The sequence below is a fragment of the Entelurus aequoreus genome, linkage group LG18 (genome assembly GCF_033978785.1).
Source record: "Entelurus aequoreus isolate RoL-2023_Sb linkage group LG18, RoL_Eaeq_v1.1, whole genome shotgun sequence".
In the NCBI taxonomy this organism is placed as follows: domain Eukaryota; kingdom Metazoa; phylum Chordata; class Actinopteri; order Syngnathiformes; family Syngnathidae; genus Entelurus; species Entelurus aequoreus.
The window spans coordinates 43,260,472-43,368,394 of record NC_084748.1 but is presented as its reverse complement, the minus strand read 5'-3'; the positions used below and the strand labels follow the sequence as shown (position 1 = coordinate 43,368,394).

The window sequence follows — 107,923 nt, the reverse complement described above, 5'->3', positions numbered from 1 at the left end:
ACACAAACCCCAAAAACCACCGCATGAGAGAAATGCTGCAGGTTCACGGAACAAAAACGGAGCCAGGGGTGCCAAACCTGAGGGATATTTTTCTTTAACATACCCGTTGTCAGAATAATTGTATATAAGTTATCACACAACTCGTTTGCCTGCAGTTACTAGGTGTCGGTTTCTCAGGTCTGGACAGCCACGGGAAAGGACCCGAAATCTACGATCAGAGAGGGGGGCAAACCCGACACCGCTCCAAGCACCTTTTGTTTGAACTGTTTATGACCCAGTGCAGCTGCTGCATAATGAGACCCCACCCCTTAGAAGCAGCCGCAGCTATGTAATCAGGGAATGTCCAAATAAATGTGGAGGGCGTGGAACTTTTTCCTCAGAGCGTGGGGTGACACTGTGCGAGGGTGCGGGTCCACGCGCTCTCCTCATGAGCTGAATTGAATCCTGTCTCTGTTTGAGTCCTTGCTTCTTGTCTTGTTTAATAGATAGTTGGGTGTTTGAACCTGACACCCGTCAACCCGACAAAAAAACTACACCAGGCTGTTGTGTCCGTATTTCAAGCCGCCTTTCTGTTGAAAATGTTTCTCGTTATTTTTTGCTGTCTTTAAAAAAATAAAAGCCCGAGCAGCACAGCAAGTATTAGAGGCAACATTTGGCACAACATACACTATATTGCCAAAAGTATTTGGCCACCTGCCTTGACTCACTTATGAACTAGAAGTGCCATCCCATTCCTAACCCATAGGGTTAAATATGATGTGGGTCCACCTTTTGCAGCTATTACAGCTTCAACTCTTCTGGGAAGGCTGTCCACAAGGTGGCGGAGTGTGTTTATAGGAATTTTTACACCATTCTTCCAAAAGCGCATTGGTGAGGTCACACACTGATGTTGGTGGAGAAGGCCTGGCTCTCAGTCTCCGTTCTAATTCATCCCAAAGGTGTTCTATCGGGTTCAGGTCAGGACTCTGCGCAGGCCAGTCAAGTTCATCCACGCCAGACTCTGTCATCCATGTCTTTAAAAACCTTGCTTTGTGCACTGGTGCACAGTCATGTTGGAAGAGGAAGGAGCCAAGCCCAACTCCTAAAAAACAACCCTACCCCATAATTCCTCCTCCACCAAATTTCACACTCGGCACAGTGCAGTCTGAAATGTACCGTTCTTCTGATTCTGATCATTTGGATGGGTGGCCAAATACTTTTGGAAATATAGTGTATAGGTTAAGTCAGGCCTTCAAAATAAAAGCACTCCAGTTAAATAACAGTGTTGCACCACAGTAGTCTTTCCCCAGCACCACCCTCCTTTTGTTTTCTCTCGACAAGGGGTGTGGCTTTCTGATTCCGCTGGAAAGACCTTAATTTTCCTTTTTCAAACAATTGTTTATTATTTAACAGAGAACAATGCACATTAATGAGCATTTCTGTAAATGCACCAGATTTAGTGACAAGGCTTATTTTCAGATGTTACATTGTCACATTGTTATTTTCCCTCGTTGTCCCTTATTTTCAGGAAAATGTCCCTTATTTTGAAATGCAAAGACATGTATGGTCATTAAAGACTTAAAGGGGAATTGCACTTTTTTTGTGTGGAATTTTGCCTGTCGTTCGCAATCACTATGAAAGACATGGCGATAGATGTTATCTATTTTTTCCATTGCAATGTAAATAATAAATAAATGCGATCAAAAGTAGGACGGCAAGCGTCTTTTCATGTCGTTCTCACCATTTCCGGCTGTCAAAGTGTACCGACTTGTCGGAATACAACCTCAGAGTTCTTCTGTCCAGGTGAGAGGCAAGGATTGATGACCTACAATAAACTTCCACGGAGCAAGGAAGCGAGTAAACACCTCGCCAGTTGATCATGTCGAAATTGTGCGCAGGGTTGTCGTCAGGTTCAAACACTGATGACATCTATTAAACAAGACAAGAAGCAAAGAATTAAACAGAGACAGAATCAAATTTGGCTCAATTTGAGGAGAGACGCCTGGACACGCCGTACCCTTGCACAGTGTCTCAGCACGCTCTGGCGAAAGATTGTACGCCTCCTCCTTTATTTGGACTTTCCCCTGACCACATGGCAACAGCGGCTTCCAAAGGGACGTGGGTCGTAAACAGCGTTGCCTTTGGTTAGAGAACAGTTCAAAAGAAAAGGTCGTAAAACACTTCAAAAAAGAGGTACGTAAAAGAGTCCAAAAACGCGGTGTCTGGAACTTGGGCAGATCCTGCCTTCTCTCCGCTTTGTAGTCCTCGGGTTAGAACAATATCTTTCTGTTGATTACAATACATGAAAGAAAACAGAACACCTTCATGTCGCTTCCCCCCCTACACAGTGGAGTTTTACAAGCATTCTTCTTGGTAGGTTCAAAGACGGGTTTTTGCTTCTCGCTGGGAACTCATTGAAACACAAAGTTTTTGTGATAACTTGGATAAAATTGTTCTTAACCTTGTTGGAGGTACCGAACTCTACCAGTTTCATATGCGCATTCACAGAACCCTTCTTTAGTGAAAAAAAAATAAATATATATATATATATTTTTTCAAATTCAAGAAAAAGTCGTATGTTTTTTTACTGGTGCACAAAATGAACCGTGCGTGAACATCACCTTGTTCAAAGAACAAAACCAACACAGTGCATGAACTCACAACAAATTACACACCTTACACACATTACCATGAATTTGATTAACGTGGACCCCGACTTAAACAAGTTGAAAAACGTATTCGGGTGTTACCATTTAGTGGTCAATTGTACGGAATATGTACTGTACTGTGTATTCTCTTCCTTTGCAATCTGCTAGTAAAAGTTTCAATCGATCAATCAAAAAACCTGCAAATCAGATGGAAAATTAGAGGGAACATTGTTTGGGGGTATCCATAATACGCTGATAGGGAGAAGTTTTTATTTATACGATAAGTCGGATGTGTCTTTACCCCTGAGGCCGACTCACCGAACCCCTAGGGTTCGATCGAACCCAGGTTAAGAACCACTGTTCTAACAGTTGTGACCACGACGCCGCTATAAATAGTTGGTCTGCGTCAGCGCTTATAATAACAATATCACTAATGCTTGGTTAATATTCAAATCACGAAATGTTAATTAAGTATTGTTGGCGGTTTTTGAATGGTTATTTATTGGATTTTATGGGTGAAATAGAGGACCCCACTGATGTGTTGGATCCACTGTGGACTGGACTTTCACAATATTATGTCAGACCCACTCAACATCCATTGCTTTCGGTCTCCCCTAGAGGGGGGGGTTACCCACATATGCGGTCCTCTCCAAGGTTTCTCATAGTCATTCACCGACGTCCCACTGGGGTGAGTTTTTCCTTGCCCGTATGTGGGCTCTGTACCGAGGATGTCCTTGTGGCTTTTACAGCCCTCTGAGACACTTGTGATTTAGGGCTATATAAATAAACATTGATTGATTGATTGATTGACCTTGTATTGGCTCTGCTTTTATTTACGAGTTAGAATGCATTCAAAAAAAATCCATTCGTCGTCATGTCTTTCATAATGATTGTGAACGACAGGCAAAATTCCCCTTGAAGACATAATATTTTACAGTAAAAATAATATTTTACAGTATTAGACCAAATGATGGAAGCGATAAAGGGTTAGGAATTAAAGCTCACCTTTTTCTCCTCCAAACATATTGCTGGGTATTGTGGCCAAACAGCTACATTTTTGTTTCATCTGACCACAGAACTTTCCTCCAGAATGTCTTATTTTTGTCCATGTGATGTAAGATGAAACACCAATGTTGTCAAGAGGAGTGGTCAAAAATTCAAGCAGAAGCTTGTGGATGGCTACCAAAAGTGCCTTATTGCAGTGAAACTTGCCAAGGGACATGTAAGCAAATATTAACATTGCTGTATGTATACTTTTGACCCAGCAGATTTGCTCACATTTTCTGTAGACCCATAATAAATTCATAAAATAAACAAACTGCATGAATTTCTTCTGTGACCAACAAGTATGTGCTCCAATCACTCTATCACAAAAAAATAAGAGTTGTAGAAATGATTGGAAACTCAAGACAGCCATGACATTATGTTCTTTACAAGTGACTTTTCACCACGACTGTACATACAGTAGGACAGGAGTGCCATGTACACAAAAAGAAAAACCTGCACACATCTGCTTTAAAGGCCTACTGAAATGATTTTTTTTTATTTAAACGGGGATAGCAGATCCATTCTATGTGTCATACTTGATCATTTCGCGATATTGCCATATTTTTGCTGAAAGGATTTAGTAGAGAACATCGACGATAAAGTTCGCAACTTTTGGTCGCTGATAAAAAAAGCCTTGCCTGTACCGGAAGTAGCGTGACGTCACAGGTTGAAAGGCTCCTCACATTTCCCCATTGTTTACACCAGCAGCGAGAGCGATTCGGACCGAGAAAGCAACGATTACCCCATTAATTTGAGCGAGGATGAAAGATTCGTGGATGAGGAACGTGAGCGTAAAGGACTAGAGTGCAGTGCAGGACGTATCTTTTTTCTCTCTGACCGTAACTTAGGTACAAGCTGGCTCATTGGATTCCACACTTTCTCCTTTTTCTATTGTGGATCACGGATTTGTATTTTAAACCACCTCGGATACTATATCCTCTTGAAAATGAGAGTCGAGAACGCGAAATGGACATTCACAGTGACTTTTATCTCCACGACAATACATCGGCGAAACACTTTAGCTACGGAGCTAACGTGATAGCATCGTGCTTAACTGCATATAGAAACAAAAGAAATAAATCCCTGACTGGAAGGATAGACAGAAAATCAACAATACTATTAAACCATGGACCTGTAAATACACGGTTAATGCTTTCCAGCCTGGCGAAGGTTAACAATGCTGTTGCTAACAACGCCATTGATGCTAACTTAGCAACGGGACCTCACAGAGCTATGCTAAAAACATTAGCTATCCACCTACGCCAGCCAGCCCTCATCTGTTCATCAACACCCGTGCTCACCTGCGTTCTTGCGATCGACGGTGCGACGAAGGATTTCACCCGATCACCGATGCGGTCGGCGGCTAGCGTCAGATAGCGCGTCTGCTATCCACCTCAGAGTCCTCCTGGTTGTGTTGCTGCAGCCAGCCGCTAATACACCGATCCCACCTACAGCTTTCTTCTTTGCAGTCTCCATTGTTCATTAAACAAATTGCAAAAGATTCACCAACACAGATGTCCAGAATACTGTGGAATTTTCAGATGAAAACAGAGCTTTTTTGTATTGGATTCAATGGCGTCCGAATACTTCCGTTTCAACCATTGACGTCACGCGCATACGTCATCATACATAGACGTTTTCAACCGGAAGTATGGCGGGAAATTTAAAAATGCACTTTATAAGTTAACCCGGCCGTATTGGCATGTGTTGCAATGTTAAGATTTCATCATTGATATATAAACTATCAGACTGCGTGGTCGGTAGTAGTGGCTTTCAGTAAGCAGCAGACGGTGAGTAAATGACGTAATTAAGTAAGCATGTTTGATATCAGAACATGGCGAACTCACATGGAGAGGAGAAAAGAACACAGAACTTGCTCACCAAAAGGAGCGGGAAAGAAGCAAAAACAAGGCCGATGCAAGCAAGACGGGGCCGGACTGAAATAGGAAACTGATTGGCAACCGGGTACAGGTGTGTCACGGTTGCCAATCAGGCGGCAGGTGTGGAAGAAAGTTAAACTCACAAAATAAAAGCACAGGACAGGAACTTAACTAACACACTGGGGGAGGGGGGGAGCAAACAAGGGTCCCAAAAAATGGACCTGGATGTAACAGATAGGTTTGTGCCTGATCTATTAAATGTTTGGGTGTATGGAAACTAGGACTGTCAAACGATTAAAATATTTAAACATAATTAATCCCAGATCGATATCATTTTTCATCATTCATAAGTGTACACCAGGGGTTGTCAAAAGTACGGCCCGAGGGCCGGATCAGGCCCGCCAACAGGTTTTATCCGGCCCGCGGGATGAGTTTGCCAAGTATAAAAACGAGAGATTATTAAATGAAAGAAACCGCTGTTCTAAATGTGTCCACTGGATGTCGCAATAGCAATTGTTTGTATCTTTGTAGAAGATGCTAGATATGTACAAAATAACCCACATGATGTTACATTGCAAAAGCTGAAATCTAAGTAAGATGAAATATCTCAAATACGGGTGATATTTGCTTATTTTCTGTCTGATAAGATAATTCTTCTCACTAAGCAGATTTGATGCTAGAGTGTTTTACTTGTTTTAAGGGTTTTGGTCCTAAATGATCTCAGTAAGATATTACAACCTTGTTGCTGAGATTTGATGACCTATATTGAGTAAAACATGCTTGAAACTAGAATATCAACAGTTGCAAAGCTGTGTCATCAACACTCACACGTATACAACTACTTTTTTAAAGTAATCATTTCTTATTTCAAGCATGAAAAAAAAATCATGATTTTGACACAATTGTGTCTCATAATTAAAACAGATGACAGCCAAATGGACTTTGCTGTTTTATTTTCAATGAAACAATAGAAAATAGGTACTCGTATAGTAGTACAGTTGGCACAGCACAGTAAACTGACAGTTAATATTTAAACATTTAACATATCAAACAATTTTGAACAAAAATAGTTTGTGCACATTCAGGTAAATTCTTCAAAATTACAATTAAAAAAAAATTGGCCGTGGGCCGGGCTGTATGTATGCGCACTAGTTGACTGAAAGAGCACGCACTTGACGCGATGATGTCATGTTATCGATGGAAAAATGCATTTTTAGACAATATGATTTGCCTGAGCGGCCAGTAGACCCCGAGACTAACAAGCGGTTGCCTTGTTGCCTTTCCATTAAGAACAATAAATTAGTTTTTAGTAAAAGTTTGCTGGTTTCAAGAAATGTAATGCCGAGTGCATATCATGTCAAGATAATGGCACTAGCATTTACTTCATTTAAGAATATTTTTCAACATATTGAGCAAAAAGGTCTCTGTTTTTTTCTACCAAGAAAAGTGCACTTGTTATTAGTGAGAATATACTTATTTTAAGGTATTATTGGGTTCATTGAGATTAGCTAATTTTACTCGTTTTGGAAAGTCTTGACAAGGCAAATTTTCTTGTTCTGTTGGCAGATAATTTTGCTTAGTTAAAAAAAAATACCCCTCATTTTTGTATTTTTTTTTCTTGTTTTTGAACACTGACTTTTTGCAGTGTAGTACATCAGTCGAGGAAAACTATCAAACTACATAAAAAATATCCTGTAATTTGATTCTGATGTCATTTTTTTTATCTCGATAGATTGAAAATGAACACCAACATTATCACATAATTTATTCAGACTATATAAATAAGCGACAAATAAAGTATATAAACTATTAACCGCAACATGTAATTGTAAAAAAAGCAAAAGAACAACATTATGATTTGTACAATTTCAGAATGTGCTTGTTCTATTTTTAAACAAAGAAAACAATCTGAAGTTGTCTTTATTTTTAAGTTATCGTGCCGTGATTTTACCAGTCCGACCCACCTAGGGTGGGAGTAGATTTTTCTCCACGTGGCCCCCCATCTAAAATGAGTTTGACACCCCTGGTGTGCACGGATACACAGATAATGTTCAAGTTTTAATACCTCGAATGGACAATTGGTTTGCTTTAATGATTTTTTTAAAATATATTTTTTACATTATGCTTTTTTAAACAGCTCAACACAAACAGGACATAAACACACTTTTAAGAAGATGTCAGGTTCAAACACTGATGACATCTATTAACCAGACAAGAAGCAAGGAATTAAGACATAATTCCATTTAGCTCATTGAGGAGAAACGTCTGGGCTGTACTATTTGTGCAGTCTTCCACCACGCTCTGACGAAAGGTCGCACGCCTCCTCTTTTATTTGGACTTTCCCTGATTACATGGCAACAGCTGTTTTTAAAGGAAAGGGGGGTCGTAAACAGCCGTCGCCTTTGGTTACAAAACAGTTCAAAGAAAAGGTGCCTGGAGGGGGGGTCAGGTCCTGCTTCCTCTCCGCTTTGTAGACAAAATCTTCCTCTGGATTACAATAGATCAAAGAAACCGACACCTTCATGTCGCTTCCCATCCTACAAAGTGGAGTTTTACAAGCCTTTTGATTGGTAAGATCAAAGACAGCTTTTGTCTGCTTGCCGGGAACTCATGGCAACACAAAGTTTTGTGATAACTTAGATACAATGAAGAAAAATGGGCTGCATTGTCGAGTCGCCAGAAGAAAGCCATTTCTGTGCAAATGTCACAAAGTATCCCGCTTACATTACGCCAAACAGCACAGAGACAAGCCTCAAAACTTCTGGAACAGAGTCATTTGGAGTGATGAGACCAAAATTTAACTTTTTGGCGACTCGACGATGCAGCCCATTTTTCTTCAAGTGCCTCCTTATTGTGCATCTTGAAACAGCCACACCACAATTTTTATGAGTCTTGTATTTCAGCTGAAGTTATTTGTGGATTTTTCTTTACATCTCGAACAATTTTCCTGGCATTTGTGGCTGAAATCTTTGCTGGTCTACCTGAATCCCTCATTTTCCACTTCTTAATCAGCGTTTGAACACTGCTGATTGGCATTCTCAATTCCTTGGATATCTTTTTATACCCCTTTCCTGTTTTATGCAGTTCAATTACCCTTTCTCCTAGATCCTTTGACAATTCTTTTGCCTTCCCCATGACTCAGAATCCAGAAACATCTGTGCAGCACTGGATGAAAGATGCAATGGTCTGTCAGAAGCCCAGAAACTCACTGACCTTTTATACACACACATTAATTACAAACAAACATGTCACAGGTGAGGATTGGAACCTTGATTAGCCATTCAAACCTGTTTGTGTCAACTTTTGTGCATGTTATCAGATCAAAGTCACTGGGGTATGTCAACTTTTGATCAGGGTCATTTGGGTACTTTCTTTTGTCATTTTGATTTAAAAAGAGTAAACACAGTTGTTTGCCAATAAATAGCTTCACACAACCATTAAGCATGAGTGGAATAAAGGTTTGTGTGTTCTCATTCATATTCTCTGAAGAATGGCCAAGAAATCATAAATTCTCCCAGGGTATGTAAACTTATGAGCACAACTGTATATATATATATATATATATATATATATATATATATATATATATATATATATATATATATATATATATATATATATATATATATATATATATATATATATATATATATATATACTGTATATACATATACATATATATATACATATACATATATATATATACATATATACACGTACATATATATATATATATATATATATATATATATATATATATATATATATATATATATATATATATATATATATATATATATATATATATATATATATATATATATTATATATATATATATGTATATATATATATATACACAAATATACATATACACACATATATTTACACAAACACACACACACTCACACACACACACACACACACATATATATATACACATGTATATATACATATATACACGTACATATATATACACATATACACTACCGTTCAAAAGTTTGGGGTCACATTGAAATGTCCTTATTTTTGAAGGAAAAGCACTGTACTTTTCAATGAAGATAACTTTAAACTAGTCTTAACTTTAAAGAAACACACTCTATACATTGCTAATGTGGTAAATGACTATTCTAGCTGCAAATGTCTGGTTTTTGGTGCAATATCTACATAGGTGTATAGAGGCCCATTTCCAGCAACTATCACTCCAGTGTTCTAATGGTACAATGTGTTTGCTCATTGGCTCAGAAGGCTAATTGATGATTACAAAACCCTTGTGCAATCATGTTCACACATCTGAAAACAGTTTAGCTTGTTACAGAAGCTACAAAACTGACCTTCCTTTGAGCAGATTGAGTTTCTGGAGCATCACATTTGTGGGGTCAATTAAACGCTCAAAATGGCCAGAAAAAGAGAACTTTCATCTGAAACTATTCTTGTTCTTAGAAATGAAGGCTATTCCACAAAATTGTTTGGGTGACCCCAATTTTTTGAACGGTAGTGTATATATACATATATACATATACACACACATATACTTACACACACATTTATTTACACAAACACACACACACACACACACACACACGTATATTATATTATATATATATATATATATATATATATATATATATATATATATATATATATATATATATATATATATATATATATATATATATATATATATATATATATATATATATATATGAAGAATAAACATGTTGAGCTTATCAGCTTGTACTCACTGTAAACACTAACCAAAGGAGGAAGCCGATATTTGGGTTAGGCAGGAAAAAAACAAGACAATCAGTATATTCTCTTTAATTGAAACCACATACTGTATTGCAAGATGAAAACAAAACACTTCATTTGTAAGTTACTGAAGAGTATGTGCAGAGCTGACTCAAGCAAAACTGCATAAATAATGCATTCAAATATTCCATCCTTTTGTTAATGTGCTTGTGCCGTGGTCACTAAGCAGTATTTATATTTCAGTAGGTTTGGTGTACATAATATAATATATTAGGAGCAATGGAAGCATAAAATATGTTAATAAATGTGTACAGCACACAACTATTTACAAATGCTGCCATCCTGTGGTGGAAACAGTAATTGCATAAAAACACAACAATGTCCATCCATCCATCCATACATTCTCTACCGCTTGTGCTGGAGCCTATCCCAGCTGCACTCGGGCGGAAGGCGGGGTACACCCTGGACAAGTTGCCACCTCATGGCAACACAGATAGACAGACTACTTTCACACATCCATACATTTTTGAGCTTATACCCCAGCAAAGTTCCAACGAAAGGGGGACTACACCCTGAACTGGTCTTCAGTCAATCCCAGGACACGCTACAGTCAACCAGTACAGTAGACCATGTCCAGACTGTGTCCATCAAAGGAAAACATTGTCAAAAGGCTGAAAAAAAGACACATTTAAAACCTTAATTTCAGCTTTGTGTTACAGGTGACAGAGTGTATTATTGTTAGTTATTAGCACTTTAGCTGCAAATAGCCCCTTTGGACACCCCTGCATGAAACCCCCAGTTACCAGTTACACCAACGTTTTCAACCTTTTTTGAGCCAAGGCACATTTTTTTCATCGAAAAAATGCAGAGGCACACCACCAGCAGAAAGCATTAAAAAATGAAACTCAGAAGCCGATGTTGACAGTAAAAAGTTGTTCTCGCAAGTGTTGGATATGAATTCAAACCATAACCAAGCATGCATCAATATAGCTCTTGTCTCAAAGTAGGTGTACTGTCACCACCTGTCACATCACCCCCTGACTTATTTGGACTTTTTTTTGCTGTTTTTACTGTGTGTAGTGTTGTAGTTCTTGTCTTGCGCTCCTATTTTGGCTTTTCGTGTTTTCTTGGTATTTTCCTGTAGCGGTTTCACGTCTTCCTGGAGCGCCATTCCCCGCATCTGCGTAGTTTTAGCAATCGAGGCTATTTACGTTGCCGCTATCCTTCTTTGCGGGGACATTGCGGATGTACTTTGTGGACGCTGTCTGCTCCACAGTAAGTCTTTGCTGTCGTCCAGCGTTCTGTGTTTGTTTACTTTGCAACCAGTTCGGTTTTAGTTTCGATTTGCATAGCCTTTTCTTAACGGCACTTGCCTTTTGTTTATTTTTGGTTTAAGCGTTAGGTACCTTTTTACCTGCACGCTGTCATCTGCATATGGTGATCACGACAAACCATGTTCCCGACATCCACAAAGCAATTAGCTACTTGCTGCCTCCTGCTGATATGGAAGAGTATTACACGGTTACTCTGCCGAGCTCTAGACAGCACAGACACTCAACAATTACTGGTTTGCAAAAAAGATTTGAAACACTGAATTCCAAAACACCAAACTGATTGTTGTTGAGGTGGGCGTCTTAACGTTCCACTATACCATTATCTCGGTAAACACTGTAATGTTTTCAAAGTGATCATGAGCCGAAGGATGTAACTTCCAGATGTAGCAATAAGCAATGCATTGTAAAAGCACATGCACACCTTATCTTAAGTGCTGTGTGTTTTAGCTGAGCAAACACCGAGGCCCTCTATGACAATAATTGCACAAGGAAGGGATGTTAATTTCTAGATGAACAATGGAAAAAGCAGAGACTCTCCCAGAATTGATGACAACGAAAGGATGATCGCAATATTAATGCAACAACATTTTAAAACACAGGTCAACCAAAATGTACATTTTAAATAATAGTTCTTTCCAAATGAGGAAGCCATACAATTTTAACAAATGTGAGATGAGTGATAGGAGGTGGACATCAGCACTAACAAGAAAGTCAGGACATGAATGTGTGAAGCTATATTGCCAAAAGTATTTGGCCACCCATCCAAATGATCAGAATCAGTGTGTTTGGGGGCGTGGTTAAGAGGGGAGGAGTATATTTACAGCTAGAATTCACCAACTTGAGTATTTCATATATATATATATATATATATATATATATATATATATATATATATATATATATATATATATATATATATATATATATATATATATATATATATATATATATGAAATACTTGACTTTCAGTGAATTCTAGCTATATATATATATATATATATATATATATATATATATATATATATATATATATATATATATATATATACAGTATATATATATATATATTTTTTTTTTTAATTTTTATTATACATATAAATAAAATAAATACTTGAATTTCTGTGTTCCGGAGGCTATCCAGTAGATGGCAGTATTGTCCTGTTTAAGAGTGTCACAACATTGCTGTTTACGGCAGACAAACTGCTTTACGGTAGACGAAAACGTGACAGCTGTTGTTGTGTGTTGTTACCGTGCTGGGAGGACGTTAATGAAACTGCCTAACAATAAACCCACATAAGAAACCAAGAACTCGCCCTCGATCATTCTACAGTTATAACGTGATTGGGCAGGCACGCTGTTTATATTGTGGGAAAGCGGACGTGAAAACAGGCTGTCCCCACTCAGGTCCGCATTGAGCCGGAGGGGGCGTAGCCTCCAGCTCCGGCTGAATTCCGGGAGTTTGTCGGGAGAAAATTTCTTCCGGGAGGTTATCGGGAGAGGCGCTGAATTCCGGGAGTCTCCCGGTAAAACCGGGAGGGTTGGCAAGTATGCCTATGGGTTAAGAATGGGATGGCACTTCAAGTTCATATGTGAGTCAAGGCAGGTGGCCAAATACTTTGGGCAATATAGTGTATGAATGTACCTCCTCCCTCTTCACACATCGCCATCTTTGCCAACAATAAAATTTTGCCAACAATAAATTTGAGTCAACATTGTGAAATCCTGCAGGCGGTAGCAGTTTCTGGCACCAGCGCAAAGGACGGCAATTGACCGAGTCACTGAATTTAGAACTGCCTGTGACAGTGACGTTGGATAACATTTTTTCTAGCGTCCCACCAGAGCTGTAAGACACACCAACATACAGTACTTAACATGTAATAGAGATATACCTTTTAAGAACAGGAGACAAAGAGTCCACGATTCTCAATAAAAAAAAGTCCTGGAATGACAGTTGATAGGTGACTGTCTCAATAGCAATGAACAGATTGACTCCAAATAATCCACAAAGTCAAAACCCACAGCATGCACGCTCACTCACAGCACAGTCATGCACGTAATGAACGCATAACCAATGCAATTGCTCTTCGGCGAGTTGATGCATGATAGCTACTGTACTGCCATCCATCCTGGTCTACGTGAAGAGCCAACCAGCAAACTTTGGGGTTCTTGAGTCCAACTCATTTAGTAAAATCGTAAAAATTAGATATATACAACGCTTCATCTGGCCAGGATCTTCAGCTCTCACTGGATCGGTTCGCAGCCGAGTGTGAAGCGACTGGGATGAGAATCAGCACCTCCAAGCCCGAGTCCATGGTTCTCGCCCGGGAAAGAGTGGAGTGCCATCTCCGGGTTAGGGAGGAAACCCGGCCCCATGTGGATGAGTTCAAGTACCTCGGAGTCTTGTTCACGAGTGAGGGAAGGGTAGATCGTGAGACCGACGGGCGGCGTCTTCAGTCATGCGGACGCTGTATCGACCCGTTGTGGTGAAGAAGGAGCTGAGCCGGAAGGCAAAGCTCTCAATTTACCGGTCGATCTACGTTCCCATCCTCACCTATGGTCATGAGCTTTGTGTTATGACCGAAAGGACAAGATCACGGGTACAATCGGCCGAAATGAGTTTCCTCCGCCGGGTGGCAGGGCTCTCCCTTAGAGATAGGGTGAGAAGCTCTGCCATCTGGGAGGAGCTCAAAGTAAAGCCGCTGATCCTCCACATCGAGAGGAGCTAGATGAGGTGGTTCGGGCATCTGGTCAGGATGCCACCCGAACGCCTCCCTAGGGAGGTGTTTAGGGCACGTCCGACCGGTAGGAGGCCACGGGGAAGACCCAAGACAGGTTGTGAAGACTGGCTGACTTGGGAACGCCTCGGGATCCCCCAGGAGGACCTGGACAAAGTGGCTGGGGAGAGGGAAGTCTGGACTTCTCTGCTTAGACTGCTGCCCCTGCCACCCGACCTCGGATAAGCGGAAGATGATGGATGGATGATGGGCAACAGTGTTGCCAGGAGGAAAAATGCCAAATGATCAAACCAGAAGCCTAAAATTGGCGTATTTTGAGAACAATTTACATCATGGGTCACCAACGTGGTGCCCGCGGGCACCAGGTAGCCCGTAAGGACCAGATGAGTAGCCCGCTGGCCTGTTCTAAAAATAGCTCAAATAGCAGCACTTACCAGTGAGCTGCCTCTATTTTTTAAATTTTATTTATTTACTAGCAAGCTGGTCTCGCTTTGCCCGACATTTTTAATTCTAAGAGAGACAAAACTCAAATAGAATTTGAAAATCCAAGAAAATATTTTAAAGACTTGGTCTTCACTTGTTTAAATAAATTCATGAATTTGTTTTACTTTGCTTCTTATAACTTTCAGAAAGACAATTTTAGAGAAAAAATCCAACCTTAAAAATGATTTTAGGATTTTTAAACACATATACCTTTTTACCTTTTAAATTCCTTCCTCTTCTTTCCTGACAATTTAAATCAATGTTCAAGTAAATTTATTGTTTTTATTGTAAAGAATAATAAATACATTTTAATTTAATTCTTCATTTTAGCTTCTGTTTTTTCGATGAAGAATATTTGTGAAATATTTCTTCAAACTTATTATGATTAAAATTCAAAACAATTATTCTGGCAAATCTAGAAAATCTGTAGAATCAAATTTAAATCTTATTTCAAAGTCTTATGAATTTCTTTTAAAATTTTTGTTCTGGAAAATCTAGAAGAAATAATGATTTGTCTTTGTTAGAAATATAGCTTGGTCCAATTTGTTATATATTCTAACAAAGTGTAGATTGGATTTTAACCTATTTAAAACATGTCATCAAAATTCTAAAATTAATCTTAATCAGGAAAAATTACTAATGATGTTGCATTCATTTTTATTTTATTTTTTTCAAAAAGATTCGAATTAGCTAGTTTTTCTCTTCTTTTTTTCGGTTGAATTTTGAATTTTAAAGAGTCGAAATTGAAGATAAACTATGTTTCAAAATTTAATTGTCATTTTTTTCGTGTTTTCTCCTCTTTTAAACCGTTCAATTAAGTGTAAATATCATTAATTATTAATAATAACATAGAGTTAAAGGTAAATTGAGCATATTGGCTATTTCTGGCAATTTATTTAAGTGTGTATCAAACTGGTAGCCCTTCGCATTAATCAGTACCCAAGAAGTAGCTCTTGGTTTCAAAAAGGTTGGTGACCCCTGATTTACATGCACACCCAATTTGAAATTGCTCAGGACTAAGTATGTGATACAGTAAAAATACTAGAGAAGCACTCAGAGAGCGCAGACCTCCGCTAGGCCCCACCTCCTGACTTGATACGATGATCCAGATCAGCCCCAAAATGTAATCACTTGTTCCTTATCCCATTTCTGAACAAATCCGCCCATAACGTCTTCTATAGCGGACACCAGTGAGCCATCCACTGTCCTTGTCTGTGACCGTGGGGCCACAAGCAAACACAGAAACAAACACTTGTAGAAATGATCCAGATCAAGCAGAACATATATTTCATCTATGTTTCCTGAAAGTTCCATACCTTTTGGAGTTATGTAGATGACTAACCAAGTAACTTTTTTTTAACTGTGGCGATAGCACTAAGACTGACAGGGAAGTTCGTCTTCCCCTAAAATGACTTATAAATACCTGGTCAAATATGTACTTTTGCGTTGACATTTTATTGACTAAATATTCTCTAGAATGCGTCCAAATGTGTTCAGAATCATGTACTTTGGCAACAGCTGATGCGACTTACTTGGTCGACTTGGTCGGCGTCTCTGGAGGTCTCTGTTTGCGAGCACAATGAGCGAATCAGCAATCTAAAAATATAGACTGCTGCTAGAGCAGTGGTTCCTAACCTGGGTTCGCTCGAACCCTAGGGGTTCGGTGAGTCGGCCTCAGGGGTTCGGCGGAGGTCAAGACACACCCGACTCATCGTGTAGATAAAAACTTCTCCCTATCGGCGTATTATGGATACCCCTAAACAATGTTTCCTCTAATTTTCCATCTGATTTGCAGGTGTGTAATTTGTTGTGGTTCATTTTGTGCACCAGTAAAAAAAACATATAACTTTGTCTTGAATTAAAAAAAAATTAAACTTTTATTTTTCACTAAAGAAGGGTTCGGTGAATGCACATATGAAAATGCTGGGGTTCGGTACCTCCAACAAGGTTAAGAACCACTATGCTAGAGCATTTTTTTAAAACATTATTCCGTTGTTCCAAATTAATATGGAGAATTAAAACATTTTTAAATGTTAAAATTCAAACGTAACGAACTGGTCTCATCATGCCGGCACAGAAGCAAGGCACTACTGCGTAACAATGGCCACACCCCCCCATGTAATGTACCCTATACATATGTAACGACCACAGACGCTTCAATAAACTCCCCTGAAGAGCGGGGAAACCTGCGAAACAGGCCTGTCGGGATGAACGAGCCTCTGTGTTTTTTCCTGACCTAATGTGAATTTTTAAATGATGTAAGTGATCTTTGTTTATTTTCAAAATCTAGCATCTTTTATTTGTTATCAGACACTGTATTTATGATCATAGAGCAGCTAAAAATGAGCCTCCCCGACTTGAAAGACCAGCAGCCGCAAATGCAAACGGACCAGCGAACTAGTCAGCTAACTAGCTAACTAACTAACTGACAGACAAACCAAGGGCAATGACTATATAACCTCCCGAGGGAGGTAACTACCACAGACTGTGTATAATGTATAAACCTGCTCAGTGGCTTTGTGGTCAGAGTGTCCAAACCCCCGGCCGAGTCATACCAAAGACTATAAAAATGGGACCCATTACCTCCCTGCTTGGCACTCAGCATCAAGGGTTGGAATCGGGGGTTAAATCGCCAAATGATTTCCCGAGCGCGGCCACCGCTGCTGCTCACTGCTCCCCTCACCTCCCAGGGGGTGAACAAGGGGATGGGGTCAAATGCAGAGGATAATTTCACCACACCTAGAGTGTGTGTTACTATCGTTGGGATATTAACTTTAATGTAGCTTATAATACAGTTTTAATTGAAAATAAAATAACAGAATAGCGCCACCTGCTGGCTGTAAGAGGCAGTGAGACAATGCACATCAGGGGTAGTGCAGGATGTTTGTTTGCCAATGTATAAATGATCCTACATTGTATAGGATTTGTCTAACTATTGATTGTGCAGAGGGTGAAGTCATGGTACAGAGATGATTATTACTGTACATTGGCCGATGCTAATAGGCAAACATTTGCTCAGTCCCGCCCACGCCCCGGCAAATACTTTTCGCTGGATGGTGATTTTCTTGCTCGTTTCTGCACTCCTTGCTTACAGATTCTGTCATCTTTTCTAATCCAGAATTGTGAGTTGAAATGCATTCAAATGTCTCTTTTTGGAGCACCGTCACTGAGGTGTATTCAGCCGTAAATATTCATCCCAATTAAGCCTTTAAACCCAGGAACACCACACCTACCGTCAAGCATGGTGGTGGTAGTATTATGCTCTGGGCCTGTTTTGCTGCCACTGGAACTGGTGCTTTACTGAGAGTAAATTGTCCAAATTCTTCAGGACAAGCTCAAATCATCAGCCCGGAGGTTGGGTCTCGGGCGCAGTTGGGACAATGACCCCAAACACACGTCAAAAGTGGTAAAGGAATGGCTAAATCAGGCTAGATTTAAGGTTTTAGAACGGCCTTCCCAAAGTAATGACTTAAACGTGCGGACAATGCTGAAGAAACAAGTCCATGTCAGAAAACCAACAAATTTAGCTGGACTGCACCAATTTTGTTAAGAGGAGTGGTCAAAAATTCAACCAGAAGCTGAGGTGTATGAAGCTGTAAATATTAGCCTCCCCCCAAAAAAAGGTATGGCTCATGCTATTCCAACGTGAGTGAAGTTCTGTGGAAAGAAATCACATCCAACCTTCATTTTCAGCGTCAATTGATGTCGCGATTTCGGAATCCGGCCTATGGAAACATCAGACAAGGCAGGAGATGCGGTCGTCAGGCGCCGTACCAATCCGCAGTTAGGGTGTGGTTGCGGCGCTGCGGGATCTTTTCATGATGAGACGCACTTCGACGTCGGGGAGGCTGTCTTGTTTGGTCTGAGCACAGCCCAGGTCTGCCGCTGCCATGTGCAGGTCGAAGCGCAGGGACACGGACTTCCTCCGGAGGTTGGGATTCCCCCTGAAGAAAGAGCTCTCCCACTGCTTGATGACCCTGTCGATGTTTTCCGTCCTGCGTGCACACAGATGTCAATCAAAGTTGATTACGACATATGACTACTACTTCTTTCACACACATGCAGTGTACAGGAGAACGGGGCTTGTTGGTGCACTCCTTACATCTCGCCACCAGAGGGAACTCTCTCTTAAATTGTGGTATACAAATTAGGATCAGAGCTCACCTATACAGAGTATTCTCCAGAGCAGGGGTAGGCCACCCAAATCGTTGAAATAGCCATATTAGACCCAAAATACAAGAAAAAAAACCTGTCTGGATCCGCAAAAAAATAAAATGACTTATTTACAAAAGTTTACATACACTTGTAAAGAACATAATGTCATGGCTGTCTTGAGTTTCCAATCATTTCTACAACTCTTATTTTTTTGTGATAGAGTGATTGGAGCACATACATGAAGTTTGGTTCTTTTATGAATTTATTATGGGTCTACTGAAAATGTGACCAAATCTGCTGGGTCAAAAGTGTACAAACCCCGTTTCCATATGAGTTGGGAAATTGTGTTAGATGTAAATATAAACGGAATACAATGATTTGCAAATCATTTCCAACCCATATTCAGTTGAATATGCTACAAAGACAACATATTTGATGTTCAAACTGATAAACATTTTTTTTTTGTGCAAATAATCATTAACTTTAGAATTTGATGCCAGCAACACGTGACAAAGAAGTTGGGAAAGGTGGCAATAAATACTGATAAAGTTGAGGAATGCTCATCAAACACTTATTTGGAACATCCCACAGGTGAACAGGCAAATTGGGAACAGGTGGGTGCCATGATTGGGTATAAAAGTAGATTCCATGAAATGCTCAGTCATTCACAAACAAGGATGGGGCGAGGGTCACCACTTTGTCAACAAATGCGTGAGCAAATTGTTGAACAGTTTAAGAAAAACCTTTCTCAACCAGCTATTGCAAGGAATTTAGGGATTTCACCATCTACGCTCCGTAATATCATCAAAGGGTTCAGAGAATCTGGAGAAATCACTGCACGTAAGCAGCTAAGCCCGTGACCTTCGATCCCTCAGGCTGTACTGCATCAACAAGCGACATCAGTGTGTAAAGGATATTACCACATGGGCTCAGGAACACTTCAGAAACCCACTGTCAGTAACTACAGTTGGTCGCTACATCTGTAAGTGCAAGTTAAAACTCTCCTATGCAAGGCGAAAACTGTTTATCAACAACACCCAGAAACGCCGTCGGCTTCGCTGTGCCGGAGCTCATCTAAGATGGACTGATACAAAGTGGAGAAGTGTTCTGTGGTCTGACGAGTCCACATTTCAAATTGTTTTTGGTAACTGTGGACGTCGTGTCCTTCGGACCAAAGAGGAAGACAACCATCCGGATTGTTATAGGCGCAAAGTGTAAAAGCCAGCATGTGTGATGGTATGGGGGTGTATTAGTGCCCAAGACATGGGTAACTTACACATCTGTGAAGGCGCCATAAATGCTGAAAGGTACATACAGGTTTTGGAGCAACATATGTTGCCATCCAAGCAACGGTACCATGGACGCCCCTGCTTATTTCAGCAAGACAATGCCAAGCCACGTGTTACATCAACGTGGCTTCATAGTAAAAGAGTGCGGGTACTAGACTGGCCTGCCTGTAGTCCAGACCTGTCTCCCATTGAAAATGTGTGGCGCATTATGAAGCCTAAAATAGCACAACGGAGACCCCCGGACTGTTGAACAACTTAAGCTGTACATCAAGCAAGAATGGGAAAGAATTCCACCTGAGAAGCTTCAAAAATGTGTCTCCTCAGTTCCCAAACGTTTATTGAGTGTTGTTAAAAGGAAAGGCCATGTAACACAGTGGTGAACATGCCCTTTCCCAACTACTTTGGCACGTGTTGCAGCCATGAAATTCTAAGTTAATTATTATTTGCAAAAAAAAAAAAAGTTTATGAGTTTAAAAATCAAATATGTTGTCTTTGTAGTGCATTCAATTGAATATGGGTTGAAAAGGATTTGCAAATCATTGTATTCCGTTTATATTTACATCTAATACAATTTCCCAACTCATATGGAAACGGGGTTTGTACTTACAGCAATGTTAATATTTGCTTACATGTTCCTTGGCAAGTTTCACTGCAATAAGGCGCTTTTGGTAGCCATCCACAAGCTTCTGCTTGAATTTTTGACCACTCCTCTTGACAAAATTGACGCAGTTCAGCTAAATGTGTTGGTTTTCTGACATGGACTTGTTTCTTCAGCATTGTCCACACGTTTAAGTCAGGACTTTGGGAAGGCCATTCTAAAACCTTAATTCTAGCCTGATTTAGCCATTCCTTTACCACTTTTGACGTGAAAAAAAAATTGAGTGGTGTGGCCACAATAATCAGCAATATGTTTGGAGGCGAAAAGGTGAGGCCTTTAATCTCAGGAACACCACTCCTACCGTCAAGCATGGTGGTGGTAGTATTATGCTCTGGGCCTGTTTTGCTGCCTATGGAAGTGGTGCTTTACAGAGAGTAAGGAATTCTTCAGGACAACCTAAAATCATCAGCCCGGAGGTTGGGTCTTGGGCGCAGTTGGGTGTTCCAACAGGACAATGACCCCAAACACACGTCAAAAGTCGTAAAGGAATGGCTAAATCAGGCTAGATTTAAGGTTTTAGAATGGCCTTCCTAAAGTCCTGACTTAAATGTGTGGACAATGCTGAAGAAACAAGTCCATGTCAGAAAACCAACACATTTAGCTGAACTGCACACATTTTGTCAAGAGGAGTGGTCAAAAATTCAAGCAGAAGCTTGTGGATGGCTACCAAAAGTGCCTTATTGCAGTGAAACTTGCCAAATATTAACATTGTTGTATGTATACTTTTGACCCAGCAGATTTGGTCACATTTTCAGTAGACCCATAATAAATTCATAAAAGAACCAAACTTCATGAACGTTTTTTGTGACCAACAAGTATGTGCTCCAATTACTCCATAACAACAACAAAAAAAGAGTTGTAGAAATATATTAGAGCTGCAACAACTAATCGATTAAATCGAATAAAATCGATTTTTAAAATAGTTGCCGATTAATTTAGTCATCGATTAGTTGGATCTATGCTATGCGCATGCGCAGAGTTGTATTTTAAATTTTTTAATTTATTTATTTATTTTTTTAAATTTTTTTTAATGAACCTTTATTTATAAACTGCAACATTTACAAACAGCTGAGAAACAATAATCAAAATAAGTATGGTGCCAGTATGCTGGTTTTTTTCAATAAAATACTGGATAGGATAGAAATGTAGCTTGTCTCTTTTATCCGATTATTAATCGATTAATCAAAGTAATAATCGACAGATTAATCGATTAACGAATTAATCGTTAGTTGCAGCCCTAAAATATATTGGAAATTTAAGACAGCCATGACATTATGTTCTTTACAAGTGTATGTCAACTTTTGACCACAAAGTTTGAGGACTCCTGATCTAATCATAGATCACACTCCTAAGGACCAGTATATTGTGTTTGGCTGTAGAAGTCAGACATGTTAGGAAACACTATGTTCAACTTATACTAGTCATAACAATTATTCAGGATCGATTTGTACATTTTTTATATCAGGGAACATGTGTTTATTAAGCAGCAGAGTTCTCTGCAGACTATTTTCTGAAGTACTGTATGTGCAGGGTAATGACACTCATATGTGCTGGGAACTGACAGCCCTTTAAATCAACTCAGTCCAGGCAACAGGCATACCATAATCATTATGTGTCGTCAAGTCGACAACATGTGTGAGGTCATGCGAGTTGACTGGCAAATGTCTGCACGCAGCTTCCGATGCTCGAGGTATTTACGCAAAACAATTCCACCCATGTCTGATGTGACAACAGTACGTGCCACACCTTGAAGAAGCCACACCTCGTGGGTAGCGAAACATCAAACAGAAGTAATTAAAGGATAGAAAAGTTCCCATGCAAATGGAAGATGACTCACCCTGAAGAATCTTAAGCAGCAGACTATGTGTGTACGCCAAGGAAAGAATTTAACGTGTAGGCGGGAAAGACACTAGGGGTTGGTGAGTTATTACAATTTAGTGAACCTAGTGAAACTTCGAAGTATTAGAGCTTTAGTCTGCGAGGCAAGCAGAAAACCATGTTTTAAATGAAAAAAGCTAGAAGAAGAGTTCTTATTCGTAGAGTGAGCTGTTTGGTATCCCAAGCGCTGACGTCAGGTCGACATCGGTACTTACTCGACAATGCCGTGGCCCTCTGCACTTTCCTGCACGACGTTACCTTGGAGAACCTCCTGAGTTTTCACAGTGGAAATCGCCAATTCCCTGTCTTGCTCCGGCTCTGAGAAAACACATTGAGGGTGAATCATGGCTAGATATGAGTAATATATGTGTTTTCTGTGTGCGTGTATGCCTTACCTGTGAGTATGACAAGGCTTTGTGGCCGTTGGAGGGTTGAACCGTCCTTTGATTTGTGGTATTCTGGTAGAATCGAAGTAGTTTCAGGCAGTGGCTCTGACTTTGGTTCATCTGGGGTGATTGTGGCGTCACTAAAACTTATCTCCAGCCCGTTTTCCTTAGACTCTGTCGAAGATGAGCCCCAGGGCTGTAGACTCATCGGCTGCCTGGTGCGGCCTGTGTACCTGCCAAATGATGTAAGTACGTTTGATTGATTGGTTGAAGCTTTTATTAGTAGATAGCACAGTACAGTACATATTCCGTACAATTGACCACTAAATGGTAACACCCCAATAAGTTTTTCAACTTGTTTAAGTCCACGTTAATCAATTCATGGTACAAGTATGTACTATCAGCATAATACAGTCAACACACAAGTTAATCATCAGAGTATATACATTGAATTATTTACAGTCCGGGGGGTGGGATGTGAAGGGGGTTGTGGGGGTGAAGGGGGGTCTACTGAAAATGTGAGCAAATCTGCTGGGTCAAAAGTATACATACAGCAATGTTAATATTTTCTTACATTTCCCTTGGCAAGTTTCACTGCAATAAGGCGCTTTTGGTAGCCATCCACAAGCTTCTGCTTGAATTTTTGACCACTCCTCTTGACAAAATTGGTGCAGTTCAGCGATTAGTATTATGCTCTGGGCCTGTTTTACTGCCAATGGAACTGGTGCTTTAAATGGGACAGTGAAAAAGGAGGATTACCTCCAAATTCTTCAGGACAACCTAAAATCTTTAGCCCGGAGGTTGGGTCTTGGGCACAGTTGGGTGTTCCAATTTTGCAACCCTACTCCATACTCACCCGACATGGCTCTGTGGGATTTTTGCCACGTTCCCAAGCTCAAAAGGGTTATCTGGTGGATCTATTTTAAGGATGTGGACACATTCAATATGGTCGTGACTATGGAGCTGCCGAGGAACCCTTTCAGAAGTGCATGAAGGCGTGGCAGAGAAGGTTAGGAAAGTAGGTTGGATTCCAGGGGGATTACACGATATATTTTTTGTGACACCAGTTCTAGACGTTTTTTTTTTTGCTGACACATCTCTATGCTACGATATCCAAACAAAACATTGACTTCTTTGTTGAACGATCGTGATCGGGCAAATGAGATTGAAGAGGTTAAGAACTTCTCATTCATTCAAAACATACTCTGCCTATCCGATCCCAAAGACTCGTTCGAATTGAGTTGAAGTCGACAGCAAATTTACAAACCCCGTTTCCATATGAGTTGGGAATTTGTGTTAGATGTAAATATAAACGGAATACAATGATTTGCAAATCCTTTTCAACCCATATTCAGTTGAATATGCTACAAAGACAACATATTTGATGTTCAAACTGATAAAAAAAATTTTTGTGCAAATTATCATTAACTTTAGAATTTGATGCCAGCAACACGTGACAAAGAAGTTGGGAAAGGTGGCAATAAATACTGATAAAGTTGGAACATCCCACAGGTGTGCAGGCTAATTGGGAACAGGTGGGTGCCATGATTGGGTAGAAAAACAGCTTCCCCAAAAAATGCTCAGTCTTTCACAAGAAAGGATGGGGCGAGGTACACCCCTTTGTCCACAACTGCGTGAGTAAATAGTCAAACAGTTTAAGAACAACGTTTCTCAAAGTGCAATTGCAAGAAATTTAGGGATTTCAACATCTACGGTCCATAATATCATCAAAAGGTTCAGAGAATCTGGAGAAATCACTCCACGTAAGCGGCATGGCCGGAAACCAACATTGAATGACCGTGACCTTCGATCCCTCAGATGGCGCTGTATCAAAAATCGACGGATATCCCCACATGGGCTCAGGAACACTTCAGAAAACCACTGTCACTAAATACAGTTGGTCGCTACATCTGTAAGTGCAAGTTAAAACTCTACTATGCAAAGCGAAAGACATTTATCAACAACACCCAGAAACGCCGCCGGCTTCTCTGGGCCCGAGATCATCTAAGATGGACTCATGCAAAGTGGAAAAGTGTTCTGTGGTCTGACGAGTCCACATTTCAAATTGTTTTTGGAAATATTCGACATCGTGTCATCCGGACCAAAGGGGAAGCGAACCATCCAGACTGTTATCGACGCAAAGTTGAAAAGCCAGCATCTGTGATGGTATGGGGGTGCATTAGTGCCCAAGGCATGGGTAACTTACACATCTGTGAAGGCACCATTAATGCTGAAAGGTACATACAGGTTTTGGAACAACATATGCTGCCATCTAAGCGCCGTCTTTTTCATGGACGCCCCTGCTTATTTCAGCAAGACAATGCCAAGCCACATTCAGCACGTGTTACAACAGCGTGGCTTCGTAAAAAAAGAGCGCGGGTACTTTCATGGCCCGCCTGCAGTCCAGACTTGTCTCCCATTGAAAATGTGTGGCGCATTATGAAGCCTAAAATACGACAGCGGAGACCCCGGACTGTTGAACGACTGAAGCTCTACATAAAACAAGAATGGGAAAGAATTCCACTTTCAAAGCTTCAACAATTAGTTTCCTCAGTTCCCAATTGTTTACTGAGTGTTGTTAAAAGGAAAGGCCATGTAACACAGTGGTGAACATGCCCTTTCCCAACTACTTTGGCACGTGTTGCAGCCATGAAATTCTAAGTTAATTATTATTTGCAAAACAAAAATGAAGTTTATGAGTTTGAACATCAAATATGTTGTCTTTGTAGTGCATTCAATTGAATATGGGTTGAAAAGGATTTTCAAATCATTGTATTCCGTTTATAATTACATTTAATACAATTTCCCAACTCATATGGAAACGGGGTTTGTACTTCCCATTGTCATTTTGGCAAGAAATGGATGTTGAAAACCAAACAAAGCAGTTTTTGTTTTATTTCCAAAAGACTGTTGCAAAGGTAAAAACCAAGTCCAAACAAGTCTGTATAGTCAAAAACAAAGGGGTGTGTTCGTGGTCTACCCTTTTAACTTTCCATGCTGGGATCTGTCAGGATTTATGGGTTTGCCCACTCACTAATAGCTGCCAATTCCAGACCACGCAATTCCACCGTATCGAGGCACTCAAGATAAGACTGGAAACAGTCGATTGTCGAGCGCCAGTACTTCCGTTTTAACACCTGCGGTATGAAAACTGGCAATAGAAGAACTGTGATCATCCACTTTCTTCATTAATTATGCTTGCTATGGCATGTCGGAGGCATTCTGAGATCATCAAACAACCTTGCAAGATTAAACAGGATCTTCACTGAGTCACTTTACTGCAGAAACGCTTGATCGGCACTTGGGTCATGTGCCCATAGAAACGCTTGTGTTTCGTTTTTGTTTTTTTTGGTTAAAAAATTTAAAAAAAGCGTCCCCAAAGTGTCCCATCAATAGTGAGTACTGAGTAGAGATGTCCGATAATGGCTCTTTTGCCGATATCCGATATTTCGACATTGTCCAACTCTTAATTACCGATTCCAATATCAACCAATACCGATATATACAGTCGTGGAATTAACACATTATTATGCCTAATTTTGTTGTGATGCCCCGCTGCATGCATTAAACAATGTAACTTTACCATGAATTGATTAACGTGGACGCCGACTTAAACAAGTTGAAAAACTTATTGGGGTGTTACCATTTAGTGGTCAATTGTACGGAATGTGTACTGTACTGTGCAATCTACTAATACACGTTTCAATCAATCAATCAATCAAAAACAAGGTTTTCCAAAACAAGAGAACAACTTCAACTCCAGTTATGGAAAAAAGTGCCAACATGGTCACAAAGTGCATTCTTTTTTTTTTAACATGCCTCAAAACAGCTTGGAATTTGGGACATGCTCTCCCTGAGATAATCCTGATACCCACTACAACTCTGGGAAATACTATACTTTGACTTTCACAAAGTGCGTTATTTTTTATTTTTTCTAAACAGGCCTCAAAACAACAGCTACAAAAACAATGAAGGCACACAGCTTCAGTCCAGAGTATACTAGACTCTAGTATATTTGCTTTAAAAAGTCATTCATTTTACTTTTTGAAACCGATACTGATAATTTCCGATATTACATTTTAAAGCATTTATCGGCCATCTCTAATAGTGAGTCATATCCGCCTTAAAAGGCGCTGTAAGCAAACAAAGCCCCTGGAACCAGCAGAACCATAGAAGAAGAAACCACGCACGCGCATAAAGTTATATTTTCCACTCACACATAAAAAAAAAAAAAAAAAATGGATGGCAGATGCGTTTAAAGAACGTGACTCTTGTGTTTGGACGACAAGACTTCACTCTTAATTACAAAACTGTGAAATAGCAAGAGAATGTTGACCGGGAGTCCCCGAATATCCTTCATTCACTGGAACTCGCCTCAGTTTACAGCTTCCCTCGGATCCTTACTATTGGGGCTCCAGTACTATGGAATTAGTTAGAGATGCTACCTCAGTAGAAGCATTTAAGTCCCATCTTAAAAGTCATTTGTATACTGTAGCCTTTAAATAGACCCCCTTTTTAGACCAGTTGATCTGCCGTTTCTTTTCTGCTCGGCCCCCCTCTCCTTCGTGGAGGGGGGGGGGGGCACAGGTCCGGTGGCCATGGATGAAGTGCTGGCTGTCCAGAGTCGGGACCCGGGGTGGACCGCTCGCCTGTGCATCGGTTGGGGACATCCCTGCGCTGCTGACCTGTCTCTGCTCGGGATGGTCTCCTGCTGGCCCCACTATGGACTGGACTCTCACTATTATGTTAGATCCACTATGGACTGGACTCTCACACTATTATGTTAGATCCACTATGGACTGGACTCTCACTATTATGTTAGATCCACTATGCACTGGACTCTCACACTATTATGTTAAATCCACTATGGACTGGACTCTCACACTATTATGTTAGATCCACTATGGACTGGACTCTCACTATTATGTTAGATCCACTATGGACTGGACGCTCACTATTATGTTAGATCCACTATGGACTGGACTCTCACAATATTATGTTAGATCCACTATGGACTGGACTCTCACTATTATGTTAGATCCACTATGGACTGGACTCTCACTATCATGTTACATCCACTATGGACAGGACTCTCACACTATTATGTTACATCCACTATGGACTGGACTCTCACTATTATGTTAGATCCACTATGGACTGGACTCTCACACTATTATATTAGATCCACTATGGACTGGACTCTCACTATTATGTTAGATCCACTATGGACTGGACTCTCACACAATTATGTTTGATCCACTATGGACTGGACTCTCACTATTATTTTAAATCCACTATGGACTGGACTCTCACTATTATGTTAGATCCACTATGGACTGGACTCTCACTATTATTTTAGATCCACTATGGACTGGACTCTCACTATTATGTTAGATCCACTATGGACTGGACTCTCACACTATTATGTTGGATCCACTATGGACTGGACTCTCTCACTATTATGTTAGATCCACTATGGACTGGACTCACAATATTATGTTAGATCCACTATGGACTGGACTCTCACGCTATTATGTTAGCTCCACTATGGACTGGACTCTCACTATTATTTTAGATCCACTATGGACTGGACTCTCACACTATTATGTTGGATCCACTATGGACTGGACTAACACACTATTATGTTAGATCCACTATGGACTGGACTCTCACACTATTATGTTAGATCCACTATGGACTGGACTCACAATATTATGTTAGATCCACTATGGACTGGACTCACAATATTATGTTAGATCCACTATGGACTGGACTCTCACTATTATGTTAGATCCACTATGGACTGGACTCACAATATTATGTTAGATCCATTATGGATTGGACTCTCACTATTATTTTAGATCCACTATGGACTGGAATCTCACTATTATGTTAGATCTACTATGGACTGGACTCTCACTATTATTTTAGATCCACTACGGACTGGACTCTCACTATTATGTTAGGTCCACTATGGACTGGACTCTCACAATATTATGTTAGATCCACTATGGACTGGACTCTCACACTATTATGTTAGATCCACTATGGACTGGACTCACAATACTATGCTAGATCCACTCAACGTCCATTGCACCGGTCGCCCAGTGGCGAGGGTCCCCACATCTGCGGTCCCCTCCAAGGTTTCTCATTGTCCCATTGGGTTGAGTTTTTCCTTGCCCCAATGTGGGATCTGAGCCGAGGCTGTCGTTGGGGCTTGTGCAGCCCTTTGAGACACTCGTGATTTAGGGCTATGTAAATAAACATTGATTGACATTGATTGATACTCTCACATCTGCGATAGTTTGCCTCTTGGAGTGGACTAAAGCAGGGGTGTCAAACTCATTTTAGCCCAGGGGGAAAATCTACTCCCAAGTGGGCCGGACTGGTAAAATCACGGCATGATAACTTAAAAATAAAGACAATTTCAGATTGTTTGCTTTGTTTAAAAAATAGAACAAGCACAATCTAAAAACATACAAATCTTAATGTTTTTGTTTTTTTCCACTTACATGTTGCTGTTCATAGTAGTCTATCTTCATTTGTCGTGATTTATCATGTCTGATTTAATGATTTGATAATCTTCATCAGTCAAATAAGTTTTAAAATGCTCTTATTGGTGTAAAATTGTAATCTATCAGAAGATGTAATACATAATAATATCAAAATCCAATTACAGGATGTTGTTAATGTAATTTCCTCATTTTCCTTAACTGGTGTACTAGCATCATGTGGTTTATTTCTGTACACAGGTAGCATTATTTACAACAAAACTTGTGAATTGTGACTAATTTCATGAATTACACATGAAGTTAGAAGGGGATACATGTTATATCAGCATATTTATGTGCGCCCAGATAATGTGTCCCCAGTCCTCTATCTTAACCGGGCCCATAGCTCCGCCCCCTCTGAAGTCATGCGCACTCCTGCGGCAGGGGATACAAATAATTGCTATTGCGACATCCAGTGGACACATTTAAAAGGGCAGTTTTGTCAGAATAATGGTATCTAAGTTATCACAAAACTTTGTGTTACATTGAGTTCAGCTCGCCGCGTGAGAGGACAAAAGCTGTCTTTGATCCTACCAAGCAGAAGGCTTGTAAAACTCCACTGTGTAGGATGGGAAGCCACATGAAGGTGTTCTGTTTCTTTGATGTATTGTAATCCACGGAAAGATTTTGTCTTGACCCGAGATCTACAAAGCGGAGGGAAAGCATGACCTGCCCAAGCTCCAGGCACCTCTTCTTTGAACTGTTTTACGACCTTTTCTTTGAACCGACCTTTTCTTTGAACAGTTTTGTGACAGAGGCGATGGCTGTTTACGACCCCCGCCCCTTAGAAACAGCTGTCACCATGTAATCAGGGAAAGTCCAAATAAAAGAGGAGGCGTACAATCTTTCGTCAGAGCGTGGTGACACTGTGCAAGGGTACAGGTGCACGCGTTTCTCCTCAATTGAGCCAAATTTAATTCTGTCTCTGTTTAATTCCTTGCTTCTTGTCTTGTTTAATAGATGTCATCGGTGTTTGAACCTGACAAGTTTCTTTCAACCAAAAATGTCAGCTAATTTTAATACTTGGCAAAATCATCTTGCGGGGCGGATAAAACCTGTTCGTATGTTTGACACCCCTGGACTAAAGCAAAAATGTGCTGCTAAATATGCATTATACAACAGACTGTATAATGCATATGTTCCTTTTTGACTGTACTTGAATGTATAATAGACTGCATTTATATTATGCACATGTGAATAATTCTGTATAATAGACTGTATTTATATTATTCACATGTGAATAATGCTGCATAATAGACTGTATTTATATTATTCACATGTGAATAATGCTCTATAATAGACTGTATTTATATTATTCACATGTGAATAATGGTGTATAATAGACTGTATTTATATTATTCACATGTGAATAATGCTGTATGATAGACTGTATTTATATTATGCACATGTGAATAATGCTGTATAATAGACTGTATTTATATTATTCACATGTGAATAATGCTGCATAATAGACTGTATTTATATTATTCACATGTGAATAATGCTCTATAATAGACTGTATTTATATTATTCACATGTGAATAATGGTGTATAATAGACTGTATTTATATTATTCACATGTGAATAATGCTGTATGATAGACTGTATTTATATTATTCACATGTGAATAATGCTGTATAATAGACTGTATTTATATTATTCACATGTGAATAATGCTGTATAATAGACTGTATTCATATTATTCACATGGGAATAATGCTGTATAATAGACTGTATTTATATTATTCACATGTGAATAATGCTGTATAATAGACTGTATTTATATTATTCACATGTGAATAATGCTGTATAATAGACTGTATTCATATTATTCACATGTGAATAATGCTGTATGATAGACTGTATTTATATTATTCACATGTGAATAATGCTGTATAATAGACTGTATTTATATTATTCACATGTAAATAATGCTGTATAATAGACTGTATTTATATTATTCACATGTGAATAATGCTGTATAATAGACCGTATTTATATTATTCACATGTGAATAATGCTGTATAATAGACTGTATTTATATTATTCACATGTGAATAATGCTGTATAATAGACTGTATTTATATTATTCACATGTAAATAATGCTGTATAATAGACTGTATTTATATTATTCACATGTGAATAATGCTGTATAATAGACTGTATTTATATTATTCACATGTGAATAATGCTGTATAATAGACTGTATTTATATTATTCACATGTGAATAATGCTGTATAATAGACTGTATTTATATTATTCACATGTGAATAATGCTCTATAATGGACTGTATTTATATTATTCACATGTGAATAATGCTGTATGATAGACTGTATTTATATTATTCACATGTGAATAATGCTGTATAATAGACTGTATTTATATTATTCACATGTGAATAATGCTGTATAATAGACTGTATTCATATTATTCACATGTGAATAATGCTGAATGATAGACTGTATTTATATTATTCACATGTGAATAATGCTGTATAATACACTGTATTTATATTATTCACATGTGAATAATGCTGTATAATAGACTGTATTTATATTATTCACATGTGAATAATGCTGTATAATAGACTGTATTCATATTATTCACATGTGAATAATGCTGTATGATAGACTGTATTTATATTATTCACATGTGAATAATGCTGTATAATAGACTGTATTTATATTATTCACATGTGAATAATGCTGTATAATAGACTGTATTTATATTATTCACATGTGAATAATGCTCTATAATAGACTGTATTTATATTATTCACATGTGAATAATGCTGTATAATAGACTGTATTTATATTATTCACATGTGAATAATGCTGTATAATAGACTATATTTATATTATTCACATGTGAATAATGCTCTATAATAGACTGTATTTATATTATTCACATGTGAATAATGCTGTATAATAGACTGTATTTATATTATTCACATGTGAATAATGCTGTATAATAGACTGTATTCATATTATTCACATGTGAATAATGCTGTATGATAGAATGTATTTATATTATTCACATGTGAATAATGCTGTATAATAGACTGTATTTATATCATTCACATGTGAATAATGCTGTATAATAGACTGTATTTATATTATTCACATGTGAATAATGCTGTATAATAGACTGTATTTATATTATTCACACGTGAATAATGCTGTCAGTCCACACTTTTAACAAAGTTCGAGTATTAAACATCACTAGCACATAATAGTACAGTATATAACGGTAAAACACTGGTTTTAGTAAAGGAGACAAACAAGCACTCGTTCTTCTGGTAGCCCGAGCTTGACAGTGATGAATTTAAAAAAAATATGACATGTGTTTAGTGTCTGTACTGCATGTCGAGTTGATGGATGAAGACAAGGTTTGGTTCCCTGATGGTAACAGTAGTAACTACTGTACATCACAATCACAGCTTTGTCGTTAACAGCTGTTGCGCGTGCCGACGTCATCATTCTCGGGTACTCTGGCGGCTTCCTTCGCCCCAATGAAACACCAACGCCGGAGTTTTAAGCCCTTCCCACTCTGGAGGCTTTTCCCAAAAACCTTTGTTTATGACCTCTAAAAACGCCGTTTTCGTAGGAATAAAAGTCTGAAACGGCACATATCTTCACCGTTTCCAGCTAAAAGTGTTCTGTGGAGACACTTTGATTGATGGGTCCTGCTTTGTTGAGTTTGTACGTTGCTTCAAGCATCAACACGCCATGCTTGTCCCTTCAGGGTAAAGTCAGCATTATTTAGGCTATGTCTACACTAAGCCGGATAACCCCTTAAACTAATACTTTTTTAGTCTAAGCCTCGTTTCAGCCACACTAAATCAGCGTTTAATGTCCCCCTCCTCGGACAATTTTCTACACGGGTAAGCGCGCCGTGTATTTCTTGAATCTCCGGCTCTTAGCTCTGAATGGACTCATTGATCGTTTACAAACTGAGTTCGGAGAGGAAGTGAAGTCAGAAAGCCAGCTTGATAACAACCCGTTCGGTAACTCGGCGGCAACCACTAGAAAGATGGAGGCGAATCATCACTAGCGACGCTGAGATCCTTATTAATGTGTTCGTTACGTCTCGTCTCCATTACTGTAACGTATTATTTTCGGGCCTCCCTATGTCTAGCATTAAAAGATTACAGTTGGTACAAAATGCGGCTGCTAGACTTTTGACAAGAACAAGAAAGTTTGATCATATTACGCCTATACTGTATATACCTTTATATACATAAATACATATACATACCTATACTGGCTCACCTGCACTGGCTTCCTGTGCACTTAAGATGTGACTTTAAGGTTTTACTTCTTACATATAAAATACTACACGGTCTAGCTCCATCCTATCTTGCCGATTGTATTGTACCATATGTCCCGGCAAGAAATCTGCGTTAATAGAACTCCGGCTTGTTAGTAATTCCCAGAGCCCAAACAAAGTCTGCGGGCTATAGAGCGTTTTCTATTCGGGCTCAAGTAGATGCTACCTCAGTAGAAGCATTTAAGTCCCATCTTAAAACTCATTTGTATACTGTAGCCTTTAAATAGACCCCCCTTTAGACCAGTTGATCTGCCGTTTCTTTTCTGCTCTGCCCCCCTCTCCTTCGTGGAGGGGGGGGGCACAGGTCCGGTGGCCATGGATGAAGTGCTGGCTGTCCAGAGTCGGGACACAGGGTGGACCACTCGTCTGTGCATCGGTTGGGGACGTCTCTGCGCTGCTGACCAGTCTCCGCTCGTGATGGTCTCCTGCTGGCCCCACTATGGACTGGACTCTCACAATATTATGTTAGATCCACTATGGACTGGACTCTCACTATTATGTTGGATCCACTATGGACTGGACTCTCACTATTATGTTAGATCCACTATGGACTAGACTCTCACACTATTATGTTAGATCCACTATGGACTGGACTCTCACTATTATGTTAGATCCACTATGGACTAGACTCTCACTATTATGTTAGATCCACTATGGACTGGACTCTCACTATTATGTTAGATCCACTATGGACTAGACTCTCACACTATTATGTTAGATCCACTATGGACTGGACTCTCACTATTATGTTAGATCCACTATGGACTGGACTCTCACTATTATGTTAGATCCACTATAGACTGGACTCTCACAATATTATGTTAGATCCGCTATGGACTGGACTCTCACTATTATGTTAGATCCACTATGGACTGGACTCTCACTATTATGTTAGATCCACTATGGACTAGACTCTCACACTATTATGTTAGATCCACTATGGACTGGACTCTCACTATTATGTTAGATCCACTATGGACTAGACTCTCACAATATTATGTTAGATCCACTCAACGTCCATTGCACCGGTCGCCCAGGGGGGGGGTCCCCGCATCTGCGGTCCCCTCCAAAGTTTCTCATTGTTATCCCATTGGGTTGAGTTTTTTCTTGCCCTGATGTGGGATCTGAGCCGAGGATGGTGTTGTGGCTTGTGCAGCCCTTTGAGACGCTTGTGATTTAGGGCTATATAAGTAAACATTGATTGATTGATCATCCAGACATGCCCGTGTTTCTCCTTCTTCTACATGTACAGACGCTTTTGGAAATCACACATCTGTACCTTAAGAGAAGGAAACGGGCGTTTGCAGCTATTTGGGATACAACACATCTCAGACGGCAACATGGCAATGTTGAGCGACGGTTTTGGATAAGCCCTGGAAGAACGGCAGCTTGGTGGGATAAGTTTGTGAACGAGTGTGTCGTGTCAGAGGAATGGCAAGAGAACTTTCGAATGTCCAGGTCAGCTGTGATTGTACTTAGCGAAAAACTTTGTCCATTTGTCGAAGGACAGACAACGACAATGCGTGGACGAGGGAAGACTACGAAAAATGGCGAATGCATTTGCATTGGCAAAGCAGACTGTCAGTTATTGTCTAGCGATTACTCAACGTCTAGTTTTGTACTCCATAACTATTGTAAAAGCCATGAAGTGGTTGCGGCCGTCAAGTACAACCGCCAATTACAACCTACAAGCCCAGTGTCCTGTTGTTGGTTGTTGTAAAGGGTTCTTTATCACATTGTTTACTTACACACGTCCATTAAAGATACGATTCATGTATGACGGCTCAGGTGTGGTTCACTACAATAGTCTAACAGCTGCTGATGGTGAGGCAAACAAGGTTTACAGTTAAAAGAAATGTGGCGATAGTCTACATTGAAACACAGGGTAAGGATACACTTCCAGGTCAGAGATGACTATGACGTGTGCATTTTGTTGCATACACATACTAGATCGCGTTGAGTCGGTGAATGGAGGGGGCAGGGGGTCTTGAACGGTGGGATTGTTGTGTGTGGACACGGATAAGGTTAGGTGGGATTTACCCTGGGTAACCTTATCCGGCTTAGTGTAAAAGGGGCCTTAGTGACAGCCCCGGTATAATTTCCTAAATTAGGAAGCTTAGGAATGTTGAACATGCCGGTTGGCCTCCAACAACTCTTGGAAACGCCACAGGAAAATTTGACAAGGCTGGTGACTGTCACACCTGGGTGAAGTCTTGTCTGGGTTTCGTCTGGTTTCATGTTGTCTTGTCATTTCTTGCTTTATTTTGAAATGCTGCCTCTCCCTCTCGTTTCAGACCACTTGCCCTTCCTCCTGTATCACTGGTCTGACGTCTTTCCTGATTGCCTGATTGTGCCCACCTGTGTCACCCTCCCTCATGTGTATAAATGTCTCGTATCTTCTTGTGCGTACCTCCAGCGTTCCTTTGCCACGGTATTATCCACAGCTATAGCCACGTTTTGTATACCTTTTTGGATCCACGAGAGTATTTTGGTTTGAAAGTTTTGCCAGGTAAGATTAGCTTCCTAGCATCGCCTCCATTGGATCGCCTTTTGTTCCACCTTTTGTTCCACCTAGTAGTTTTTGTTCATAGCACCTTTTTCCCTCCAGAGCGTTTTGAGTTATTGATATTTTTAGTAAGTTTAGTGGTCAGGTGAGGTCTGGTTTGATAGCCTGTTTTTGTTTCTCCCTTTTTAACCCCTGCCCTGTTCAGGATAAATATCTGTTTCTGAAAATCTTGCATCTGTGTTCAGAGTCCTGTTCTGGTCGTGCCAGTGACCAGCTTTAGGAGGAGATGTGCACCCTTTACTGAGGTCTATGACTAGTGAAAGTGGACTATCTGAGGTAAATAAGAGAGGAACATAACACTCAGAGAAAAGAAGGCACACTGACGAAGACACTGTCGAAACCGGACTGTGTTTGATAGCGCCTACGCAGTTTATATTAAAATTATTAGAAGGACACGAGTGTTGATGGCCTTGCTTTTTCTACAAGTACACTTTTTGCCATCCACTTTATTTTTGTGTTATTAAGTTATTTGGAGAGTGTGTGTTTTTCCTGTATTTTGTACTACGCACATAACACCCCCCAATTAAACAACTCAGACGTGTTGCATCACTGGGGTTGCAAAATTACGGGAATATTCAAAGTTGGAAACCATCCGTGGGAATAAACAATAATATAAGGGAATTAACGGGAATTAATGGGAAAGTAATGGGAATAAACATTGAATGCAACATGCTAGATCTTGCAGCATGATTATTAGCTCAAACAACCTGATTTAATGCAAATTCCGTTGAATTTCAACCCTGAACTGTGCATTCCTCCATCACATGTGCAGTGCATTCTTCCATCACATGCGCAGATAATTCCCAGCATGCTACACACTACAGCAGGGCTATTGATATGACTATAACTCATTTGTATACTCTAGCCTTTAAATAGACTCCCTTTTTAGACCAGTTGATCTGCCGTTTCTTTTCTTTTCTTTTCTCCTCTGCTCCCCTCTCCCTTATGGAGGGGGAGTTGCACAGGTCCGGTGGCCACGGATGAAGTGCTGGTTGTCCAGAGTCGGGACCCGGGGTGGACCGCTAGCCTGTGCATCGGTTGGGGACATCTCTACGCTGCTTACCCGTCTCCGCTCGGGATGGTTCCTGCTGGCCCCACTATGGACTGGACTTTCGCTGATGTGTTGGATCCGCTGTGGACTGGACTTTCACAATAGTATGTCAGACCCACTCGACATCCATTGCTTTCGGTCTCCCCTAGAGGACGGGGGGGGGGTTACCCACATATGCGGTCCTCTCCAAGGTTTCTCATAGTCATTCACATTGACATCCCACTGGGGTGAATTTTCCTTGCCCGTATGTGGGCTCTGTACCGAGGATGTCGTTGTGGCTTGTACAGCCCTTTGAGACACTTGTGATTCAGGGCTATATAAATAAACATTGATTGATTGATTGATTGATATTGAGGCCACACTAGTATTTGAGCCCAAGGACTTCATCCAGTCAGGTAAGTGTTGATGATATTACTGGGGTAAATATATTTGATCTATGGTATTTAAGTTTAATAGAGGTGTAATTGCTTGTTACTGTATGACTGTAGACTACTCCAGCAGACTTCCACTCAAGCTAGCTAGCTGTTCCTGTGCTTGTTAAATGATTTTGGGGCCAATATCTCTAGCTAGCTAGGTTTATGTACCACCACAGTCTCATAACGAACCGAAAATATTTCTCCGTTAGCCGTGATGCTAATTTTCTCTATGTTAAATCCCATTAATTTATGCTAACAACATTAGCGATCCGAATTTACCTTTTTTGTGATCTGTAAAGTTCAACCAGCAATTACTAAATCAAAAGGTGTAGTTTCCTCTGCCTTCTGTTCTGCTAGCCATACAAGAATGTAGGTTATAGTTTGATTTAGCATGCTGATTGAGTGTTCATTTATTCATCTAGCCTATTTCTATTCATTTGTCCATCAGTCAAATATTTTTAAAGACTACTCCAATTGTTGAGCTGACTATTTATATCTGTGTGTGGCATTGCATTAGTGTTTTACAAGCTTCTCATCTTATTCTACAGAATAAGATGGACGGTGTCCAACTTCGAATAATCAAAAAATGGTCACAATCTCCAAACTTCCCTAGCTTAACTTCCCGTGGTAAATTTCCGGAAAGTTTCCGGAAATTTACCGAAAACATTCCACCCCTTTGCAACCCTAAGCATCACAGAATCAAATTCAAAGGTTGGATTGTTTTGGTGTGTGTACGAGTGTGTGCATGCTTGAGTTGTTGCGGGCGCAGCATTGTTGTTGTTAGAGCGGTTACCACAGTCTCCACCTTACCTGCCTTCTTCCCCTTCCAGCAGTCTTCTGTAAGTGGAAATCTCTCGCTCCAGCCTTATCTTGGTGTCGAGCATCTGGCTGTGGCGTTGACGCTGGGTGGCCAGTCCGCCCCTCACCTCCTCCAGCTCGCTCTCCAGCCCAGTGATCACCTGGGAAAGTTCCTGCAGCTGGGTGGAGTACAGCTGCTGGCTCTGCTGCAGGGAGTTTTCCAGGCCTTTCTCCTGGACAAGAAGAAAGAGTCAATAAACATATACTTTTGTAGTGTGGTCGTGTTATGGGCGATGAGCCAAGGAGATGCCAAGAGAAATCGTCAAACAAAAAGCTTTATTTGTTTCAGCCAGCCTCAGACAGGACCTGAATCTCTTTCCTGTAGACCTCAACTCTTTCTGGGTCTAGTCTTGGTGCCGGGCAGTCTGGCCAACACCCAGTTTGTTGCTTTACCAATCAGCCTATTTTCTGTGATCAGTTTGATCCCTATCCTCTGCCCCTATCTGTGGTGCTTCCTACCAAATGTTGCTAATGTCTTTATTATCTCTCCTAAAGCCCAACTGCTGTTGTCCCTTAAGATCCTCAATGTCTTGGGGTGGTAAACCCCCTCTCTGGACAAGCTGTGTTTGACATATGCACTGTTGATCTTAGTAGAATAATCCACCAAAGGATATATATATATATGAATGAATGAATGAATGAATGAAATAAGTTTATTTCGGTCATATGATCAACCATTAACCATTTTGTGTGACAGTACAGTACAAATTATACATATATAACAATCATACACATTTACACACAAAAAGAAAAGAAAAGAAAAAGCATGACCGAAAAAGGAATAGGCTGAAGCCAAGGCTTATATTTGCCTATCCTATACCTTCACTGAAAATAAGATTACCTGGAACATCAACATTAAAAAGAAAAAAAAAATCAATGGGATGAAAGTAATCGTTGCTATATTTTATAATTTTCAATTATTTCACCTTTCAATGTTTTCTTAAACCTTAACAAAGAAGTACATGTCTTCAACTCATCACTGAGCTTGTTCCACCATTTAACTCCTAAAACTGAAATACATTTGTATTTTGTATTTGTTCTTGCTTTACATATTTCGAAAACCAATATCCCCCGTAAATTATAGTTTACTCCTCTTAATTGAAATAACCTAAGAATACAAGCTGGAAGGCTGTTGTTCTTTACTCGAAACATAATTTCCATTGTTTTTAAAAACACAATATCTGAAAATTTTAACACATTAGAACTTATAAATAATGGATTGGTATGTTCATAGTAGCACGCTTTGTGTATTATTCTAATGACCCTTTTTTGAAGTTTAATTATTGGGTCTACGTTTGTTTTATAAACATTTCCCCAAACTTCAACACAATATGTTAAATATGGAAAAATAAAAGAATAATATAACATATGCAAACATTTCTTATTCAGCATGTGTTTTACTTTATAAAGAATAGCAATGGATTTGGATATTTTTCCCTTTATATATTCAATATGCGGTTTCCAACATAATTTATGATCAATTATTATTCCCAAGAATTTAGTTTCATATACTCTATCAATTTCCACTTGATTTAATTTTAATTTTGCTTCACAGTTTGTCCTTGCACCACTAAACACCATAAACTTAGTTTTCTTATCATTTAATGATAACTTATTAATATCAAACCATTTTTTTAGCTGAATCAACTCAACCTCTATTATCCTCAACACTTCCTTCAAGTCTTCTCCTGAACAATATACATTTGTATCATCTGCAAACATAATAAATTTCAATTTATTAGACACTGAACAAATATCATTTAAATATAGTATAAATAACTTAGGTCCCAATACCGAGCCTTGTGGCACCCCACAAGTTACTCTTCTTGGCTGTGATTTAGTCTTATTAATTTCCACATATTGAGATCTATTGATTAAATAACTACTTAACCACTGTTGTGAAACACCTCTTATGCCATAGTTTTCCAATTTTTGCAGAAGTAAGGAATGATCGATTGTGTCAAAAGCTTTACATAAGTCAATAAATACTCCAACGGTGTGTTGCTTCTTTTCTATTGCTGTAGCTACGTTTTCTACAAAGTCCATCACTGCTAGGGATGTAGATCGATTACTCCTGAAGCCATACTGCTGATCATTCAGTAGCTCATGTTTGTCAATGAACTGATCAAGTCTATTTACAAATCATTTCTCAAGAATTTTTGCAAATTGAGGTAGTAGAGACACAGGTCTATAATTTGAGACCATGTGTTTATCACCATTTTTATAAATTGGAATAACTTTAGCAATTTTCATTTTGTCAGGAAAAGTTCCAGTTGATAAAGATTTATTACATATATAAGTAAACGGCTTCAGGACACAATCCACCACTTCTTTAACAAGTGACATATCCACGTTGTTACCATCGACAGATTTTTTGTTTTTAAACTTTCTGACCACTTCTAACACATCACTTTCACAAACTCCGCCAAGAAACATTGAATTTTTAATGTCAGATACACGCTTGAACTTTTTCTCATCATTCATATTAAAATTTATATTTTTTGCCAAATTTGGGCCAACATTCACAAAAAACTTATTGAATTCCTCAGCTATTTCTTCTATATTTTCAATAATTGAGTTGTCATCTTTTACCAGATAAGCTGTAAAATCCTTTTTGCTAGATTTTTTAATCATTGTATTAAGCACATTCCAGGTTTCAATGATATTATTTTTATGTTTATGCAGCAATTGTTCATAATAGTTTTTTTGTTGCAGCCTTATGATACATGTCAATCTGTTTTTATACTTTTTATATTTGTCCTCATTTTCTGTTGTTCGATGCTTAATAAATTCCTTGTAAAGCCTTTTTTTTTTTTACAGGCTTTTACTAAACCCCCTGTTATCCATGGTTTCTCCCTCTTTTTAGTATTTTGCTTATATTCTCTCAATGGACAATGATGGTCATAAAGTGTCAGTATATAAGAAAATTGTACCTGATATAATTAACCTCAGTAGTGCATACAATATTTGTGTCTTTAGGTTATTAAGTCTATTGAGAACCATGTAAAAAAAAAAACTGGTAGGGGAGGTGTGGCTCGGTTGCTAGAGCAGCCATGCCAGCAACTTGAGGGTTCCAGGTTCCATCCCCGCTTCCGCCATCCTAGTCACTGCCGTTGTGTCCTGGGGCAAGATACTTCACCCACCCGCGCCCAGTGCCACCCACACTGGTTTAAATGTAACTTAGATAATGGGTTTGAGGCCCTAGAGAAAAGCGCTATACAAACATAATTCACTTCACTACCCAAGTCCAGTCAATTTTATTTTTATCGCGCCAATTCAAGGTTAATTTCAAGAGATATAAAGCAAGTCGAGGCTCTGCGGGGCGACAGAGGGACAGTGTTGAGGGACAAAGGTATTCTGGCCAAAGAGCTCAGTTTTTGTTTCATCTGACCACAGAACTTTCCTCCAGAAGGGCTTATCTTTGTCCATGATATGTCAGATGAAACAAAACAATACCCTATATTGCAGTTTTGCATATGCATCCTTGTTTATGGATGTATGTTATATTGTCTTTTTATTCCAGCGAGTAAATCCATTTTGGGGGGGATTGAGGGGAATATTATGATGCGTTCAAGAGTCTTACGGCCTGAGGGAAGAAGCTGTTACAGAACCTGGAGGTTCTGCTTCGGAGGCTGCAGAACCTCTTTTTAGAGTCCAGCAGTGAAAACAGTCCTCGGTGGGGGTGGGAGGAGTCTTTGCAAATTAGATACACAGACTGTATCTCACGACACACTAGACACAGTGGTTGAAAAACACTAATGTAGATTAATTTTTAAAAAGCGGCCCTCTGAAAGCTTCCATTCCTGCGACGTGACCCTCAATGAAAATGAGTTTGACACCCCTGCAGTAGACGTTTAAAGTGACCGATCAGAAAAGTTGATTGAATGCCTGGTCCTAAGTGCCAGAAGGATTGACAGAAGCGTGTAGGGAAAAAGAAAGATACAATGCAACACAATGCTATCAAAAAGATGCCTCGCAAGTGAAAACAGAGTACCGTAATTTCCGGACTATAAGCCGCTACTTTTCCCCCTCGTTCTGGTCCCTGCGGCTTATACAAGGGTGCGGCTTATTTACGGCCTGTTCTTCTCCGACACCGACGAAGAGGATTTCGGTGGTTTTAGTACGCAGGAGGAAGACGATGACACAATGATTAAAGACTGACTTTTCATATACCGGTAGGCTGGTTATTTTGATAACGTACATGCGAGCACTTTGTATTACTTTGCACCGTTGTATTATTTGTACTCTGCACGAATGCTGTTCGCCATGTCAAAGATGTGAAAGTTTGATTGAATGATCGAAAGATTTATTGTTAATAAATGGGACGCTTTGCGTTCCCAAACAGTCATCTCTGTCCCGACAATCCCCTCCGTGGTAGCAGGAACCCCTATATACTACGCTAATTACACATCAAAACCCTGCGGCTTATAGTCGGGTGCGGCTTATATATGGTGCAATCTGTATTTTCCCCTAAATTTAGCTGGTGCGGCTTATAGTCAGGTGCGGCTTATAGTCCGGAAATTACGGTACACACAAGAGTAAAATGAGTCTGAGCGTGTACGCGCAATGACACCCCTCCTCAACTGTCTATGCGACGTCAAGGCTTGGTTAGCCCAGAATTTTTTTATAATGAATGAGGGATAAACGGAAATTTCAGTTTTTGGTCCGGCCCTCACTGACTTGGGACCATTGCAAAATTATGTGCGTCCCAAAGTCACCAGCCTTGGTGTCACTATAGACAGCGATTTTAAACTTGACAAACAAGTCAATGGCGTTTTAAAATCGTGTTTTTATCATCTTCGTCTTTTAGCATAGGTAAAACCGTTTTTATCTTTGAACCCTTTTGAACAAGTGGTGCATGCTTTTATTTCAAGTGGCCTGGACTACTGCAATGCACTTTATGCTGGCATTAGCCAAAAAGCTCTCTCCCGGTTGCAGTTGGTCCAGAACGCGGCAGCACGACTTTTAACAGGGGCCAGGAAACGCCAGCATATAACCCCAATTCTTCAGAGTTTGCACTGGCTCCCTGTTCATTTTAGAATCGATTTTAAAACCTTGCTGTTTGCTTTTAAAGCTTTACATGGACTGGCACCTCATTATATCTCGGACCTCATCCAAATGTACACTCCTGCGCGCGCTCTGAGGTCCGAGAGCCAGCTCAAGCTTGTGGTGCCCAGGACGAGACTTAAAACCAGGGGAGACAGGGCCTTCTCTGAGGTCGGCCCTACACTCTGGAACACTCTGCCCCTCCATGTTCAAACTGTTCCCACAGTGGAGTGTTTTAAGTCTTGTCTTGAGACCCACTTTTATTCTTTAGCTTTTAACACTACGTGAGTTGTGTGGTCCTCTGTGGTCCTCTGTGTTTTTAAAATTATAATTACTATATACACTACCGTTCAAAAGTTTGGGGTCACATAGAAATGTCCTTATTTTTGAAGGAAAAGCACTGTACTTTTCAATGAAGATAACTTTAAACTAGTCTTAACTTTAAAGAAATACACTCTATACATTGCTAATGTGGTAAATGACTATTCTAGCTGCAAATGTCGGGTTTTTGGTGCGATATCTACATAGGTGTATAGAGGCCCATTTCCAGCAACTATCACGCCAGTGTTCTAATGGTACAATGTGTTTGCTCATTGGCTCAGAAGGCTAATTGATGATTAGAAAACCCTTGTGCAATCATGTTCACACATCTGAAAACAGTTTAGCTCGCTACAGAAGCTACAAAACTGACCTTCCTTTGAGCAGATTGAGTTTCTGGAGCATCACATTTGTGGGGTCAATTAAACGCTCAAAATGGCCAGAAAAAGAGAACTTTCATCTGAAACTGGACAGTCTATTCTTGTTCTTAGAAATGAAGGCTATTCCACAAAATTGTTTGGGTGACCCCAAACTTTTGAACGGTGGTGTAAATAAAGTGGATTGGATTGATTTTTTTTGTTGCCATTTTACAGTCCCACAACCACAGCAACGAGTCTCATCACCATTGACGACGACCAGATTAACGCAGAGGTGCAACGGTGCCGCTGCCGGACGCAACTCCAGAATCAGAGATCACCACCCACAAGGGAGAGAAAAGTGTGCTTGTGTTTCCTTACCAAGGCATACAGGGTCTCCATCTCCACCTGAAGGGCGAGCCACTGCCTCCGGGCCTCAGCCAGCTCAGCCCGTGCCTCCCTCAGAGCATTGCTGCCCAGGTTAATCTGGGCCCATGCCGCTTCCTCCTGGGTGAGATGAAAGTAAATAAGGGTAAAAAAAAACGGTAGGTAATGCAAAAAAGAAACAAAAAAGACCAAACAGTTCCCTCTGGCAACTGAGTAAAAAAAGTGCAAGTCAGCACAGGTTCTGCTCTTGATTGTGTAGATGACCTTCCAGTTTGCATGTACACAAAGTAGTGCCAGCTGTGTTGACACACTCTACAGCTGACGTCATTTTCACACCCTCTTAAAAGGCTGAAGCGCTTGGGACGGTATAGCTCGGTTGGTAGAGTGGCCGTGCCATCAACCTGAGGGTTGCAGGTTCGATCCCCGCTTCCGCCATCCTAGTCACTGCCGTTGTGTCCTTGGGCAAGACACTTTACCCACCTGCTCTCAGTGCCACCCACACTGCTTTAAATGTAACTTAGATATTGGGTTTTCACTATGTAAAGCGCTTTGAGTCACTAGAGAAAAGCGCTATATAAATATAATTCACTTCACTTCAATTCACTTCACTTCATGTTTTGACACTTGAAAGTAAAAACATGACTAGGAAAGAGAGAGAGCGGAGTCCTCAACCAGGCCCGATAGGGAAAAAGTCCTCAATCTAAACGGTGTCACCCCGAAAAGCTTATCACTTATCCTTTATCCCATTTCAGTTCAGTTCAGTTTATGTTAGAATAATTGTAAGTTATCACAAAAAACTTGGTGTTGAAATGAGTTCCAGGCAAAAGGACAGGGGCTGTCTTTGAGGCCTACCAAGAGTAAGGCTCGTAAAAATTCCACTGTGTAAGGGGGAGAGCCACATGAAGGGTTTTCTGTTTTCTCTCATGTATGGTAATCAACAGAAGGATGTTGTTCTGGCCCAAGGACTTCAAAGCGGAGAGATGACAGGATCTGCCCAATTTCCAGACGAACTCTTTTTGAACTATTTTATGGACCTCTTTTTGAACTATTTTACGAACCCTTTTTGAACTGACCTTTTCTGTGAATTGTTTGCAACCTTTTCTGTGAACTTTTTGCGACCTTTGTCCTTTGGAAACAGCCTTGGCCATGTGGTCGGGGAGGGTCCAAAGTAAAAGAAGGAGGCGTTCAATCTTTTGGCAGAGCGTCCTGGAGATTGTAGAAGGATACAATGTCCGGGCGACTCTCCTCAATATATTGAGTCCAAATTGGATTCTGTCTCTGTTTAATTCTTTGCCTTTTGTCTTGTTTAATAGATGTCATCAGTGTTTGAACCTGACAGTTTATTTGGAACATGCATACGATACAATGTAAGGCATCGCACGATTCCAGTCGTTTCATAACAGCACGCCCGAAAAGGAGTAGGAAGAAGCAGAGCTTATTTAATCCTACCCCTTTTTCATACCGTAGCAATTTTATCCCATTTCCTTGTTCTCTGTAACAGAACAGTGAACAAATGAACAATTAATAAATAATATGCCATAGTAAGCATACAAATATTAAATACATAAATAATCTTTGTCTCATTAAAAAAAAAAAAAAGAAAAACAAGGGTTCAAGATGTTCTTGTAGTTTGAACAGTCTCTTAAACTGAATCATATCGGTGCTTTATTTGACTTATTTGGTTAATCCGTTCCGTAATTGAATTCCACATACAGATATGCTAAAGGTTTTTAGTGTTGTACGAGCATACAAAGGTTTTCAATTAGATTTTCCTCTAAGGTTGTATTTCTCCTCTTTTGTTGAGAAGAATTGTTGTACATTCTTGGGTAGCAGGTTATAGTTTGCTTTGTACATCATTTTAGCTGTTTGCAAATGCACCGAATCATTGAATTCCAATAATTGTGATTCAATAAATAAAGGGTTTGTATGTTCTCTATATCCAACATTATGTATTATTCTAATTGTTGCGGGTCCCAAACTCTGGAACCATGTGAGACAGGCCCCTTCTTTGGCTATTTTTTAAGACCCTTCTTAAAACCCATTTTTATTCACTGGCTTTTAACCCAGCATGAGACTTTAAACTGTTTTTTTTTTACTTTTTTAACTGTTTTTAACTGTTTTTAACTTTTTAACTGCTTTTTATCTAACATATTGTTCTTAGGATAATTTGTATTTGCTTTTTCAGTGTGTATTTTACTTCTGTTTTAAATGTTATTTTTTAGTCTGTCCTTTGCCTCTATTTTTTTGTGGTGTACAGCAGTGGTCCCCAACCTTTTTGTACGTGCGGACCGGTCAATGCTTGAAAATTTGTCACACGGACCGGGGGGGTGGGGGGGTGTGTAGTAAAAATATTTTTTTTTTTTTTTTTTTTTTTTTTTGTCATAAAGAAATACAATTTGATTGATTGATTGAGACTTTTATTAGTAGGTTGCACAGTGAAGTACATATTCCGTACAATTGACCACTAAATGGTAACACCCGAATAAGTTTTTCAACTTGTTTAAGTCGGGGTCCACTTAAATTGATTCATGATACAGATATATACTATCATATATACTATCATCATAATACAGTCATCACACAAGATAATCACATTGAATTATTTACATTATTTACAATCAGGGGTGTGGAGGGGGGGGTGGGGGGGGGGTATGGACATCAAGTAGTGGACATAGAGAGAGAGAGAGAGAGAGAGAGAGAGAGAGAGAGAGAGAGATCAGAAGGCATAAGAAAAAGAAAAAGTATCTGCATTTGATTGTTTACATTTGATTATTAGCAATCCGGGGAGGGTGTTAGGTTAGGGTTGTAGCTGCCTGGAGGTGAACTTTTATTGCGGTTTTGAAGGAGGATAGAGATGCTCTTTCTTTTATACCTGTTGGGAGCGCATTCCACATTGATGTGGCATAGAAAGAGAATGAGTTAAGACCTTTGTTAGTTCGGAATCTGGGTTTAACGTGGTTAGTGGAGCACCCCCTGGTGTTGTGGTTATGGCGGTCATTTACGTTAAGGAAGTAGTTTGACATGTACTTCGGTATCAGGGAGGTGTAGCGGATTTTATAGACAATCATGTGTGCTTACGGACTGCATCCCTGCAGACGGTATTGATTTATATTGATATATAATGTATATATTGTGTTTTTTATGTTGATTTAATTTAAAAAAAAAAAAAATAATAATAATAATTTTTTTTTTTTTTTTAATTTCTTGTGCGGCCCCGGCCCGGTACCAATCGGTTCACGGACCGGTACCGGGCCGCGGTCCGGTGGTTGAGGACCACTGGTGTACAGCCCTTTGTTCTTCAACTGTTGTTGTTTTTAAAGGGCTTTATAAATACAGTTGGTATGGTATGGTATGGTATGGTATCTTTTTTGTAACACTGTTTTGTAGTTATTTCTGTCACGACGAGGGGGGTTTCGCAGCTTACTGCGAGGATTGTTCTCCCGGGATGCAATCGGACTTTTCCGGACAAAGGTAGCAGGTAGGAACACATTTATTATTAATCTAACTACACAGGACAAAAGACAGGAACTAAAACCAAAGGAAAGCGTGCCGATTGCACGAGAGGCTAAGGAACATAAAACTTAACGCAGGAAACATAACACTTGGACTGAACTATGGACATTGAAAACAACTAACCAAACTACGGCATAGAACGAACGAGACTTACTGCAGCATGAATGAAGCAATGGCACGAAACGAGCATGAAAAGAGCAATGTCGCCAGGTCGACTAACTGGCAAAGACAGGCTTAAATAATAGTCTCTTGATTAGAGCAAGTGCGTGTCCCGAACACATGAGGCAGGTGAAACTAATAAGTCGCCATGGTAACTAAACAAACAAGGGAGCGCAAACAGGAACTAAAAGAGTCCAAAACAAACAAAAAATAACAAAAACATAATCCAGACCACAGATCATGACAATTTCCCCATATTTCTGCACAATAACTCAGATATGTAACACTAGTGAGCAGTAGAGAATCTGTGATTTTTGGTCTAGAACATGTTTTGCTTTATTCATTATTGACTTGTTTCTTGCTACTTTATGTTGTATATTTTTTTACATGAGATTTCCAATTCATTTTATCATCTATTATTACACCCAAAAATGTGTTTTGTTTCACCCTTTCAATTTCTACTCCGTCTATTTGTATTTGTGTTTGATTTTCTCTTCCACTGTTACCTAATAGCATTATTTTAGTCTTACTGAGATACAAAGATAGTCTGTTTTTGTCAAACTATCTTTTTCATTTGTTCATTTCTTTTGTTATTATTTGTATTATCTTCTTTGTGTTCTCTCCTGAACAAAATGCAGTTGTATCATCTGCAAATAAAACTAACTTGAAGTCCTTTGTAACTTTACAAATGTCATTTATATAGAGATTGAACAATTTTGGTCGGAGTATTGATCCCTGAGGTACGCCACAAGATTTTTTTTTTAGCTCTGTGGAAGTGTGTTCTCCTATCTTCGCGTATTGCTTCCTGTTGGTTAAGTAGCTTCTTATCCAGTTCAAGACCAACCGTGGACCCCGACTTAAACAAGTTGAAAAACTTATTGGGGTGTTACCATTTAGTGGTCAATTGTACGGAATATGTACTGTACTGTGCAATCTACTAATACAAGTTTCAATCAATCAATAAAAACCCTCTGATGCTTTGTTCATTAAAATGTTATGATTAATTGTGTCAAATGCTTTTGTTTCCGACATTAACATGAATTAAAACATCTGTAAAAATCTGCGCATAACTTTTTCAGCTATCCATAGCAGAATGAAAGAAACAGAGTGAAGCCTCTTTGTCAGTCATCCACCATTTTTGTGTCTGTGGGTGGAGGCAGGGCTCGTTACGTAAACATAAGGTAAAGTAGTAGAACGTATCCGTAAGGCGAACTAACTAACTAACTAACTAACTAACTAACTAACTAACTAACTAACTAACTAACTAACTAACTAACTAACTAACTAACTAACTAACTAACTAAATAGCTAACTAACTAACTAACTAACTAACTAACTATCAGCACATATTGAGCCACTCAAAATGTGTCTTGTAAACACCCCCATCAAATATGGGATGTCAAATGTGATGTCAAATGAAAACATCACATTTGTATGGGTTAATCTTCTTATTAACCCATACCAGTATGGGTTAGTAACCCATACTGCTTATTTACACCCTGAAATACATTAAATAAGAGTGAAACTATGCTTGCAAATGATATATAACAGCCCGGCCCGTCGATATGATTTTGGTAAGTATAACAATTAGCTGAAATCTTTGGACGAAAGAAACTGCTCTTCTGAGTGTGTCCACTGGATGTCGCCACATGGACAAAGATAAGACCTTCTGGAGGAAAGTTCTGTGGTCAGATGAAACAAAAAAAATGTGTGCTGTTTGGCCACAATACCCAGCAATATGTTTGGAGGAGAAAAGGTGAGGCCTTTAATCCCAGGAACACCATTCCTACCGTCAAGCATGGTGGTGGTAGTATTATGCTCTGGGCCTGTTTTGCTGCCAATGGAACTGGTGCTTTACAGAGAGTAAATGGGACAATGAAAAAGGAGGGTTACCTCCAAATTCTTCAGGACAACCTAAAATTATCAGCCCGGAGGTTGGGTCTTGGGCGCAGTTGGGTGTTCCAACAGGACAATAACCCTAAACACACGTCATAAGTGGTAGAGGAATGGCTAAATCAGGCTAGAATAAGGTTTTAGAATGACCACTCCTCTTGACAAAATTGGTGCAGTTAAGATACATTTGTTGGTTTTCTGACATGGACTTGTTTCTTCAGCATTGTCCACACTTTTAAGTCAGGACTTTGGGAAGGCCATTCTAAAACCTTAATTCTAGCCTGATTTAGCCATCCCTTTACCACTTTTGACGTGTGTTTTGGGTCATTGTCCTTTTGGAACACCCAACTGCGCCCAAGACCCAACCTCTGGGCTGATGATTTTAGCTTGTCCTGAAGAATTTGGAGGTAATCCTCCTTTTTCATTGTCCCATTTACTCTCTGTAAAGCACCAGTTCCATTGGCAGCAAAACAGGCCCATAGCATAATACTACCACCACCATGCTTGACGGTACACTACCGTTCAAAAGTTTGGGGTCACATTGAAATGTCCTTATTTTTGAAGGAAAAGCACTGTACTTTTCAATGAAGATAACTTTAAACTAGTCTTAACTTTAAAGAAATACACTCTATACATTGCTAATGTGGTAAATGACTATTCTAGCTGCAAAAGTCTGGTTTTTAGTGCAATATTTACATAGGTGTATAGAGGCCCATTTCCAGCAACTATCACTCCAGTGTTCTAATGGTACAATGTGTTTGCTCATTGGCTCAGAAGGCTAATTGATGATTAGAAAACCCTTGTGCAATCATGTTCACACATCTGAAAACAGTTTAGTTTGTTACAGAAGCTACAAAACTGACCTTCCTTTGAGCAGATTGAGTTTCTGGAGCATCACATTTGTGGGGTCAATTAAACACTCAAAACGGCCAGAAAAAGAGAACTTTCATCTGAAACTCCACAGTCTATTCTTGTTCTTAGAAATGAAGGCTATTCCACAAAATTGTTTGGGTGACCCCAAACTTTTGAACGGTAGTGTAGGCTTGGTGTTCCTGGGATTAAAGGCCACACCTTTTCTCCCCCAAACATATTGCTGAGTATTGTGGCCAAACAGCTCAATTTTTGTTTCATCTGACATCACATGGACAAAGATAAGACCTTCTGGAGGAAAGTTCTGTGGTCAGATGAAACAAACATTGAGCTGTTTGGCCACAATACTTAGCAATATGTTTGGAGGAGAAAAGGTGAGGCCTTTAATCTAAAATCATCAGCTCGGAGGTTTGGTCTTGGGCACAGTTGGGTGTTCCAACAGGACAATGACTCCAAACACATGTCAAAAGTGGTAAAGGAATGGCTAATTCAGGCTAGAATGAAGGTTTTAGAATGGCCTTCCCAAAGTCCTGACTTAAACGTGTGGACAATGCTGAAGAAACAAGTCCATGTCAGAAAACCGACACATTTAGCTGAACTGCACCAATTTTGTCAAGAGGAGTGGTCAAAAATTCAAGCAGAAGCTTGTGGATGGTTACCAAAAGCGCCTTATTGCAGTGAAACTTGCCAAGGGACATGTAAGCAAATATTAACATTGCTGTATGTATACTTTTGACCCAGCACATTTGCTCACATTTTCAGTAGACCCATAATAAATTCACAAAAGAACCAAACTTCATGAATGTTTTTTTTTGTGTTACCAACAAGTATGTGCTCCAATCACTCTATCACAAAAAAAAACAAGAGTTGTAGAAATGATTGTAAACTCAAGGCAGCCATGACCACGACTGTACACCTGTACTTCAAGACAAAACTGCAGGTTGAAGCGTAGTGAGTCCCTAACCAAAAGGGCTGTTTCTCTAAACCAGTCGGCCTGCATTAGGGGTCTAGCTAGCCGTGGACCAAAACAACACCAAGGCAAATTATGAGGATGCAGGAAGAGACGTGTACCTCACTGAGTGTCGTTCTTGTTGGTGCTGCGGTCGCTCCAGCTTCAGATCGGCTTGCTCCGGCAAAGCCGGGAACCGAACGCGAGCCCCGGCCGAGGTTTCTCTCACCCTGGTCGGGGAAGCCGTCCCGGTTGCACCGAGACTTGATTCGTTCGAGGAGTCTGGGGAGCTCCATCGCTGCGCCATCCTCTTCCTGCGTGGTCCTGGCTAACAGAGCATCACATGAGGCGGCCCGCCGCAGCTGCAGCACCCGAGCAGCCTGCCAGCAGCCAACCACAGAGGTGGGGGAAGGGGGAGGACGTCAGAGAGGGAGAGACAGAGTGGTAGTACAGTACTTACGTTAAATATGTCTGCGACATGCCTTGCATTTAAAAAAAAAAACATCCGAGTCCTGATTGGGTATGCAAAGAATGACTGACTTTACTTAGGAAGAAAGGAAAAATGGTAGTCTCGCTATTAGAAAAGGAATAAGGAGTAAAAATGACGGATTAAGTGATCAACCCATCAGAAATAAAATAAAATATAATATGCATAATTATTTCTGATTATTATTATTAATAATATATCATTATTATTTTTTTTTCCTTTATTTAATTGATTTATCTGTAAATATTATATGTAATATAATATAGTATTATATGAGGTGGCGACTTGTCAAGGGCGACCCCCCGCGACCCCGAAAGGGACAAGCGGTAGTAAATGGATGGATGGATGGATGGATAATATGAATAATTCTTTCTGATTATTATTATTAATAATGCATTATTATTATTATTTCGTTTTTCTTTATTTTAATTGATTTATCTGTAAATATCATATATAATATAATATAATATTATATGAGGTGGCGACTTGTCCAGGGTGTACCCCACCTTCTGCCTTAATGCAGCTGAGATAGGCTCCAGCGACCCCCCCCCCCCCGCGACCCCGAAAGGGACAAGCGGTAGAAAATGGATGGATGATGGATAATATGAATAATTATTTCTGATTATTATTATTGATAATGTATTATTATTGTTTATTTTTTCTTTATTTAATTGATTTATCCGTAAATATTATATATAATCTAATATTATATTATATGAGGTGGCGACTTGTCCAGGGTGTACCCCGCCTTCCGCCCGAATGCAGCTGAGATAGGCTCCAGTGACCCCCTGCCACCCTGAAAGGGACAAGCGGTAGAAAATGGATGGATGGATGGATAATATGAATAATTATTTCTGATTATTATTATTAAAAATGTATTATTATTGTTTCTTTTTTCTTTATTTAATTGATTTATCTGTAAAAAATTATATATAATATAATATTATATGAGGTGGCGACTTGTCCAGAGTGTAAACCGCCTTCCGCCTGAATGCAGCTGAGATAGGCTCCAGCGACCCCGAAAGGGACAAGCGGTAGAAAATGGATGGATAGATGGATAATATGAATAGTTATTTCTGATTATTATTATTAATAATGCATTATTATTATTTATTGTTTCTTTATTTAATTGATTTATCTGTAAATATTATATATAATATAATACAATATTATATGAGGTGGCGACTTGTCCAGGGTGTAGCCCGCCTTCCGCCCGAATGCAGCTGAGATAGGCTCCAGCGACCCCCCCCACCCCCCACCCCCCGTGACCCCGAAAGGGACAAGCGGTAGAAATGGATGGATGGATAGATAATATGAATAATTATTTCTGATTATTATTATTGATAATGTATTATTATTATTATTTTTTATTTTTTTATTTAATTGATTTATCCGTAAATATTATATATAATCTAATATTATATTATATGAGGTGGCGACTTGTCCAGGGTGTACCCCGCCTTCCGCCCGAATGCAGCTGAGATAGGCTCCAGTGACCCCCCGCCACCCTGAAAGGGACACGCGGTAAAAAATGGATGGATTGATGGATAATATGAATAATTATTTCTGATTATTATTATTAAAAATGTATTATTATTGTTTCTTTTTTCTTTATTTAATTGATTTATCTGTAAAAATTATACATAATATAATATTATATGAGGTGGCGACTTGTCCAGAGTGTACGCCGCCTTCCGCCTGAATGCAGCTGAGATAGGCTCCAGCGACCCCGAAAGGGACAAGCGGTAGAAAATGGATGGATAGATGGATAATATGAATAGTTATTTCTGATTATTATTATTAATAATGCATTATTATTATTTATTGTTTCTTTATTTAATTGATTTATCTGTAAAAATGATATATAATATAATATTATATGAGGTGGCGACTTGTCCAGAGTGTACCCCGCCTTCCGCCTGAATGCAGCTGAGATAGGCTCCAGCGACCCCGAAAGGGACAAGGATGGATAGATAATATGAATAATTATTTCTGATTATTATTATTGATAATGTATTATTATTATTATTATTTGTATTTAATTGATTTATCCGTAAATATTATATATAATCTAATATTATATTATATGAGGTGGTGACTTGTCCAGGGTGTAGCCCGCCTTCCGCCCGAATGCAGCTGAGATAGGCTCCGAAGGAGTCGATATCGCCAGTCAAGGGTGTTAAAATAATTCCTCAATGGCGGTCAGTTATTCCTGTTTTTTTGTGAGCAACAAGTATGTGCTCCAATCACTCTATCACAAAAAAATAAGAGTTGTAGAAATGATTGGAAACTCAAGACAGCCATGACATGATGTTCTTTACAAGTGTATGTACACTTTTGACCACGTCTGTATGTGTTATATTTCCCAAAAATACCCCAAATGTGAGTAATGTGCTCAAATGTAGCGACCTGATATTGTTGGTGCACATCCTGCAGCTCTGTCACGGAGTTGTGGATGTCAGTCTGCAGTATCGTGCAGTTCTTCTCAGTGGTCTTCTTAGACTCCCTCAGCACAGCCACCTGCTGCTCCAGAAGCTTGGTGTTACACTCCTCCGTCTCACATCTGCAACATGCATACAGAGGATTACTAGCCAACACTCACATGATATCTCATTTTAATCGTTCGTAAATATAAACAGTAGGTGATGTGAAAAAAATGCCATAATAATGGACTTATATGCTTTCCCCCTTTGTGACCTCTAAATGTTACAGTGTCGGATGTAATGCAAAACATTTTTTACCACTGTGTTACATGGCCTTTCCTTTTAACAACACTCAGTAAACGTTTGGGAACTGAGGAGACACATTTTTGAAGCTTCTCAGGTGGAATTCTTTCCCATTCTTGCTTGATGTACAGCTTAAGTTGTTCAACAGTCCGGGGGTCTCCGTTGTGGTATTTTAGGCTTCATAATGCGTCACACATTTTCAATGGGAGACAGGTCTGGACTACAGGCAGGCCAGTCTAGTCTTTTACTACGAAGCCACGCTGTTGTAACACGTGGCTTGGCATTGTCTTGCTGAAAAAAGCAGGGGCGTCCATGATAACGTTGCTTAGATGGCAACATATGTTGCTCCAAAACCTGTATGTACCTTTCAGCATTAATGGCGCCTTCACAGATGTGTAAGTTGCCCATGTCTTGGGCACTAATACACCCCCATACCATCACAGATGCTGGCTTTTACACTTTGCGCCTAGAACAATCCGGATGGTTCTTTTCCTCTTTGTTCCGTAGGACACGACGTCCACAGTTTCCAAAAACAATTTGAAATGTGGACTCGTCAGACCACAGAACACTTTTCCACTTTGCATCAGTCCATCTTAGATGAACTCGGCCCGGCGTTTCTGGGTGTTGTTGATAAATGGCTTTCGCTTTGCATAGTAGAGTTTTAACTTGCACTTACAGATGTAGCGACAAACTGTAGTTACTGACAGTGGTTTTCTGAAGTGTTCCTGAGCCCGCGTGGTGATATCCTTTACACACGGATGTCGCTTTTTGATGCTTACGTGCAGTGATTTCTCCAGATTCTCTGAACCTTTTGATGATATTACGGAGCGTAGATGGTGAAATCCCTAACTTCCTTGCAATAGCTCGTTGAGAAATGTTGTTCTTAAACTGTTGGACAATTTGCTCACGCATTTGTTGACAAAGTGGTGACCCTCGCCCCGTCCTTGTTTGTGAATGACTGAGCATTTCATGGAAGCTGCTTTTATACCCAATCATGGCACCCACCTGTTCCCAATGAACCTGTTCACCTGGGGGATGTTCCAAATAAGTGTTTGATGAGCATTCCTCAACTTTGTCAGTCTTTTTTGCCGCTTTTTTTAAACATGTTGCAGGCATCAAATCCCAAATGAGCTAATATTTTCAAAAAATAACAACGTTTTCCAGTTCGAACGTTAAGCATCTTGTCTTTGCAGTCTATTCAATTGAATATAAATTGAAAAGGATTTGCAAATCATTGTATTCTGTTTTTATTTACCATTTTCACAACGTTCCAACTTCACTGGTTTTGTGTTTTGTAAATGCTCTCTGCCTTCCCGCTTCCTGGCACTGCCTGGAAGTTACAATGCAACAAGGTATTCACAGCACTTCACTTTTTTATTCCAAGATTGACTACATTTATTTCTGTCCAATAATCCATAATGATAATTTGATTTTTGATTTTTTTCCCCGTAAATGTATTAGAAGAAGAAAACTAAAACAGTCAAATATACTTGAGTATTCACCACCTTAACTTCAGTTCAGTTCAGTTTCAGTTTATTTGGAACATGCATACGATACAATGTAATGCATCACATATTTCCAGTTGTTTCATTACAGATCGTCCGAAAAGGAGTAGGAAGAAGCTGAGTTTATTTAATCCTACACCTTTTCATACCATAGCCATTTTATCCCATTTCATTGTTCTCTGTAACAGAACAGTGAACAAATAAATAATATACCATAATAAGTAAACAAATATTAAATACATGAATAATCTTTATCTAAAAAACAAAACAAAACAAAGGGTTCAAGATGTTCATCATAATTCTTGTTCTGTGTGCTTTGTGAACACTTGCAGTTTGAACAGTCTCTTAAACTGCTTTGTTTGATTTCTCTGGTTAATCCATTCCATAATTTAATTCCACATACTTATACACTAAAGGTTTTAAGTGTTGTACGAGCATACAAATGTTTTAAATTACATTTTCCTCTAAGGTTATATTTCTCCTCTGTTGTTGAGAAGAATTGTTGTACATTCTTGGGTAGCAGGTTATAATTTGCCTTATACATCATTTTAGCTGTTTGCAAATTCACTATGTCGTGGAATTTCAGTATTTTCGATTCAATAAATAAAGGGTTTGTATGTTCTCTCAAATATTATGTATTATTCTAATTGATCGTTTTTGTAACACAGTTAGTGAATGAAGCGCACATTTGTAGTTATTTCCCCATATTTCTACACAATAACTCAGATATGTAACACTAGCGAGCAGTAGAGAATATGAAGTGATTTTTGGTCTAGAACATGTTTTGCTTTATTCATTATTGACGTGTTTCTTGCTACTTTATGTTGTATATTTCTTTTACATGAGATTTCCAATTCATTTTATCATCTATTATTACACCCAAAAATGTGTTTTGTTTCACCTCTTTCTGTGTTTTGTTTCACCTCTTTCAATATATCTACTCCGTCTATTTGTAATTGTGTTTGACTTTCTCTTCTACTGTTACCTAATAGCATTATTTTAGTTTTACTGAGATTCAAAGATAGTCTGTTTTTGTCAAACTATCTTTTTAATTTGTTCATTTCTTTTGTTATTATTTGTATTATCTTCTGTGTGTTCTCTCCTGAACAAAACGCAGTTGTATCATCTGCAAATAATACTTTTTAACTTTACCAATGTCATGTATATAGAGATTGAACAATTTTGGTCTAAGTATTGATCCCTGAGGTACGCAGCAAAATATTTCCAGCTCTGTGGAAGTGTGTTCGCCTATCTTCACATATTCTATATTGAAATAATGGACTGTTTGATCTCATCATTTATTTTGACACATTTCAAAAACAATATAATCGGTCTGTAGACCGATGCGAAAAAGGAACTTCTACACCGTTCATAGTGCCTGCCTTTTACCGCCAACTTGTGATTAGATGTGTGATTCCACAGCGATGACGCCAATTGTGCAACGTTTGAAGGTATCTTTCCACACCTTGCAGAACACTGTTGACATGTAGCCATTTTCACATTGTTTGCACAGCATGAGAACGTTCACTGGAGCCGGCATTCTAAGCATCTGGTGTTCGGACTCCGTAGCAATAATCGAAATGAATTGTGAATACCAATGTTTTTCCCCACAAATTGTATTTTATTGTAATGTTTCTGGGCACCATATTTAATGTTTTGTTTTCTTCTTTCATTTAAGGGCTTAAAAGCTATATAGTGACGTTTAATGCTTTTTAATGACCCGCGTAAACCCTGTTATATAACCTGCTGCGAATGGATGGATTTTCTTTACAAATAATCAGCATCTCTCGTAAGTATAATGTATTGGATTCCATTTTTTAACCCTTGTGTGGTTTATTAAAAGAAAAATGATACAATTAAATAATATTTCAAACTGAGACTCACTGACTTTGGCTCATTTTCTCTAAAGAACATATATCAAAATACATATTTAAGGACCACACTCCATACACCCCCTCTACACATTTCTATTACATATAAGATGTCCGGATCCACTGGACCCGGGGCTAATAGAAGTGTGGAAATTGATGTTCTGTATACCACCCACAAACACACACACACGCACACACACAGCAGGCCTAGACAGGAGGAGGACAGAGTGTAGGTACACAGAACATCAGAAGGTCAAATGTGCGACAAAATGAGAGCAGACAGTGTTGACAAACAATGTTGCAACCTAGTGTGGGAACCGCAGGTGCAGAAACACAAAAGAAGAATCCCTGTAGGATGCAGAAACTGGCAGAGAAATTTTCCGTGCAACGTTCATATTGTTGTTACTCAGCCAGCGTTTGTGGGTCTGATGGACCCGTTGCATTTTGTGGCTTTTAATGCCTCGCAATCAAACACTTTTATGTTAAAATACTGAACATATGTTTACCTTTTCCCAATAAATCAGACCTACAATCGGACCATCAGACCCACAAACGCTGGCTGAGTAACAACAATATGAACATTACACAAGGGTTTAGAGATTAATTTAATCGGTTAAGGACCATGCGTTCTGTCACCTATCCTGTTTGTGATTTTCATGGACAGGATTTCTAGGCAGAGTCGTGACCATGGCGGAGAGGGTATACAGTACGTCTCGGGGGGGCTAAAGGTTGCGTCACTGCTGTTTGCTGATGATGTGGTCCCGATGGCACTTTCGGTCCGTGACCTTCAGCTCTCACTGGATCGGTTCGCAGCCGAGCGTTCCGCGGCTGGAATGAGGATCAGCATCTCCAAATCTGAGACCATGGTTCTCAGCAGGAAACCGATGGTTTGTACAGTCCAAGTAGAGAACGAGACTCTGTCCCAGGTGGAGGAGTTTAAGTATCTCGGGGTCTTGTTCACGAGTGAGGGAAAGATGGAGAAGGAAGTCAGCTGGAGAATCGGAGCAGCTGGGGCGGTATTGCAGTCTCTCTGCCGCACTGTTGTGACGAAACGAGAGCTGGCCCAGAAGGCAAAGCTCTCGGTCTACCGAGCTACCTCATCATCATCATCGGCGGTCACTCGAACGAGTATTACGATCATCCTGGTAGGGGTGTATCCCTTTATGGAGGATGCCTGTGCGTGACTTAGTTTAACGTGGGGAGACTGGTGCACAGACAGTCACCACACAATCCTTGACATAATCGGGTCAGGGTCCAGTGGCATGGAGTCCAAGACGACTGGGGACCCTTCTTCCGCCATCGCAGCCGTTGTGGTAGTTCTTAAATCTACCGTCTTCCGCCTGCTCCGTCGTTGAGGTCTTCCCCGTATCCCTGGCTAGGGGGCAGTCAGGTACTAGGCCTTTGCCAAGGGCCACCTGGGGTAACAGTAGTAAAGGGGTTAACCTCCTAGTGCCCCAAGACCCCATAGAGGAGCCTCCACTGCCGGATGCACTTTAACGTCATGCCCAGGACACAACCGAGCTATCTACATTCCTACTCTCACCTATGGTCATGACGTGTGGGTCATGACCGAAAGAATAAGATTGCGGATACAAGCGGCCGAAATGAGTTTCCTCCGAAGGGTGGCTGGCATCTCCCTTAGAGATAGGGTGAGAAGTTCAGTCACCCGAGAGAGACTCGGGAGTAGAGCCGCTGCTCCTTCGCTTGGAAAGGAGCCAGCTTAGGTGGTTCGGGCATCTCGTGCGGATGCCTCACGAGCGTCTCCCCTTGGAGGTCCTAGTTGCACGTCCCACTGGGAGGAGACCCCGGGGCAGACCAAGGACCAGATGGGGGGATTACATCTCCTATCTGGCCTGGGAATGCGTCGGGATGCCCCAGGAGGAAGTTGCTAATGTTGCTCTGGAGAGTGAAGTCTGGGGGTCTCTGTGACCCGATTCTGGATAACGGTTGAAGATGGATGGATGGATGGATGGTTAAGGTAAATGGTAAATGGTAAATGGGTTATACTTGTATAGCGCTTTTCTACCTTTTTAAGGAACTCAAAGCGCTTTGACACTATTTCCACATTCACACACACATTCACACACTGATGACGGGAGCTGCTATGCAAGGCGCTAACCAGGACCCATCAGGAGCAAGGGTGAAGTGTCTTGCTCAAGGACACAACGGACGTGACTAGGATGGTAGAAGGTGGGGATTAAACCAGGAACCCTCAGGTTGCTGGCACAGCCACTCTCCCAACTGCGCCAAGGCATTCAACTGAAAGTCCTGGTGCCAAATGGACTTGTCCAGGGTGTACCCCGCCTTCCGCCCGAATGCAGCTGAGATAGGCTCCAGCATCCCCCGCGACCCCGAAAGGGACAAGCGGTAGAAAATGGATGGATGGATGGATGGATGATAATAATGCTGAAGGGAGTTTCTGAATTTCCCAGCAACAGAACTAAACATGACAATGCAAACTAATCCAAAAAGTGATAGTAATACAGTGTTGTGAAGTAATTGGAGTACGTACACTGTATTACCAAAAGTATTTGGCCACCTATCCAAATGATCAGAATCAGGTGTCCTAATAGCTTGGAACGGCCACATGTGGAGGAGGAATTATGGTGTGGGGTTGTTTTTCAGGAGTTGGGCTTGGCCCCTTAGTTCCAGTGCAAGGAACTTTGAATGCTCTAGGATACCAAAACAATTCCACGCTCCCAACCTCTTCCAACATGACTGTGCACCAGTGCACAAAGCAAGGTCCATAAAGACATGGATGACAGAGTCTGGTGTGGATCAACTTGACTGGCCTGCACAGAGTCCTGACTTGAACCCGATAGAACACCTTTGGGATGAATTAGAACGGAGACTGAGAGCCAGGCCTTCTCCACGAAACATCAGTGTGTGACCTCACCAATGCGCTTTTGGAAGAATGGTGGAAAATTCCTATAAACACACTCCGCAACCTTGTGGACAGCCTTCCCAGAAGAGCTTTAATAGCTGCAAAAGGTGGACCCACATCATATTGAACCCTATGGGTTAGGAATGGGATGGCACTTCAAGTTCATATGTGAGTCAATATAGTACTTTTGGCAATATAGTGTATGTCTTCTACCTCGATGACTGCACATTTGCATACATCCAGTAGAACAATATGAATTACAGTTTTTTAATCATACTATCTTTGTCGTGGTGAAGGATAAAGCTAAATCTAAAAAGTGGCTATAACTTTCAAGAACGATTCAGGCGCACACAGCTGACCTGGCCTGGATGGCTGCAGCTCTGGACTTCATGTTGTCAGACTGTAAGGCCAACCGGGCATTCTCCATCAGGAGTTGACCGACCTAGCAAAACAAAACAAAAGTCAGATGCAAAGTGGTGGATGCATCCCATCTACGTCGTCTCTTGACAATTCTGTAGGCTCTGAAAATATTTGCTCCACAAATGAACAAATTTGAGCAGGAAGTGTTGTCAAACCAGTCAAATATTTGTAGAAAGTTGCTGAGAGCAGCACTAGCGGCACTGATATACATGTGTTTTAATTACATACACTCACTGTAATAAAGTGACGAGTGGTGAGACACTGACTTTACTTAATTTAAATCATTGGCATAACAAGAAAAATTAAATAATGGATAAATTCAGGTCAAAATCAAATACTTTTTAATCCCACATTTTTTGTCTTTACTTATAAAAATGAAACACACGTGTGGTAAGCTTTTGTGGTCAAAAGTTGACATACACTTGTAAAGAACATAATGTCATGGCTGTCTTCAATTTCCAATACTTTCTACAACTCTTATTTTTTTGTGATAGAGTGACTGGAGCACATACTTGTTGGTCACAAAAAACATTCATGAAGTTTGGTTCTTTTATGAATTTATTACTGAAAATATGAGCAAATCTGCTGGGTCAAGAGTATACATACAGCAATGTTAATATTTGCTTACATGTCCCTTGGCAAGTTTCACTGCAATAAGGCGCTTTTGGTAGCCATCCACAAGCTTCTGCTTGAATTTTTTACCACTCCTCTTGACAAAATGGTGCAGTTCAGCTAAATGTGTTAGTTTTCTGACATGGACTTGTTTCTTCAGCATTGTCCACATGTTCTCAATGGGGTTTAAATCAAGACTTTGGGAAGGCCATTCTAAGACCTCAATTGTAGCCTGATTTAGCCATTCCTTTACCACTTTTGAAGTGTGTTTGGGGTCATTGTCCTGTTGGAACACCCAACTGCGCCCAAGGACCCAACCTCCTGGCTGATGATTTTAGCTTGTCTGAACAATTTGGTGGTAATCCTTCTTTTTCATTGTCCCATTTACTCTCTGTAAAGCACCCGTTCCATTGGCAGCAAAAGAGGCCCAGAGCATAATACTACCACCACCATGTTTGACGGTAGGAATGATGTTCCTGGGATTAAAGGCCTCACCTTTCTCCTCCAAACATATTGCTCGGTATTGTGGCCAAACAGCTCCATTTTTGTTTCATCTGACCACAGAACTTTCCTCCAGAAGTTCTTATCTTTATCCATGTGATCAGCAGCAACCTTTAGACAAGCTTTAAAGGCCTACTGAAATGAAATGTTTTTATTTAAACGGGGATAGCAGATCCATTCTATGTGTCATACTTGATCATTTCGCGATATTGCCATATTTTTGCTGAAAGGATTTAGTAGAGAACATCGACGATAAAGTTCGCAACTTTTGGTCGCTGATAAAAGAAGCCTTGCCTGTACCGGAAGTAGCGTGACGTCACAGGTTAAAAGGCTCCTCACATTTGCACATTGTTTACAATACAGCGAGAGCGATTCGGACCGAGGAAAGCGACGATTACCCCATAATTTGAGCGAGGATGAAAGATTTGTGGATGAGGAACGTGAGAGTGAAGGACTAGAGTGCAGTGCAGGACGTATCTTTTTTCGCTCTGACCGTAACTTAGGTACAAGCTGGCTCATTGGATTCCACACTTTCTCCTTTTTCTATTGTGGATCACGATTTGTATTTTAAACCACCTCGGATACTATATCCTCTTGAAAATGAGAGTCGAGAACGCGAAATGGACATTCACAGTGACTTTTATCTCCACGACAATACATCGGCGAAGCACTTTAGCTACGGAGCTAACGTGATAGCATCGGGCTTAACTGCAGATAGAAAAAAAAGAAATAAACCCCTGACTGGAAGGATAGACATAAAATCAACAATACTATTAAAACCATGTACCTGTAACTACACGGTTAATGCTTTCCAGCCTGGCGAAGCTTAACAATGCTGTTGCTGACGACGCCATTTAAGCTAACTTAGCTACGGGACCTCACAGAGCTATGCTAAAAACATTAGCTACCATCTACGCCAGCCAGCCCTCATCTGCTCATCAACACCCGTGCTCACCTGCGTTCCAGCGATCGACGGAGCGACGAAGGACTTCACCCGATCATCGATGCGGTCGGCGGCTAGCGTCGGATAGCGCGTCTGCTATCCAACTCAAGTCCTCCTGGTTGTGTTGCTGCGCCAGCCGCTAATACACCGCTTCCCACCTACAGCTTTCTTCTTTGCAGTCTTCATTGTTCATTAAACAAATTGCAAAAGATTCACCAACACAGATGTCCAGAATACTGTGCAATTTTGCGATGAAAACAGAGCTGTTTGTATTGGGATACAATGTGTCTGAATACTTCCGTTTCAACCATTGACGTCACGCGCATACGTCATCATACGTAGACGTTTTCAACCGGAAGTTTCCCGGGAAATTTAAAATGGCACTTTATAAGTTAACCCGGCCGTATTGGCATGTGTTGCAATGTTAAGATTTCATCATTGATATATAAACTATCAGACTGCGTGGTCGGTAGTAGTGGCTTTCAGTACGCCTTTAAGGTGTGGCTTCTGGAGCAAGGGCTTCCTTCTTGCATGGCAGCCTCTCAGTCCATGGCGATGCAAAACATGCTTGACTGTGGACACTGACACCTGTGTTCCAGCAGCTTCCAAATCATTGCAGACTGTGCCATACACTTCATACTTATAAACAATTGTCTGCACAGTTGCTCTTGGGACCTTAAGCTGCTTTGAAATGGCTCCAAGTGACTTTCTTGACTTGTTCGAGTCAATGATTCGCTTTTTCAAGTGTGCCTCGTCGAATGACATTTCTCTGCAGTTTATCGTCGGATATTCATCAATGTTTCCGCAAACATTGTATCGGCGACAAAACCAGGCAAGCGCCATACAACCCAGTTTATGAAGGATTGCACAACCAGACGCTAAGCTAAGAACCGGTTTCTGTACAAGTATACATTTACAACACAGCTCATCGCATAAATACATTAGGGAAATGATTCATAAGGCCCCGTTCCTGGGTGGGTCGTGCGTGGGAGGAAGGTGGAAGGTTGATCATTGTGCAATGCAGTCTGCTGAAAGTGATGGAAAACACCATTCGACACAGCAACTGACGCTGTAATCAGAGTTGGAATAGTCACCTAAGCATATTTTAAAGTATTCAACACTCTGGCGGCTAAAGTGTATTGTGCACCACCCCAAATTAGTCACGTTTCATGTGTCAGGTAAACCACGACGAACATGGCCATATGGATCCCCTTCCTACTTTAGGCCTATTAGTGTTTGCATGTTATTAATATCCTGACTATTATTATCCTTCTGTAATCAATGTCATTATTTTATCCGGATTAAGAATCAGACTGTATTAAATAGCGTACTTTTTCATTGTTACAGTCAGTTTGCATTGGCTCCCAATGGCCTCCGCACCCAGCTGGTGCGTGCGTGTTCTGTGTGCTAGTTTCCGCCCAACGTACAATTTACAAAACCCAAAACCAGTGAAGTTGGCACGTTGTATAAATCGGGAATAAAAACAGAATACAATAATTTACAATTCCTTTTCAACTTATATTCAATTGAATAGACTGCAAAGACAAGATGCTTAACGTTGGAACTGGTAAACGTTGTCATTATTTGCAAATATTAGCTCATTTGGAATTTGATGCCTGCAACATGTTTCAAAAAAGCTGGCACAAGTGGCAAAAAGGACTGAGAAAGTTGAGGAATGCTCATCAAACACTCATTTGGAACATCCCACAGGTGAACAGGCTAATTGGAAATGGGTGGGTGCCATGATTTGGTATAAGACCCAATGGGGAGGCGTGGCCGGCAGACCGACGGCGAGGTGGGGCACGCTAGGGCCAGCGGTGAGGCGTGGCGCGACGGGATCGTCGCCGAGATAAATGCCAGGAGCGTGGATCGCCCACCTGGGCACAATTATATAATCTCCTCTCACTGAATAAAAGGGCGGGAGCCGAGAACGACGGGGCAGAAGGAGTTGGAGAGACGCGAGCACATGCAGGCGGTGGAGAGCGAGAGGCAGACGAAGACGACTCGGCAAGCTGAAAAACGTACCGAAGAGCGAGCAGGGAAGAAGAGCTGAAAAGCGACCCGACAAGACGGAGTTTACTTGAAAAAATAAACAAAGTTAAAACTGCTCGACGTCATGTCTGTTCTTGGTGGTCCGTGGAACCTGGACGACAGTGAGAGACTGTCACATTTATTACGGCGTCGATCCCGGCGCGCCCCGCCTCGCCGCTGACCCGCCGGCCACGCCTCCTCGCCGCCATCTCGGGGTCGGCCCCGGCGTGCCCCGCCTCGCTGTCGGTCTGCCAGCCACGCCTCCCCACAGGCCCCGTTTAAGGTTATCCAGGGTAAATCCCACCTAACCTTATCCGTGTCAACACACAGCAATGCCGCCGTTTAAGACCCCCGCCACCGTCCGTCCGCCGGCGCAACGCCACCTAGTACGCAAGCGCGGAAATTGCACACGTCATAGTCACCTCCAGTGTTGCTTTGTGTGCAAGTTCTTAAATTTAACTCATCTGAACAATATCCAGTGTTGTGGTATTTCAATTAACTGGAATCCAGTGTGCTGTGGGGACCTTTTGTAGTGAATCACACCTGAGACATCATACATTAATCAAATCCTTATTAGACACGTAATCAATCTAGGGATCTAGATATCTGGTCAGGATACCTCACTCTTTTGCCTTCACCTTCATTGTCCATTCCTTTTTGGTGACTTTGTATAGTCTGGACCTAGACGTTGAGTCCGCGACATACATGGCCGACAATAACTGATACAGTCTGCTTCGCCAGTCCAAAGGCATTCGCCGTTTTCCTTGACGGCCAGGTAATACAAAGCACACGCTACCTTTTTTAATCACATCTACGGGAGCCCGCATTCTCGTTGTCTCTCCTTCGACAAATGGATGAAGGTTTCCGGTAAGTAGAATGACCCCTGCCGGACATTGGAAAATTCTATTGCCGTCTGAGAAGTGTTGTATCCTAAATAGCTGCAATCGCTTTCTCTTAAGGTATTCATGTGTGATTTCCACAAGCGTCTGTACATGTAGAAGAAGGAGAAACACGGGCATTTCTGGTTGACTCGCCTTCATATTTCCAGTGGTTAGCTTCGAGTTACAAAACCGCTTTATTATGAAGCTGGCTGTGGCGCGGTTTTTCCGACGTCAATTCCGCTCCGAACTCAGTTTGTAAACGATCGATGAGTCCGTAAAAAGCTAAAAGCTGGAGATTCAAGAATGACACGGCTGACTTACCCGTGTAAAAATGTGTCCGAGGAGGGGGACCTTAAACGCTGGTTTAGTGTGGCTGAAACGGGGCTTCGGCTAAATAAATATTTGTTTAAGGGGTTAAACGACTTAGTGTAGACAAGAACAACATTTGTCAACCAGCTATTGCAAGGAATTTAGGGATTTCACCATCTACGCTCCGTAATATCATCACAAGGTTCAGAGAATCTGGAGAAATAACTGCACGTAACATTGCATGTCCGTGACCTTGGATCCTTCAGGCGGTACTGCATCAACAAGCGACGTCAGTGTGTAAAGGATATCACCACATGGGCTCAGGAACACTTCAGAAACCCACTGTCAGTAACTACAGTTGGTCGCCACATCTGTCAGTGCAAGTTAAAACTCTCCTATGCAAGGCAAAAACCGTTTATCAACAACACCCAGAAACGCCGTCGGCTTCGCTGGGCCTGAGCTCATCTAAGATGGACTGATACAAAGTGGAAAAGTGTTCTGTGGTCTGACGAGTCCACATTTCAAATTGTTTTTGGAAACTGTGGACGTCGTATCCTCCGGACCAAAGAGGAAAAGAACCATCCGGATTGTTATAGGTTCAAAATTGAAAAGCCAGCATGTGTGATGGTATGGGGGTGTATTAGTGCCCAAGACATGGGTAACTTACACATCTGTGAAGGCGTCGTTAATGCTGAAAGGTACATACAGGTTTTGGAGCAACATATGTTGCCATCCAAGCAACGTTACCATGGACGCCCCTGCTTATTTCAGCAAGACTATGCCAAGCCGCACGTAACATTGAATGTCCATGACCTTGGATCCTTCAGGCGGTACTGCATCAATAAGCGACATCAGTGTGTAAAGGATATCACCACATGGTCTCAGGAACACTTCACAAAACCACTCTCAGTAGTTCGAACATAAACTATCTTGTCTTTGCAGGCAATTCAAATGAATATAAGTTGAAAAGGATTTGCAAATCATTGTATTTTGTTTTTATTTACCATTTACACAACGTGCCAACTTTACTGGTTTTGGGTTTTGCAATGTGCATCATACAGGACTGAAGGGGAATACCATTTCCCCTGCATGACATCATTTTTTTCATCAAACAACTTCCAGCGTCTCAAACAGGGTGTGTCCTCGACTTCACCGCACACATCAAGTGTCAATACGAAACGATTTCCATTTGCTCAAGCGTAAAATGTTGAACATTTCCAGGACGAGGCACACCCGTGTTTGCGGGAAGCAAAATATATCGCGGAAATACCGTAATCAATTAAAGGATCGGAACTACACCGCGCTTTGTGATGTGTGGGTTTCAATACTGCTCATTACTGCTGAGCCTTCTTGAGCGCCTGTGAGCTCAATGGATCAAAAGTATTTAATGTCTTAGTGGCAAGATTACAGATTCTTACTGTGCTGTATTGAAACTGAAAGCACAAATAATCTGATGCATTTTACAAAGAAAAAAAAACATATTTGCATCTGTGCTTGCAACATCAGGAGAAGCTTGGAGGCACATTCCAGAATATTATAAGGCAAAATGACGTTATTCAGCTGTCTTTTCAGCCTTTCTTGCTGTTTTGAGGTGATAATAATAATAATAATAATAATAATAATAATAATAATAATAATACAAATATATTTTATTTGTAAAAAGCACTTTAAATTGAGTAAACAACCTCAAAGTGCTACAGTGTATTAAAAAAAAAAAAAAAAAAAAGATAATAAAAATAAATAAAAATAAAAACTAGAACAGCCTAATATCTAGAACTAGTAGTCATATATCTAAAAAAAAGGCTTTTATTTTTTATTTTTAAAAAGAAGGGTTTTTAAGCCTTTTTTTTAAAAGCATCCACAGTCTGTGGTGCCCTCAGGTGGTCAGGGAGAGCGTTCCACAGACTGAGCTTTGTCTTCTGAGTTTGGAGGAGGTTAGTCTGTCCGGGGCGGAGGTGTCGTGTGGAGGTTTTGGGGGTGAGTAGTTCTTTGCGGTAGAGGGGAGTATTTCCATGGAGGCACTGGTGGGTTAGTAGGGAGACTTTGTATTCAATCCTGAGTGGAACAGGAAGCCAGTGGAGGGATTTGAGAATTGGTGTGATGTGGTCGTATTCTCGCATTGCCGGGGATCCCGACAAGAAGTGCGTTAGGACCATAGCTCCTAGTAAATAATGCCATACCGTAACAAGCCTTACAGTAACTTAGTTTGAATAGGCTTTTGGCCCGACTTACATGTGGAATTCTCAAATCCAAACCTTCCCGCCATATATTGGAGTGCTCACAGGTGAGTTTCAGCATTTTAATTGGTCTATGCTTATGTAACTAATTATAACGTTATTTGATGCACATAAAAAAATGGTGCTTTTAATAGGTTTGCTGTAGGGTTGTACGGTATAGTATAGTATAGTACCGCGATACTAATGAATCATATTTGATACTATACCCCCCGTCGTCGTCACGTCGTTTTTATTGCTGGTTTTACGAGCAGACGAGCATGTTCGGCAGCGCACAATCACAGAGTACTTACAAGCAGACACAGTGTGTAGACAGAAAAGGGAGAACGGACGCATTTTGGCTTAAAAACTAACGATAAAGGTGAAGTTATAACACTGAAACAGGAAGAGGTGCTTTAAGACATGGCTAGCTAACTAGCGGCTAACGTCCATCCGCAGTCTGCAGTGTTTTAGCTACTTCTAAAATCACTAATCCTCGCCTCCATGGCGACAGATAGAGTAAGTTTCTTACAAGTATCATCCCTGCAGGACGAGGAATAGCTAAACATGCTTCACTACACATCGTAGCTCACCGGCGTCAAAATGTAAACAAACGCCATGGGTGGATCTACACCTGACATCCACTGTAATGATACCAAGTACATGAGCGTATCTAGTCGATACTACTATAATTACCACAATATCGTCTTTCGTTTGAAAAATAATGTATATTATGTTTATAAACTCAGGAAATATGTCCTCTGGACACATGAGGACTTTGAATATGACCAATGTATGAACCTGTAATGACTTGGTATCGGATTGATACCCAAATGTGTGGTATCATCCAAAACTAATGTAAAATATCAAACAACAGAAGAATAAGTGATTATTACATTTTAACAGAAGTGTAGAAAGAACATGTTAAAAGAGAAAGTAAGCAGATATTAACAGTAAATGAACAAGTAGATTAATAATTCATTTTCTACCACTTGTCCTTAATAATGTTGACAAAATAATAGAATGGAAAATGACACAATATGTTACTGCATATGTCACGGCCGGGTTTTTGCAGCTTACTGCGAGGTTTGTTCTCCCAGGATGCAAAAGGACTATTCCGGACAAGGCGTGCGGGTAAAAACATGATTTAATCCTCAAAACTCAAAAAGGTACAAAAACGGAAAACGAGGTAAAAGCACAGCTGCGCTGACCGCACTTGGAGTTAAAGTAAATACTTAGCATTGACTATGGACACAGAGAACTTATGAAACTGTGGCATGAAATAAACACGACTTACGTAGTCCAGGCATGAGACAAACAATGACGCCAGGACTACTGACTGGCAAAGGCAGGCTTAAAGTCTTACTGAAATGACTTTTTTTTTATTTAAACGGGGATAGCAGATCCATTCTATGTGTCATACTTGATCATTTCGCGATATTGCCATATTTTTGCTGAAAGGATTTAGTAGAGAACATCGACGATAAAGTTCGCAACTTTTGGTCGCTGTTAAAAAAAGCCTCGCCTGTACCGGAAGTAGCGTGACGTCGTAGGTTGAAAGGCTCCTCACATTTGCACATTGTTTACACCAGCAGCGAGAGCGATTCGGACCGAGAAAGCGACGATTACCCCATTAATTTGAGCGAGGATGAAAGATTCGTGGATGAGGAACGTGAGAGTGAAGGACTAGAGTGCAGTGCAGGACGTATCGTTTTTCGCTCTGACCGTAACTTAGGTACAAGCTGGCTCATCGGATTCCACACTTTCTCCTTTTTCTATTGTGGATCACGGATTTGTATTTTAAACCACCTCGGATACTATATCCTCTTGAAAATGAGAGTCGAGAACGCGAAATGGACATTCACAGTGACTTTTATCTCCACGACAATACATCGGCGAAGCACTTTAGCTACGGAACTAACGTGATAGCATCGGGCTTAACTGCAGATAGAAACAGACGAAATAAGCCCCTGACTGGAAGGATAGACAGAAGATCAACAATACTACCAAACTCTGGACCTGTAACCACACGGTTAATGCTATACCGCCTGGTGAAGCCTAGCAATGCTGTTGCTAACGGCACCATTGAAGCTAACTTAGCTATGGGACCTCGACAGAGCTATGCTAAAAACATTAGCTCTCCACCTACGCCAGCCCTCATCTGCTCATCAACACCCGTGCTCACCTGCGTTCCAGCGATCGACGGCGCGACGAAGGACTTCACCCGATCATCGATGCGGTCGGCGGCTAGCGTCGGATAGCGCGTCTGCTATCCAACTCAAAGTCCTCCTGGTTGTATTGCTGCAGCCGGCCGCTAATACACCGATCCCACCTACAGCTTTCTTCTTTGCAGTCTCCATTGTTCATTTAACAAATTGCAAAAGGTTCACCAACACAGATGTCCAGAATACTGTAGAATTTTGCGATGAAAACAGAGCTGTTTGTATTGGATACAATGGTGTACCAATACTTCCGCTTCAACCATTGATGTCACGCGCAAACGTCATCATATCGAAACGTTTTCAACCGGAAAATTTAAAATTGCACTTTATAAGTTAACCCGGTCGTATTGGCATGTGTTGCAATGTTAAGATTTCATCATTGATATATAAACTATCAGACCGCGTGGTCGGTAGTAGTGGCTTTCAGTAGGCCTTTAATAATGTCTCTAGATTGGAAACAGGTGCGCGTCCCGAACACCAGAGGCAGGTGAAAATCATAAGTCGCCATAGTAACTAAAACAAACAAGGGTGCACAAAAACAGGAACTTTGGAGTCTAAAACTAACAGGACATAACAAAAACATGATCGGGACCACGGATCATGACACATATGTCCGCAGACTAAATTAGGAGCCTTTGTTTGTTTACTTACTAATGAAAGACAAGTTGTCTTGTATGTTCACTGTTTTATTTAAGGACAAACTTGCAATAAGAAACATATGTTTAATGTATTGTAAGATTTTTTAATAAAATAAAGCCAATAATGCAATTTTTTGTGGTCCCTTTTTTTTTAGAAAAGAATAGAAAAGTACCAACATATAGGTATCGGGACAACACTAGTTTGCTGTTTGTGACAAACATGACATACTTCTCCTGTCGCGACTTATTGGAAAGCATAATGTTCATGCCATGCGTCATTAAATGTCACCTCTGCTCACTGCCTCGGTCCCTTTATTACAGCAGTCACACGGTCGTAGTTGACTATTATCCACGGCGGCCTTCACGGTAATGTTATGCTTTGACATACCTCAGCATGATTGGCCAACAATGCGGTTCAACTGGATCTTGTTTTCGTCCTGAATAATCGTTAATTCTTCTCACCTGAGCGCGCAGTTCTTTCACAGCGTTTTCCTGCTCCGACCAGCCCCGAGAACAAGACGCGTTTCTCATGCCCGCTTCGACTATGCGAGCCTCCAGCTGCTCGTTGGTCTCCTGCAGCCTGTTCACCTGGTCCAGAAAGCCTTTCAAACGAGTGTTCAGTCCCCACATGATCCGACCGGAGTTCTGCGACAAATCCATGGTGCTCTTAGATATCTGCGAACAAGAAGTTACAAACATTCAGAAGCCATACAATAATTGGAATATTCGGAAAAAAACAAAACACCACGTACTTCCAAGGTTACCTGAAGAAAGTCTACTGTACAGCTGCAGGTTTTTACAGTGAGAGCTCATTTTAGTGCTTTCAGAGGCGTTAACTAAGTAAATGTTTACCCAGTCTTACTCACGTGAGCTGACTTGGCCTTCCGTGAATAAAGCAAGATAAAGCGTGGTTCAGAAAAAGCCAGCAAAAGTCTCCCAAGTCACTCGGTCACAAGAATCCAAACAACCTCTCCTCACAGCTTAGCCACATTCCACTCCACAGAGCTGCCCGACACTTTCTTCTCCCACTGTGTCGGAGGTCATCATCAGCTGGTCCCCGTGAGACACAGCAGACTGTCAATCGGTGCTTGTTTGGCCTGTGGTCTTTCAACCGTGCTGTTGAGCAAACAAACAAACAGAAACCAGGAGAGGGTAGAGTAGTGGTGGGGTCAAGCACGGTGCTTACATCACCAGCACTCTGGGGCCCTTTGTCCTCTCTGATCCTGGATTACTGAGCCGCTTTCAAACCTGCAGCCACACAATGTCCTCTGACGTTGTGCGTTAGGGCCAGGCGGGTCGATCCCAGTTGCGATCAACAGTGGTGGGCCTCATCCGTGACAACAACGACATGGACTGCAGGGAGAAGGGGGAAACATCTGGTTGACTGGTGCAGAACCGACAACCTGGTCCTGAACGTCGACAAGACCAAGGAGATCTATAGTCGACTTCAGGAGGCACCAGTTCAGCCAGCACAGCAGTGGAGATGGTGAGCAGCACCAAGTTCCTGGGGGTGCAGATAACTGACAATATGACCTGGTCCCTACACACCGGAAAAAAGAGCTCAGCAGCGCATGCACTTTTTGCGTCAGATGAAAAGAACACAGCTCCTTCCCCCCCATTCTCAGCACATTCTACAGGGGCACTATAGAGAGCCTACTGACCAACTGCATCTCTGTCTGGACTGGAGCCTGCAGTCCCTCAGACTGGAAGTCTCTGCAGAGAGCATACTTGACAACCATGAGACCTCCGAATTCGGGAGATGGGGGGGTTTGAGGTGGGGAGACGGGGTTGAGGAGGGGTGGCGGGGGTGTATATTGTAACGTCCCGGAAGAGTTAGTGCTGCAAGGGGTTCTGGGTATTTGTTCTGTTGTGTTTATGTTGTGTTACGGTGCGGATGTTCTCCCAAAATGTGTTTGTCATTCTTGCTTGGTGTGGGTTCACAGTGTGGCGCATATTTATAACAGTGTTAACCTTCGTCTTGTGTTAGGGTCGGCACCGACCCGTTTTAGTTTTTAAATGCATAAAAGAACCACATAAATTAATTTTTTTGCATCAAGGCTTTTTGACTTTGTAAGGAACCTCTATTTCAACAAAATAAAACGTTTTTTGTTTTTTTCACTCAAATATAAAATGCTCTGGTTGAAATTATGACCTCGGTGTTGTTAGGGTCGGTTTCAACCCAGTTATAAAAATAAGATTATAAAGCAATAATTAAAGCCAAAACTGAACACACTGACAGCCAGCTCCTCTCCCAATCATGTGAGCTTTAAGAGATTCTCATTTTACCTTGTTATCCAGTACAAAAACAAAGACGGGCATGTCCAGACATGTGAGGTCAATTCAGTATAGAGTTGGTGACTTGCAGAGTGCACATCTCCAATTTGCAGCATGCAAAAATGAAAAAAAGATTTACAGTGAGAGAAGTTCTTGATAATATTTTTTGGTGAAAATGAGGGAGAGGACACAGAGCAGCATAGTGATACGGATGAACAGGTTTCTGGGGAGGAAGACAATGTGGAGTATCATCCAGAAGACACAGACACATCTGATGAGTCTGATGAGGAGGTCATACCAAAGACTATAAAAATGGGACTCATTACCTCCCTGCTTGGACCTCAGCATCAAAGGTTGGAATTGGGGGTTAAATCACCAAAAATGATTCCCGGGCGCGGCACCACTGCTGCCCACTGCTCCCCTCACCTCCCAGGGGGTGATCAAGGGTGATGGGTCAAATGCAGAGAATAATTCCGCCACACCTCGTGTGTGTGTGACAATCATTGGTACTTAAACTTTAACTTAACTTAACTTGATTTGCTTCATTGGTTGTTGTTTGACCTTGCAAATCTTTATTTTGTGTTATGACTTGTTCTGCTTTTCATTTTGTGTTTGTCTTAAAGTTCTGTTGCTGAAAAAAATACTTTTTAGCCTTTTTCTTGAAGTAAATATATATGGGTCAAAATTGACCCGTAACACCATAGATGTTACTATAGTTAAAATTATTAAAATGAAAAAATAAATAAAACAAATGTATTCAAGAGATGTGTTCTAATACCCCTCAGTAATAGTCGGGTAACACAACAACCTTTAATTTATTTATACGATTCGCTTGAGGTTAATTTTACCATTTTTTAAATTGAAATCGAGGGGTAAACTGACAAAAAAAAAGGCCCAATGGCCCACACCAAAAATATTAAAACCAATATTTTCAGGGATAAGGAAGCCTAACAAGGTAACCAAGAGATGAGACACAAATTGGATGATAGATAATTGTTTTTAGTGTATTTTACAGCTGATTTAAAACATGGGTCAAAACCGACCCGTTAAACATAAGAGATGGTAACAGAAAGCTAACACAAGAGAAATGTTAAAGTTGTTTATATGGTCACCCTCAGTGTGACCTGTATAGCTGTTGATCAAGTATGACTTGCATTCACTCATGTGTGTGTAAAAGCCGTAGATATTATGTGACTGGGCTGGCACGCTGTCTGTATGGAGGAAAAGCGGACGTGACGACAGGTTGTAGAGGACGCTAAAGGCACGCCCCCAATATTGTTGTCCGGGTGGAATTCGGGAGAAATTCGGGAGAATGGTTGCCCCGGGAGATTTTCGGGAGGGGCACTGAAATTCGGGAGTCTCCCGGGAAACACGCGAGGTTTGGCAAGTATGGCAGAGAGTGGTGAGGACGGCGGAAAAGATCATCAGGACTCCTCTTCGCAAAAAGCCGCTGCCTGACCAGGGCTCAGAAAATCTGTAGAGACTCCACCCACCCCCACCAAGGACTGTTTTCACTGCTGGACTCTAGAAAGAGGTTCCACGGCCTCCGTAGCAGAACCTGTAACAGCTTCTTCCCTCAGGCCGTAAGACTCTTGAACGCATCATAATAATCCCCTCAACTCCCCCCCAAAAACGGATGAACTGGCTGGACTATAAAGACAATATAACATACATCCATAAACGTGGATGCATATGCAAAAGTGCAATATCTGTACAGTAATCTATTTATGTATTTATATCTGCACCTTATTGCTCTTTTATCCTGCACTAAAACGAGCTAACGCAACAAAATGTTGTTCTTATCTGTACTGTAAAGTTCAAACTTGAATGACAATAAAAGGAAGTCTAAGTCTCTGACAGTTTGGTTATGTTTTGGTTTTTCCTCTGTGTTTGTGGTTTATTTCCTGTCAGCGCTCTTGTTTCGGTTCCAGTCGCTGCACGTCTCCCCGAGCGCTCGTTTCCCTCACTTGTCCCTGATTGGCAGCTCGGCACACCTGGGGGCAATTGCCAATCAGGCTACTATTTATACAGCTGTGGTCAAAAGTTGACATACACTTGTAAAGAACATCATGTCATGGCTGTCTTGAGTTTTCAATCATTTCTAAAACTCTTATTTTTTTGTGATAGAGTGATTGGAGCACATACTTGTTGGTCACAGAAAAACATTCATGAAGTTTGGTTCTTTTATGAATTTATTATGGGTCTATTGAAAATGTGAGCTTCTGCTTGAATTGTTGACCACTCCTCTTGACAAAATTGGTGCAGTTCAGCTAAATTTGTTGGTTTTCTGACATGGACTTGTTTCTTCAGCATTGTCCACACATTTAAGTCAGGACTTTGGGAAGGCCATTCTAAAACCTTAATTCTAGCCTGATTTAGCCATTCCTTTACCACTTTTGACGTGTGTTTGGGGTCATTGTCCTGTTGGAACACCCAACTGTGCCCGAGACCCAACCTCCGGGCTGATGATTTTAGGTTGTCCTGAAGAATTTGGAGATTAATCCTCCTTTTTCATTGTCCCATTTACACTCTGTAAAGCACCAGTTCCATTGGCAGCAAAACAGGCCCAGAGCATAATACTACCACAGGGGTGTCCAAAGTGCGGCCCGGGGGCCAGTTTCGGCCCGCCGCTTGTTTTCTATTGGCCCTCGGCAGGTCGTAAAAATTGAACGAGTTCATTATTATCGAGACGTTATCAGTAATGCTGTCAAATGATACCCTTTTAAAATCAGATTCATCACACTTTTGAAGTCGGATTAATCATGATTAATCACAACTATTACTCGCTGGCGTGATTTCATTTAGCTTCAAATTTAAATTCAGTTAAAAAGCCTCAATGTTTGGTCACAAATGTAATTTAATTGTTAGAGTCAGTTTACGGTAAAGGAGCAAAATATGTGTGATTAATCCGCGCATTTACATGATTAATGCAACATTTTTTGTGATTGATCGCATGAAGTAACTCGTTATTTTGGACAGCCCTCGTTGTTAGATGACACTTATTTTCTTTGTCACCTACAACACAAAGCTAACAGAGATGTTTTGTTCAGCTAGCTTAGCATATATTGACATACACTGGTTGGCTTTTAGCATCTTTAGTGAACAAAATTTGTCAAAAATGGCCCCCGCAGCCTTCCGTTGTACTGAATGCGGCCCTCGCCGGTTAAAGTTTGGACACCCCTGTACTACCACCACCATGCTTGACGGTAGGAATGGTGTTTCTGCGATTAAGGCCTCACTTTTTCTCCTCCAAACATATTGCTGGGTATTGTGGCCAAACAGCTCCATTTTTGTTTCATCTGACCACATAACTTTCCTCCAGAAGGTCTTATCTTTGTCCATGTGATGTTGAAAGAAACAAAATTTGAGCTGTTTGGCCACAATATGCTGTTGTATGCTGTAAACTGTTTGCTGTCTCCAGTTTTCCTTGAATCCTGTTGCCTGTTGCCTGCTTCCCTGGCATCCTGTCTCCTGAGTCCCAGTTCGTGTTTTTCCTGCATTTTTTGACATTAAAATCCTGTTTTCCTGCATCAAGCCTGCCATCTCTGCATCTTGGGGTTCGTCACCAACAGTTCCTGACAGATACCAAGAGTAATATTAGCATCGGACTGATACTAGTCTGAATGGTACAGCGGTACCTCGGTTTTTGTACGCACCACTTTAGTCTTTTGATGAAAAGTCCTTTAGTGAATAAATGAATTGGAAAAAATTAAAAAGGAACTTGTAGCAAAGTGAGAAGGTGGGGTCAGAATAGCTCTGTCCCTCTCCACTCATTGCCTTCTTTGGAGTTTTCAATAAAAGGTCAATTTGATGTTAAATGTTTGTTTACTCTTCTCGTTTGTCTTTTTATTGTGCATGTGTTAGAATAATTATGGATATATTATCACACAACTCTTATGCTTAAGGGCCGTTGCTATAGTTATTATTAATTGTGCTGAAGTGGTATTTTTCTTTATCCGTGCAAAGACTGCCAGCCGTCTCGTATCAGTGTTGTGTCCAGACTCGACCTGCTGACTGCCAAGGCCGAACATCGGGTACCAGGACGCAGACAAAGCAGAGACGGGGCGATATCACCAGCGTCAATACATTTGCATTTTTGTATAATCATATATTGTGTCTAACTGGAGTTGTCGAGATTACCCCCCTTCCCTCAGCGACAGCTTCAGTGATGTAACCAGGGACCTCCCAAATAAATAGAGGAAGCACACAGGCTGGACTTTTAGAACGTAGTTTGGATCTGTAACTAGAATACAGCCCAAAAGTCTCCTCATTGAGCCAAATTGAACTCTGTCTCTGCATGATTCCTTGCTTCTAGTCCGTTTAATAGATGTCATCAGTGTTTGAACATGACAGCATGTCAAATCGTGTAATGATTATTATCAGGTTATGTAATTAGTTAACATTTTTAAGACATTTCCAAAATGGGCTAAAACAGGGGTGTCAAACTCATTTTAGATATGGAGAAAAATCTACTTCCAAGTGGGCCGGATTGGTAAAATCACGGCACGATAAATTAAAAATAAAGACAACTTCAGATTGTTTTTTTTTGTTTAAAAATAGAACAAGCACATTCTGAAATTGTACAAATCATAATGTTGTTGTTTTTGTATTTTTTTTTACAATTACTTGTTGCGGTTAATAGTATATATACTTTATTTGTCGCTTATTTATATTTTCTGAATAAATTATGTGATAATGTTGGTGTTAATTTTTAATCTATCAAGATAAAAAAATATATATAAAAAATCCAATTACAGGATGTTATTTGTGTCGTTTGATCATTGCTGTACTAACATCATGTGGTTTATTGTGTACATATGTAGCATCATCTACAAAGATACAAATAATTGCTATTGCGACATCCAGTGGACACATTTAGAACAGCAGTTTTTTTCATTCATAAATCTCAGGTTAATTTCTATACTTGGCAAACTCATCCCGCGGGCCGGATAAAACCTGTTCGCGGGCCTGATCTGGCCCTCCGGCCGTATGTTTGACACCCCTGGGCTAAAAAACAAATGATCTGGGTGATCCAGATCTGTATTCTTTGCCTGTCAGTGGTCTGCTTTTCTAGTTCTCTTAAAAAATGTTCATATTTTTGTGTGTTTGGAAAGTATTATATTAGAAATATGAGAAAAATGGCTTCGGTTTTTGTCAGACCTTTTGGAACACATTTACTAACAAAACCCAGATACCACTGTAACTATAGTATTGTCTTTATACTATTATATGAAAGTATTATTGTAGCAAATTTTTTTCTCCGATGCATATCTCAATCCGTGTATGTGTGTAACCACATCTGCGTATTCATGCTTTAATTTGTGTGCCTGCGTTTACATTTGTACATGTGAATAAACGATAGTTGCATCCGTGTTGCGATCTGTGTGTGTGTGTGTGTGTGTGTGTGTTGACGGAAGCAGATTTTTTCATATATCCATATTTTAGTGTTACTTCTTTATTTTCATAGTCGTATTACAAAACAGCTAGTGTTCTTCCAATTGTGCTCTTTTGGTCTGCAAGTACTGTGTGTCGGCCTTGATAGTTTGGTATACAGGGAGTAGCGATAACTCAGGGAGTAGCCATAACAACGAGGGTGGGAGCGAGGGACAGGGGGAGGAGGACAGCACTTCCGTGAGTTTTGGGGGGGGGTCGATCTTAGCCGCGCTAGTGAACGCTTCTGTATTGAATTGGTCTCACGTTTGTTTTCAAAGCTTTGAAAATAAATCACAAAATACCCCTTCTGTCTGGTGTTCAATTTGAGCTCAGCTATGTGTCATCAAAAGAACTTGAGAGTGACCAGAAACTTAAATTCCCTGGAGGAACATCTGGTCGAACGCAACAATGTGTATTTAAATAATGTAATAATTCAATAATCATGACGTTTCAAGTAAAAAGTATCAGTCTGGGGTCGTCTATCAGCATCGCCCACCATTCGAATCGGAAGCATGGTTAACATCAGTGGGTGTCGCAAAGGTCACGCACACAAATTCGAAACTCGGACAGGCAAATCGCAACATCGACACCCAGATCTGATTACACACCCACACACACACACACACACATTATTTTATATGTTACCTTCTTGAGACCGCCGAAAAATGCCTACATCTTTAGGACCACCAAAAAGGTAAGCTTTTAGTAAAGAAAAATGTTCCGAATTTTTTGCTTAATCTTCATTATTTACTTCAAGTTATTACAGTATAGTGCTTTTCTACCTTCAAGGTACTCAAAGCGCTTTTGACACTATTTCCACATTCACCCATTCACACACACACTCACACACTGATGGTAATCAGGCGTCCTAATCATTCGGCCCGGCCACAGGTGTATAAAATCAAGCAATTAGGCATGGAGACTGTTTCTACAAACATTTGTGAAAGAATGGGCCGCTCTCAGTGATTTCCAGCGTGGAACTGTCACAGGATGCCCCCTGTGCGTCAAAATCCAGTCGGGAAATGTCCTCGCTCCTAAATATTCCAAAGTCAACTTTTATTATAAGAAAATGGAAGAGTTTGGGAACAACAGCAACTCAGCCACAAAGTTGTAGGCCACGTAAACTGACAGAGAGGGGTCAGCGGATGCTGAAGCGCATAGTGGTTGCCAGGAGAACGATACATTTCGGACTGCATTGTGCCGAGTGTGAAATTTGGTGGAGGAGGAATTATGCTGTGTGGTTGTTTTTTAGGAGTTGGGCTTGACCCCTTAGTTCCAGTGAAAGGAACTTTGAATGCTCCAGGATACCGAAACATGTTGGACAATTCCATGCTCCCAACTTTGTGGGAACAGTTTGGAGTGGGCCCCTTCCTCTTCCATAAAAACATGGATGACAGACTCTGGTGTGGATGAACTTGACTGGCCTGCACAGAGTCCTGACCTGAACCCGATAGAACACCTTTGGGATGAATTACAACGCAGACTGAGAGCCAGGCCTTCTCGACCAATGTGTGACCTCATCAATGCACTTTTTTCCCGAAAATTCCTATAAGCACACTCCGCAACCTTGTGGACAGCCTTCCCTGAAGAGTTGAAGCTGTAATAGCTGCAAAAGGTAGACCGACATCATGTTGAACCCTATAGGTTAGGAATGGGATGGCACTTCAAGTTCATATGTGAGTCAAGGCAGGTGGCCAAATACAAACCCCGCTTCCATAGGAGTTGGGAAATTGTGTTAGATGTAAATATAAACGGAATACAATGATTTGCAAATCATTTCACCGACGTCCCACTGGGGTGAGTTTTTCCTTGCCCGTATGTGGGCTCTGTACCGAGGATGTCGTTGTGGCTTGTACAGCCCTTTGAGACACCTGTGATTTAGGGCTATATAAATAAACATTGATTGATTGATTGATATTCAGTTGAATGCACTACAAAGACAACATATTTGATGTTCAAACTCATAAACTTTATTTTTTTTCTGCAAATAATAATCAACTTAGATTTTCATGGCTGCAACACGTGCCAAAGTAGTTGGGAAAGGGCATGTTCACCACTGTGTTACATGGCCTTTCCTTTTAACAACAATCAGTAAACGTTTGGGAACTGAGGAGACACATTTTTGAAGCTTCTCAGGTGGAATTCTTTCCCATTCTTGCTTGATGTACAGCTTAAGTTGTTCAACAGTCCGGGGGTCTCCGTTGTGCTATTTTAGGCTTCATAATGCGCCACACATTTTCAATGGGAGACAGGTCTGGACTACAGGCAGGCCAGTCTAGTACCCGCACTCTTTTACTATAAAGCCACGTTGATGTAACACATGGCTTGGCATTGTCTTGCTGAAATAAGCAGGGGCGTCCATGGTAACGTTGCTTGGATGGCAACATATGTTGCTCCAAAACCTGCATGTACCATTCAGCATTAATGGTACCTTCACAGATGTGTAAGTTACCCATGTCTTGGGCACTAATACACCCCCATACCATCACACATTCTGGCTTTTCAACTTTGCGCCTATACCAATCTGAATGGTTCTTTTTCTATTTGGTCCGGAGGACACGACGTCCACAGTTTCCAAAAGCAATTTGAAATGTGGACTCGTCAGACCACAGAACACTTTTCCACTTTGTATCAGTTCATCTTAGATGAGCTCAGGCCCAGCGAAGCCGACGGCGTTTCTGGGTGTTGTTGATAAACTGTTTTCGCCTTGCATAGGAGAGTTTTAACTTGCACTTACAGATGTAGCGACCAACTGTAGTTACTGACAGTGGGTTTCTGAAGTGTTCCTGAGCCCATGTGGTGATATCCTTTACACACTGATGTCGCTTGTTGATGCAGTACAGCCTGAGGGATGGAAGGTCACGGGCTTAGCTGCTTACGTGCAGTGATTTCTCCAGATCCTCTGAACCCTTTGATGATATTACGGAGCGTAGATGGTGAAATCCCTAAATTCCTTGCAATAGCTGGTTGAGAAAGGTTGTTCTTAAACTGTTCAACAATTTGCTCACGCATTTGTTGACAAAGTGGTGACCCTCGCCCCATCCTTGTTTGTGAATTACTGAGCATTTCATGGAATCTACTTTTATACCCAATCATGGCACCCACCTGTTCCCAATTTGCCTGCTCACCTGTGGGATGTTCCAAATAAGTGTTTGATGAGCATTCCTCAACTTTATCAGTATTTATTGCCACCTTTCCCAACTTCTTTGTCACGTGTTGCTGGCATCAAATTCTAAAGTTAATGATTATTTGCACAAAAAAAAAAAAGTTTATCAGTTTGAACATCAAATATGTTGTTTTTGTAGCATATTCAACTGAATATGGGTTGAAAATGATTTACAAATCATTGTATTCCGTTTATATTTACATCTAACACAATATGCCAACTCATATGGAAACGGGGTTTGTACTTTTGGCAATATAGTGTGTGTGGTCGGCTAGCGAGTTTCCCTGTGTTCAAATTGTTCACAAATATATCTGTTAGTCATTTTTGCTCAGCAAAACTATTCTTAGAATGCCCGAGTGTCTGGAACAAATCTAAAAGTGGTAGTTACAGCAAAGATATGCTGCACAGACACCTATAGTGACTTCCGTGCCTCATATCTGTGTGCTGTGCAGCGATGACATTGATGGAACCCGTTCTCTTACGTCAGGGGTGTCCAAAGTGTGGCCCGGGGGCCATTTGCGGCCCGCAGCTCATGTTTTACCGGCCCGCGGCACATCATTCTAAAAATACTAAAACTTTTTTTTTTTTTAAACATTAAAACGTGGAATGAAAGAGCAAATAGGTGAAATGCAAATAGAAAAAAAGTTGCATTGTTGACGCTAATAACACGATTTTTAAAATAATTTTTCAAAAAATAATAATGAGTCAAAATCAATGTTGCTATGAATTATTGACTGATTTAAGGACAAAAAGGACTCAAATACAACAAACAAAAAAAACAGGAAAAATGTGAAAATGATTTTTTTAAAATTCATACAAATTATATACTAATACTAATTATTATATTGACTGTTATTAAAAAATTTAGTGGAATTAAAAAACACCTGCCTTTGCTAATAATAATAATAATAATAAATTAAAATACATTTTGCTATGAATTATTGACCTATTTAGGGATCAAATTACTTCACATCAATTATTCCACTTTGAAAATCTTTTTGGGAAAAATATTGTATATTTTGTATTTTTGCCCCCAAAAATTGGGAGACTTATTTTTAACCTTTTATAAGACTGAAACCCTTCTGGGTCCCTAGGACCTTACTTGAGCGAGCCCCAAAGGTGAAAAAAAAGTGTATATTGTATTGGTTTTGAAAATAAAGAAAATATTAAAATGGCCCCCGCGTGATTAGATTTTTCGGTGTGCGGCCCCTCAGTGGAAAAAGTTTGGACACCCCTGTCTTACGTCAAATTCATCCAACCGTACATTTATGGATGTTTTGTGCAACGCAATAACGCTGGAACAGATCAAGGCCTCTGTGGAGGACTCTCGCTTCCGGGTTCTTCGGACCACCAATCACCGACATGCCGGGCTCTTCCAGGTTGACAATAATTTTTTATTGTTAAATAAATTGTCCTTTGTTTTGTGCTTTTCAGCAATTGTCGTGTCGTGTCAGTCTCGTGCTCCACCACCAACTACTCTCTCCTTCCCGGCTGCTGCCTTTTAACAGAGCGACAGGTGATTAGATAAGCAGGCCCAGGTGAGCCATCTACGCACCTGTCGCTGATCTCGAAGCCGGTCCTGGCACACCCCGCTTCGCTGCAGGTCCACAGGCCACGCCCCCCCACACACAACCTCATATTGCAGTTGGAAGTAGTAGAAAATACTGGTCAGATGGAATTTGAGGACCCAGTATGAAATGCAGGGTACAGTGTCACATGAATTGAAGCCTTCTGACAAAGCAATAAATGATATTATGTGACAGTGGCTCAGGAATAATGTAGCAAATGCTTGAATATAAACAACTTTTGTTCAGAGTCCGCTATTCAGCTGACACTCATTTTTTTCTCCGTTCATTGTGGTAGCGTCACAGTCCATTGATTTGAGTGGGGCAACATTCCAGCAGGTGATTGGGACAGAATGTGTTTACCAGCATTCATCACCGGGCATCCAATCACAATTGTACCTCAGAGTGTTATTATCAACATCTGATAAGATGAAGCCAAACAAGTTAAAAAATAATTTTAGAAATAACATGAACTGTACCAAACACGTTGTGTTAAGTTGTCACAAATAAACTTCCTATCTGTTCGCAGCTGCTTCATTTCTATTTCGCCTGTTTCAGATTGGACTTAGCTGGTAAAACCTGGATAATTCTATTTACAGTCGTGGTTAAAAGTTTACATACACTTGTAAAGAACATAATGTCATGGCTGTTATTTTTTTTGTGATAGAGTGATTGGAGCACATACTTGTTGGTCACAAAAAACATTCATGAAGTTTGCATCTTTTATGAATTTATTATGGGTCTACTGAAAATGCTGCTCTGGCCAAACAGCTCAAACTTTCCTCCAGAAGGTCTTATCTTTGTCCATGTGATGTCAGATGAAACAAAAATGGAGCTGTTTGGCCACAATACCCAGCAATATGTTTGGAAGAGAAAAGGTGAGGCCTTTAATCCCAGGAACACCATCCATACCGTCAAGCATGGTGGTGGTAGTATTATGCTCTGGGACTGTTTTGCTGCCAATGGAACTGGTGCTTTACAGAGAGTAAATGGGACAATGAAAAAGGAGGATTACCTCCAAATTCTTCAGGACAACCTTAAAATCATCAGCCCGGAGGTTGGGTCTCGGGCGCAGTTGGGTGTTCCAACAGGACAATGACCCCAAACACACGTCAAAAGTGGTAAAGGAATGGCTAAATCAGGCTAGAATTAAGGTTCCAGAATGGCCTTCCCAAAGTCCTGACTTAAACGTGTGGACAATGCTGAAGAAACAAGTCCATGTCAGAAAACCAACACATTTAGCTGAACTGCACCAATTTTGTCAAGAGGAGTGGTCAAAAATTCAAGCAGAAGCTTGTGGATGGCTACCAAAAGTGCCTTATTGCAGTGAAACTTGCCAAGGGACATGTAAGCAAATATTAACATTGCTGTATGTATACTTTTGACCCAGCACATTTGCTCACATTTTCAGTAGACCCATAAAAAGGAGCCCGCTGAAGACGAAGATGGCGGCGGCCTCGGCGAGGAGCCTGCTGAAGGCGAAGATGGTCATTGTATCAAATCAAATCCACTTTATTTGTATAGCACATTTAAACAACAGAAATGTTTCCAAAGTGCACAACAACATTAAAAACAATATTCAAATATTATCCTTAGCTCCACCAATGACTGAATGAAAACAAAAAAATAAATAAATGTAAAACCAATATAAAAATAATATAAAAATAAATAAATATAAAAATAAAAGTTGTATTTATTTATAATTTTTTTCTTCTGTTTAATTCTTTTGTTTTACCTCTCTAATTGAAATGGAGCTGTTCTGGGCCTTTTATGTTGTGACATGTACGGCTTGCCGCCCGTCTCCAAGTTACAAGATCATGTGTCTGAGGCTACAAGTTAGCACTTGGAGTAGCTGTAAGATCGTAAATAAAACTGCTTATTAAGACGACACCTGGATGCCTTCTTTTATTGTTACGTCGACACATGACACTACAGACCACACTTTTGTTTTTGTTAGTCGCGTTTTACAGCACTAAACGCAACACTATATACACCGAACTAAAATATGAACACAACACTTTTTGTGTTTTCTCCCATTTTTCATGGATTGAACTCAAAGATCTAAAACTTTTACTATACACACAAGAGACCCATTCCTCTTGAATATTGTTCACAAATCTGTCTAAATCTGTGTTAGTGAGCATTTCTTCTAATCCATCCCAACTCAAAGGTGTGGCATATCAAGATGTTGATTAAACAGCATGATTATTGCACAGGTGTGCCTTAGGCTGCCCACAATAAAATACCACACCGAAATGTGCAGTTTTATCACACAGCACAATGCCACAGATGTTGCAGTTTTTGAGGGAGCGTGCTGTTGAATTGAATGTTTATTTCTCTACCACAGGGTTCCCCAATCTTAATTTAAAGTATGCATTATTTTCACGGACCGGCTTTCCATGTGTGTCAGATAAAAACAGCGAATGAAAAATCAACTCACTATAAGACTGAAGTAGTGGGAGCCCTGGGCGTGTTTCTTTGCAAAGACTTGGTCCCTGGCATGTTGATGGCATATACTGTATACCAGTGTTTCCTAACCATAGGGCCACGAGCGCCCCCTAGAATGTAATATCATTGCTTTTCAGCTGTGGTCTGTATCGGCAGCAGTGGTACTTAGTTAAAATACACTTTTCCACCACTTGTGGCAGCAATGACAATATAAAAGAAAGTTTAGTTTAGTTAAGAAACATATATATTATTAATTTAGTTACATCCATCCATCCATCCAATGTATTGTTTATTTGATTAGTACTTACAAACCCCGTTTCCATATGAGTCGGGAAATTGTGTTAGATGTAAATATAAACGGAATACAATGATTTGCACATTATTTTCAACCCATATTCAATTGAATGCACTACAAAGACAAGATATTTGATGTTCAAACTCATAAAGTTTTGGTTTTTTTTGCAAATAATAATTAACTTAGAATTTCATGGCTGCAACACGTGCCAAAGTAGTTGGGAAAGGGCATGTTCACCACTGTGTTACATGGCCTTTCCTTTTAACAACACTCTGTAAACGTTTGGGAACTGAGGAGACACATTTTTGAAGCTTCTCAGGTGGAATTCTTTCCCATTCTTGCTTGATGTACAGCTTAAGTTGTTCAACAGTCCGGGGGTCTCCCTTGTGCTATTTTAGGCTTCATAATGCGCCACACATTTTCAATGGGAGACAGGTCTGGACTACAGGCAGGCCAGTCTAGTACCCGCACTCTTTTACTATGAAGCCACGTTGATGTAACACGTGGCTTGGCATTGTCTTGCTGAAATAAGCAGGGGCGTCCATGGTAACGTTGCTTGGATGGCAACATATGTTGCTCCAAAACCTGTATGTACCTTTCAGCATTAAAGGCGCTTTCACAGATGTGTAAGTTACCCATGTCTTGGGCACTAATACACCCCCATACCATCACACATGCTGGCGTTTCAACTTTGCGCCTAAAACAATCCGGATGGTTCTTTTCCTCTTTGGTCCGGAGGACACGACGTGCACAGTTTCCAAAAACAATTTAAAATGTGGACTCGTCAGACCACAGAACACTTTTCCACTTTGTATCAGTCCATCTTAGATGAGCTCAGACCCAGCGAAGCCGACGGCGTTTCTGGGTGTTGTTGATAAACGGTTTTCGCCTTGCATAGGAGAGTTTTAACTTGCACTTACAGATGTAGCGACAAACTGTAGTTACTGACTGTGGGTTTCTGAAGTGTTCCTGAGCCCATGTGGTGATATCCTTTACACACTGATGTCGCTTGTTGATGCAGTACAGTCTGAGGGATGGAAGGTCACAGGCTTAGCTGCTTACCTGCAGTGATTTCTCCAGATTCTCTGAACCCTTTGATGATATTACGGACCGTGGATGGTGAAATCCCTAAATTCCTTGCAGTAGCTGGTTGAGAAAGGTTTTTCTTAAACTGTTCAACAATTTTCTCTCGCATTTGTTGACAAAGTGGTGACCCTCGCCCCATCCTTGTTTGTGAATGACTGAGCATTTCATGGAATCTACTTTTATACCCAATCATGGCACCCACCTGTTCCCAATTTGCCTGTTCACCTGTGGGATGTTCCAAATAAGTGTTTGATGAGCATTCCTCAACTTTATCAGTATTTATTGCCACCTTTCCCAACTTCTTTGTCACGTGTTGCTGGCATCAAATTCTAAAGTTAATGATTATTTGCACAAAAAAAAAATGTTTATCAGTTTGAACATCAAATATGTTGTCTTTGTAGCATATTCAACTGAATATGGGTTGGAAAATGATTTGCAAATCATTGTATTCCGTTTATATTTACATCTAACACCATTTCCCAACTCATATGGAAACGGGGTTTGTATTCTCAAATCGGCTTGACCTAAGCCTAAGGTTTATTTGTTAAACTAATAATAATCTTGCTTTTACACATGCTTTTACATAATTTGACAAGGTAGTAAAACTGTAAGTAGGTTAAATGTAAGTATTGAATGTGATCAAAATCAAAAGTGAGATTACTAGTTCAGGGTTAATATTGGAGTGGGCCCCAGGCTCCTCAGTTGGAAAAGTTGGGTCTCGAGGTTAAACAGGTTAAGAACTCCTGCTATATACAATGACCCTGCAGGTCACTGTAGATGGAAATTAGCCTGTGGCTGCAACCCGGCATATTAACATTGTATATGTCCATTACTGTGCATTGTCCCATGTACTATATAACAAAGGAGTTGTAATATACATCTATTAACAAGTGTATTGTTTCTGTGCGGCCCGGTAGCAAATGCGTCACGGACCGGTGGTTGGGGACCACTGCTCTACAATAAGCTGTCTCCAAAGGCGTTTCAGAAAATTCTCCAGGACCTCCACATCCAGCAGGGGCACCTCCATGATCGTCCGAGACCAGCCACCCGGACAGCTGCTGCAACAATCGGTTTGCATAACCAAAGAATCCCTGCACAAACTGTGAGAAACCGTCTCAGGGAAGCTCGTCTGCATGCTCGTCGTCCTCATCGGTGTCTCGACCTGACTGCAGTTTGTCGACTCGAGTGGGCAAATGCTCTCAATCGATGGCGTCTGGCACATAGGAGAGGTGTTCTCTTCACGGATGAATCCTGGTTTTCACTGTTCAGACCAGATGGCCTGGTAAATGGCGTATGTTATACCGTGATGAGAACATGAGGCCCATTGTTGTGCCGTTCACCCGAGACCATCACCTCATGTTGCAGCATGAGGATCTGTACACAATTCCTGGACGGCCAGCATACCCACCGGACATGTCACCCACTTAGCATGTTTGGGATGCTGTGGATCGGCGTTTATACGACTGCGTGTTCCAGTTCCTGCCAATATCCACAACTTTATACCAGGGCAGCTGTGGCTACAAATGTAGCTTACCACCCGCAATGTGGGGACGTGGAGTGAATGAATGACGGGGTCTCAGTGTCATACGTATTGAGTGACTCGAAAAAAACACTATAGACTTAGACTTATACAGACTTTATTGATCCCCAAGTTGAAACTAGTGTTGTCCGGATACCAATATTTTGGTACCGGTACCAAAATTATTTTGATATTTTTCAGTACTTTTCTAAATAAAAGGGGACCACAAAAAATGGCATTATTGGCTTTATTTTAACCAAAAATCTTAGGGTACATTAAACATATGTTTATTATTGCAAGTTTGTCCTTAAATAAAATAGTGAACATACAAGACAACTTGTCTTTTAGTAGTAAGTAAACAAACAAAGGCTCCTAATTTAGTCTGCTGACATATGCAGTAACATATTGTGTCATTTATCATTCTATTATTTTGTCAACATTATTAAGGACAAGTGGTAGGAAATGAATTGTTAATCTACTTGTTCATTTACTGTTAATATCTGCTTACTTCCTCTTTTAACATGTTCTATCTACACTTCTGTTAAAATGTAATGATCACTTATTCTTCTGTTGTTTGGATGCTTTACATTAGTTCTGGATGATACCACAAATGTGGGTATCAATCCGATACCAAGTAGTTACAGGATCATACATTGGTCATATTCAAAGTCCTCATGTGCCCAGGGACATATTTCCTGAGTTTATAAACATAATATACATTCTAAAAAAACGAAAGATGTTGTGATGCAAAAAAATCGACTAACTACGCTACTGTACTCGGTATCATTACAGTGGATGTTAGGTGTAGATCCACCAATGGCGTTTGTTTACATTTTGACGCCGGTGAGCTACGGTGTGTAGTGAAGCATGTTTAGTTATTCCTCGTCCTGCAGGGATGATACTTGTAAGAAACATACTTTCTTTGTCGCCATGTAGACAAGGATTAGTGATTTAGAAGTAGCAGGACGTTAGCTGCTAGCTAGCTAGCCATGTCTTAAAGCACCTCTTCCTGAGGGTATTTCAGTGTTATAACTTCACCTTTATCGTTAGTTTTTAAGCCAAAACGCGTCCGTTCTCCCTTTTCTGTCTACACACTGTGTCTGCTTGTAAGTACTCTGTGATTGTGCGCTGCCGAACCTGCTCGTCTGCTCGTAAAACAGCAATAAAAACGACGTGGTGGACCGGTGCTTTTCAGAGGCGGTATAGTACCGAATATGATTCATTAGTATCGCGGTACTATACTAATACCGGTATACCGTACAACCCTAGTTGAAACTGAAAAAGAGAGAAGGGAATCTAAAAAATAAAAAGTTGAAAATAAAAACCTGCAACACATAGAAAAAAAACGTCTGTCCAAAAAAAAAAAACTAAACATTGTCTAAATGCAAAATAGATCCACATTTTGTAATGTCATTTAACAACAGTATTTTAAAATGCCATTACTGTTTGTTTATGGCAGGGGTGTCCAAAGTGCGGTCCGGGGCCACATTTGCGGCCCGCAGGTCATTTTTTAACGGCCCCACGGCACATTTTAAAAATACGATTGGAAAAAATTAAAAACATAAAAAATGGTATAAAAGAGCAAACAGGTGAAATGTAACAAGAACATGTAGCAATGTTTACTCTAATAACACAAAGCTGCCATGCAGGCTGTTTCTTTCTTTAAAAAATGACAATGAATCAAAATCAATGTCATTATGACAATAAATATTCCACTTTGAGATATTTTTGGGGGAAAATGTTGCATATTTTGTAGTTGAGCTGGGTTTTTTTTTAAAGAAGGGCCTCAAACGAACAAACAAAAAACATGAACACCAATAAAATGTATAATTGGCGGATAGATCTGAAGTTGAGATTATTGAGATTATTGTGTTAAAAGTAAACAGTAAAAAAAAATGTATAATTTATTTTTTAACACTTTAATGAGTAGGACCCTTTTGGATCCCCAATAATGTTAGTGTGATTTGTTTTTAAGTGTCATTGCTCAAAAAATAATAATGAATTAAAAGAGTTATTGACCTTTTTAAGGCTCCAATTATTATATAATCTCAAATATTCCACTTAAAAATTTTATTGGGTGGAAATATTGCATATTTTGTGTTTTTTTTCCATTAAAAAAATGGGTTTTTGACAATCGTAAATCTTTAAAAACTTTATATTGACAGATAGACCTATGTTTATCAAGAGATTTAAAACTTCAATAATAATAAAAATAATAATACTGAATAATGACACATTTTTAATATTTTTTTGACCAAAACCCTTTGGGTGGAGGCCTAAATGTATATTTTTTTATACATATATTGTATTGGTTTTTGAAATAAAAAATATCAAAATGGCCCCTGCTTGCTTTGATTGTTCATGTGCGGCCCTCAGTGGAAAAAGTTTGGACACCCCTGGTTTACGGTATGGCGTGGTAGTGGCAGTTGTCACCACCTGCAGGTAAAATGAGGTCTTTCGCCCAACTCAAGTGGCTAGTGCAGCAGGGAAGTGCACAAAAAAAGCATGCAGGTTCAGAGTATAAAACACGAAACAATGATCCAGCATTGAGAGGCAGGTGACTATAAACCCTCTTAATCAGCGATCAGAGGCAGGTGAGTCCACCAATTGCTTATCAAGAGCCGGTGAGGGAAACAGCGCTCAAAGCAGCAAAGTGGTGTCGACAAACAGGAAGTGAAATGGAAAAATAAGAGCGAAGACAGGAATGGAAAAAAACAAACATGCAAAACCCGACCTAACAGGTGCTGACAGTTTTAATGTCAATACAACTTTTTGTACACTGCCAAGTTATTTTTTATTCCAAAACTTCCTGGTAATACACCTTTATCACCATAGGCGCCGACAATGCCGAGCACCCACGTGGAATTGATGGCATCTTTCATGTTGTTGTTCATTTTGTGGCGAGGTTGATCTAACTTTACATAATAAAAAAGTCACAAATCGTATCGTCTATAATTAAGAAAGTCTAACCAAGGTTTCATTGTGCCTGATAATAAACTAATGACACAATCATCTTAACTTTGAATACACTGCACACCGGCAAATGAAGGGCATACTTAGTCAACAGCCATACATGTCACACTAAAGGTGACCGTATGAACAACGCCAACACTGTCATAAACATGTGCCATGTAGTGAAACCCCACTAAACAACAACGACAAACACATTTTGGAAGAATATTGGCACCGCAACACAACATAAACACTACAGAACAAATACCCAGAATTCCCTGCAGCACCAACTCTTCCGGGACGCTACAATATAAACAAACGCCATTGGTGGATCTACAGCTAAAATCCACTGTAATTATACCAAGTACAATAGCGTATCAAGTCGATTCTACTATCATCTATATTTTTTAACATCACAAAATCTTCTTTCGTTTTTAAAAAATGTATGTTATATTCATAAACTCAGTAAATATGTCCCTAGACACATGAGAACTTTGAATATGACCAATGTATGATCCTGTAACTACTTGGTAACGGATTGATACCCAAATTTGTGGTATCATCCAAAACTAATGTAATGATACCAAGTACAATAGCGTATCAAGTCGATTCTACTATGATTACATTGATATTTTTTAGCATCACAAAATCTTCTTTCGTTTTTTTACAATTATATTACGGTTATAAACTCTTTTTTAATTTATTTTTGGTATTTTTTAATTTTGAATTTTTTTATTTTCCTGAGTTTATAAACTCAGGAAAATATGTCCCTGGGCACATCAGGACTTTGAATATGACCAATGTATGATCCTGTAACTACTTGGTATCGGATTGACACCCACATTTGTGGTATCATCCGAAACTAATGTAAAGTATCAATTAACAGAAGAATAAGTGATTATTACATTTTAACAGAAGTGTAGATAGAACATGTTGAAACAGAAAGTAAGCAGATATTAACAGTAAATGAACAAGTACATGAATAACTCATTTTCTACCACTTGTTCTTAATAAGGTTGACAAAATAATAGGTAGATAAATGACACAATATGTTACTGCATATGTCAGCAGACTAAATTAGGAGCCTTTGTTTGTTTACTTACTAATAAAAGACAAGTTGTCTTGTATGTTCACTATTTTATTTAAGGACAAACTTACAATAAGAAACATATGTTTAATGTACCCTAAGATTTTTTTGTTAAAATAAAGCCAATAATTAAATTTTTGTGGTCCCCTTTTGTCAGGTTCAAACACTGATGACATATATTAAACAACACAAGAAGCAAGGAATTAAACAGAGACAGAATTAAATTTGGCTCAATTGAGGAGAGACGTCTGCACTGTACTCTTTGAACAGTCTCACCACGCTCTGACGAAAGATTGTACGCCTCCTCTTTGATTTGGACTTTCCCTGATTACATGGCAACAGCTGTTTCTAAGGGACGGGGGTCGTAAACAGCCATCGCCTTTGATTAAAAAACAGTTCAAAGAAAAGTTCGTACGACAGTTCAAAGGACAGGTCGCCTGGAGGGGAGTCTGGTCCTGCTTCCTCTCCGCTTTGTAGTTCTTGGGTCAAGACCAAATATATCTGTGGATTACAATACATCAAAGAAACAGAACACCTCCATGTTGCTTCCCATCCTACACAGTGGAGTTTTACAAGCCTTCTTCTTGGTAGGGTCAAAGACGGCTTTTGTCTTCTCGGCGGGAACTCATGGCAACACAAAGTTTTGCGATAACTTAGATACAATTACTCTGACACCTTTATTTAGAAAAGTACCGAAAAGTACCGAAAAGTACCAAAATATTGGTATTGGCACAACACTAACACACACACGCCGAGCACCCACTGGCAGAAATGTAGATCGGCGCCTAAGTTTATCACAGCTTCATCACAGCTGTATCACAACGTGGTTTCAACTAAACCAGTCTGCCCGCTTACCTTTTTTGTGGTTTGGCATTTTTCTTTAACTGCCAAGCGTCACCAGGTCCCGTTTTAGCAATACTATTGAGTTCTTTAACCCTATTCTATGTCTTGTTCTAAGGTCTTGTATTTACATTAATCCTGACTTATGAGTATTGACAAACCATAAATCAGTCTCACGAGTTTGATTTTGTTCTCTTTTGTGCAACCCAATGAACTTTTCTTTTTTATTCAGTTGCAGCAGGCCACGGGTGTTGTTGATGTCCTGGGTGGTGGTGGTTCCCTCCTTTAAATATTGTGGGTTTTTTTTTTTTTTTTTTTTTTTTTTAATCCTTTCTCTCTCCACTGAGTGTGAGACTGGGGAAGAGGATTGCATCGTGGTCAAAAAAGCAAAAGTGCCTCGTTGCTAAAGTCAGAACTAAACTATTTCCCAAGGCGGTGTCTGACTTCTCTTAATTGCTTTAATACTTGACTTCAAACGTATGATCTTCTGGCACAAACAACCCCTGACATCTGCCTCATTACGTAAATTAAAAAGTACTTTCTAAACGTGACCGAACTTCAACTTTGCCTCGTCGCCCTGTTTCCAATAAGTGTGTACACAAGTCACAAGGTTTGGTTTGGTGTGCAAAAACTGAAATCTAAGTAAGATGAAATATCTCAAATAAGGGTGATATTTGCTTATTTTCTGTCTGATAAGATCATTCTTCTCACTAAGCAGATTTTATGTTAGAGTGTTTTACTTGTTTTAAGGGGTTTGGTCCTAAATGATCTCAGTAAGATATTACAGCTTGTTGCTGAGATTTGATGACCTATATTGAGTAAAACATGCTTGAAACTAGAATATCAACTGTTGCAAAGCTGTGTCATCAACACTCACAAGTATAAAACTACTTTTTTTAAAGTAATATTTTTTTATTTCAAGCATGAACAAAAAAATCATGACTTTGACACAATTGTGTCTCATAATTAAAACAGATGACAGCCAAATGGACTATTTTTATTTTACTTTCAATGAAACAATAGAAAATAGGTACTCGTATAGTAGTACAGTTGGCACAGTACAGTAAGCTGACAGTTCATATTCAAACATTTAACATGTGACATTTCTAACTATTTTGAACAGAAATAGCTCATGCACGTTCAGATAAATTCTTCAAAATTACAATAAAAAAATGATATTTGTATATATGCGCATTAATTGACTAAAAGAGCACGGACTTGACGCGATGATGTCATGTTATCGATGGAAAAATGTATTTTTAGACAATATGATTTGCCTGAGCGGCTAGGAGACCCCGAGAGTAACAAGCGGTTGCTTTGTTGCCTTTACATTAAGAAGTGAAGTGAATTCTATTTATATAGCGCTTTTCTCTAGTGACTCAAAGCGCTTTACATAGTGAAACCCAATATCTTAAGTTACATTTAAACCAGTGTGGGTGGCACTGGGAGCAGGTGGGTAAAGTGTCTTGCCCAAGGACACAACGGCAGTGACTAGGATGGCGGAAGCGGGAATGGAACCTGGAACCCTCAAGTTGCTGGCACGGCCACTCTACCAACCGAGCTATACCGCCCCAAGAAAAATAATTTAGTTTTTTGTATAAGTTTGCCGGTTTCAAGAAATGTAATGCCGAGCGCATATCATTATGTCAAGATAATGGCACTAACATTTACTTAATTTAAGAATATTTTTCAACATATTGAGCAAAAATGTCCCTTTTTTTTCTACCAAGAAAAGTGCACTTGTTATTACTAGTGAGAATATACTTATTTTAAGGTATTTTTGGGCTCATTGAGGTTAGCTAATTTTACTTGTTTTGGAAAGTCTTGACAAGCCAAATTTTCTTGTTCTATTGGCAGATAATTTTCCTTAGTTCAAATAAAATACCCCTCATTTTTTGTATTTTTTTTTCTTGTTTTTGAACACTGACTTTTTGCAGTGTGTGCATTTAATCGACTTCGACTTCCTTTTTTATTGTCATTCAAATTTGAACTTTACAGTACAGATAAGAACGACATTTCGTTACATTAGCTCATGGTAGTGCAGGATAAAAAAAGCAATAAGGTGCATATATAAATAAATAAATAGGTTACTGTACAGATAAATATATGGCACTTTTTCATATGCATCCACGTTTATGGATGTATGTTGTATTGTCTTTTTTATTCCAGCGAGTTAATCCATTTTGGGGGGAGTTGAGGGGATAATTATGATGCGTTCAAGAGTCTTACGGCCTGATGGAAGAAGCTGTTACAGAACCAGGTTCTGCTTCGGAGGCTGCGGTGTGAGTCCCCCTCCCTTTTTTTCTGCACATGCAAGCGTTCCAGGTGAGGCCTCAGATCTGTTGCTTTTTCCACGGCGCTAATGCGGTGATTAAAATGAAGTTACACAATGTTGACCGCTTTACAGAAATAAAAAGTCTGGTAACAATTGAATCAATGGGGGCTCTTTATTTTGCCCACAAAACCCTCTAAATCAGTGGTCCCCCAACCAAATACAATCATGTGTGCTTACGGACTGTATCCCTGCAGACTGTATTGATTTATATTGATATATAATGTATATATTGTGTTTTTTATGTTGATTTAATAAAAAAATAAAAAAAAACTTTTTTTAAATTAATTTATTTTTTTTACATTTCTTGTGCGGCCGCGGCCCGGTACCAATCGGTCCACGGACCGGTACCAATCGGTCCACGGATCGGTACCGGGCCGCGGCCGCACAAGAAATTAAGAAAAAAAAAAAGAAAAAAAAAAAAGTTTTTTTTAATTTTATTTTTTTTAATTAAATCAACATAAAAAACACAATATATACATTATATATCAATATAAATCAATACAGTATTTATTTTACTACCCCTGCTGTTCCAAATGTGTCCACTGGATGTCGCAATAGCAATTCTTTGTATCTTTGCAGATGATGCTACATATGTACAAAATAAACCAAATGATGTTAGTGCACCAGTCGAGGAAAATTATCAAACTACACTACCGTTCCAAAGTTTGGGGTCACATAGAAATGTCCTTATTTTTGAAGGAAAAGCACTGTACTTTTCAATGAAGATAACTTTAAACTAGTCTTAACTTTAAAGAAATACACTCTATAAATTGCTAATGTGGTAAATGACTATTCTAGCTGCAAATGTCTGGTTTTTGGTGCAATATCTACATAGGTGTATAGAGGCCCATTTCCAGCAACTATCACTCCAGTGTTCTAATGGTACAATGTGTTTGCTCATTGGCTCAGAAGGCTAATTGATGATTAGAAAACCCTTGTGCAATCATGTTCACACATCTGAAAACAGTTTAGCTCGTTACAGAAGCTACAAAACTGACCTTCCTTTGAGCAGATTGAGTTTCTGGAGCATCACATTTGTGGGGTCAATTAAACGCTCAAAATGGCCAGAAAAAGAGAACTTTCATCTGAAACTCGACAGTCTATTCTTGTTCTTAGAAATGAAGGCTATTCCACTAAATTGTTTGGGTGACCCCAAACTTTTGAACGGTAGTGTACATAAAAAACATCCTGTTATTTGATTTTGGTATACATTTTTTTTAGAGATGTCCGATAATGGCTTTTTTGCCGATATCCGATATTCCGATATTGTCCAACTCTCAATTACTGATTCCGATATCAACCGATACCGATATATACAGTCGTGGAATTAACACATTATTATGCCTACTTTTGTTGTGATGCCCCGCTGGATGCATTAAACAATGTAACAAGGTTTTCCAAAATAAATCAACTCAAGTTATGGAAAAAAATGCCAACATGGCACTGCCATATTTTTATTATTGAAGTCACAAAGTGCATTATATTTTTTAACATGCCTCAAAACAGCAGCTTGGAATTTGGGACATGCTCTCCCTGAGAGAGCATGAGGAGGGTTCTGGGCATTTGTTCTGTTGTGTTTATGTTGTGTTACGGTGCGGATGTTCTCCCGAAATGTGTTTGTCATTCTTGTTTGGTGTGGGTTCACAGTGTGGCGCATATTTGTAACAGTGTGTTAAAGTTGTTTATACGGACACCCTCGGTGTGACCTGTATGGCTGTTGACCAAGTATGCCTTGCATTCACTTGTGTGTGTGAAAAGCCGTAGATATTATGCGACTGGGCCGGCACGCAAATGCAGTGCCTTTAAATATTGTTGTCTGGGTGGAAATCGGGAGAAATTTGGGAGAATGGTTGCCCCGGGAGATTTTCGGGAGCGCACTGAAATTCGGGAAAATGGGGAGGGTAGGCAAGTATGACTGGGAGACGCAACTGCTCTGTACTTCTCCCTACGTCCGTGTACCACTCCGTACAGAGGCGTTTTAAAAAGTCATACATTTTACTTTTTGAAACCGATACCGATCATTTCCGATATTACATTTTAAAGCATTTATCGGCCGATGATAATTTTTTTTATCTTGATAGATTGAAAATGAACACCAATGAGTTGACTGATGAACATTATCACATCATTTATTCAGAAAATATAAATAACGACAAATAAAGATAGAATACTATTAACCGCAACATGTAATTGTAAAAAAAAACACAATATGATTTGTACATTTTAACAATGTGCTCGTTCTATTCTTAAACAAAGAAAACCATCTTTATTTCTAAGTTATCGTGGCGTGATTTTACCAGTCCGGCCCACTTGGGAGTAGATTTTTCTCCATGTGCCCCCCCCCATCTAAAATGACATTGACACACCTGCGTTAGCGGGAGCAGAACAGACTGCTTTCATCAGAATATAATCTGTTGTTTTTGTGTTTTTTTTATTGGTATCTGATATCAATATCAAATGGGGATAGCTGAAATTCACAACGATATCATTCCTACGATTACAAACTGTACTGATACAGCAGTATCATTATGTGTAATGTCCTGGGTTGAATGACAAGCATTATGGTAAATGGTCTGCATCTATATAGTGCCTGAAATGATACGGAAATAACTTTATATTCCCACGCTGATGGCGGAAGCTGGAATAGAACCAAGAACCCTCAAGTGCCACTCTACCATCTGAGCCATGCCGCCCCATGTGTGTGTGTGTGTGTGTGCATTTACGACAAGCTTGCCTTTAATGATTAAAGCAGGAACCGGACTGAGCTGTCGGGATGCTTCCACACCCTGAATGCACAGGGGCCCTCCTCTGGGCATGAACATAACAAAGAACAATAATCATCAGCTCGTTAGCCTGGAATCTCGCGTCGGGCCCTCGCAGCCGGGCTTTGTCGTGAGAATCTGAAGCAAATTGAGCCAGCATCACCAAGCGTGTTTCCAAGTGCCATGTTTCTTTCAGAACTCATCCATGGGGACTGGACACTGGCCGAGAGTTGGTGGGCGGCCGAGGGTTGCTTTGTTGGGTCTGCTCCTGTCTCCGGCCATGAGGCCACCAGAGTGTATATTTTTGTTGTTGTTGTTTTTTGTTGTTGTTTTACTTTTGTGGCTGTGTGTGGAAGTGGCTGGTTGCATCGGCTGTGCTCTTTTAATGTCTTTAATGTCCTTTGTGTTCTTTGATGTTTCCTTCTTACACACGTTTATGTGTGCATTGGCTATGAGGTTTTTTTCCCTGGCCTCAGACGAGGTGTGGGTGGGGAGCGTTTCCACAGAGTGTTTCCAGAGCGGCCAGCCTGAAATGCGGGTGTCAGGGACAGACGCGGAAGGAGATTTTTACAACAAAGTTCTAAAGCTTGGTGATTTATCAGATTGAAGGTGTTTTTTGGTTTTTTTTACCCATCGCGTTCATATTTTGCTATGTTGTCAATATTCAGTGTTTTATCGTTCATAGTTAATATTGTAAATGTACACTACCGTTCAAAAGTTTGGGGGTCACCCAAACAATTTTGTGGAATAGCCTTCATTTCTAAGAACAAGAATTGACTGTCGAGTTTCAGATGAAAGTTCTCTTTTTCTGGCCATTTTGAGCGTTTAATCGACCCCACAAATGTGATGCTCCAGAAACTCAATCTGCTCAAAGGAAGGTCAGTTTTGTAGCTTCTGTAACGAGCTAAACTGTTTTCAGATGTGTGAACATGATTGCACAAGGGTTTTCTAATCATCAATTAGCCTTCTGAGCCAATGAGCAAACACATTGTACCATTAGAACACTGGAGTGATAGTTGCTGGAAATGGGCCTCTATACACCTATGTAGATATTGCACCAAAAACCAGACACTTGCAGCTAGAATAGTCATTTACCACATTAGCAATGTATAGAGTGTATTTCTTTAAAGTTAAGACTAGTTTAAAGTGATCTTCATTGAAAAGTACAGTGCTTTTCCTTCAAAAATAAGGACATTTCAATGTGACCCCAAACTTTTGAACGGTAGTGTACATTCTGGGTGTCTCATTCAGTAATAAAACTTAAAATTCCATTCCGTTTTTGAAGGCGGTCTGTCATGACGTTTTTAGCATTCAATCAGACATTATTGTGAGGTTTTGTATTAGTGTTCCTAAAAATCTGATGTACCGAACCCCAGACACATTTTGTTCCTCTAAATTTGGCCCCCCTAGTCAAAATAATTGCCCAGGCCTGATCTACATCTTTAAGAAACATTTAAACCAGTATGGGGGGCACTGGGAACAGGTGGGTAAAGTGTCTTGCCCAAGGACACAACAGCAGTGACTAGGATGGCGGAAGCGGGAATCGAACCTTGCACCCTCAGGTTGCCAGCACGGCCAGTCTAGCCACACCACCCCCCATAAAGCTTTACTAATACTCGTGAATGTCAATTAAATCCAGTGGCGAGCTTTGCATTTCACACCTCGGCATTAGTGGTATCCCTACTTAATCCGACTTTAATAAACACCTCTCGTAATATCATCATTTATGTCACCACATGACCGCGGCTGGAAAAATACTATCCTGAAACGCACATGCGCACTACTGCACATTGAACCACCTCAATAGTGTACAAAACTTGCTATTTTCCAGCACTTTAAAAATCAAAGAACCTGCATCAGCAATTAAAACATATAGAATAGAATATAATAGAAAGTACTTTTTTTTTTTTTATCCCTGGGGGAAATTCAGCACCACAGTTCGCTCACAATAAACAATAAACACTTTGGTATTTTTGACATATGAATAATATAAAAACAGTATATTATACAGCATTATTCACATGTGAATAATGTAAATACAGTCTATTATACAGCATTATTTACATGTGAATAATATAAATACAGTCTATTATACAGCATTATTCACATGTGAATAATATAAATACAGTCTATTATACAGCATTATTCACATGTGAATAATGCATATACAGTCTATTATACAGCATTATTCACATGTGAATACTATAAATACAGTCTAATATACATCATTATTCACATGTGAATAATATAAATACAGTCTATTATACAGCATTATTCACATGTGAATAATGTAAATAGTCTATTATACAGCATTATTCACATGTGAATAATATAAATACAGTCTATTATACAGCATTATTCACATGTGAATAATGTATATACAGTCTAATATACAGCATTATTCACATGTGAATAATATAAATACAGTCTAATATACAACATTATTCACATGTGAATAATATAAATACAGTCTATTAAACAGCATTATTCACATGTGAATAATGTAAATAGTGTATTATACAGCATTATTTACATGTGAATAATATAAATACAGTCTATTATACAGCATTATTCACATGTGAATAATGTATATACAGCCTATTATACAGCATTATTCACATGTGAATAATATAAATACAGTCTAATATACAACATTATTCACATGTGAATAATATAAATACAGTCTATTATACAGCATTTTTCACATGTGAATAATGTAAATAGTCTATTATACAGCATTATTCACATGTGAATAATGTATATACAGTCTATTATACAGCATTATTCACATGTGAATAATTTATATACAGTCTATTATACAGCATTATTCACATGTGAATAATTTATATACAGCCTATTATACAGCATTATTCAGATGTGAATAATATAAATACAGTCTATTATACAGCATTATTCACATGTGAATAATGTATATACAGCCTATTATACAGCATTATTCACATGTGAATAATATAAATACAATCTAATATACAACATTATTCACATGTGAATAATATAAATACAGTCTATTATACAGCATTATTCACATGTGAATAATGTAAATAGTCTATTATACAGCATTATTCACATGTGAATAATATAAATACAGTCTATTATACATTCAAGTATAGTCAAAAAGGAACATATGCATTATACAGTCTGATGGCTGTCGGTATGAAGGACTTCCTGTGTCGTATGAAGGACTTCCTGTGTCCGTCAGGCTCAGGCATTGCGGCGGTAGTTGTGACCCCAAGATGCAGGAGACCGGTGGCAATGTGCAGGTAAGACTCTAGCACGAGTAGTGAAGGCAAACAAACATGACAGATAGCATTAACAGAAGTCTTGATAATACTCAACAAAGACAATCTTCCATATTAAATGTGAAAAAAATAAGAAAATATTTGAACTCACAATTTTCAGAACCCGTCGGTAGCTGTAAACTGTAAGCCGGGAGTACCGCTCATAGTTGGTAGATTCGATTGGAAGTGGCGGCTGGGACAGGTTAGCTAGCTCGGGGTTCACTAGTGCAATAACAAAGCCGGAAATGTGTCTCGTTAAAAACCGTCCAACCGGAACTCTCTAATAACTAAAGTTCCTTGGGTGAATAATGTAAACTCACTACACCGGTATGTTTTTAGTGCTTTCATGGTGAGTTTACTGACAGATATAAGTAAGAACTTTACACTACTTTATATTAGAAATGGCAACAGCGGAGGATGAATGTCCCATAACAAGAAGATAGAGAAAAAGAAGAAGCTTATCGACTACGGCGTCGGCACGGACTACAAAGGCGGACGCGCGTAATTATTCAGGACTTATACAGATCCCAAATACAGATCAGCAGGTACCAGAAGGTAAGAAAAGTTGGTTTTGCATAATATTGTGAAACAAAACGCCAGATAATATGTCTTACCTTATGCACACACCATAATAATACTCGTATGTTTAAAGGCCTACTGAAAGCCACTACTACCGACCACGCAGTCTGATAGTTTATATATCAATGATGAAATCTTAACATTGCAACACATGCCAATACGGCCGGTTAACTTATAAAGCGCAATTTTAAATTTCCCCGGCAAACTTCCGGCTGAAAACGTTTCCATATGATGACGTTTGGGCGTGACGTCAACAATTGAAGCGGAAGTATTCGGAGCCCATTGAATACAATACAAAAAGCTCTGTTTCATCTCAAAATTCCACAGTATTCTGGACATCTGTGTTGGTGAATCTTTTGCAATTTGTTTAATGAACAATGGAGACTGCAAAGATGAAAGTTGTAGGTGGGATCGGTGTATTAGCGACAGACTACAGCAACACAACCAAGAGGACAGAGATGGATAGCAGACGCGCTAGCCGCCAAACTCACCTTAACTTCCTCCGTCTCGCCGACCGCATCTGTGATCGGGTGAAGTCCTTCGTCGCACCGTCGATCGCTGGAACGCAGGTGAGCACGGCTGTTGATGAGCAGATGAGGGCTGGCTGGCGTAGGTGGATAGCTATGTTTTTAGCATAGCTCTGTCGAGGTCCCCGTAGCTAAGTTAGCTTCAATGGCGTCGTTAGCAACAGCATTGTTAAGCTTCGCCAGGCTGGAAAGCATTAACCGTGTATTTACAGGTCCATGGTTTAATAGTATTGTTGATCTTCTGTCTATCCTTCCAGTCAGGGATTTATTTATTTTGTTTCTATCTGCATTGAGCCCGATGCTATCACGTTAGCTCAGTAGCTAAAGAGCTTCGCCGATGTATTGTCGTGGAGATAAAAGTCACTGTGAATGTCCGTTTCGCGTTCTCGACTCTCATTTTCAAGAGGATATAGTATCCGAGGTGGTTTAAAATACAAATCCGTGATCCACAATAGAAAAAGGAGAGAGTGTGGAATCCAATGAGCCAGCGTGTACCTAAGTTACGGTCAGAGCGAAAAAAGATATGTCTTGCACTGCACTCTAGTCCTTCACTCTCACATTCCTCATCCACGAATCTTTCATCCTGGCTCAAATTAATGGGGTAATCGTCGCTTTCTCGGTCCGAATCGCTCTCGCTGCTGGTGTAAACAATAGGAAAATGTGAGCAGCCTTTCCTCGGTGTCGTCACGCTACTTCCGGTACAGGCAAGTTTTCTTTTTATCAGAGACCAAAAGTTGCGAACTTTATCGTCGTTGTTCTCTACTAAATCCTTTCAGCAAAAATATGGCAATATCGCGAAATGATCAAGTATAACACATAGAATGGATCTGCTATCCCTGTTTAAATAAAAAAAATTAATTTCAGTAGGCCTTTAAAATGTTGGTGTTGTTTACTTGAGACTTATTGCCATCATAGTGCAGCCTTACACGTACTGTATCTCTTGGTTATTTATGCTATGGATTTTGTTATTTCAAAAATGATGTGCCATCTACTGGTCACACTTATCGTTACACCATTCGCCAAATAAAATAGCTTCGAGGTGGTTAAGCTCAACCAAAATGATTCCATACATGAGGCGCACCGGGTCGAGTTTTGAGAAGAAAAAAAGATTTTAAGTGCGCCTTATAGTCTGGAAAATACAGTAATTGTCTGCAACCTAATCAACGTTTTTCTCTCTTTCGGCCATCGTGGGTTGCAAAAGTGAGTAGAAATCAGATTTCTCTGCGAGCCAGGTGTGCATCCTCGACGGTTTCGGTTAATTTGCATGGCACTTTCAGCTTTCACAAGTCACACCTTGTGTTTGGATACTCACATGTGAGTCACAAGTGAGTATCCAATCACAAGAGGCGCTAATAGCACGGTTCAATGGTTCAACATGTTGGCAACCTGGGGAACTTGTGATCTGATTGCTATTGCAACTGTCTATCAACTGTATGTGCCCTGTCAACCTATCCTGCACGTTGTTGATGCATTCAGAAGGTCTCCGCAGACTTCACAGAGCGCTGGCTGAATTCTTAACAAGCTAGCTGAATTCTGATTGGATAAACGCTCTAATGTAAAAACAGCAACACTGTAGCCTAATATGACATGAAGAATGTATGATGAATACTTTTATATACACTATATTGCCAAAAGTTATTTGGCCACCTGCCTTGACTCACATATGAACTTGAAGTGCCATCCCATTCCTAACCCATAGGGTTCAACATGATGTGGGTCCACCTTTTGCAGCTATTACATCTTCAACTCTTCTGGGAAGGCTGTCCACAAGGTTGCGGAGTGTGTTTATAGGAATTTTCCACCATTCTTCCAAAAGCGCATTGATGTTGGTCGGGAAGGCCTGGCTCTCAGTCTCCGTTCTAATTCATCCAAAATGTGTTGTATCTGGTTCAGGTCAGGACTCTGTGCAGGCCAGTCAAGTTCATCCACACCAGACTCTGTCATCCACGTCTTTATGGTACTTTCTTTGTGCACTGGTGCACAGTCAAGTTGGAAGAGGAAGGGGCCCGCTCCGAACTGTTCCCACAAGGTTGGGAGCATGGAATTGTCCAAAATGTTTTGGTATCCTGGAGCATTCAAAGTTCCTTTCACTGGAACTAAGGGGCCAAGCCCAACTTCTGAAAAACAACCCCACACCATAATTCCTCCTCCATCAAATTTCACACAGAGATGTTACTGCTCTAGAGTCCAGTGGCGACGTGCTTTACACCACGTGGACTTGGTGATGTACGGCTTAGATGCAGCTGCCCGGCCATGGAAACCCATTCCGTGAAGCTCTCTGCGTACTGTACGTGGGCTAATTGGAAGGTTACATGAAGTTTGGAGCTCTGTAGCAACTGACTGTGCAGAAAGTCTTCACACACAATAAAGCCGACAGTTGACTTTGGAATATTTACGAATGAGGAAATTTCACGGCTTGATTGAAGTGGCATCCTATGACGGTTCCACGCTGGAAATCACTGAAAGCGGCCCATTCTTTCACAAATGTTTGTAGAAACAGTCTCCATGCCTAAGTGCTTGATTTTATACACCTGTGGCCGGGCCAAGTGATTAGGACACCTGATTCTCATCATTTGGATGGGTGGCCAAATACTTCCGGCAATATAATTAATTTAGGGGAAGTAAACTAAAAATGAAATGAAGTTTGACCATTTTATGAGTACGTTTGGCCAGCATTGGCCTACCATTGCTCATAAGTATTTAGATTTGGGGTTGAGGAATGTGTGTGTGTGTGTGTGTGTGTGTGTGTGTGTGTGTGTGTGTGTGTGTGTGTGTGTGTGTGTGTGTGTGTGTGTGTGTGTGTGTGTGTGTGTGTGTGTGTGTGTGTGTGTGTGTGTGTGTGTGCACTTGTCTCACCATCCTTGTGTGGACATACACTTGATAAACCACCCTTTCTGTGAGGATCTTTGGACTTGTGAGGACATTTGCCTGGTCCTCACAACTACAAAAGTAAACATTTTTTTTTACTTTGTGTGTTTTGCATTCTGAAGTGAGGTTGCAACTAGGGATGTCCGATAAATGCTTTA

General features: G+C 40.1%; 1 protein-coding gene across 3 annotated transcripts; it reads right to left on the bottom strand.

The window, feature by feature from the left end:
* Positions 1 to 17,898: 17,898 nt before the first annotated feature.
* On the bottom strand, positions 17,899 to 73,944 carry krt222 (keratin 222). 3 transcript variants are annotated; one of them, XM_062027194.1, is made up of 12 exons: positions 73,917 to 73,944; positions 73,597 to 73,846; positions 73,483 to 73,516; positions 73,193 to 73,405; positions 62,320 to 62,402; positions 55,384 to 55,537; positions 52,610 to 52,867; positions 45,098 to 45,223; positions 38,949 to 39,169; positions 23,232 to 23,455; positions 23,052 to 23,154; positions 17,899 to 18,851 (listed from the first exon to the last, which is right to left on the bottom strand). In XM_062027194.1, the coding sequence occupies exons 4-12, from the start codon at positions 73,388 to 73,390 to the stop codon at positions 18,641 to 18,643; spliced, it is 1,578 nt and encodes a 525-aa protein (XP_061883178.1). In that variant the 5' UTR covers positions 73,391 to 73,405; positions 73,483 to 73,516; positions 73,597 to 73,846; positions 73,917 to 73,944; the 3' UTR covers positions 17,899 to 18,640. The 3 variants fall into 3 exon arrangements, with proteins under 3 accessions (XP_061883178.1, XP_061883180.1, XP_061883179.1); XM_062027196.1 differs by lacking the exon at positions 73,483 to 73,516; XM_062027195.1 differs by lacking the exon at positions 73,917 to 73,944 and having other exon boundaries at positions 73,483 to 73,599.
* Positions 73,945 to 107,923: the final 33,979 nt, after the last annotated feature.

Bases quoted from the DNA above. Each gene is read 5' to 3' on its own strand.
- krt222 (XM_062027194.1), bottom strand. From the start codon at position 73,390: ATGGATTTGTCGCAGAACTCCGGTCGGATCATGTGGGGACTGAACACT. The intron at 45,224-52,609 runs GTACACGTCTCT...CATCTCACCCAG, and splicing joins CAAGAACGACACTCAGTGAG to GAGGAAGCGGCATGGGCCCA. The intron at 23,155-23,231 runs GTAAGGCATACA...GTGTTTTCTCAG, and splicing joins AAGCCTTGTCATACTCACAG to AGCCGGAGCAAGACAGGGAA.